General features: G+C 43.3%; 1 protein-coding gene and 3 long non-coding RNA genes across 10 annotated transcripts; 2 read left to right on the top strand and 2 right to left on the bottom strand.

The window, feature by feature from the left end:
- Positions 1-29,340: 29,340 nt before the first annotated feature.
- On the bottom strand, positions 29,341-69,325 carry LOC144369252 (uncharacterized). 6 transcript variants are annotated; one of them, XR_013428716.1, is made up of 12 exons: positions 68,924-69,322; positions 68,140-68,299; positions 48,959-49,171; positions 42,226-42,368; positions 40,843-41,030; positions 39,115-39,317; positions 38,640-38,881; positions 36,886-37,001; positions 36,502-36,729; positions 35,054-35,633; positions 33,011-33,111; positions 29,341-31,734 (listed from the first exon to the last, which is right to left on the bottom strand). It is a non-coding gene; the product is annotated as an uncharacterized LOC144369252 (long non-coding RNA). The 6 variants fall into 6 exon arrangements; XR_013428718.1 differs by having other exon boundaries at positions 29,341-29,727; positions 29,832-31,734; positions 36,502-38,881; positions 68,924-69,325; XR_013428715.1 differs by having other exon boundaries at positions 36,886-38,881; positions 68,924-69,325.
- LOC144369251 (uncharacterized) lies at positions 69,312-89,153 on the top strand. Of its 2 annotated transcripts, none has more exons than XR_013428712.1 (3): positions 69,312-69,446; positions 72,695-72,880; positions 89,013-89,153. It is a non-coding gene; the product is annotated as an uncharacterized LOC144369251 (long non-coding RNA). The 2 variants fall into 2 exon arrangements; XR_013428713.1 differs by having other exon boundaries at positions 72,695-72,830; positions 89,013-89,143.
- Positions 88,320-96,263, bottom strand: LOC144369249 (augurin-like). The gene is made up of 4 exons (XM_078028467.1): positions 95,932-96,263; positions 91,581-91,628; positions 89,059-89,216; positions 88,320-88,688 (listed from the first exon to the last, which is right to left on the bottom strand). Exons 1-4 carry the CDS (start codon positions 96,008-96,010, stop codon positions 88,527-88,529), a joined length of 447 nt encoding a protein of 148 aa, XP_077884593.1. The 5' UTR covers positions 96,011-96,263; the 3' UTR covers positions 88,320-88,526.
- Positions 95,220-105,792, top strand: LOC144369253 (uncharacterized). Its single transcript, XR_013428722.1, has 2 exons — positions 95,220-96,021; positions 104,114-105,792. It is a non-coding gene; the product is annotated as an uncharacterized LOC144369253 (long non-coding RNA).
- The last annotated feature ends 5,112 nt before the right edge of the window (positions 105,793-110,904 follow it).

Raw genomic sequence — 110,904 nt, 5'->3', positions numbered from 1 at the left:
CCTTGCTTTTTCATGCTGCACATGTTACTTCTTGTTCTGTTTGACTGCTGAGTTACTGTTTACTCCTATAAATTTATTTGATGCTTGGGAGGAAAGGTATTAGAAGGGAAGGGAAGAAGTCACTAAAGAGAATGAGAGTAAGCAGGTAGAATTCAAGGAAGGGGGAATAAGAAAATTGAAAAGAAATGAAAAGACAAAAGAAAAAAATAGAAAATAAAGAAGAAAAAAATTTTTAAATAATAATAGTAATAAAAAATGAAAATTAAAATTAAAAAAAATTAAATTAAATTAAATTAAAAAATTTTTTTAAAAATTTAAGAAAAATTTAAAAAAATTAATAAATGCAGTCTTAGAGTTTGATTAACTTCTCTTCCAGTAGGTGGAGCTGTGCCCACTGGGTCAAGCTTCTCCTCTCAATAGGTGGGAACCAATCACTGTGCAGCAGCTCTTCCTCCCAGACTGGGCGGGTCTCCAATCCTGAGTGTCTAGGGCCTTCTCTTGTGTGTAGTCACTTCCCCACTTTTTCTCAAGCCAGGACCCGCTCACAGGTGACGTTCACCACAATACTGGCTACACGCCAGGTCTGCTGCTCCTTGGAGCCCTGTTTTCATGAACGCCTGGGCACACTCTCCCTGTTTGCCATTCCCTCAGACCCTAAGTTTGTGGAGTTTGGGGTGGAGAATCCCCAGCGAATTTGCTTGCCCTCCGGTAGCCACACCCCTGGTAGCTGGTGCAGGAGACCTCAGTTGTCAGCACTGGTGGGAGCAGTAGCCGGGAGTTCCACGCCTCGAGTCTGGCTATTGCGTTCATGGGAGAGTTGGGAGGGGCCCTTAAGGTTTCCCTGCTGCGTGGAGATGGCTAGGGGATTACACACCTGTAGCCACAGGTTTCAATGAAGTTATCTCCTCCACCACGTTCTGGTGAAGTCAGTTCTCTGCCATGGTGGTATTCCATGCAAATGGTGACATTTCGTTCCCTCTGCCTGGTGACCACTGCAACGGGTGGGTCCTGACTGTCTCTCCCAAGCCCCAATTCAATCCTGTGGCCACTGCCTATGAAGGCTCAGTTGGCATTTACCTCTGTAAGTTCATGAGGGCCCACCAGTTGTTTCCGCGGGATCGTTAGTGCTGAGTCACAGCAGTTTGTCTGAGAGAAGCAGGCGAACGGGAGGGAGCTTGAATTCAGCCGATCCGGGCTCGGTGTGTGTTCTGAGAGGCCCAGACTGCTCGCCCCAGTTCCACGTCAGCTCAGCATTGCCTAGTGATCCTGAGCAAACACCATTTAGACAGATTACGACTCCCTATGCCCACACAGCTGAAGAGGTCAGAGACTTGATCTCTCCGCGCCCGCCGCCATGTTGCCGTTTCTTCTCTCCCTAGTTTCTTGTGTAAACCTCACCCCACATTAGGTGGCCAGAAGCGAGAGCTAGGAGAAGCCGTTTCAGAGCTGTGTGAAAGGTAATGAGAGTCTTTTCTCTTTAATTTAAAACTCACTAGCAATTTCTTATGAACCTAACCTTCTTTCATGAAGTTCGCACTGGTCGTGAGGCAGAGACAATGAGACATATAAAGATAAAATCTTGTCTTCACCAGGATGCCCAGAAATTGGTTTTATTTGGCTAATGCAAATATCTTTCAATAGAACTTTTGATTTCTGAATGAACCCATTCAATTTTATAATGTACAGATCATAAGGTTTTCTTTACAGAATATTCTCTTCTTAAAGCCTCACATAGAAAATGTCTCACAGGACATAGGAGGGGAATGACTCAAAGGATGAGAGAATGGCTGGAACCGTTCTCAAATGTGCCCATGTAGCCTAAAGTTTGAAGGCGTCTAATTGTAGTCTAAAAGAATTATGAATCTATTTGATCCATTATTAATAAATATCACCACTTTACCACTTGAACCAAATCACAGAAAATTGGAAACAGATGATCATTTGCTTTGATACCTTTACTTCCATTTCATTACCCAGAGATGATCAACTCTATACTTCAAGTGATGCAGATTTATTATAGAATGCCTAAGATCCTGAGGATTTATTTTGCCTCAGCCCATGGTATTGCTTCAAAATTTTATTATTTTGTAAGTAATAAAATGTAACTTCATGTTGGATGATATATTTAAGCCATGAAAATATCATCCAACATTGTTCTTCCCAAAACATTAGCCCAAATTCTGCGCATGCTCACTTACTGTTTAGGAATTTTACTAATTGTTTGAAGGTTCTAGAGGACCTGTTAGACTCCTAATGGACAAACAATCCAATATACTCCAGAGAACGGATGAGTGCCATAAGAAGAAAATAAGGTCGGCCTACAGCAATGGGCAGCTGCCTGCCCCAGGCTGGGAGGAGCCCTGGCCATGGCACCAGGGCTGCTGGGCAGCAGAGGCCTCCACAGCCCGCAGGGAGCCTGGAGCACAGCTCTGCAGAACCATGCTCAGCCCTGGACAGAGGCACATGAGTTCCCATCACAGGCTCCAGTGTGACAGTCCCAGGTGCATGCCTGTCATGCCAGCCACCAGGGAGGCTGAGGAAGAGGAACCTTCGAGGTCAGCCCTGGCAACTTGACCCCGTGGCAGAGGGGAAGAAGTTTACAGGGGTCTCTGAGGGTGGAGCTCAGGCAGGTCGCTTGCCTCACAGGCTCAGGGCCCTGGGTTCAATCCCCAGAACCACATACACCAAAAAGTGACCTTGGAACATGGTTTAAAACGGTGGGTCAGGTACACAGAAGGAAACGGGAGAGGGTTTTTAAAGGAGGACTTAAACCCCAGAATCCACAGGTGCCACAGGAAAACAAAAGGACACAGAGTCAGTGAGACCTGACACCCCTGGGCGGGTCTCCCTTCTAAACCGCCTCCTGCCCCAGGTCACCTGGGCCCCCTCCCCTCTCCAGGGGCCTGCGGTGAGGCCACCTCTTCTCCTCTGAGGTCCAGGCCACACAGCTGAGGCCACCGCGTCCTGCACAGGACCCTGCAGGTCAAACTCCACCCGCTGTGACCAGCAGCTCCGCCGAGGAGGGCCCTCAGGTGAGAACCGGGACGCGGGGTCCGCGGTGGGCGCTGAGGGGACCGCCCGGCGGCTCCAGGGGACAGGCAGCCGGGACCGAGGCTCCAGGGCGGCGGCAGAGTCCTCCCGGGTCCCCCCTCGTGTGGGCGCCTAGATCGGGGCCGCTCCCGGCAGCGCACCTTCTCCTGTCACGGACCCCAGGAGCGGGACCCTCCATCCGGGACCTCCAGCCCCGCGGGCGCTACTTCCGGGCTCCTCCCCCTCGGAGCTCCCCGCGACAGCGGCTCAAAGTTCCCGCCCTGCACAGGCCCCGCCCCCGTCTCCCTGGCGACGGCCCCGCCCCCGTCTCCCTTCTGTGACCAACTCTGCAGGCTGAGGGCGGGGCCCTAGACGCCCCAACTGCCTGGTGTCAGATAGGCTGCTGACCTAACGTGAGACAGCAACTAACTAGCCTCCTCACCTGTCCCCAACTTCCTAGGGGTGAGGCCTGCGGCTGCCCCTCTAGGCGTGGACCCAGTGTGCATGGCCCTGGATGCTGGGCTTTCCCGTGGGAAATGCTCCTCAGCCAGGGGGATGGGACTGCTGCCCCAAACGACAGAGCCCCTGAAAAGGCGCCTGCCACTCCTCTTGCTTGCAAGGGGACGCTGTGACATAGGCCAGGCAGGGAGAGTGGTGGCCCAGAGAAGGCCCACACAGAGTGCTGGATGGGCATTGCTTGTAAAATGACTGCTGTGGGTCAGGACGCCAAGAACCAATTGCCATCTGCCTTAATGGTCATTAGGAAAATATCGCTCACAACCATTTTTCTACCTCTATTATGTGACTGTATTCCATTCCCCATGAGTAAGGTCACTGGCACGCGTCCTTCTGTCTTGCTTCTGTCTCTTATCCCAGAGGCCCCTGGTACTCTTTGGGCTCCAGGAATGGAAGCTCTCTTACCATAGGGGTTTTTTGTTAATTGATTTTTTAAATTCAGTATATGTGTCAGCAGAATGTATTTGGATTCATTGTACACTACTGCAAGAAAACTTTTCATTTACCTAATTGGACATGATGTAGCATTGCACCCTATGTTACTCATCCATGTACCTGGGGGAATAATGTCCATCTCATTCCACCATCTATCCTGCCCCATACGTCCTCCCCTCTCCTCCCTCCCATTTGGTCAAAATTTCTCCATTTCTCACATTCCCCCCATTTTGGATCAGCATCCAGTTCTTAAGAGAGAACATTCAGCCTCTGGGTTTATGGGATTGGCTTACTTCACTTAGCATGATAGTCTCCAACTCCATCCATTTACCTGCAAATGCCATCATTATATTTTCTTTTAATGCTGAGTATTAGTCCATTGTGTTTATATAGGATAATGTTTTTGTATCCACAGCAGAACATCTAGGTTGCTTCCACAGTTTAGCTATAGTGAATTGAGTTGTATAAACATTGGTGTGGCTGCGTTACTACAGTATGCTGGTATTAAGTCCTTTGGGTATAGACTGAGGAGTCAGGTAGCTGGGCCAAATGGTGGTTCTAATCCAAGTTTTCTAAGGAAAGATAGAGTTTTGAACTGGCTGTTTGTCACCTGGTGGTACTCCATGGGGTCCTCCAAGCCTGGCTTGCATCTGCCTCCCCCCATCCTCTGGGATGACCCAGAGGCTCAGTTGTGTCATCTGCAGTAAAGATAGCTTTCCTATGTCCTGTTCCTCATCAGCTTGCAGTGCTGGGTCTGCCCTCAAGATGGAACTCAGCAGTGGATGCAGAGGCACTGCTCCAATGTCCTGCTACCTCCTGACATGGAAAGAACATCTCAGAGGCTTGTTGTATATCCATCCTCACCCCTGCTTTTCTTTTTAATAAATTTATTTATTTATTTATTTATTTATTTATGTGGTGCTGAGGATTGAACCCAGGGCCTTGCACATGTGAGGTGAGTGCTCTACCTCTGAGCCATAACCCCACCCCCTACCCCTGCTTTTCTGTCTCTCCTTGAAGTCTTAAGTGACCTCATTCCACTCATTCTAACAAGACTTTAGACATTCCCCTTCTCCAAAACAAGAACTTTTCTCCTCTGATGGATACCCCTCATTCAACACCCACATCTGCAAGTTCCTGCAAAGATAAAACAATTAGGTGCTATACTAAAATTCTCAGAACCGATGCTCTAGCATCGAAAATGCTGCAGAGACACTTGGCTTACACCACGACAAGCTCTGCCATTGACTTCAGGTCCTTCCCTGCTAGAAAAGGAGGCCAAGTGCTATCCAGATGCAGCTAATAGAATTTTCTCTGTTCTCTGGCTTTGATTCTTCAGAATTAAACACACACACATTCTCTCTCTCTCTCTCTCTCTCTCTCTCTCTCTCTCTCTCTCTCTCTCTCTCTGAAATACAATTTGGACCATTGCACACATATCAATATGGTAAATACTAATTATTTACAGAAGAAGGTTCTAGACCATGTGTTTGCTTGATGTGATTGTTTTTATTATTTTCTCAAGAGGCTAGGAACAAAGAGCATCCTGTGGCTGTCCTCCTTAAAGTCTTCCATGGCTCTTCCTTTCTGGTAAGTCTCATGGGTTGTACAGCCAGGAAGGGGAATGAATTTGGAGGCCAGAGCTAAGGACAGCCCAGCCTGTGAAATCAGATTTGGTGTTTTCTGGCACAGTTTGGAACACTGACACCTGAGCCCAATGATCTGTCCAGAGAGTCAATTTTTAAAACACTTGTCTTTACACATGAAAGGCACATCTTCATGGAAAGATTAAAGGAAGGAAATGTGACTTATAATTACTGCTAAGCATCTGTTAGCAGTTGTGTTTACTAACATGGCCCATGAAGAAGGCCAAAATTATGTCATGTTTCCAAACCACATGCACACACACACACACACACACACACACACACACACACACCCCACACAAATTCTAACAATTAAAACATCCATGACACCTATCAAATAATTGTGAAAAATGGGTAAAATTATATGTATACAAAGGAATTTCAGAATACGCTGCTGAATTTGTAAAATGAATCAATTTTTTTTCTCTTTAATTTTTATTGTTGGTTGTTCAAAACATTACATAGTTCTTGACATATCATATTTCACACTTTGATTCAAGTGGGTTATGAACTCCCATTTTTACCCCGTATACAGACTGCAGAATCACATGGGTTACACATCCACTGTTTTACAAATTGCTATACTAGTGTCTGTTGTATTCTGCTGCCCTTCCTATCTTCTGCTATCCCCCATCCCCTCCCTTCCCCTCTTCTCTCTCTACCCCATCTACTGTAATTCATTTCTCCCCCTTGTTTTTTTCCCTTTCCCCTCACTTCCTCTTGTATGTAATTTTGTATAACCATGAGGGTCTCCTTCCATTTCCATGCAATTTCCCTTCTCTTTCCTTTTCCCTCCCACCTCTCATCCCTGTTTAATGTTAATCTTCCTCTCATGCTCTTCCTCCCAACTCTGTTCTTAGTTACTCTCAAAGAAAACATTTGGCATTTGTTTTTTAGGGATTGGTTAGCTTCACTTAGCATAATCTGTTCTAATGCCATCCATTTCCCTGCAAATTCTATGATTTTGTCATTTTTTAATGCAGAGTAATACTCCATTGTGTATAAATGCCACATTTTTTTTTATCCATTCGTTTATTGAAGGGCATCTAGGTTGGTTCCACAGTCTTGCTATTGTGAATTGTGCTGCTATGAACATCGATGTAGCAGTGTCCCTGCAGTATGCTCTTTTTAGGTCTTTAGGGAATAGACCGAGAAGGGGAATAGCTGAGTCAAATGGTGGTTCCATTCCCAGCTTTCCAAGATATCTCCATACTGCTTTCCAAATTGGCTGCACCAATTTGCAGTCAGTCCCACCAGCAATGTACAACCCGTCAATGTGATGTCTCTGGGTAAGGTACATCAAATATATGTTTATTCAGTGCAAAGTGCTTGTTTCCTTCAAGAAAATGTTTCATGATACATATAGGCCAGGAGCCAAAACCTGGAGACTTTCTCAGTTGAGAGAAGCTGGGAACTTTGTGTTTCATTGGAGAATTTCTGCCTAAATCTCAAAAGCAGGACCTCAATGACATGAGCAGATAGTGGGTTTATTGGAGAATGTCCCCCATTCCTAAAATGATAGTATGGACCATATCCCGCTAGGCCAAGGGTACTTTTGGCTTCTGCCTTCTATTTGATGATATTTTCCCCTCTCTGCTCCCCCCAGCTCACTCTTGAAAGGCCTTCTGTTCTGCCAGCCATAGTGACATCTGCTGGTGGACATGGGAAGTCACAAATCTGTGGGGACCCTCTCAACCAAACCTTGTTAAAGCTGCCATTTATCACAGGGGCAGGGGTGTGGGCCCTGGAGGGCTGGGCGTGCTGTCATTTCTCCCACACCCTCTCCCAAGAGAGCAACCATGTCTCAAGCAGCCAGTTCCCACCTTCCATTCGCAGAACTGAAAGTCAGGCAGATGCAAACCCCAATGCTAGCGTGGGCCCTGGAGAAGAAGCCACCACTCCAGGTGACAATAGACTTGACTGGATGCTTGGGGACTGAAGCAAGGCAGTTCTCACCCACCTCTGCACCCTCCTCATTTCCAGCAGGCCTCTGCCTGCGGCTAGGAGAGGAGTGGAGCTCTGTCCCCCACCTGGCCCCGCTGTCTCAGCGCTGCTTTAAGGGCAAACTTGCAACTAGGTGAGTCCAAAGAGGATTATTCCAACTCAGAGTTTCTTTTCTTCTGATATAACACAGGAGATGTCTACTTTGCGTTTCTGAGAAGTTCATGGTGTCCTAAGAACTCCATGTCACTTTGGCTACTCAAAGTGGGGTCGCTTGGTCAGCAGCACCAGCATCCCTGCTCAGAGCCTGTGAGAAACACTGCCACTCAGAGGTGGTGGCGTTTTGCACTGACAGAAGACACTTTGAAACAAGCCCCGAGGCCATACCTGAACACACCCAAGTTCATGTGCTTGTACTCCACACTGGGTTCCTCACCTTGGCGCCCTTGGCCCATCAGGCCACATCCTTCTTAGTCTGCAGAGGTCTTCCCCGTGCAGTGTAGACATTCAGCAGCAACCATGGCCTCTACCTGAGTTGTGCACCAGCACCCCTGACTTGTGATAACTCAAAAGGTCTCCAGGCATTGTCAAGTGACCCGAGTGGAGGGGAAAGTCACCTGTGTTGAGACCCATCAGCTTCAGGGTCACCTGGGACCTTGTTACAAACACACATTCTCAGACCCCGCCCCAGACTGGCAAAACCAGGAACTCCAGTGGGGCCCAGGAAACTGGTTAACTCTCTGTGAGACACAGGCACTCTGAGGTGGAAGAGGACTCGGGAAAGGCCCTGCAGTGAATCACTGTTTGGTGACAGACAAGTCACAGGGGCCACAGCATGACCAAGAGGTTGCAGGCTGTGGGGGATAAAGAGCCCAAAGCTGGAGCAACATGGGAGGGTTTGCAGCCACACTTCCCCCTGTGCTATCTCCATGACCTTGGCCAAGTGACCTGATCTGTCAGTGCCTCAGTTGCCACCTATGGACAACAAAAGCACTGTTCCTCCTGCAACTATTGAATGATGAGGAAGTTTTTACGTTAAGGTGCTTAGAAGAGTGCTCCGTACCAAGAGCTTCGGACACGTCACCTACCGGTCTCATCTTCACCATCACTTTCCTGTCTTGACCCGGATTGTTAAGTCCCCTACAAGCCAGCCAGGCAGGTGCTTCATTCTCTGCCACATCCTCGGCCGGGAGCCCTGGCCTGGGCTAGATCAGGCTCTCAATGAACATCGGTGGAGAAAGGCATTGCAGTGTGGGAAGCCGTTCTCGCACGTGATTGGGCAGCTCCCTGACTGGGTGTGAGGCCTTCCAGCTAAACTGTGTCAGAACTAATCCCCACCCTTTCTAGGTGCGAGAGCCCATCCGTGTGGGGGTGTGACTGACCATTGACCCTGAGACCAATCACTGACCCTGACCTTGGAATGCTGACCCCCTCGACCTTCATTGGATGGAATTTTCCCCTGAATTTCTTGTTCCCCAATAAAAGGCCATCCTCTGGCGTGCTCTCTGTCTCTCCTGATAGTCTTGTGTAACCTCACTGCCCACCCGGTGGCTCGAGGCAGGAGCCAGAGGGAGAGCCATCTCAGACCTGTTGAAAGAAAAAGGTAAATTGAGTTTATGTGTGTTTATTTTGATCTCACTAGTTAACTTCTATGCTTAGAACCTCTAGTATGAGGCTAGCGTGCTGGTCGCACAGCTGAATTTGCAGTGCCCCCAAGGACATGAGGACACCAGCAGAAGCCCTCTGTCTCAGGGACTTGAACTTGGCTATGGATCCTGTATGTTCTGCAAAGGGACCCCAGCTTCCTGGATCTGATTCTATTAGAAGGTGGCCTTGCAAATGTAGCAACTGGGCAAAACTGAGCTTTTCCATCCATGTGGATTAGACGGGACCTCAGGTAGATCTACAGGCATGCTGTAACCAACAGTCAATCAACACACGCTTAGAAAATCATGGAAAGACTAATGATGGGGGCGGGGTGCTTCACAGATGCCGGGTGTTTTCTTCCTCTACGTCTAGGATTCTCTCTATCCACCTCCTGAAGTCAGTCATACAACTATCCCCATTTCAGATATGCAAATACTGAGGCCCCAAGAAGTTACAGAACATGCCCAAGGTCATTGTCCAGTAAGCAGTGAAAGTGTTCTTCTCATGCTGGTCTCTGATTCCAAACCCACACCTGCCTTTCTTCCCAGGGCACTTCCTGGTCTGCACACAGGGATTATATGCCTTAAGATTGGGAGGACAATCCTACTTTCAAACCTTCTACCTCACGTTATGCTGAAGACCATCCTTAGCAGCAGAGCACGTGTCTTATTTGGCTTAAAAACTCCATCTCTGGTAGTAATGAGATCTCTCTGCCACAGCCCCGCCACACAGCCATTTGGGCCCACAGGAGTGTGGAGAAAGAGTGACCACAGGAGTGTGGAGAAAGAGGACACAATTCAGGAAAGCGAAATACGAAGAAGCAAGAGCTGAATATAGTAGAACAGACAGGACCAGCAGAGAGAGCCCAGCTGAGAGGCCTAGAGAAGGGCTGGGGCGAGCCAGAGCATTCCACGGGTATTGATGAAGGTCTGCTGTGTGCCTGGCACTATGCTGAGAGGTAGATGCTGCACTGAGCACAGTCTCTGACCTTGCCCTGCTAAAGATCCCAGTCTGGGGATTCAAAGCTGGATGACATTGTCCAGCACTATGCCATTTCTTCACACCCCAGCTGACCTCCAGCCCCCAGCACCATGGCCCATTTGCCTACAGTGAAGGCCAGCAGCAGCTTCCCGCCATGGCTGGCAGGAGTGGGTGGAGAACACCCCAGCTCTCTCACCCTGTAGGAGGGCTTCTACTAGTAGCATGATCTACATGGACCCCCAGTACTCCTTAGCAGGACTGTGCTTAGTCACTCAGTGACAACAACTGGCTGGTACACCCTGTCTTCCAGTTCCTAATCACTTCCTGTTCCCACCTGGAGTTTTCTAGCATCACCTCCCAAGAAAACTACTTGCTAACAAATCTGGATCACAGAGTCTCCACACTTTACCTCAGGGAAGCCAGAGCATGAAAGACGGTTCTAGAAATGTTTGCAGTGATCCCAGTCTATCTGGCCATTTTACCCCTGTTGTTGGTTCTCCTTGGCTGCTCTGACTGCCCTGATAGGTTTAGGAGAAAAGACTAGCTGTATTTTGGCATGTAAAAAGAATTCAGGACAAGTCTCTTTCACACAACTTACCAAGTAGGGGCATATGATGTACCAGAGTTTAGGACTTCAAGGCTGCTGTAAAGTGGTTCTCGGGCTCTTCTGGTCCTCACCCTCACTCAATGTCTTTTTGTTGGTGATGTAGTTCAGCAATGGATTACTGGGCCAGAGACTTGTTCAATATTCCTCAGCAGTAGCAAAACGCTGTTGCCATTATAGGTAGCCAACTCCAGTAGTAGCATGATCTACATGGACCCCCAGCACTTGCCCCCAATCTGCCCCCCCCAGCAACCATGCTGTCTAAAATATACATCATGCTTAATTGTGTGGAAGAATTCTACATCTAGCCAAACCACAAGAGCTTGCAAAATCCAGCCCAATAACTTTTAGAGGATTCTCTCTCCAAAGCAAGCTTGCCAATGCCTGAGTGCCCACACACTCCATTGGCACCAACCTCACCTCCTTTTACAATGCACATCCACCAAGATATCATCGCCTGTGGTGGTTGAGCAGGCCTCTCCAACAAACAAGGTGTTTTCAGATGCACGTGAATGAACTTACCAAAAATACTGGAAGAAAAAAATTCACTCTCTAAGATATGATGACGGAGCTGCTCTGTGATCTAGACCATCCCCCTCTCCTGCATCCTCTCTGTTTTCCTCTGTCTGGCTGGACCTCCACCTCAGCCCAGAAGGATGTGTCCTTTCTAGTCAGAAGCCCTGTCATGGCTTCCATTTCCAGGCCCTGATTCCTGGTTAACGCAGCCAGAGCTCACTTTCAAGGTAGTCTCTTCAGATCCCTTCCCTACCCTAACCACAGTGTGGGCTCTGGCCCCACCCTTACTCTCTACACCACCATTCCACATTATGGTCTTCCTGTCCCTCTCTGTGACCCAGGACTGTCCATGATCGACCCCACCCAACAACAAGCTGTTGAACCACGTGCCACCAGAGGTAGAAATGACCAGAGATGGCTAACTTGAAGATTTCACAGGTAGTACATGAGACAAGGAATATCCTGAACCAGTGAAATGTCATAAGAGGAAGTCAATGAATTCTAACCTCAAGGGCAAATCCTACAGTACACTGGCTCTCAAATTCAGCTACACACTGGAGCCACCTGGGAGCTGTGCATAGTACTGACCGCTGGACCACCCACTGGCCCTGGGCTGATGGAATGGCTCTGGGCTAAGATGGGACACTGGGGTTTGTAAATTACCAGTTGAGTATAATATAAAGCAAACTTTGGAGACATTGCTTTTTCCCCCACATGAAGAACTGTGTGCATACAGATGCAGAAGTACACAAATCTGCAGCATAAGACTCCTTGAGGGCCATAGATTAAAAGCACTGCAGTGACCAGCACCCTGGCTAGGCACACCACCAGCCCCCTGGAAGCCTCCTATTTCCACCTTCCAGGTTTTTGCAGCCCTGCCATCCAAGCATGGAGGAGTCCTCCCTGCTGAGAAATTTCAGTGTGCAGAATGGAGAGCCCTCTCTCCTCGGAGTCCCTGCTTTGACAGCAAGTGCACTGGAGAAGTTGAAATCAAGTGGGAGGCACATGGGCAGGCTTCCTGGATGAGGCCCTATTGAAGGGAGGATGGGATCTGAGGAGTGGACCAGAGAGAGGAAAGATGGGAAAGGGAGGGAAGCTGGTGAGGGCAGGGCGGCAGCATCACTGGAAAAGAGGCCCCAGGAGGAAATGCTACAGACTCTCAGCTGAAGACACCCGTGAGGGCTTGAGGTGTTTTCAAGCACAGCCTTCCTTGCCAATGTGTGAGCTTCGTGTTCAATAGACATTACACACTTTTTTGTTGTTTTTTGTTTTTTTCTGAGAACCAATACTGAGCCGGACGTGGATGATTTAGTAAAATCATGTTTCTATTTCAATTAGGGGAGACAGTAATACACAAATACAGATTTAGAGGGAGATGGGATGGTAAAGGATGACGTCTATGAGTTTAGACATAAGAGAAAAAGCAAATCCAGGAGGATCACCATAAGCACAAGAGCCCGAAACCAGTATGTAGTCAATCTCTCTGTGCTCAGGAGGTTCCTGAACCCCCACCCCACACTGGTACCAAAATAGTACCTGCTCAGCCAGAAAATGTTCTCATTGCATCAGCTTGGAGTCCAGGTAAGACAGGTAAACAAAGGACAGTGACCACACTGTAATACCACCTGGGCTAGGCAGGGCACCCAGGAGTCATTTCCATTCTCCTTGTGAGAAAATCGAAGACCTGATATCCTTTTCCATTCCTTGTATCCAAAAATAAATAAATAAAAACCAACATCTCCACACTTGATTCTCTTGTTTAAAATTCTAGTTCCATATAGGAAAGGTTCCCATGACTGGCACCTTATCAGAATCGCCTGGGAACTTCAAATTTTTCAGGTCTTCTGACCCTTCCCTGGGATCTAATTTAGTAAGTCTGGGGTAGAGTCTGGACTTTTTCATCTTAAAACAATCATCATCTTCATCATCCCCAGGTGATTTCAGTGCTCAGCTTGTGTGGGCACAACTCTTTGAGGAGACGGGCTGAATCCTGCTGATCTGTTTAGGCCTTTACACATCCCACCATCGGAGTGCCAGATCCTAGAAAGCTGAGTCCCCTGAGACTTCAACATAGTGTTCTTGTAAGACACCGGCTTTTAGAAGAAGTTTCCCAAATTGCCAGGGCCTGGGTCTAGCTCAGTGCTGTGCCAGTTCTACATATGCTTGGGCCACATTTCTCCTGTCCTGCCTTGTCCACATCCACCTCAACCATATGTGCTCTTTCTTGTTCCTTAAATATATTTTGCTGGGTTTCTGTTCATGACTAAAAGGCTCAGGGGTCACTCCAGTCGAACTGGGATAATTGGGCTGTGCAAAATAACCACAGGAGACACAAATACCTTTTTCTTTGGGGTTGCTGTGATGGCTCCTCTGACCTTAAGAGGAAGAGAGAGCGAGAGCACGCGCTGACCCCTTTTATTGAGGAGAAGCTATTCAAATGAGGCAAGGGTTCAGGTTTCAGGGGGCTGAGTATGTTCATGATGTCCACTGTCAGCAGGTTGACTGACACCTGGGTAGGCCACACCCAAGGGCACAGCAAGAGAAGGAAACACATACACAAGGCACTTCCATGGAAGATTCTATCCTAAACAGGGCAAGGGGTTATATTAAAAGAAATAGGAGAGCATAGTTCCACCCATGGGGCTGTAGCAAGACACACCCATGCATGAGACACCGACCCTTGAACCCAAGAAGGGTGGGGAAAGCTCTGCCACATTTCTGTGTCTGAGCACCTCAGCACCCAGCCGGGGAATGTGACTCAGTCACATGTGAGATTGGTCTCCCACAATATTTATTTTTCAGAGTCTGCTATATGGTTTTAAACTTGAGATTGCTACTAAAAAAGTGAAGAGCAGTAATTTTCACTAAAATAGAAGGTAACTCAAAAGTAAATTTCATTTTGTGAAAGTCTGTCTAGAAATGCTTGCCACATCCCAACCTCTGAGCCTGAGATCTGTAGTCTGGGTGGAAGAATACAAGTTAGCAAATGTTAGGTGGTGATAGTGGTGGTGGGAACACCCACACTAAATGAAAACTGTCTTAAATTGAAAGGCATCAGGAAGGAAACAATGCTTTCACTGTGTGAATCAGTGTTATTTAATGTCATGTCTACACCACTGCAGAATATCTGGTTACCATTTGGTTACATATTCCTCTGGTGTAGTCAAAATCTCCTGTGTTGGTAACTCCTCAATGCTCTGTATTCGTAGCAATGGGAAAAATACAAATTAATGAAAGAACACTTCAGCAACATGTTGCTAGCCAATTAGTACTGCCTCCCACTACCTACCCAGACACTGAGTACCAGGAGGGAGTGCGGGTGAAATTCTAAGAAGGATGATGGAGAGAATTGGGGAGAAATTCTGCAGCCCAGGTTCCCTCAGCCTGTCTCTCCCTCTGATTCTCCCCAAGATAGGACTCAGCCACCCAATTCCCTCTTTTCTTGGCTTGAGTGTTCTGGATTGTTATAAGAGAAGCTTTTTGGAGAAGAGGGTCCTGCCTTGTATATTCAGCTCTACAGGAGCTTGGGGCAAAGCCTGGTAGACCTATCACACAGTGTGAGCAGCCGACCGACAGGCCTGGGCCTTGGAGGACGACAAGGTCCTGTGAGCGTCCCTGAAGCCTCTACCCTCTTTCTGTTCAGGACTGAAATCCACCAAATCTCCTGAATCTGAAACTAGCTCCTTGTCTGTGAGATTGTGGGATTTTACTCAATAAGCACTGTGCTCTGTAAAAGTGCACTGGGGGGGTGCAATTGGAAAGATATGCTTTTGCTGATGTTGGCAATGATGAAATGGGATTTACTCTGGGAGTGGGTGAGCTTGGTCATGGGCAGAGGCCATTTGGGGCTATTGATTTAACTTGGACAACACTTATAAGGTGGACAAGAACATCAAAATGTTAACAACGATGAGACAGACTTTGTAAACAGCGACAACAAGTGGCTAACAAGTAGATGGGCAAGTCGAGTTCCCTATAGCTCAGAGGAAGTGTTAAGAAAGATATTGGTGGAATAGTCATGCTTGATAATTGCTGATGAGAGGGCAAAGGGGGCAGTTGGGTGGGTTATAGGTGGGGGGCATCCCAGGTTCCACAGTAAACCTGAGTTTGGGTGGGTACATGAGGGAGGAAAAGGGAACAGGTATGGTGAAATTTCATCACAATAGCCACAAAGACAGTGTCACCCCCCTTGAAAACCTAAATTACATTAATATATAAGCATAATTTGGGCTTATTGTTACCAATATTGGGTGTGCCTAATTTTTTAAAGGATTTTTTTGCAGAAATTCTCATATTGCAGTGCACAGTGGAGTCACTTGTGGACTGGGGTCAATCATTCAAAGTGTAGATTCCTAAGCTTTCATCCAGAAATTTCTGATTTAGAAGTTCTAACATATTCGTACTCAATCAGGGGTAATTTTGCTCCCTGGGGACATTGGAAAATCTTATTTATTTATTTATTTATTTGGTGGCAAATGGGGTAAAAGGTTCTGTCCTCTGGTGGATAGTGGCCAGGGAGGTACTGAACATTCTGCCTTGCACAGAACAGTCCCTTTCAAACAAAGAATGATCTGGCTCCAAATGATCATACTGCCACAGTGAGAAACCTTATTCCAGGGTAAGGACCAGGTGTGTGCATCTTCATAAGGACCTGGAGGTGGAGATTTTAATGCAGGAAGCAGAAGCATTTGGACGATGCCTGTCTTTTTAAGACAAGGGCCTCTGCATGAATTCCCTTTGTGTCTACCTCCTGCATGTTAAGAACTCAGCTTTGACTTGCCCAGCCCAGCCCTCCTGCTCCCCACCCTCCTTTCTACAATCCAGGTTCCTCGCCAGTTCCAAAAACACCTCCACCAGCTGCATCCTTCACCTCTGATTTTTTTTCATCTCCCATTAGATTGAGTAGAGTTTCCTAAGGGCAGGGTTTAGGTTCACCCTGCTCACCTTGAGTGGTGCCTGGTCTGCAGGGGAACTTGAAAGTCACACACTGGCTTCAGTCTGGCTCCCCTGGAGTGATGTCTCCAGCATTGACTCTGCAGCCACGTCCCCCTTTGGACCCTATCACAGCGCCCAGTTTTAACATCTTCCCGGGCCTCATGGCTCTGAAACTACGGTACATATGTGTTTGCTTCCTTTTCATCCAGCCCACAAATATTGGTGGGGGCATTCCCTAACAAAACACCTTGGGCTTTGTCATGGTTGGGGAAATAAACTATAGAACAAGAGAGGCCAAAATCGAGACCGGAGGAGGAAGCCCGACCCCACCCCGTGTGCTAGTCTGGAGGAAGCCCATCAACCCTTAAAATCCATCAAAGGGGGTGTGGCTACCAGCACGGTTCTGCAGCTGATCCAGGTGCCCGGTTTCCAACTCCCTCACCCTTAGCTGCGATAACTCAAAATATTTCCCACAAGCTTTTGGGGGTTGTAGCTATCAACACAAAACAACAACTGTACAGGCACATGGTTTCTACCTCAGAGACTAGAGTAGGGAAGATACAGGTGGAAGCTCATGTCCTTTCACACTGGCTATATCCACCACCCTGAATACAGAGGCTCAAGCTAGGAATAGACAACGCCAACTACTGGAAGCAAGGAAAACAGTGTTCTGAGATACTTTTTTTTCTCTTTCTTTCTCTCTTTTCTTCTCTCTCTTCCACAACTTCAACATATGTGAAACCAAGAACTGTGCATGAACAACTGAATTACCAAAGTAATATAATATAGAGGAATTGCATATACCCCACCTCCCCCCCATTTTTTTTCTTTATTTCTATCTTACTTTCCTTTTCCTTCTCTTTTCTTCCTTGTTCTTTTTTCCTTTTTTTTCATTCATATTCTCTCTATCTCACTTTCAATCTCCTAAATTTTGCTATCTATACATAGGGTAACTATCTAAATACAGATAGGAGGTTGAGTCTATACATTCTTCCATAAACTACCAGTCTATTGGTTAGAGTTCTCCAAAGGTGCTAAGTTAGTTTAACCTCATACCCTCACTCCTTTCCCTGTAAGTATAACATCCTTCATCTGAAATTAAGTTTTCTATATGCCACGAGATATGGTATGCCTTTTATGAAACTAATGAATAGATTCTTAAGTAATAATTAAAACCAATATCTATAGACTTAGAATCTAACTATAAATGTATTAATAATGAAAACTTGTGCTTAGATGATGTACTGTTGATATTGGGAATTGTTAACATTGTCTTTCTCCAAAAAAGAGGGATTTGGGAGCTATACAAGAACAATACAAATATATAAGGGGAAAAACATTAACACAACAGTTTCACAAAGCTAGAAAGAATCATGAGCAGTATGAAAAGACAAGGAAAGAAAGGACCACAAACAATACAGGTCAATTCAATATTAGATGAGGTAATATCTGCAGCTGATGGAATGTCAGACAAAGAGTTCAGGATATACATGCTTCAGATGATCTGGAGTCTCAAGGAAGACATTATTCAGCAAATTCAGACAATGAAAGATCACTTTGACAATGAATTACATAAACAAATCCAAGAAGCAAAAGATCAACTCTATAGGGAGATAGAGGATATAAAAAAACAAACAAATCCTGGAAATGCAGGAAACAATAACCAAATTAAAAACTCAAATGAGAGTATTACCAGCAGAGTAGAACACTTAGAAGATAGAACTTCAGACAATGAAGACAAAGTTTTTCAACTTGAAAAGAACATAGACAGCTCAGCGAGAATGTTAAGAAATCATGAGGAGAACATCCAAGAATTATGGGATAACATAAAGAAACCAAACCTAAGAGTTATTGGGATACAAGAGGGTATATATCTCCAAACCAAGGGAATGAGCAATCTATTCAATGAAATAATACTAGAAAACTTCCCAGAATTAAAGAATGAAAAAGAAATCCAAATACTAGAAGCCTATAGGACACCGAATGTACAAAATCATAAGAGATCCACACCAAGACACATAGTAATGGAGATGCCCAACATACAGAATAAGGAGAGAATCTTAAAAGCCATAAGAGAGAGGAAGAAGATTACATTTAGGGGTAAACCAATCAGGATAACTGCTGATCTTTCAACACAGACCCTGAAAGCTAGAAGATCCTGGAACAACATATTTCAAACGCTGAAAGAAAAAGGGTTCCAACCAAGAATCATATATCCAGCGAAACTAGGCTTCAGGATTGAAGATGAAATAAAAATCTTCCACGATAAACAAAAGTTAAAAGAATTTGCAGCTAGAAAACCAGCTTTTCAAAACATCCTTGGCAAAACAATACAGGAAGAGGAAATGAAAAATAACAATGAAAACCAACAGCGAGAGGTAGTACAGTAAAGGAAAAACTAATCGTAGAGGAAAAACAAATCATGTTAAGTAACATACATAATCAAATATGGCTGGAAATACAAACCATATCTCAATAGTAACCCTAAATGTTAATGGCTTAAATGCACCAATCAAAAGACATAGGCTAGTAGAATGGATTTTAAAAAAAGACCCAATAATATGCTGCCTACAGGAGACTCATCTGATAGGAAAAGACATACACAGACTAAAGGTGAAAGGTTGGGAAAAATCATATCATTCATACGGACCCCAGAAGCAAGCAGGGGTGTCCATACTTGTATCAAATAAAATAGACTTCATCCCAAAGTTAATCAAAAGAGATAAACAAGGACACTACATACTGCTCAAGGGAACCATACACCAACAAGACTTGACGATCATTAATATATATGCCCCAAACAATGGTGCAGCTACGTTCACCAAACAAACTCTTCTCAAGTTCAAGAGTCTAATAGACCACAACACAATAATCATGGGAGATTTTAAAACACCTCTCTCACCACTGGACAGATCTTCCAAACAAAAGTTGAATAAAGAAATCATAGAGCTCAATAATACAATTAATAATTTAGACTTAATTGATATATACAGAATATACCACCCAACATCAAGCGGATACACTTTCTTCTCAGCAGCACATGGATCCTTCTGAAAAATAGACCATATATTATGTCACAGGGCAAATCTTGGCAATTACAAAGGAATAGAGATACTATCATGCATTTTATCTGATCATAATGGAATGAAATTGGAAATCAATAATAAAATGAGAAAGAAAAAATCCTACATCACATGGAGATTAAACAATATGCTACTGAATGAACAAAGGGTTACAGAAGACATCAAAGAGGAAATTAAAAAATTCTTAGAGGTAAATGAAAACTCAGACACAACATATCGAAATCTCTGGGACACTATGAAAGCAGTACTAAGAGGAAAATTCATTTCATGGAGTTCATTCCTTAAAAGAAGGAAAAGCCAACAAATAAATGACCTCACACTACACCTCGAAGCCTTAGAAAAAGAAGAACAAATCAGCAGCAAATACAGTAGAAGGCAAGAAATAATTAAAATTAGAGCAGAAATCAATGAATTCGAAACAAAAGAAACAATCCAAAAAATTGACAAAACTAAAAGTTGGTTCTTTGAAAAAATAAATAAGATTGATAGACCACTAGCCACGCTAACAAAGAGAAGAAGAGAGAGAACCCAAATTACTAGCTTATGGGATGAAAAAGGCAACATCACAACAGACAATTCAGAAATACAGAAGATAATTAGAAATCATTTTGAAACCCTATACTCTAATAAAATAGAAGATAGTGAAGGCATCGATAAATTCCTTAAGACATATGAACTACCCAGATTGAGTCAGGATGATATAAACAACCTAAACAGACCAATATCAAGTGAGGAAATAGAAGAAGCCATCAAAAGACTACCAACCAAGAAAAGCCCAGGACCGGATGGGTATACAGCAGAGTTTTATAAGATCTTCAAAGAAGAACTAATACCAATACTCTACAATCTTTTTCAGGAGATAGAAAAAGAGGGAGAACTTCCAAATTCATTCTATGAGGCCAATATCACCCTGATTCCCAAACCAGATAAAGACACCTCAAAGAAAGAAAACTACAGACCAATATCCCTAATGAATTTAGATGCAAAATCCTCAATAAAATTCTGGCAAATCGAATACTAAAACATATCAAAAAGATCGTGCACCATAATCAAGTAGATGCATCCCTAGGATGCAAGGATGGTTCAAAATATGGAAATCAATAAACATTATTCACCACATCAATAAACTTAAAGATAAGAACCATATGATCATCTCGATAGAAACAGAAAAAGCATTCCACAAAGTACAGCATCCATTTATGTTAAAAACACTAGAAAAACTAGGGATAACAGGAACTTACCTCAACATTGTAAAAGCTATCCATGCTAAGCCTCAGGCTAGCATCATTCTAAATGGAGAAAAACTGAAGGCATTCCCTCTAAAATCTGGAACAACACAGGGATGCCCTCTATCACCACTTCTAATCAATATAGTTCTTGAAATACTGGCCAGAGCAATTAGACAGACGGAAGAAATTAAAGGCATTAAGATAGGAAAAGAAGAACTTAAATTATCACTATTTGTGGATGATATGATCCTATACCTAAAAGACACAAAAGGGTCTACAAAGAAACTACTAGAGCTAATAAATGAATTCAGCAAAGTGGCAGGACATAAAATCAACACGCATAAGTCAAAGGCATTCCTGTATATCAGTGACAAATCTTCTGAACTGGAAATGAGAAAAACCACCCTATTCACAATATCTTCAAAAAAAATAAAATACTTGGGAATCAACCTAACAAAAGAGGTGAAAGATTTATACAATGAAAACTACAGAATCCTAAAGAGAGAAATAGAAGAAGATCTTAGAAGATGGAAAAATATACCCTGTTCATGGATAGGCAGAACTAACATCATCAAAATGACGATATTACCAAATGTTCTCTATAGGTTCAATGCAATGCCAATCAAAATCCCAACAGCATTTCTTGTAGAAATAGATAAAGCAATCAAGAAATTCATATGGAAAAATAAAAGACCCAGAATAGCAAAAGCAATTCTAAGCCGGAAGTGTGAATCAGGTGGTATAGCGATACCAGATTTCAAACTGTACTACAGAGCAATAGTAACAAAAACAGCATGGTACTGGTACCAAAACAGGTGGGTGGACCAATGGTACAGAATAGAGGACACAGAAACCAATCCACAAAATTACAACTATCTTATATTTGATAAAGGGGCTAAAAGCATGCAATGGAGGAAGGATAGCATCTTCAACAACTGGTGTTGGGAAAACTGGAAATCCATATGCAACAAAATGAAACTGAATCCCTTTCTCTCACCATGCACAAAAGTTAACTCAAAATGGATCAAGGAGCTTGATATCAAATCAGAGACTCGAGTCTGATAGAAGAAAAAGTTGGCTCTGATCTACATATTGTGGGGTCAGACTCCAAATTCCTTAATAGGACACCTGTAGCACAAGAATTAATAACAAGAATCAACAAATGGGACTTACTCAAACTGAAAAGTTTTTTTTCTCAGCAAGAGAAACAATAAGAGAGGTAAATAGGGAGCCTACATCCTGGGAACAAATCTTTATTCCTCACACTTCAGATAGAGCCCTAATATCCAGAGTATACAAAGAACTCAAAAAATTAGACAATAAGAAAACAAATAACCCAATCAACAAATGGGCCAAGGACCTGAATAGACACTTCTCAGAGGAGGACATACAATCATTCAACAAGTACATGAAAAAATGCTCACCATCGCTAGCAGTCAGAGAAATGCAAATCAAAACCACCCTAAGATACCATCTCACTCCAGTAAGATTGGCAGCCATTATGAAGTCAAACAACAACAAGTGCTGGCGAGGATGTGGGGAAAAGGGTACACTTGTACATTGCTGGTGGGACTGCAAATTGGTGCGGCCAATTTGGAAAGGAGAATGGAGATTCCTGGGAAAGCTGGGAATGGAACCACCATTTGACCCAGCTAATGCCCTTCTCAGACTATGCCCTGAAGACCTTAAAAGAGTGTACTACAGGGATACTGCCACATAGATGTTCATAGCAGCACAATTCACAATAGCTAGACTGTGGAACCAAGTTAGATGCCCTTCAATAGATGAATGGATTAAAAAAATGTGGCATTTATACACAATGGAGTATTACTCAGCACTAAAAAAAACGACAAAATCATGGAATTTGCTAGGAAATGGATGGCATTAGAGCAGATTATGCTAAGTGAAGCTAGCCAATCCCTAAAAAACAAATGCCAAATGTCTTCTTTGATATAAGGAGAGCAACTAAAAACAGAGCAGGGAGGAAGAGCATGAGAAGAACATTAATATTAAACAGGGATGAGAGGTGGGAGGGAAAGGGAAAGAGAAGGGAAATTGCATGGAAATGGAAGGAGACCCTCATTGTTATACAAAATTACATATAAGTGGATGTGAGGGGAAAAGGAAAAAAATCAAGGGAGAGAAATGAATTACAGTAGATGGGGTAGAGAGAGAAGATGGGAGGGGAGGGGAGGGGGAATAGTGGAGGATAGGAAAGATAGCAGAATACAACAGTCACTAGTATGGCATTATGTAAAAACGTGGATGTGTAACCAATGTGATTCTGCAATCTGTATTTGGGGTAAAAATGGGAGTTCATAACCCACTTGAATCAAATGTATGAAATATGATATGTCAAGAACTATGTAATGTTTTGAACAACCAATAAAAAAACAAAAAAATAAAGTGATAAACATATACTCAAAAAAAAGGCCAAAATCTGTCTTCCTCCCAAAAGCTTATATGCTAGAGAGGACCTCAGACAAATAGCCAAAGGGAAAACTGTACATAACATGTGCCAGTCTGATAAGTGGGCAAAAACAGAAAAGGAGAAATGGAGAGAGGAATGTGTGTGAGAGAGAGTGTGTTGGATTGTGTATGTGTGTATGAGAGAGAGAGGAGAGGGAGAGAGAAAAATTACAAGGTTGACCTCTGTGAGACAGTGCCTTGTAAGCAAAGATTTCAGGGAACTAATTCTCTGCTCCCTTCTGTATAATATAAAGTATGGATGGGTCTTTCTCTATGGCTCCTGAGTGTCCACAGTAGGTACATAGTATATGCTCAATAAACACTATTCAAAAGAAGAAATAGACATGATGTGATTTGTCCATCAAGAGGCAGAAGGGAGGTTTTTTGTTGTGTTGTTAATGACCATCCAGCGATGACCAAGATGGTGAGAGGGTCAGTCATTAAACGTAAGGAGGTTGGAAGACTCTTTTAGGGCATCAGGTTAAGGTTTAGAGAATGGAGGTCATCCGTGGATAAAGTCCTCTACTCCACTCCCTGCCCCTACTACTGTCACTGGTCCCAGCTAGTCGGGCCCTCTGGCTTGCTTGCTTTTCCTTCCTTCCTTTCTTCCTTCCTTCCTTCCTTCCTTCCTTCCTTCCTTCCTTCCTTCCTTCCTTCCTTCCTCCCCCCGTCTCTCTCTTTCCTCCCCAGCTTCCAAGCTTAGTCAATAGCCTATTCCCTTTCCATTCCATCACCTGCCCCCACCAGCACCCATCCCCAACCAATCTCCAATCTTCCATTACCCCCCACTTCACTCCCCCTCCCCCTCCCAGCCCATGCCGGTTGAGCAAGCCCTCTCCTTAGCAATGACTGCACTGCTACATCAATGCCTTGGTAGGCCAGGGTCTCCTGCTTCCAGCCCCTCTCCTTAGCAGGACGCTCTCCCTTTAATAGATTCACTCTGCCTGGTGCTCTGCAGCTGGAGAGTAAATTCCTACCTTTCATCAAGTTGCAAGGAAAAGAGGAGGAGGAGGAAGAGGAGGAAGAGGAGGAAGAGGAGGAGGAGGAGGAAGAGGAGGAGGAGGAGGAAGAGGAGGAGGAGGAGGAAGAGGAGGAGGAGGAGGAGGAAGAGGAGGAGGAGGAGGAAGAGGAGGAAGAGGAGGAAAAAGAGGAAGAGGAGGATGAGGAGGAAGAGGAGGAGGAGGAGGAAGAGGAGGAGGAGGAAGAGGAGGAGGAGGAGGAGGAGGAGGAGGGTGTTAATATTCAATTTCTTCAACTGGATTGATGTTTGCTGGCATCAACTCATCCTGTGTTGTGTGTTTGAGAGAGAGTAGGAGTGTGTGTGTTTGTGTGTGTGTGTGTGTGTGTGCATGCACACATATGTGGGAGGTGTGAGAGTGTGTGATAGAGAAAGCAAGAATGCATGTGTCTCTGTGTGCCTGTGTGAATTCCAGATTTTCTGTCTTTCCAAAGCCAGCTCCTGTCTCTCGCATATTACTCACAGACAGTAATCAGACAGCAGCCACAGTCCTGCCCTGAGTGATCTCTCCCCCTGCAGGAGTGTGCCATGGAGATCCAGGAGGAGGAGAAGGAAGGGATACAGGAGGAGGAGGGAAAGAGAAAAAGAAGGAAGAAGAAAAACAAAAAGAAACCTACTTCCATCCCAGGATTGGGGTTTTTCCCTCTTCTTTTTACCTGCAGATGCAGGTGACAGGTGTGCACCCTCACCCCCATCTCTTCCATCTGAACCCAGTCTTGGATGTTTAATAAAAAAATCAAGTATCTCAACACACACACACACACACACACACACACACACGTACACATACACACACAGCAAAAACAAAACAAAATCTGAAAGAAAAGCAGAGAGAGAGAGAGAGAGAGAGAGAGAGAGAGAGAGAGAGAGAGAGAGAGAAATCAAAACAAACAAGGCAAAGCCAACTTCCACTTCAAACCAGATGCACAAACAACCATGTCTGCCACCCAGAGAGGGAGGTCTTTGCCTGTGGTGAAGAATACTGGGGGTATCTTCAGGGGTCAGAGGCCAAGAGATGTCCCAGGAGCTATCAGGAAAGAGGTAGAGGAGACTCAGAGAGGCAAGAGAGACAACTGTCCCCAGCAGCACAACATGAAGCTTAGAGCTGGGGTACCAGTTGTGAGATTGCAGCAAAGTACAGCTATCTGCCAAGGAGGAAACAGCAGGCACCTATCAGGTGGCAGGTAAGAAAGTCAGAACATTCTCTTGAAATGCAGGGACCCACATGCAACAAACAGGTTTACAGATGGCACAGAGGCTTCAAAGTGAAACTGTGTCTGCCAGTTATTACATGTCATTCTGCCACATTCTAGTTCATCCAGGGACAGCCACAAATTGCTAATTGAGAACACACTTTGTCCCTGCAAGTGGAAGCTGCTTGCAGGAACTGCTTCACTTCTGAACTTCTAAGCTCTCCTGAGCAAGCACATTCAGAACCCACTTCTGGCCCAATAGGAAAAGTGTACCTATAAGAGAACCCTTGTAGCTCCAATCACCAACTTTAAAAAGGAAAGCTGCCCTTTGAAGAAAATCCATTTGCAAATGTTTCACTGAAATCAATGGTTCCCACTCATTCAGAAAACTTAACTGGAAACGCAGGAGCCTTCATGCAGGGAACCTGCATTTCCAATGTAACAGAGGCTAAAGAGAAACAGAGAGTGCTGGTTCTGAGAAGCAGTACTGCTTCATGAAGCTTCAACCAGAAACAAAACCCAATGTACTTACAGAGAACAAGACCGTTCCTTCAATTGGAAGCTGCCTGCACAAAATGCTTCCATTCTGCACTTCCAAGCTTTTCTCAGCCAGCACGTTCAGTCAACACTTTACACCCAAAGTGCAAATTGTGCTACCCAGAGAGCCCTTGGACCTAACATCACCAATATTCACATGGAAAGTTGGACGGTTGACAAGATCAGTTGCCCAGTTTCATTGAAATCCTCTTCTCAAATTTTTCTGAAAACTCACTGGAAATGAAGGTGCCCAGGAGAAACAAACTCTGCTTTATACAAGACACAGAAACTTCTAAGCCAGTGACTGCTGGCTCTCAGAAGGGGTTCCAATTCCGATTAGTACAACCAGGCCCAAATCCCAATGTGCTCTCTAGGAACACTTATACATCCTGCAATTGAAGCTGTTTGCACACCCTGTTTCTCTTCTGCACTTCATACTCTTCTCATTGAGCACATTCAGAGAACAGTTCAGGCTCAATATCTGAAGTGTGCTAGCGGGAGAGCCCTTGTACCTCCGAGCACTTGCTCAGAAAGGAAGCGATGGGACTGCTGGGTGGATCAATTCCTTAAAGATTCTTTGGAATCCATTCCTCAAATGGATTCTGAAAACTATCTTGAAATTTGCATGAGCCCGTCTGCAATGACCTGTGCTTTACTGAGTGCGTAGTGAAACTGTGCCATCAGCTCCCACAAGAGGTTCTGCTTCTTGCAAGTTCAACCAGGGAAACCCCCCATGTGTTCACTGAGAACAAAGCTACTTTGATGCTTTTTGCACAAACTTTTTCTGTTTGCCCTCTACAAATGCATCTCAGGATGCACATTCAGAACACATTTCCTGAAAAACATTACAAAGTATCATTGCAAAAGTCCACTCTTGTCTAGCATCACCAACATTGATTAGGAAAGTGGTCTTGCTGAGAAGATGAATTGCACAAAGTATCCTTATATTCCCTTACTCAATCTTTTCTGACAATTCCTTGAAACTGCAGGTGCCTGACAGCAAAAAATTTAACAATGGCACAGTTGTTTCAAATTGAAACAGTGCCCAGAGCTCCCAGAAGCATTTTGATTTAATGCTAGTTCAGCCAGGTACAAAGCTTAATGTGCACACTGAGAAGAAAGTTATTTCCTAATATTAAAACTGCTTGCAAAATTATTCAGTGCTGTACTTCCAAAATATTTTCAGGAATTACATTCAGAGCACAGTTTCAGCCCATATACAAAGGGTGCTAGCAAGAGAGCTCTATACCTAGGGTTTAACAACTTTGAGAAAAAAATGTGAGCCTTCTGGAAAGATCAGTTCCCCAAGGTGGATTGAAATCCATTGCTCAATCTTTTGTCACAAAATTCACTTGAAATGCAAGTGCCTGCCTGCATTGAACTCGCATTGACCAATTGTACCGATGCTTCAAAGGGAAACTGCCACCTCTGAGAAGCAGTTGTTCTTCATGCTACTTTAAGCAGTGACAAACCCCAATGTGCTCACTGAGAACAAGGTAAGTTCCTGAATGTTGAAGCTGCTGAGAGACTACTTTATTATGCACTCCCAAAATATTCTCAGCAAGCTCATTCAGAGCAGAGGTCAGGCCCAAAATACAATGTTGGCTTACAAGAGATTCCTTGCACCTAGGATCACCAATTTTGAGAAGGTAAGATCAATTCAACAAAATTTCTTGGAAACCCATTCATTGGACCTTTCTGAAAACTCACATGAAATGCAGGTTTCTGCATGCAAGGAACTCTAGATGACTGATGGCAAAGACATTTCCAAATGCAAACATGCCTACCAGCTCTGAGAACCAGTTCTCATTTTCACTGCTTCAGCCAGGGAAAAATTCCCATGTGCTCACTGAGAACAAGTTACTTTGTGCTACTTGAAGCTGCTTCCACAAACAGCTTCACTTCTGCACTTCTAAGCTGTTCTCATCAAGCACATTCAGAGCACAGTTCAGGCATGAAACACAAAGTGCGCCAGAAAGAGATCTCTTGAATCTAGCATCACCAACTTGCAGGAAGAAAGAGGACCAGCCGAAAAGATCAATTCTCCAAAGTGTTATTGATATCCATTTGTCAAACTTGCTTACAACATACATTTGAAGTGCAGGTACCCACATGAATTAACTGTTTTTTGTTTGTTTTTGGCACAGATGCTTCAATGTGAAAGCGTGCTTGTCACCTCTAAGAACCGGTTCTGCTTCATTCTAGTTCAACCAGAAAAAAACACCATGTGCTCACTTACAACTAAGTTAGTCCTGCAAGTTGAAACTGCTTTGCAGAAGTGGTTTCAATTCTCCATTACCTAGCTGTTTTCAGTAAGCACATTCCATCCCAATGTGTGCTACCAAAAGAGCCCTTGTACCTTACATCACCAAATATGGGGAGGCAAGGGGAATGCTCAGAAGATCAATTCTCTAAAGTTCCATTGAAATCCATAAGTCATACTTTTTCAGAAAACTCATTGAAATGCTGGCCCCACAGGCAACAAACTGTGGTTTACAGATGGCACAGATGCTTCAATGTGAAACCGTGAATGCCAATCATTACAAGTGTTTCTGACAACTCTAATTCAACCAGGGACAGTCCCAGAGTACTCACTGAGAATACACTTTGTTCTTGCAAGCGGAAGCAGCTTTCACAAACTACTTCAGTTCTGAAATGTCAAACCCTTCTCAGCAAACACATTCAGAGCACAGTTTTGGCCCAACAGAAAAAGTGTCCTAGCAAGAGGGCCCAGCACCTATGATCACCTTCATAAGGTAGCTTCCCAGCTTCTGAGTGGAAGTGTACTTCTCATTGGCCCTTATGCTGTGGTGGAGATTTCTAGGAACTCAGTTTGATGCAGGATTTTTTGCAAGCCCTATGCAGCCCTCACACATGCTCAAACGCTACAGGATCCTGCAGACCAGTCTAGGCAGCAGTTGGCATCCATTCATTTTCTATGGCCTACAGATTCCTAGATGTATAAAATTCATTATCTTTAAATTATATATATATATATGTATATTATATATCATTAAAATCTGAACAATTAAAATTGGAAATATTCCAAAATCAAAACAGTGGAACCCCATTGTGATGCTACAAGTAGAAAATTCCACACCGGACCTCTGGGGATGATGGTTCACAGTCAAAATCAGCTTCACTAAAAATATTGCATGAAATTACCTTCAGATAATGTATAAAGTTGCATGTGAAGCACACAGGCATGTCTCTTTAGACTTAGGTTTCATCTACAAGATACCTTATGAAATTGAAAATACTCCAAAATTGGAGAAATCTGAAAGACTTCTCCAAAGTATTTCACCATAGACCAACTCAGACTCTCCATCCTTCAACGAGTGTGTGTGTGCTCTAGTGTATGTTTGTGTGTCTTTGTTTGTGTTTGTGTCATGATATCTGATATTTCATTGCTCCCATTGGAAAATTAACTCAGATAATACTATCTTAAAAACTCCTAAAAACAAAATTTCTTTGTGATCAAATGAAACATTCCTTCCTTTGGGCTTATATGTTTCTTCTAGGAATCAACTGCTACAATTAAGACACTCAAATCATCAAAGTAGATCAGATAACAAAAAATTTATATTTTAAAAAGTACTTAGTTTAAATAACAAATATATGATATAGTAATGAATATGTTACTAAAGGGAATATATAACAAATATCTAATGCCACACTATAGATTGGCAACTTCAAAATTTTGAAGCAAATATTAATAAATGTAAATGATCATAGGATGCTTCAGCACTGCCCAACCAAACAGCAAAAGAATGTTCTTAGAAGGATCCTATGGAGAGCTTGAGCCTCTTTTGCATCACAAGGGGTAGGTTTGGGCTGGATCCACTCATCCTTCTTCTTTGAGATGGTCCTCTTCCTCAGCACAAAGTCGTATTCAATGTGAGGGTTCATAGCATAAAAAACATTGCAATGGTGAGGAATCTTCAGCTCTGGGAGGAAAGGAGTATATGGGAAGAAGTTGGCATGCAAGAGGTACAACATGGGACACCCCAAAATATAAGAGGCTTGGCCAGAAAAGACCTGAGCCACACACCTGAGAGCTCTCCAATTCAGCACCAATACCAACAAAGACAGCCTCCACAGTCCTCCCTGAGGAAGAACTAGGCAGAGCACTTCCACAGACCTAATGTCTGTTCCTTCCAAAGGCTTTGGATTCCAGAACATCCCAGGTCCTCTTGCATCTTCCAAAGCACACCACTAGGGTTTGCATCTGAAATCTCCCACAAAAGGCTCCTGTGCCGAAGATTCAGATCCCACATGAGCCATCTTCATAGGAGGGTTTGGAGGGAAGCATTGGATGGTGAGTGCTCTGGTGTCAACATGAAATTCTCATTCAAGATGAATACACTACTGGGGGGTGGGAGGGACTGGAAGAAAGGTTGGGTATGGTTGGAGGAAGACCTGAAGAGAATTGCATCCTTGGCAACGGTACCTTGTTCCTGTAGGCTCCACTGAATCCTCATTCTCCAAGTAGAGGTCCTCCTTCTCCTCTCCATCTTTCTCTCTCTCCCTCTCTCCCAGCCCCATTCTCTCTCTCCCAGTCTATGCCTGTTTGGCAAGAGCTGAGGAGCTCTCCACTGCCACACACTAGAGCTTTATGGACAGCCTCAGTGCACAACCAAAGAGAAAGCTATGAAACCCGGAGAAAAGGCCTAGGATTCCTCCTCTGAGTTATTTTCCTCAAGTATGGCCACAGTGAGGACAGGCTGACCAGCACGGATATCACATTAGAGCCATGCTTCTGCATTGGTGGAGCCCACCTCCATGTGGACCAGCCTCGGAGAATGGAGGCCACATTCCAAATGCTGCCCTCCTGAGAACAATGATTCCAAAGACCAGCAAAGGGAATACTTCCCTCCAACATGGTGTATGGTCCAGTGGTGCCATGACCCCGAGTGGGGGAATACAACAGCCCACTTCTCCTTCCTCTGAACACGTGTTTCCTGTCGCCCTCCTCTAACCTAGAGCCTGTTCTCCATCCCTTCTGGGTTGGATGTGAAGATCTCTGCTATGAATTTCTTAGGCTACTAAGGCCCCAGACAGACTTCCTCTTCCATAGACTCTACTAACCTAACAGAAGGTTAAGATAGGAGACAAGTGATCCTAGAACTCATAGGGATGGTGGTCTTCAGCGTACATAGGCTGGGATCATGGCTGCTGAGGTGTTTGGCTCATAAAAAACAACCAACCAACCAACGAAAAAGCGCTGGCATTATTATCAGATGAACTTTGTGGCTACGTGCTCAGGAAGCCCTCATCTGACTTTAGTTAGGGATCATAACCTGGCTATTGTGATCACTCCTTGGCTAGTGGACTCAGGTACAGAAGACTATGGAATTTATGCAAAGACAGATGATTCAGGCTGTCTCCCAGGCTGTGTTTTCTTCCCAATTTCATCCTGGTACTGCTTGCTAGAATCCTGGCCATGCTCTGCCCAGGCAGTGGTTTTCTGGTCACACACAAGGCTTTCAATATTGCTGCTTCAATCCACAAAATGCCAGTTCCATCTTTAGCCCATGCATTCCATGTTCCTCTAAACCACTCCTATCCAAGAGCCATGGGGCCGTACTTCCTCTGGAAGGAGGCTTTCCTCCTTGCCACTCCTGATGCCAGCATTGGATGCCTGTTCATGACCAGGAGAGGGCACCAGGTGGGGAGCCACATAAGAGTCACACCTAGAGACTTTACACCAGCTTTAATTCAGTATTCTTTTTGCACGGGAGCCCACACATACTTTTGAGTGTACAAGGGTCAGAGACTACTCTTTGGTGCTATGAGTTGACCTGAGTCCACATCCTGACCATCTGACTGTCCCACATACTCTGACGGTGAGAGATGATTTGGCCCAGCTCATAGTCCTCCGGTTTCTCCTGAGTAAGCAAGTGTAGCTCGAGGGCCCTGCGGATGACGACAGGAGCCCAATCGTGGCAGGTCACCTGGAGCAGCATGGGAGACAGGCCTTCAGGAAATGGGCCTTGAAGTGACTACTCAAGGACAGTGGGCAGGGGCATTCTGGAGGCACCTCCACTCTAAATACAAGGGCAACATCCATGACCCTACTACCTGAGGCTGACCTCCTGCTCATCGCGTGGGCTCTTCCCATAGGCTACTAGCCCAAACCTTGTACATAGGACTTCCTGGACCTGCCATTGCTCTTTGTGGAGCTGCACTCCTCTCGAGGTGAAAGGACCCCACAACCTGTATACAGATGCAATCTCATCCCACAAGATGGGAGGAATGAGACAGTGGCCTCCAAGATCCCAGGTCTGCCTGAGGATATAGGCGGCATTTGGGGTGACCCAGGCACAAAACCTAGAGGCTTTGGTCTGGATTCCAGGGCCCAAAACAGACCCAGGAACATGACCACACACAGGAGTGATGAAAGATAGCCACGAGAGCTCCTGGCCTCCAGAGGCTCAGTGCTGGCTGGGGTGTAGGAGAGCACCTCATCTGGCAAGGGTGGTCATTGGAAAGGACTCCTGTCCTGCAGGTTACCTAGACATTTCATGTGTTTACTCCACATCCTTATCGATTCTGCAGAGAGATCCTCTCAGCTCCTTGTTGAAAAAACATGCAGAACCTCACACTGCTGTCCTCCTCCATGGACGCCAGCATCCCATACAGGGGAATCTGCCACCTAGGTCCTGTCCTGTTCTCATCTGTCACCCATACCTGCCTCTGCCCTTCTGGACTGCATGCTACCACCTGACACACAGACTCCCTCAGTCATGGTGGTGGACAAGCTGCTGCTCTCCCTCATCTCAGCTCCAGCCCTTCACACTGACCTCTGCCTCCTTTATTCCTATCTATCCTTCCTGACCAACCAGAAGGTCCAATTCAAGAGGGCATGAGTAGTCCATGGTATTGGATTAGTATTTGTTTCCTGCCCAGGTGTAAGCACCAGGGGACACCCCTGCTCCCAGGCTTACCAGGACACTCTTGGCCATCTTTGGACTTTGTGTTTCTAAGTGGACACAAATTAAGCAGGTGTCTCCCACCTCCTTGTGGGAAAGCGGCCTGGAGCACTTGCAGGTTGATTCTGAGAACTGTGGGGGATGGAACATCAGCAAATCCAGAAACAGAAAGCCACCCCAGCCTGTCAGTTGGCTCTATGGGCTTCTAGCACATATGTCCAGGTGCTCAGGCTTCTCATTTCCCCAGGTGGGAGTGGAATGGCAGCACAAGTACAGCTTGAATAAGGTAGGTGTTTACCTCCTTTCCCTTGACCTCGCGGCATTTCCTCACGATGAAATAATATTTTATTTGTGGATTCATGGACAGATACATCAGTGAGTGGTCAGGGACCTTGATTTCTGCAGAGCAAAGTGGAGAGAATTGTTAGGTGGCACTCAAGGATTAGACCACAAAACACCCACAACCCCTGAGAGTCTCCGCCAGGGCGAGCCTGCACCAGAATTGAGAGCCCTCCTATCCAGCTACAGTGCCACCAAAGACTCCCTCAGTGATTCTTCCCTGGAGAAGATGATGTACAGGATTCTAAACCAAAAGAGCACCTGGCAATGGAAACAGCACCTTGGGCCCAGAACTTCTCAGTGCAGGTTGGATCTGCCAAAGGGACACTGCTAGGCTCTGCATCAGGATTGGCAAAGGCTCCTGTGCTTAGGCCTTTCTCCCCAGGGCAGCCATGCTCACACATGGGCATTCAGGGAAGCGTTGGATGGTGGGCGAATTCATCCCCTTGCCCTGGATGAATCCACTCATGGATGACTACGCCGAGGGGAGGTGGTATCCATCAGAGGTGTGTTGGGCATGGACATGGGAGGACTTGAGCAGGGTGGTGCCCTGGAGAACTCTATTGTTTTCTAGGTTCGCTCTCCTTCCCCTTGTTTCTCATCATGAGCTGTCTGCTTGGTACTTTTATTCTGGTTCTTATTCTACTTCTGGCTCTTCTTTCTGTCCTGCATCTTCTTGTAGTTCTTTCTGGGTCTTTTTCTTGTTCTTACATCATTCCTTCTTGTTCTTCTTCTTGTGTATCTCCCTCCACCCTTCCTTCTGTTCACCTCCTTCTTTTTCTTCTTCTGCCTCCTGCTCTTCATCGTGTGATCCTCTCCCCACTCAGGAGTGTCTCTTTCTCCTCCTCCTCCTTCTCCTTCTTTCTCTGGCAATGGTGGGGCGTCCTGAGGAGTTCAAATCTATCACACTCTTCTGCCCAGATGCAGCCTCTGTTCAGTAGTTCAAGATGAAATCAGTTCTCAATCAATGGCCAGGAGTGAAACCAAGACCAAAGACAAGTGACTTCCTTTCTTTGTCATTGTCACAGTCAGGAAAGACTGAATAACAGACACCGCATTCTGGATAGGCTTCTACCTGTGGTAGTCAGCACCTCATCTGGACCAGGATTGCTAAAATAGCTTCCACCTCCATAAAGCTTCCCCAATGAAAACAAGGTTTCCAAAATCTAGGAGAGGGCCAGCATCACTGCCACCCTCCTGCCATAAGGCATAGATGCCATCACACCTAGTGTGTTCCAGGCCCCCGCTAGGCCTCCCTTTTGATGTCTGTTACACACAAATCTCCCCTGGTCTGGAGCCTGCTCTCAACTGATGCTTGGGTTGAAAGTCTGTTTCTGAAATCATCTTCGTAGACTCTCAGTTTTGTAATTCCTTATTGACTGGCTTAATATTATTATTATTATTATTTTACCAGAGATTGAACCCAGAGTCACTTAAGCACTGAGACACATTTCTAGGCCTTTTTACTTTGATTCAGGCTCCCCTGAACCAGGCTCTTGCCTCTGGAATCTCAGTGCGGGCCTGGTTGTAATGAGGTATTTGACTCAGCACTGGCAGTCACTAAAGTTTCTGAGGCTCTTTTGAACTTCTGATCCTCCTGCACAGCCTCCCAAGCACTGAGATTCCTAGCCACTGTTACCTTGCCCAGCTCCTTGGACTATTTTGACCTCAGTCTTCTTCATGTGTAAGACAGAGCTAAGCGAACTGACTTGGTGTGTGAAAATGGGAAAACTGACCATAATGCCCGACAGATGGTGGGTTCTATTGTGGACAGGCTGGGATGGTGGAGGCTAGGAGTGTCTAGCTCACAAGAAAGGAAAGAGCACTGGCATTGTGGACAGATCAGCATTGTGGCCTATGATCTTCGGATGCCCTTCTTTGATGCTGGAAGGAATAATAACCTGGCCATTCTGATATCTTCAGGAGATGGGCACCCAGGCACAGAGGACTTGGAATTGTTCCAAAAACAACCCAAACGTGCTGTCCCCTGGCCCTTACTTACTCTTCACTGAGTCCTGTTCCCAGTTGCTGCAATCCTGACATTCCTGCGACTAGGCAGGACTTCTCATGTCCTGGCCATGGATTGGGACCTGTGCTGCGTCAGTCCACATCAGTGCTGATTCCATTTGTGGCCCGTTTTTTCTTTATCCTCATTTGAAGGCATCCTTATCAGTGAGCTATAAACCAGCTGCTGATTGATTGAGCCCTTCTTCTTTGCCCCTCATGGATATTAGCTTTGCAATGCCTGCCCAGGCTCAGGGCAGGACACATTTAGGGAGGTCTAGCAGCCCCCTGGGGCCTCTTTGAGAACCTGCAGATTTGACTCGAGCATCACTGCAGTTGGTCTCCTGCACCAGGCCCACCACACTCTGGCTGTGCTGGGGGCCAAGGCCCACTTTCTCTTGTCTGTGAGTTATCCTGAGCCCACTGTGGATCATGTCTCCCAATTATCTGATTGTCACACTTATTCTCATGCTGAGAGACCATTTTGAGCAGCTCAAAGTCTTCTGGATTCGTGTTCTTGAGAAAATAGTGGTCAAGGCCCTGTGGATGATGCCTGTAATCTTCTCCTGGCAGGTCACCTGGATCAGGATGAGAGAAATTTCATAAGAGAACTGATTCTGGAGGAGCTACACAAAGGACAGTGGTCAAGGACATTCAGGAGATACCTCAGCTACATATACAAGGGCACAATCTTGTTATCCTGCTACCTGAGTGTGGCCTCCATATAACCCCTGGCTTCTTTCAACGTGCTACTAGAACAATCCTGGTACAAATATCTGCCTGTACCTGCCATCTCCCCTCCCCCTGGGGAGCCACATTCCACTCAGGTCAAAGGACCAAACTGCCTATGCACAGACACACTCTCATCTCACTGAGACGAGAGCAATGGGCCAGGGATCTGTGCACCAAGTGTGCTCTGGGGTGCAGGCTGCCTTTGTGGGTGGAAGAGGCAGATGCACTGAAAATTTTGGTCCTGGCTGCCACTACACAAAACAGACTCAGCTACAAGGGTGTGCACTTGAGTGCTTCATGATAGCCTGGAGAGGCCCTGGGCTCTGGAAGCTCGGTGCGGGTCTGGTTGTAATGATGTACTTGACTCAGCACTGGCAGTCACTAAACATGTCTCCTCTGCAGCTGGACACCTGCAGCATTAGCGTGTCTACTGCACATCCATAGAAATTCTGCCAAGAACCCCTTTAGCTCCCTATTCATATACATTCCGAAGCTTCCACAGCACTTCTGTCTGCACTTCTGGCCTGCAAAACCCACAATACACAGGCCCACTCACTGCTGCAGCTGGGCATGCTGAGGCTCTCCCCCCTCAGATCAAGCCCTTAAGACGGACCTCTCTCTCTTCTTTATTTCCCACCACAGCCCCGGGGTTGGCTGTCTCTCCTGCCTTCCACTGTGTGGACACCCAGGAGGCAGCTTTGCTGTCGGGCTTACCAGGATGCGCTTTGTCTCCCTCAGGCTCTGTCCCTCTAGGAGGACGTGAACAAAGTGGCTGTCTTCCACCTGCTCGCTGGAGTGAAGCAGTGAGGAGCTGCTACTGGTGACTTTTCTCTTAGAGTACTCATTTTTTGGGGTGGCCTGGGGCAATGGTCTGGCTGCTGCAGAAGGGGTGCTGCTGGAGACTGGTGGGATCCTGGATGTATTCTTAGGAGACTCCAAGAACTGCAGGGTATGACAACATCAGCAAAGCCCAGCAACTGAACCCCACCCCAGCCTGTCAGTTGGCTCTGTGGGTGTTCTACAATACCCATCCAGAAGCTGAGGTGCTTGTCACCTTGGAGGATGTGGAGTGGCACTAGGAAGAAGGTGGGTGTTTACCTCCTTTTACTTAACCTTGAACCACTTGCTGGCGGGTCTTTCCCTCAGGATAAAATGGTAGTTCACCCTGCCATTCATAGCATAATACACATTTCCATCAACAGGGATCCTCAGCTCTGGAGAGGGAGGGGCACAGGTGTGGTAAATGATACTCAAAGAGTACTCAACAGAAAATCCCCCCATAACTGAGAGTTTCTGCCAGGTCAGACCTGAGAAACAGAACTGAGAGCCCTCTAACCTAGCTACTGTTCCACCCAAGACTACCTCAGTGATTCCTCCCTGAGGACCCACTATGCACAGGATCTAAACTAAAGGAACACCTTTCAAGGAAAAAGCCCTTTGCACCTCAGAACCTCTCACTCCAGGTTGAAACTTCCAAAGAGACAGTGCTAGAGTTTGCATCTAGATTCAAAGACTTATGTGGTAAAGATTTTCTCCCTGGTGCAGCAATGATCACATGTGAGTTTTGGGGGAAGACTTGATGGCGGGTGCTTTGAACTTGCCAGTGGATTAATCCATTCATAGATGAATACGCTAATGGGAGGTGATATAAATTGGAGGTCTGTTGGAATGGAGGATGTCCACAGGAGGGCTGTCCCTCAAAAATAATATGTTTTTTGAGTTCCTCACTTCTCCATTTCTTTACATCATTATAATTCTGATCACATTTTAAATCTATTTATCATTATACTTCTTGTTCTTCTTATGTTTCTCCTTGTTCTTTTTCTTCTTCTTCATCTTCTCTGAATATTCTTTTTCTAGTATTCTTCATGTTCTTATTCATTGTCTCCTCCTTCTACTCATTTTCCTCTTCTTCTCCTCCTTCTTCTTATTTCTCTCTTCAACTCCAGTTTACAAGCTGTGAAGAGTTCTATTCTACCACACACTTCTGCCTAGATATGGCCTCTGGTCCTAAATGGAGTCAGTTTGCAATGAACGGAAAGATTGGAAACCAGGTGTCTAAAAGACATGATTCTTCATTGAACTGCTCTTAACGTGCACTTATCACAGTCATGAAAGGCTGACTAAATAGATGCCCTGTGGTTGCCTATCCTTTGATAGAAGACACAGATTCCTATCTTCTTTTCCCCTCATAGATATTCACTCTGCAATGCATGATCAGGTCGATGGGAGGACACATGTTAGAGAGGTCCAGCAGCCATGGGGGCAAAGTTAAGTACCTGTAGATTTATGCCCCCATCATTGCAGTTTGTTTTGTGCACAACTCCCACCACACTCTGCCTGTTTTTCAGGCTAACGCACACTGTGTTTGGGCTGCAAGTTATTCTGAGCCCACTGTGACTCATTGCTCCACACCATCTGATTGTTCCACTTTTACTCTAATAGTTTGAGACAATTTGCAGAAGCTTAAAGTTTTCTGGATCCTCCTGCTGGAGCAAGTGTTCATCTAAGGCCCTGCACACTCGTCAACAATACCAAGGTCCATAGAGCGCAGCCTGCAGCCTACATATTTCTCTGAGTCTTCTCAACCCAGCACTTCCTTCTGCACTCTGGCCTGCACACCCCAAAACACATAGGCCCACTCACTCATGGAACTGGGTATCCTGGTTCTCTCCCACCCCTGAAGTCAAGCTCTTAGCACTGGCCTCTCTCTCTCTTCTTTATTCCCTGCTCTCCTTCCTGACCTTCCAGAAGCTCTAATTCAAAAAGACAGGCCTAGTCCAAGGTGTTTGCAGTGGACTCGGTCTTCCCCAATGTGGGCTCCCAGGAGACTCCCCTGCTCAAAGACTCACCAGGATGCTCTTATACTTTGTTGTCCTTTGGTTTTCCAGGAAGACGTGAATGTGGCAGCTGCTTCCCACCCACTTGTTGTACAGGGTCCGTGAGGAGTACCTAGTGGAGACACCTGATCTCCTGGACTCCAGCTCTGGATGACATGCTGTTGCTGCTCCTTCCCAGGGCACCGGAGCCATTCCTGGAGAAGGCTCTAGCTCTGGGGTTGGCTTAGGAGCCTTCATTAAAACTGAGCTTGTAGCTAGAGGAGAAAAGATGCCAACATGACTGCCTTGCCCTGAGCTTCATACAAACAGACAATACCCCTGTCTGCCAGGTAGAACTCAGCCCCTGAGCCCACAGGGGCCTCTTTGCAGACAGGGGCCATTGCCTGAGTGGATAAAGGCTTATCCTTTTTCCCAGCCCAACACAAGCCATACACACCCCACCCAGTGGGGAAGAAACCTGGACCTTTCTTCATCTACCCTTATGTACCTCTCCCAACCCCTCCCAGGCCTCCTGGCTCTCAGGCTCTGCCTCAGTTGACTTCCCATCTTCAATCTGGGCCAGCAGGTGGTGTGCTGGGTGCTCCAGGTTCAAGCCACCCAGGAAGAGCCACATGTATGGCAGCAGCAGCTGGAGAATCAGAGATCCTGGAGGCTGATGGGAAGCCTCGGTGTACAAGTCCATCCAGGTACCTGGGAAGGAAGGTATGGCACTGTGGGAAGGCAGGTGTGCAGAAGCCTGTTCTCTCCTTTCCTACAGCCTCCAGTAACAAAACTGTAGACCTGGACTTCTGAACCTTCCCTGTCTCTGCACAGACCAGTCCACCCCAGATAAGACATAGTGGCTGTACAGGCAGCGACAGGACAGGTCTCTAGGCAAAGAAACTACATTGAAAGGAACATTAGATCCATGGTATGACCAGCTCTGCCCTCCTCTGGACATATGTCTGACACTTTTCTCTTTGCTACATGCTCTCCAACCTGGAATTCAACCTCCAGAAGTTATCTGTCCCCATGCCCACTATTATCAGGGATGCAGGGATGCCTCCTCTCCTGGCTTGGGCTGCCATATTACTTTATTCTCTTGAGCTCTCACCAAGTTCCTTGGAGAAGCAACTGATCTCTCTTTTTCAATAAGTGAAGCCAACATCTCTGTGACCCTGGAGGAGGACAGAGGAGTGTAGTCTGACTGGGATTGGCTATGGTGGGATCAATTGTCACAGGAGCTTCCTCTGAGGCCAACATCTCTCAGTTTCCCAGAGGAACATGACTCTACCTACAGTTCTTTGCCTTATTCCTCCTACTGTTGAAGCCCCACACCTTACACCGCAGGCAGGAAACAGAATTGGGGAGAGCAGTCTTTCCTCAGCCTTCCCAAGTCAAATCACCTTGCAGGTCCCTACTCTGGAAACAGGAGCCCACCCTCTTGACCCCAAGCCCATTCCATGTTGAAGTTGGTCCAAGGGTCCACCATAGTCACTGAAGGGGACAACGTGCAGTATGCCTCATGGAGTCAGGGATGCAGTCACATGTAGGATATGTACTCATGGCACCTGCAGCTTCAGGCTGACCCCCATGAAAAGAAACACAATGGCAGAAATTTTGACCCCATTTTTCACTGAATTATGCAACATGCCTGGAAACATATCTTCACGTAGTGAGTGTTTTCTCCATGCTCAGTGGTGAATGAGCCCAACCTGCTGCTTCCCATGTATCTCTCTGGGCCTGGGAGCTGCCATCTCCAAAGGCCCTGTCCAGCTATATCTCAGATAGGAAGTTCTGACCCACTATGGAACCTGGCACATCCTTTATTAACACTAAATGCTTTGCTCAACGCCCAAGTTATGAGATGCCCCTGGCACTGAGCTTTTTCATTCAAAAAGAAAATATTATAACAGACAAACCCCCAGGCCTCTCTGAGTCCACCTGGGAATGAGCTCAGCACACACCTTTGAGCTGTGGTGCCCAGGGTTTGGGGACTGCTCCACACACTTTGGTGACCAGCTGGCGTTAGGATGGTTTCTCTGCCTGAGAGGGGAGTTCACTCCCCTTGCAAGGCTGTGGCAGGCACCTCCAGGACTCGTCCCATTTGGGGCTGACATTCCACTATGAGTGTGGTCCTCTATCTCATTAGGTATCACAAACCCTTGGTACATGGCAGCCCCAAGACCCAGGCATGAGGGGGCTACACACTTGGGCTTGGTGGTCTGGTGCTTACCTTGGGAACAAGAGATCCAGCACCTGCTGGGTGGGGATGGAATCCCAGGAGATTAACCCCATGTTGCTGCTGAAATGTAGGTTCCTCCCACAAATGACAGGCAGGAGCTCATTCCTAAGCTGGTCCTGCCTGTAAGGTTCAAGGCTCTGTACCCTGAAGGGCTCCTCCGTGTTCTCATCATTTTCACCCTGGGTTGGGACCAAGAATGGTGGGTTCAAAATGGAAATGGTGACAAACAGATAAATGACTTGTGCCAATACACTTAGAGTCAAAGCACAATGGGACAGTTCCCATCAGTACAAACACACACACACACACACACACACACACACACACACACACACACAGTCAGAATAGGAGTCCTGGGCCATTCATCAGGGATCAGACTAGAGGGCCTGCTGGGCTCACCTGCCCTGTGCTACTCACTGTTACTCTTGAGCTCCTCTGCGACAATCGCCAGAGGCTCTGGCGTCTAAGATGAAGCCTCACCCAGTGTTCCCCCAATAGGGCAAGGTGGCCCCCCTGAGATTCCTGGGGGGGCTGAGGCTCGGCATGGTTTGAAACCACAGGAGAACATCCTTCTCACTCCAGTGTCTCCAATCAAGTGAGCTCGGATGGCTTGGTCAGTGAAGCGGGTGCCTGGTTACCAGGGTTCCATGCTCTGTTTCATCCATTATCAAGGCAATAATATCACTTCTTGTGGTGCCCATACCTGAGCCTCCTTTTCTCTTAAGACCACTTTCAAAAGCCCTATGGGCTACTGATTTCTCCCCTGTACCCACCCATATCAAGTTTAGCAAAAACTTCCCAATTACCCGCACCAGCCCCTACCCAACTTGGCTGCCACTAGAGTTCGTGCTTTGAGGATTAACAACTGGATTCACCAGTTCATCCTTCTCACCAGCTGTGTGATCATGGTTCCATCATTGTGTCACTCATGGGCTCCCCAGTGTCCCTAGCTCTTTCTAGAAATCAGTGTAGCATCTAATTTCTACATTTATTGGGCACATTTGCCCATAAGAGCCTGCATTATCTCTGAAACCAGAGATGGGACTCACAGGTGGCTAAAGCTCAAAACTTAGAGATGGGAGAATCAGGAAAAGGGGGAGAGACAAAGAATGCACCTCAACTCAATCAGGCCTGTGTTTCACACAGGGACTTGGCAATGTCAGTTCCCTTTTGGTTGTAATTCCCACTCTGAACCATAGCAAGGTTGAGGTGACTGAGATTCAGAGGCTGTCCCTTTCTGGCATAGAGCTTCCCAAGGCTTCTCCTAAGATTTCAAATTGCCCAAGTGCTTCTACTCAGTCTAGCGGTTAGGGGCATCCAAAAGATTCCATGGTACCACAGTATCCTGCTGCCCAAAGCCAGTACACTCCTCACCTCAAGATGGCTCAGACTCTGTCTCTGAAATCATGGGAATAGAAGTGGGTACAGGTGATGGGATATCATCTCCAAGATTGAGTTGTGCAAAGTTATGACTTCTCTCTGGATCCCTGTCTCCAGCACCACGCTCTTTATTTCATCTTAAATCCAAGCAAACAAATTGATTTAGCATGAGATGTCTATGGACACACCCCTGTGATAAAGACAAGACATAGTCCCATCCTCCCATTAGAAAAGCACTGAGGCTCAGCCAACATGGATCCCACCAGGAACACAGGCATGAACTCAGACTCTGATCCTCCCAGCTGAGCCTCAATGGAACTTGGAGTCCCAGCCTCCTGAGACAAGGAAACAGAGGTGCCTAGCCAAGCCACCTTGAATGCAGCCGCACACAAACTGAACTTATCAATGCCCCTTGCTCTCAGTTGTGAGTAAGAGGGGAGGTGGTGTTTCACAGGACATCAAGTGCAGTCTCCAGGCTTTGGGGTGTGCCCTGGCCTCTCTCTATCTGCCCAGGCCCTCCAACTCACACTGGCCTTTTACCCAACCTCCTCCTAGGGCCAAACTCAATCCTGCCTCTCAATTTCTGCTGCCTTCCCCAACACACTGCTCCCCAAATTGAGCAGGGCTGGCTCTCTGTTATCATGCTGGTGCCAGCAGCAATGCCACCCCACTGACATAATTCTGAGTCCCAACCTAGGCACTCCAGCTGTCCTTGCCACACCTGGCCTGTTTGGGCTCTGGCTCTTGCTCTTTTCTTTCATGTGCATGTGTTTTGAGGTTTTGAGTTTCTCCCACTGCAGAACTGCAGTTGTGGCAGGGTAGAGCTCATGAGGGTGACATTCTGAGCCACATCCAATCCCATCAGCACTGTTAACTGGGGTGACTGCTGGAACACAGTGCTGAGTGAACACATGGGAGGTGGTTGGACCCACCTTGCCTCTGAGTGGTTTCCTTTCAGGACAGGAATGTAGGGATGGGAGCCCCTGGCGTGGGATGCTTTGCACAAGGCGTGACCATGGGCTCTTTCCTGGCAAAAATGGCTCCACTCAGCATGGAGAGCACTGTCATTCCTGGTGGCTAACAACAGCCCTGGACCCCAGAAAGGAATCCACACTCAAGATTAATGTCTGAGTGTGTGTGTCCTCAAGGAAATGAGGTCTCCTGATCCCAGGTGCAAAGGGGTAAGTCCTCTAACTCCAGGGGCCATGAAGGGACATCTGAGTTTCCCTTGTCCTTCTTTCCCTCTCTGAACCCATGGTGTCCTCACACCAACCACAGTTAGGACCCTGGCCTCATTCCCCAGTTGGGATCATTAGGCTCCATAAAGGACAGTCTCTAAGATGCTCAGTGGACCAACACCCTCTGCACAACCCATAACCCTATTCACCCAAGAGGCAAGAGGATTTCTATTCAGGAAAACCAGGAAAGGGAGAGCCTTTCTCAAGGACACAAGGACATTAGTGAGTGAGGGAGTGATTAATGGATGGAGAACTATTTCCACCACCAACATCCAGGAGCATATATGGCCCTTTGGGCACAGGTACGGACCCTTTTTTTCCAATCAACTTTTTCAGAGAAGTGAGGCTGCCTTCTAGATGGCACCTCCACACTAAGGGGGTCTCCTACTTCTTCCACAGGTACATAGTGGGCAATGGGCCTCCTACTATGTGAATCTGAGAACATTCTGTGGGCATCTGTAGCCTTTCAAGACCCTGGAAACCATGCGGGCACCCCAGCACCAGCAGAGCATTTCTGCACATCAAAACAATCACCCCGAGTGAGAACTCTCCATTCCACTCTGTACTATGCCCTGCCATCTGTACTGATCAGTCCAACCCCTCTCCTTCCTGTTTCTTGATTGTACTACCATGGTTCCCACATATGGAGGCCAGGGTGCTTGTGGCCCACCCCAACCATTTGTGTGCCAGGAATAAATGACAATCAGGAATGTGGCTGGGAAATCTGGATGATTGAAAGTCCCACTCTCCAAGTTTTTATCTTCAGCATAATGAGTTAGAAGGGGACAGGAGGTCTCTGCCAGGTAGAGATGAGTGGAAAATGACTGAGCCTCAAATAAGTGCCTGGGATTCTGGGTTCAGAGCTGGCTTTAGGTGGAATTGCTAAGGGACCAATGTACTCTATGCAAAGGGACAGTGGATGCCCTCAGTGTGGACAGGCAGCTGTGCTGTTTAGAGCCCTGGGATATCCCAGGTGTGTGGAGGTGGGTAATCCACGTGCCATCCCAGGCTGCTCCTGAGCACCTCTACCTGGATTCGAAGCTTGTGACTTTGCATCAGAGTCATCACATCAATGTTTCCGGGCCTCCCACCCCAAAAGTGCTCTTAAAGACACTGAGGTTCTGTTGGCTCTGGACTTACCCTTTCCTCCGGGATCCTGTTTATTAGGAGGTCACACCAATTCTCAATACATAGGCTTGGCCCACTCAGATCCCAGGAGAATCAGGCATTGCTTCTACTTGTAGTCCATCATGACCCACGACACAATGCCTGGCCACACAAATCCAGAGTCCTTTATGCCACAGATGGCCCTACTCCTGGCTCAGAACACATCCTCCAGTCAACAACAGAAACCACCAGGCACAGGGCCTTGGTGCATACTGGCCTGCAAAGACCTGGGGGTCAAAGACCTGGGAGAGGAGGGAACCTCCAGGTTGGGTGGGACCCAAGACCCTAGATCCTGGGATACAGCTGCCCACTGACATGGACAGACAGCTTATGTGCACACAGTCAGTACTGCTGTCACTGAGAGGCCAAATGAGATGCCAGCAGACCTGGCAGTGGACCTGGTATACTCAGGAGTTGGGGTAAACTGCATCCATTGAAAATGTTGGTGTTCAGAGAAAGACAAATTTTCTAGAATTTCACTTGTCTCATATTCCTGATAATCAGGTTTATAAAAACATAAAGTACAATGTTCTTTTTCTGGGCCTGGGGAGGGGAGTAGGATTCAGTATTAATGGCAAGAGTATGTCAATGTGAGTTCTAGAGATGGATTGTGGTGATGGCTATCAACAATATGAACATGCTTAATGCTACTAAACTGTGTACTTCAAAAATGGTTCAATTACAAAATGGATGTTGGTGTAGATTATCACAATGTAAGCATTAGAGAGATTGCTGATTTACTTGTCTTCAGATTGTTTGTGTTGTGATAGCAGAATACAAGAGCACAGATTTTATTTCTCAAATTCTGGAGGCTGGATGTCTAAGATCAGGGGCCAACTTCTGAGGACGTTCTTGTTGTGTCCTCCTGGGGCAGAAGGTAAAACAGGGACAAGGGCTGCTTTGAAAAGCCCCTTCCCAGGGAAGGAGACTCCATGGCCTAAGCACAACTTCAAGTCCCCAACTGCTAGCACATCATATCAAAGAGACCAAATAGAATGACAGCCCGTGCTCCCCAGAACATCCCAACTTCTTGGGATGATTCAATTTCTTCAAGTTTACAAGTCATGATTTTGGATAAGAAAAGAGTTAAGCTTAACACATGGGGAGAGGGCTCCCTTCTCTGCTGCTGCTTGCAGTGTTGCACGTGGCCTTACAAGTCATTACTGAGGTTCTGCACAACAGCTCCGACTGCCCTCCTACCACATCCCCATGGGGCTGACTTACACTCAAGTCCAGAAATCAGAAATGTCACAGGAAATCCATGGGAGATTTGTTCAAAGACCACTGAAAACACCACAGTTCACACATGCTCAAGTCTCTTACAAAAATGGCAGAACAATGCATATCTTCTTCCTGTAGTGTCATCTCTACATGACTTCTGACACCTAATACAATGAAAGGGCACTGTAGTTGTCTGTCTTACTACATAATCTAGGAAACAATGACGGGAGAAGTATCTGTCCATAGAGACACAATTGATTCCCTGATATTTTTGATTTGCAGCGAGTGGGGACTTTGGATGGAGAAGGATGGTACAGGGCCAACTGTTCTTTCTTGCTTTGCATTGAGGGGAAAAAACAATGAAGCCAAGACAAGGGCTTAAAGGAGCTGATGTCCTTCAAGTCACCATCTGGACACATCTGACCTTAAGGCTGGAAGACTTTCTGGGAGAGGATCCAAGGACTTGCCTACTGTGGAAGGAATCCAAAAGAATAACTTACTGCAAAGGGAGTCAATCCAATTGACTAGACCGTGTTTACAGGTCAGAGGGTGGGTTTCAATCAAAACACTGCAGAGTCCCATGGAGAACTCTGGAGAATGTTGGTGATTCAGAAAATGTGTGAATTCAGGGTCACAAGGTCCTCTCAGACATAAGGAAGGAACCTGCCATGACAGGAATTAGGACAACAAATACCAGGAAGCCTCACTGGGGAGAGATATGAAGAAAGGCAAGTGGACTGGATAGAATAGTTTCCCCTGAATTCTTGTCCACCCAAAAGTGGGTGTGACCTTGTGTGGAAACAGTCTTTGCACAGTGCTCAAGGTAATAAGAGCTCACACGATGAAACACAGCATCAACCGCCCTAAATCCAATATGTGGTGTTCTTGAAAGAAGAGGGGTGTTCGGACCCCAAGACTAGGGAGACCTGGGGAAACAGACTGTGTAAGGTTTGAGGCAGAGACTAGATTCCCCTATGGGAACCACAGATTGTGGGCAGCAGAAGAGAGTGGACAAAGGCTGGCAGAGTTGGGGGTCACTCCCCTAGACCCTGTGACGAGTGTGGCACTGAAACAGCCCACACCGGCCTTGTGTTCAGCCTCTGGATCTCAAGGGAAGGCTTTCTTCTGTTGTAGGCCACCCAGATGGCTCAGTTTGGTTGCAGCAGCCCAGGACCTGCCTGAAGGTCTGAGCATGTTGGCCAGGCAGGTTGGATCTGGGCCACAGATACACTCTGATGACTGCACGGTCTCAGCCCTGAGGCAAGACAAGCACCAAGTAAGAAGATGGGGAAAGGGCTAGGCACACATTGTGGCAGACGGTACCTGTGTTACTGGGAGCACTTATGACTCCAGTTCCCTGATCTGCTGCCAACACAGCCTACATAGGAGTGTAGAGGGACACAGAGCACGGATCTGTCCCACTCGGTGTGCTCAGGCATGCACCATGGCCAGCAGCCTCAGGCCATGCCTAGTGAGTCCCTAAGTGGCCCCTTCTTCCCATCCTGAGAGCTCCTCCCCTCCTCATGTCCTACTACCTCCCCACTGCCTCTGGACTGCTGTCTGTTGAACAGAAGGGGAGCCCAGGACAGTGTGCTTCCACACACCCTAATGGAACTGGCCACCTGGAGGCTGGAACTAAAGATTATTAAGGCTGAATTACAGGTGTGCACGTCTGGCACTTTATTTTTTAAATAAAACATATTTGATTTGCAAATTCTCACCCCCTCCTGATATTTTAATTATTTCCTCAACATATGAAATTTGACCAGTGTAAAGTTAATTTTGTATTATAGAAAGTTGATTGAAATAATATTTATATAAATAATCAATCACCAAACCTTGAATTTTTCTTCTCCTTTTTTGTCAGGAACTGCTTGGATACAAGAGAACACAGTACAGACTCATGGAAATGCTTGAAATGAACCACTGAAGCTTAGCATTCAGTGCTGGACAGGGTATGACAAGGTCACTTGATATCTGCTCCAAAGAGTCTACCAGACAGAATCCTCTGACTGATCCCTGACTGAGCCATAGGAACTGGCTAGAAAAGCCTTCACATCCTCAATACATTCTTCACTTCAGAATACTGGACAAGCATTGATATCCATCTCTTGTTACCTTGCTCCCCAGCCAACCATTCTTCAACAAATTCAAAGGAGCAACGCATGCAAGCACACAGAAAGGGATGTTCACTACACACATCCATGTGCGAAAAAGACAACTGGTATTTCTTGTTTGGGCTATTTCAAATGAAATCCCTTCTGCATGACCTCCACAAACCAAAAAAAAAAAAAAAAGTGAAATTCCCATGTAGAAGACAAGATACACTTGCCAAGGAGGCAGTGCTAAGAATTTAGACACTCCAAATGTAGAGTGTGTGTTTACGCAGTCCCAGTTTCCATGAGAAAGTCCCATGAAATCAATTAGGAAGATCCATGCTCTAGCCCTACCATGCAAGTGATGTGACTTGAAAGAGTCACTTAGTCTCAATAACCATCATCACTAACCACTAAGTCAATGAATAAAGGTCCTCAGGTGTCAAGCTACAAAATGTGGGATGAGCATGGATGAGGATGGGCGGGAGAATCCTCCCCCTCTAACAAAATTAGGGAAGAATATGCTGCCCTCGAGTGGCTGGGGGGCCTGGGATCCTGCCACAGAGGGGGATTCCAAACCTCACATCCCCTGACCCAGGCCAGAAGACCAGGTAGAGTTCAAGGATCCGGGGGCAGCCCAATGGCAATAAAGGTCAAAAGGAACTAGGGATCTGCCTGGACCCTCAATCCCCTACTCTGAGCAGGGCTGCATGACGAGGCCAGAGGCCATCCACAGCAATCTGCCTTTACAGGAAAACAGGGACTGCAGGCTGCCTCTGGCTCACTGAATCAGGGTGGTGTTTTCATAAAGCAAGACCACTTCCTCACATTTGACCAGCAGCTCATGCGCTGACAGCACAATGGCTGGCTTGACTCAGGCCCTGAGAAATGAAATAGAAAATTCATAGCAAACATATCTTTAGCTCTTCCACATCATCAGGGGGTGTGATTCATTTCCATCAACAAAGATGTCTGAAATGATGTCTAAACATGCTGGGGACTCACCTCCGTGTGGAACTTTTCAGGAAAAAGGGGATCAAATCTCTTGAAGCAACTCTTCTCTCCTCTAGCCCATGGGCAATGCAAGGAACCTGCATGATACCAGAGGCTCACTCTCTCTTCTCATGTCTTCTGGAAAGGATTCATTAATGCTTCCTTCAAGGTGAAGTAGAGGTCTGTATTCCCAGCTTCACAGAAGTGTTTGAAGGCACTGTCTCCCTTAAAACGAAAGAAGAAAAAACAGGTCATTAAACAGGCACATGGATTACAGTACATGATCCCTCCTCCCTGGAGCCTTCCACATGACCGTCTTCCACATTCATGGAGCAATGCTTGGCCACTTTCAAAGAGCAGGAGACCATGATTCTGAGAACAAGGAAGTCAATAAGGAACTTGAAGAGAGCGCTATGTATTGCAGAAAGTGGCACACCAAGGATCTTCAGCACGGCTGCTAGAAACAAGAGGTTAACTTCAGTATTGACTTCCTATCATTTACTAAGTACAATATAAGTGCCAAGCACAATATGCAGCATCATCCCAACAGGAGAGTATACCTAGTATGCAGGAAAACACCTGCACCAGAACAAGTAAGTATTTTATCTTTATTTGTAAAAATAAGCAGTAAAACAATATAACTGACAAAAAATTTCTCATTTCCCTATTACATATCTGGTATAATTCCCTATAAGTAATACCCCCCCCAAAAAAATCAAAAGTGTATTTGAAAAGTGTAAACTTGTCATTGGATTAGATGTATTAATAATGAATTTCTAATATTTATGTATGCTGTGTTCCTGCCTAATGCTGTTTTGGAAAAGAGCATATAGAATTGAACTTTTCACAGTATTTGCTTGAAAATACTGCTGGCTGGGCTGGGGATGTGGCTCAAGCGGTAACGCGCTCGCCTGGCGTGCGTGCGGCCCGGGTTCGATCCTCAGCACCACATACCAACAAAGATGTTGTGTCCGCCAAGAACTAAACAATAAATGTTAAAAATTCTCTCTCTCTCTCTCTCCCTCTCTCTCTCTCTCCCCCCCCCTCACTCTCTCTTTAAAAAAAAAAAAGAAAGAAAATACTGCTGGCTATGTCAGGCATGGCTAAGTGAATAGTGGGACTTGTAATAGTCAGAGAGTGCAATGTTGTATACTGGGGTCCCCAATTCCAATATTGTATGCGATACTTACGAAAGCCAGGGAGGCAGCAGGAGTATGGAAGCTGATTGAATAGATGACCTCAGGGCATGCCAAGGGCTATGCCAAATGAAAACATGTTCTAGCTCACCACTGCCTTGAGGCTCATGGGCCTAGATCTTGTGTTTTTTAAAGGTGCAAAAATCCAGTATTAGTGTAAAAATATCTAAAAGTTAAAGGTAGGTAATTTTAAATAGTGTCCAATTCTATATCTAATAAAGTGGGCTGCCAATTTGTGAATTTAGCTCAAGTAAAAAAATAAATAAATGAAACAGATAGATGATAATGATGATAACAGAGATAAAATTTTTGTCTTCTCCAGGATGCCTATAAATATCTTTCATTTAACTTAGATGCAAGTAACTTAAAATAGAATTTCTGAGTGAATATATTATATCTTATATTACACAAATCACAAGGTTTTGTTATGGAATATTTGGTTATTCTTAAGGCCTCACCTATAAACTGTCTCATAGGTATGAGGGGAATGACCCAAAGGATAAGAAAATGGCTGGAACCATTCTCAAATGTACACATGTAGCCTGAAGGTTAGGAAGAGAGACCAGACACATTGTCTCTTCAAGACTGTACTCAGATTGCAGGTATACCAGGATGGTTGTCTCCAGAGTGATGGCTTCATGTCACTAAACATTCCTAGCTCTCCTCAGAAACCTGACACACAGCCAACAACCTCAGTTTGATGGCACCTAAATTATACCTAAACAATTATCAACCAATTTGATCCATTAATTAATATATATCACAACTTTATCACTTAAACTAAACCACAGAAAATTGTTAACAAATGGTCATTTGCTTTGATACCTTTACTTCCATTTCATTACCCAGAGATGATCAATGCTGTACTTCAAGGAATACAGATTTATTACAGAATATTTAAGATCCTAAGGATATATTTTAGCTCAGCCCATGTTTTACTTTATTATAAATATGACTTCATGTTTTGAATATATCATCTAACATTTTTCCTCCCCAAATGGTAGGCCAATCTGTGCTCACTGATTGTTTAAGAATTTTACTAATTGTTTAAAAGTTCCAGAGGACCTGTTAGTCCTCATAATGGACAAACAATCCAATATTGTCTTCCTTGTAATGGACAAAGAATCCAACAAGTCCAGAGAACGTACATGTACAATAAGAAAAGGATAATGTCAAGTAAAGGAATGAGCAGAAAGATTCAGAGGAAGCTCATTTTCACAAGACACTCTCCTCCAAAGTGAAAAGCATTTGAAGAGATGCTAAGAAAAATACCAGCAAAAACAGTGTACTATCAGTTTGTATGTACTCAACATACAAAAGGGGGAAACCTAGATAATAAAATGCTGGCAAAGTATAGCCATGTTGAGCTATTCAGAAGAGCTACCTGGCAGAGTTTAGTCAAAGAAGTAAACATACATCCTTTGACACAGAAATTCCACCTGTTGGTACATCACTGACATATCGTGTTTAAGCATTTTTACAAGGAACATCCTCACGTTCCTTGAGCCTGGTCTGTGCTGACCAGGAGTTGAGGGTTACCTGGATGCCCACTGCTGAGACTGTCAAAAGCTAAAAATGTAGTGGACGCAAATCTTCATAAGTTAAAAGCAATCCATTAAAAACAATAGATTGAAACATGATAGGAAAATCCCTGAATTCAAGTTCTTGCTATCCTACCTACCAACAATAATGCTCGATCAAGATACTGGGATACTCAAAGGCAAAAAAAAAAAAAAGGAGAAAATATTATGTCATTATTAGTTTTCTTAAATGCAAAAATGGAAATGGCAATATTTACCCATCCAAGATCTGTTATGCATACTAAATGAGATTTTTGTGGACATGTTTATAAATGATTATCATCTCAGATACTTTCTGTGACTCACCAAATGCAAAGATCTATAAAGAATTACAGTCTCCATACATGAATTCATCATCAAAAGCCTTGAGTCAACAGGTGCTTCACAAAATAGCTGCTTGGGTGGTTAGCACCCATCCAGCCCTGGTAAGTCACAATCTGTAGTTTTATAATTCCCAGGGGATCTGAATGAGCATCACAGTTCAGATTCCAGATCAAGGAATACTTTGATGGTGACTTGCAGCTTACTAACAGTTTCTTCTTCTAGGACTAGATGTGACAGACCAAGGATGTCAGCAACAAAAGTCTGCTTATTAAAATTAGAATAAGGATACTATTTTCTTTTTTTTAACCTTTATTTTATTTATTTATTTTTATGTGGTGCTGAGGATCGAACCCAGGGCCTCACACGTGCTAGGCGAGTGCTCTACCATTGAGCCACAACGCCAGCCCAGGAAACTATTTTCAACTATCCTACTATTAAAGCAGTGTCAGAAAGGATATGTATATAGGAATGTATACAACTCTTTATGAGTGCCAAGAAGAAACAGCATTACAACAGGTAACCTAAACTCTGACTCCCTAAAGCCTTTCAAAATATTTATATGATCACACTCTAGAATGTCGCTTGACCACAGTTCACACATGGCTTACAGTTCTCAGTATTCATTGTGTCTTATTCTGTGAGCCCAATGAAATTCAGCCCATTTGATATTCATGGTTTAGAGCAGAAGCCCACCACAGACACAGTGGTCAGGCTAGACCCTTCTACTTTCCCTTTCCTCAGGGGATTCCCCCAACCACAGTAATGTCACAGGGTTGTATGTCCCTCTGATGATCAATTAATTAGTGGCTATGCTGGAACTGATCTTATCACACCTCAACACCAGATCAAGCTGGGCTCCAGAGTCACTGTGCCTCCTGAGACACATGAAAATCTCTCCTGGCCTCCTGCCACCAGGTGACAGAATTACTGCCATGGACTGGGGACACGTCTCTCAAAGTCAGAAACACATCCTTTGGGTCAGCACTATGGGATCTCCCCTTAGCTGTCTAGCTGACCTAGATGCCCTGGGCAGAGAAGGACTTCTGGACAGAGCATGAGACACAATTCCATAGTGAAACCTTGACCAGGCACTGTACGTCATTGTCTGGTGAACATTTCAATGACCCTACCTGGTCGATGCTTTCACACTAAGAATAAAAAATGCTTCATATTTCCCAATTAATAAAAACAATATGGTATTCACTGCCATGTTCAAAATGAGTCACAAGTTCAAGGCCAACCTCAACAACTTATCGAGTCCCTAAGCAACTTAGTGAGTCCCTAAGCAACGTAATGTGACCCTGTCTCAAAATAAAATATAAAAAGGGCTGAAGATGAGCTCAGTGGTAAAGCTCCCCTGGGGTTATTTCTCAGTACCAAAAGAAAAATGAATCATTTCTGGAAAGTTAATAATTTGTGAGATAAGTTTTCTTTTTTCTTAACTCATCATATATTACTGGTTATTGTCATTAGTCCCTTTCAATATTCTTTCCATGCTGATTATTTTATATCAAATCCTTACTTTTCTCTTAATTCTGATCATAGAATGCAGAGCATGAAGTTCAGAATTGGGCAGAAATCTGGCAGAACTTATTGGAAAGAAATTAGAAAACAAATTTCTAGATAAAGGTATTTTAGGAGGCAGAATCCATGGCAAACTATTCTTCATGCCCTACTGAAATCATGATCCACCTTATTCCTCTATCATGGGGAAATGTTTTCATATTTCTTTTGGTGAAAATTATTTTTTAAAAAACTTTACATTTACTTCAGAGGACTTGGGGAGTTTCCTGTAGGTCAGAAAAATAATATGTTTGATGAACTATTCAGTGAAAAGAAGTATTTAAGAAATAACTAGTGAATCAAAAACAGTGTTTCATTAGTCACTACTTAAAAGTGAAGTTTGGGGTCTGAAACTAACCTTTTTATTAATATTAATTAATATTAATTTATTATTAATAGCCAATCCCCCCAAAAATGCCGAATGTCTTCTCTGATATAAGGGAGGGGGTGACTCAAAATGGGTTAGGGAGGGAGAGCATGGGAGGAAGATTACCTCTAGATAGAAAATAGGGGTGGGAGGGAAAGGGAGGGAGAAGCATGGATGGTGGAAGGAGACACTCATCATTATACAAAATACATGTATGAAGATGTGAATTTGGTGTCAACATACCTTATATACAAACAGAGATATGATAAATTGTGGTATAAAGGTGTATTAAGAATTGTAATGCAAAAAATAACAATAATAAGAGAGCTCATGTATAATGGTATAATTTAGTATGAACATACTTTATATACAGAGTTACAAAAAATTGTGCTGTGAATGGATAATTATGATTGTAAAGCATTCCACTATTTTCATGTACGTAAGAAATTTAAAAGAGAAAAATCAAAATTAGATATGCTAATCAAAATAGATACAATTAATGTTAATATAAGTAAACATAAATTAGAGTCATACATTAGTTTTTTATTTATATAAAATTTATATAAATGTAATTATGATGTACATATTCTTGTGTCTGTCTTCTGCTCATGGAGTTGGAAATAGCCATACATGACATATTTTCATTGTTTTATAGTTTTGCATTGTATGAATATCCAAAACTTATTTACCCACTCTAGTGATGAACACGTGAGTTGCTTCCACTTTGAAGTCACATGAACAGCAAAGCTCTGAACATTTTTGTACGTATCTTTTTCTGACTATAGGTATAACATTCTGGTCCATAAACAGTTGGCAGTGGAACTTCTGGGTCATACAGCATGCAAGCATTCAGCTTTAGGGGATACTGTAAAACAGAATTTCAAGGGACTGTACCAATTTATACCCCTACTAGAATTATATGAGAATATTAGTGTTAAAAAGTTACTATTGTTTTGCTTTTAACTTTGGTCATTCTCATGAGTAGCTATCAGCATCAGATCATAGCTCTGGGATAACTAATGCTATAAAGTACATTTTCTCATTAACTAGCAATTTAAATAGACTTTTTGAAATGTGCCATTTAAATTCTTCCCCCAATTTTCTCTTTTTCTGCTATTGTTTTAAAAATTAATCAACTGCTTAACATGAAAGATAATTCTGTATAGTGTCCAGTAATATTTTGTAGTTCTCGGTGATAATGCCTAACAAATCTTTTCTAGATTTATCTTTTGTGTTTGTAAAGAGTGTCTCTTCTTGAAATTTTATCTTCTGTAATTTTATGGTAATATACATATAAAAATTATTTCCTCTAAAAACAAAACAAAACAGTGTTTCATTAGCCACTACTTAAAAGTGAAGTTTGGGATCTGAAACCAAACTTTTTATTAATATTAATTAATATTAATTTATTATTATTAATATTAATTCAAATATTACCATATTAATTCAAATATTACCATTTCCATTTTGCATGTAAGAAAATTAATAATGACATAATATTTTCTCCTTTTTTTTGCCTTTGAGCAAATTCTCCCAATTTGCCTCCAGAATTCTGGTTGATAAAGTAAAAAATTCACAGAATTTATTCAGATGGGGTAAAGAAGCCACTTTACACAAGGCTCCATATATCAAAGACATTCAGTCATTCAAAAATACTTATTGAGGGCCCATTGTGTTCTTGGCAGTGTTCTAAGTACAGTTCAAAGCAAGCGAACCAAATGAAATTCTGTCCTTGTGAAAATTACTCTCTAGTGCTGAGCAAAATGAACAGGAAAAATATATAGTATGGGGCTGGGGATGTGGCTCAAGCAGTAGACATTTGTCTGGCATGTGCAGGTTCGATCCTTAGTACTGCATAAAAACAAAATAAAGATGTTGTGTCCACTGAAAACTGAAAAATATTAAAAATTTCTCTCTCTCTCTCTCTCTCTCTCTCTCTCTCTCTCTCTCTCTCTTCTTTGTTAAAAAAATATATATATATATAGTATGTTAGCTGGAGGTTTTAAAAATACAACTGGCAAAGTTAATGAGGATGAAATAGAAGAATTGAAAGGATCTCATTTTTTGACTTTCTCAAAATTATACCCTGGGACTTCCCAGTAATTGTCCTTTTTGGTCAGCTGATAGCACCAACCTGTTTGATATGCAATAGGGAACCAGAAAAAGACAAGGAAGGCCTCTGGCCAGCTACTCAACCCAGTCACCCCAAGGCCCCATTCTCTTGGCTAGCTAGGCAGCAGACTCCCTGACACACAAATCAGTGTCCCATCAATTTAACTTGAATGAATGGAATCACTAGGCCACCCGCTCTAGACTGCTGAATGACTAGTGGGAGCATCATTTTACAAATAAAAACACATCAGATTAATTCAAACTTAAATGCAGTGAAAGAGAAATAAAATCATCCTCAGGGCCCAACGGACCTGGAGAAGAGGAAGACTGCAACTTCAGCCTCCTCGATCCTGGCGTGTAGGAGAAGGGAGATCATGAACTCTAGCTCCTCCAACCTTCCCTGAGGAGGAAAGGATTTTCACAACTCCTGTCCTCTCTAATTACAGTGCACCACCTAAGGGGACAGGGCATTGGAGGAAGTAAATTGCACTGAGGATGATCACAGTCCAGAAGCACATGCTCACCAAAACACAAAGGAACAATCCTAGGACAACAGCACGTTCCCTTCCCTCATCTCACCTACATATTACTCAAGGCCTATGTACCTGAATTCTTTTAATGGACACATCATGTCCAGATTTCAAGAAAAAATTATAAGGCAAAAATCACAGCTTGTGGAGACAGAGCATTATCAGAAGCCAGACTCAGATGGCAGGGAATGGTCAGACCAGGAATTTCAAACAACTGTGACTCAAGCCTGATGACCTGCTTATTTCTGCCTATCTTAACCCAGATCTGCAGGAAAAGGATGAGGGAACTGAGAGCAGGGCAGGCACAGGGAAGAGAAGAGGCCTCATTCGCATGAGAAGAAAATACACGTGGCAGGTGAGGGAGAGAAAATGTTTATTGAAGGGACATGAGCAACTAAATATAAATGAAACCTGGGAAGGTCAGGAGACCTACAAATCTCAGGGTATAACCCATTCTTAATTTGTGTATATAGTTCACTAGAGGAGAACCAGTGGGGGAAAAAATGACTGAAGGCTAGTCTGGTGTCTGTGTGTTCATCACATAGTCTAAGACTTTAAGTTGTACAGGAGAGTGAGTGGAATGATTGAGTTTTTTCCCATTTAGATGTCAACATGACTTGGACAGCTTTAGTGAAATACCAAACAAACGCTGTTTAGTATTGCTTCAGTGCAGATGTCTTCGGACCTCTGCTACACGTCCATGAATCTTTTGTTCACTAGATAATCATGGTAGTATACCAATTAGGTTAATATGTTCACTCTCTGGCTTATAGAATATTCTATGTCTACACAAGGAAGAAAATATCCTTTGCAATTACACCCCAGTGACAGGAAAGACATGCAGTCTTTGGAATGGGGTTCTTTAGATATCCTATGCAATTGTACCTGCTTTTAAAGAACTTTCATAGATGTGTCAAGGGCTTGGCAGGGCCTGGTGATTCAGCATGATCTGCTAGCAATGCCAGTCCATTGTTGCCAGCACAGGGACCCATGGTCTTCCTAGCTATGTCCGTGAGATCTTGTTTCTATAGAATAGAGATCAGAAAAGTATTTGTCTGTTGAGCCTCACTCTCCCATACAACACAACACCTTTTAGAATAGTTGTAGCTCACAGTTTGCACAAACTTCAAATTTTATCCCCAATCCAATCACACCTTATTAGTTTCTCTAAAGTCACCCCCACCCACAGAACTGTCATCGCTGATCACTACCACACTTACTAACGAGTGTCTGCTTCCACACCCCCATACCTGATCCCAAGATCTTTTTTATTCCACAAAAAAGCCAGATTATCTTCTTAAAACATGTGTAATATCATGTTTCTCCTGTTTAAAGCAACACAATGTCTTCTGATTTCAAAGGGAATCCAAACTCCTTAGCTCAACATTCAATGCCTGAGCGGCCTGGCCCACTCTCTCCAACTGCACCTCCTAGCACTGCTCCACTTGTCACTGTTCTCTATTCATCTTGGACTTCTTTCTCTTCCTCAAGCCAAGTTCTCTGTCACCCATATCAGTCAGGATCCCAAAGAAGAATTCAAAAATGGATACTCACATAAAGATATAACCCGCAAAACCAATATAGATATTAGTCTCCCAGGGTTAGCAACATCTGAAAGCCATTCTCATTCTTAGGCCTAAAAACAGTATTTTGTGTTTATTTACATATACCCTGTCTTGACTGCTAGTTCAATAAGTGAGAATTGTTGTCTCAATTACAATCGAATGGCCCTCCCTCCATGGAGCCTAGCACCATGCTTAGTGCAAAAACCATGCTTAGTACAGAGTAGACACTCTGTAATGCAGTCTACTTGGACTGAAATTTAACACACAATAGCTTCTCCTCACTTTTCCTATTCTATCTCAGGGCCACATCTACTAGGAATCAGTTGTGGGATTATCTACTCAATCCCCAATCACTGGAAGATGTGAGTCTGACTGGTGTCAGCAGCTCATTATCACTCCTACAAGTGGAGGTTAAAGATTACCTCATCTACACCTGCTCTGTATTTATATCTCAACCCCGAAGAGGCACCCTGCCTGATGATCACTGTGTCTGAAATCTTCCCGAGTGCTACAATACCCAAGTTCTGTTTCTTTGTCAATCCTTTAGGGAATATGCAGAGCAGGACCAAATTTTATCTTACAGCACCTGATCTAGACCATGTGGCTTCTCTGACTCCTTTCTCATCTTTAGTTGATTATTAAACAAATAAACAAACAAAAAAAATACCTCACAAAAATGGCATGACAGCTTCTTTTTTCTTCAGGCATATTAAAAGCTAAATCAATTTAAACACAAAGTCATCTAAGTTTGAACTTGGTCCTATAACTATGGACAATCCCACATGATTAAACCAAAAAGTCAACCTAGAATTGTTAAAGAAATTAAATTATAGCTATGATTTCACATAAGATCCTTTAGTTTGATAAAGATCTCTGTGTGGCTGTACTTCATGTGAACATAAACAAGTACTCCTTGAATGCTTTGAACAAAATCTCTAAGTTTATGAATTCATATGTCAATTATCTTCAAGATAGAATTATACCTCTCCTGGAGTTATCATTCTGTAACTTAATATTTTCATCTTCATAGAAGGGTACATGGCCGACTGAGTAAAATCTGAATACCAACAAAAGGTTGTTTATTGGAAAAATTAACTGTATCTTAAAAGCAAGCACACAGTGGCCAAGTCTTGTAGCATCGGAGATCATCATTGTTGAAATTACTAAGAAATGTGCCCAATTATATCAATAGATAGTGGCTCATCCACAATGAAATGTTGGTTTAGTATGAATGACTGGAAGTCCTGCCTTTCTAACAACCCTGTCATGATCATGTGCTACTCTGATCAGCAAGCTGTGACCCACCTCACCACCTCTTTTCATGTCCACACACTTGCTCCTTCCCCTTCCCAAAACTAATGCCCAATTCCCACTTCAATTTGTCTCAAACACATTTTGTGATTTGCACTTCATCTGAATAAACAAATGTTTTTCTTCTCCACCATCAAATCGTAATGACTACAAAGAGGAACTGGTAAAGTTGATTACACAGTGGATTGGTTGGCTTCAGTTGGAGAAAAAAGAATCATCTATAGTGAACTTGAATAAATAGAATTTTACTCTCATACTGACAAGTACACATTTTCTACTCCAAATAATACTTGAGTCATAACTTCAAAGTCCTAATAGGAAGTCTGTGCTTTGAACTGCAAACACAACAAAAACCACTTGGGGGAGACATTGTGTGTGGAATCCACTTTAGATTTTTTTTTTTTTTTAAAGCCATCTCTCAACAAGTATATAAAATTCTTAAATTAAAATGTGAGCTTAACTGATGCTATCTCAGAAATTTCTAATGCCCTCTGCTGGTTATTTTTGGAGTCCTTTAAAGGTCTAGGAAAAAATTCAGACTATATAAAAATTTGGACTAAATAAATGAAATGGTTATAATTAGCAGGTTCCCAGGTATCCTTGAAGTCTCTTCCACCATATGTTAGGTCATTCAAAGGAATTTATACGGTGGCTGGGACCCAAAGCAATCCACATTTCATGCCAATTACAAGTGTCAGCCACAAACACAAGGTGTGATTTGATCAGTGATACACCAGGTCTCTGGCCAAATATCTACACATCTCTTCCTCCCTAGCTACTTCCTTTATGGAAGGTTTGAAAAGCCAGGTGGGTGGTTCTTGCCAACTTCTGTCACTGATAGGATCAGCTTATCTATCTCATTGCTGAGGTTTTCTTTAATCATAGGAGATACATGGTATGCTTTCGCATGGGGCTTATAAATTAATGTGCTAATTCTTTCAACAAATATGCATTGACACCCCCATTCATAATGTAATGTAGCAAACACTTCCCCAGACACAGAATGAATTCTAAACAAGACCAAACCTTTGCCCTCAGGAATCCTTCCTTCTAGGGAAGGCTGAAGAGAGATGTTATATAAATAAACCAAACAAAGAAATGTTTTAAGAAGGGTTATCTTGGAGAAAATAAAGCAGTGTTCAGTCTACAGAATCATAGGGATGAGGTCCATCAGAGAATGCATCTCCAAGGAGGTGAACTTGAGAAACTTAAGTGAATAACAGTAGAAAAGCTAACGAATGAGGCTGAAGAAGTGGGCAGGAACACGAGGAACTTTTACATGTTTTGAGAAACATTCATAGGTTTGGGACAGGAGAATGGCATCATGTGACTTGAGTTGTAAACATATCACATTGATGGCAGCATGGAAGACAAAGTGAGCAGGTGGTGTGAAAACAGATCCGTTCAGGGGGCTTTCCTAACTGTGGCTGGACTGCAGTAGTGTGCAGGGAAAGACTTAGCAGTTGGTTTCAGCAGCTATTTTAGGATTAGTCCTATATATTGTAGAGCAAGGAAAAAGACAGGAATCAAGAAGGACTCCAAGGCTTCTGGTCTGAGTGCAGTGGTTGAAGTGGCCACATTTCTGCCACTTGCCCCAGAAGACTTTGTCCCATATCTATTCCTCCTGAACCATGTACTGGCTCAGTGCAGAACACTCAGGGACAACAAGCACATTGGGTATGAAGTATGAATAAGTGTGGGTGGTGGCTGTAATTTCTGAGCTTTGGTCTAAAATTGTTTTTTCTTCATTCAGAGAAACTTTTTTCCTTGTGCAATCTGCTTGCTCTTCTCTCTTTACTCAGCTCCTCTTCACCTTTCAAGGCCTGATTCAATTTTCACTTCATGCCTTCTTTATTTGCACTCCCTCAAACACAGAATAGACCCTGCACACGCGCGCGGGCGCACACACACACACACACACACACACACACACACTGCTCTAACCATTTGAGGGGTAGCCAGGAGCTCCACTTAAGTGCACAGGTTGGCAAGGATTTTATATAAATATTTTAATGTCTGTTGGCCTCATTCAACCCCTATCATATATCATTTGTTTTTTTTACAGTCCTTTATGAATCAGAAAAACATTCTTGATTCATTAGTCATAAAAAAAACAGGCCTGGGTTGACAACCCCTGGTGAAGAGTATGGTCTATGTAGACTGCTTTGGATCTTGGCTCTGGTACTTCTTCACTTGGGGCCTAAGACCATCATTCAGTCTCTCTGTGCTTCCCGTTTTCTGTTGGGAGATAATTCCGTAAGGGTCACTCTCATTTCTGTACATCTTTGCTCCATGTTATGTTTTTAAGAATATTTGTATAGAACACTTTCTTTATTTTGCTTCTAGCATAAGGAGTGGCTTTGTTTATCATCCATATGATAATGATGGTATCTCCCCTCAGGAAGACAGAAGGTGTGCTGGAGCCAATATAGAAGATTTGGTTTCCTGAGCTCAGTGTTCCTTAGCTATGGCACAAGACCATGGCATGTGTATTTGTGAATCTGAAATCTATGACACATGCTGTGCCTTGAGTAATAAAGTCCTTTGTCTCTGACGCAGAAATCTCACATCTTTTGCCAGGTTTCCTACAACTTGGTAGCTTTTAAGTAAAGCAAAATCCAGACCCTTCACAGTTCTTGACATCCTCATGAAGAGAATCTACCTCATAGGATCATGCTACAGATTAAATAAGCTAATATATTGAAGCTTTCACTGAGAATAGTTGTAGGCACAGTTTAAAATCATGTACATTGCAATTATTATTAACATTATAACTCTTTGTACTTGTACCTTATAGAAAATTATCATAATTCCATTGATATACTCATTTTGTAATGTTTTATTTCTTACTCTTTACTAAATTATACTTTTTGAGGGCAGGAGCCACTAATAAGCATTCAAAATATTTACTGAAAGAAAAAACAAATGTCTCCTAACTTCTGCTCCATAATTTTCAACAATTTGTCTTTCTGAACTAAGTGCTGGGACTTTAATTTGTAGCATATTTTGAATTTGGCCACATCTAGACTATTTATAACTCATTTAAGGTTTTTTTTCTATTCTGTTTTAATTTTGAAGAATCATTTCTTATTATTTTAGTACTTCTTTTTCAGAGTAGCCCACAATATTTGAGGGTATTATATAGCCTCAATCATTTCTGGGAATACTAAAGAGAATTTAAGATATATGGTTTCCTATATTAGCTGTTTCCTTGGTAGTTATTTAGTGTTGTTGTTCTTAGTTCTTCCCTTACTACTAACAATGTACGATGATTTTGCATTACCTACTCAATTTTACAAATAAGAATTATTTCTAGACAGTATACTGAAGCCTCTGTGTCATCCACATTGGAAAACTGGATAAATGCAGAGCCACAGCCCTGGTAAGAGAACAGCAGAATGTAGCTAGGAACTTGCTTTCAGAATGTGAGACTCTGTGCCTGTTTTGGTAGCGAGAACTGAACTGTCTCTGGCCCCAGTATTCATACTGACGTCCCAACCTCAAAGGAGGGCCTATACCCACAATTAGTTAAAGGCACTGTGATCTCTAACTGCAGCCTGGAGGAGCGCTTATTGAGCCTGATGCAGCTTCAGAAATTTTGGAATTAACCACTCCACCAATTGCCCGACAGACGACACTTACCCACTGCCTTCTCCTCCCAATTCTCCTAAAAACTCTGATTTTGAAAGGTTTTTAAGAGGTCTTTTTCAAAAGTGCCTTCCTCTATTCTATTGTTTTTGAGGGTCTTATGAGTCCGCATCTGAATATCAGAGAGAACATTCTGTCTTTGGTTTTGGGGATTGGCTTATTTCACTTAGTATGTTAGTCTCCAGTTCCATTCATTTACCATTCGTTTACTGTCTTGCACTTATTTCTAAATAATATGGAAACTTAGAGGAGTAGCAAATATAAATAGAAGTAAAAAAATTTGCTGACATATTGTCAATCGTTGAAACAGATGATGGATATACATGGATGTGGAGACGTCTGGGATAGAGAAGAGAGATGGTTGGATGTAACGATAGATACATGGATACAGAGATAGGTTAATGGAAGGTATGCCATGTCCTTGGACATGTTACCACAGTGGAACAAGGGCCTAAACAAACAAGAACATAACTTTTGGAGCCACACTTATATAAGACATAAGTGAAATGAAAATATCACCTAAGAGTACCTAAAGCAGGAGTGGGTCACTTAGTGAGCCAAAGGGGATATGATAAAATGAGAAGCACTTGCTGAAGTGCAATGAACTGAGGAAAGTCTTCTCTTTACTTCCTTAGACTTGCATTTAATGTTCACACTATGGACATAATGATGATTAAGTGCAGATTCAGAGGTTTTATAAAGAGCAGCCACAACAAACCTACAACTAACATCCCACTCAATGGTGAAAGACTGCTTCTCTCCACAGATCAGCTCAACACGAGAATATGCACTCACACTCCCATTCAGCTCAATATCAGAAGTCTAAATCTGGGATAAAAAAGAGAAAAGAAGTAAAGCATCCCCATTGGAAAGAAAAAGTACAACTGTCCCTCTTCACAGAGGACACGATTAACTATATCACTATCAGACACAGGAAAATCAATAAGGCAAAGGACACTGAGTCAACTGAAAGGATGCTCCCACAAGGTCATGGTAGACCCTTCCTGATCTGTCAGTTGGATTCGGCTTTTCCATCCCCATAAGAAACCAGGTAGAATGGAAAAACAAAACCAACAAAAAACTACCCTAAGGAAGAACCTCCGAAATAAATCCTCTTACACCTGACAAGTAAGTTTAAAATTTACTAAGGTCACAGGATACAAGTGGTTAAAAGCAATTTTTCATGGAATTCTCACCTTTCTGATCATCTTTCAAGCAGAGGAACTCTCAGGTTTTCATGTGGACAACCTTTTCAAGATGTTATACAACTGAAACACACGGTGCTAGCCATGAGCATAGTAGGGCTTTTCATAGGTCAGGAACTCAAGAAGTTCTTTTGATTCTGCCTCAAGCAGTCACCACTCAGCTCTAAACGAAATGTAACATCATGCCTTGTGACCAGCATGGAGCCATTCTCTCCCTCTGCACCATGAATCCATCTTTCCTCCTCCATGTGCTCTGTTCCTCTGCTTTAAAAAGAAGATTGAGGTTTGGGGCAGAGGTTTGACTTTCTGAAGGAAGACTAGAATTCCATATGCTCCCATCTGGATATGGAAGAAAACTTGAAGAATCAAGGATTCAAATTTTTAGGACTGTTGGAAAGACATCTAAACAGCATACCTGATTTCTTGTGGGAATGGAAAACCCAAATTCTACAGTGTCAGCATGGGTTTGCAGTGGAGGAGGGAAGCTGAAGTGACCTTGTGAGAGGGCCCTAGGTTGACTTCATGTTGCTATGTTGTTTTCCTGTATCTGCATGTTATAGAGGAACCTCTAGATTATGCACTTGTACTTTTTTGTCCTATCAGTGCCAATGGGTGAGTCAGGATTCAGTGCAAATGCCTGTTTCCTCAAAAGTCCAAAACATTTGGGCTGGGGATGTGGCTCAAGCGGTAGTGCGCTCTCCTGGCATGCGTGCGGCCCGGGTTCGATCCTCAGCACCACATACAAACAAAGCTGTTGTGTGCGCTGAAAACTAAAAATAAATAAATAAATAAATATTAAAACTCTCTCTCTCTCTCTCTCTTAAAAAAAAAAAAAGTCCAAAACATTCACCATGGAGATGGTGTGCTGTACATTGGCAAGTCAGAAGCCCTGAATGCCACTGAGGCTGGCTGGTAAACTGCAGCAGAATCTCTAGGCGGATACCAAGCAAAGTTTCTTGATGCTATGTTGACTAACACACTGTTTAATCACTCTAGCAGTCAAGGAAAGACTGGGGTCTATTTGCCCCTTACTACCACCAAAAGGGATCTCAAAGATGTTGTTAAGCTCTTGGGGTGCTGAAGACAATATCGATCCATCTGAGATCCCAGGTGGTCCTTTATTACTGGCCGCCCCTTAAAGTAGTATCTTTGGAGTGAGGTACATCCAACAGGCTTCACCGCAAGTGGCATAGCTCTGGCCACTCAGTACTTTGGGCTCTCCACACCCCTCACAAACACTTTGAGACATATATTTCCGTAACTGAGGATTTTGTTGATGAGAAACTCTGGTGAAGGGAGGGAGTTTCTGCCTGGTATTCCCTGGTATGGATACTAGGTCCATCACTTTAGAAAAGCAACTTCCAGTTTTCCATCGGGCTTTTATCCAAATTGAATACCTGACTTATAAAGGCCTTGTGAATCTCCACAGGGTGATTCCCATTTTGGATGGCTCCACTCAGACTCTGAGTGACAATATGTGAAACGAAATGGAATATTCAAGAACACAGCTGCCTGGCCCCACAAGCACTGTACTTAATACTAAAATGAGGCATCTCTCTGCTGAAAACCAGACATCCCAGGCAGCTAAGTGAGTCATTTCACTAACTCGAGGAGGTTCTCAAATCACACTGGACTACAGTAACTTTTCCACCTCAGTGCCAGTTCTGCCAAACCAAAACCATATGTGATACGTCTACTCAGCAGAGAGAATCCAAAGCCCTTCACAGAGCTATGGCCAGTATTCTCTGATGAACTTCCTTACCTGTTTTCTAAATATTGAACTGTTGCCAATGGTCTAGACATTTGGTCTACAACTATGAAAACTAAAGTCTGTCAGATTAAAGACATCCCTTCATTCATACCTGTGACTACAGAAAGAAATCACAGTAATTAAACTGTCCAAGACCATCAGGTAGGAACCCATAGGAAGGGCCCACTCTCTGATGAGACTAGCCAGAATCAAGGTGCCCACTGAGTCTACACTGCCTGGCTGCTACTCTCTTGCTGCCTGGATCTATCATCAAACCCAGATATGACAAGAAGTCTCCCAGAACAAATGGAAGGACTCCACATTTCTGCAGAGGCTGCCAATGAAGGCCAGACTATGGTGCCTGCTCAAAGTTGCTATAATTTTCTTCTGGCCGACTGTTGACTTCAGACTTTGGGCACCTTCCAGACAACTGGTGGTGTTTAATCATCACCATTACTTTTGGTGATGACCAGTACTTTTTTATATATATACTTTTTCAGGTTATGGTACAATCATTTAAGTTTAATCTGTCAACTGAAGTCTATGACCTCTAAAACTATATGTGGCATATATTTGGTATTGCAATCTGATCATGTTACACTTTTTTTTCCCCAAATCTACTCCACATGGGCTGATAATCAAGACTTTCATGGACCTTCAATGTTCCCTGACATCTGTCAGCATCTAGTGTTATGGACCATTGATGTAACTTCCATCAAAATCAACATAAATAGGTTATTAATTGCCTCCTTCATCTCATGGTCTGTGCACCTTGCTCAAGCATTGGTAAATAAATGTAGCTGTCCCCAGAAAGAGATAATTTCCTTCTAGTAGCCTTTTGGGTAGGGATCAGGATGAACAGTTTGGCAGTTTTTCAAAAGACAAACATATACCCACCATAGAATCCAGCAAATCTCACTCTTATCTATTTATCCTAGAATTAAGAACTTATGTTCACACAAAAATCTGTACATGAATATTTAGATGCCTCTCTTCATAATCACCCCAAACTAGAAACAACCCCAAATGTATTACAAGTGTTGAATGAACAAATTGTGATACATCCATACAACAAATACTCAGCAATAAGAAGGAACAAATTATTGATGAAGGAAACAGTTTAGATGAATCTCAAAGGCATTATGCTGAGAAAAAGAAGCCAGTCTCAAAAGTTTATATACTGTTTCAATTTATAGGATGTTCCTAAAAGTTCCAAGCTATAGTGATGAAGAAGAGATCTTGTACACCAGAATGAGGTATGAGACAGGAGTGTGGCTATAGCAGAGTAATGTGGAGGAATTTTGAGGATGAACAAAACTTTTTCTATAATCTGATTGTGCTGCTAGTTGCATGAGTCTCAATGTATATGGAAACTCAAAGAACTGCAAGCCAAAAGAAAAGTTCATTTTACTGTAAGTCAACTGAAAAAACATGAGGGCTGCACTCTTCAAATATTCATTACATAAAAGACCAAGAAAGGCTGAAGCAATGTTCCAATACGGAAACCTGAAGAGACATGTCAAAAACAATACCCAGATCCCACACTAGAAGGGAAAAATGATAAAATGTCCTTTTTATTAATAGAAAAAAATATCCTTGATGTTTTAGTTCTAATGTTTCTCAAAACCTGGAAAACATTGATTAGTGATCTTGAGTTATGGTCTCTTGATCTTTTTCTACATCAGTAGAACAAAGGGCAATTTACTTGTGAGAAGAGACAGGAGGAATTTCTCTTTCCATCTCAGGCTTTGAATACTGTCTGGAAAACCATTCATCCACTTTTATTTAATAGTATTTTCTATTATAAAAATGTTAAAAATTTTGGTGGCTCTTAGGACTTAATTTTTTTAAATAACTAAGATTATTTTTTCTAGTCCCATAGAGAAGTTGCTCATTGTACACACTGTAAAATGTACAGTTTAATAGGATTTTCTCAAGGTGTCTCACTATGGAGAGATCTTTTTTTTTTAAGTTGGAAAACCCTTCTTTCCCAATTATTCTGTACACTGTTAAACAGAAAATCCCAATTCTGACTCACTTACCAAAATGAATTTGACTCACTGCTCATAGATGGACCTGGACTCCATCTTCACTCCTCTGTGGTGTCTCTGTCCTGCCTTTTTCCTCTTAGCAATTTTGTCTTCAGGCTGCCTCCTACTGTAGTGGCAAATTCTGCCAGCAGCAATCAGAGCTACTGTGTTTCTTCAACCATATTAAAGGAAAATAAACATTATCATTATACCAAAATATTAAACAGAAGTACCCAACCTCACTGACTGTACATCCTACTACATCTGTTATCCATGAACCAACCACAAACACTAGGATGCTACATTACTGTAGAAGAGCAAGACTAGATGATAGACATCTCCAGTAGTCTTTCTCTTTAAACTGACACTTTCTTTTACTGATATAATTAGCTACCATCTATTTGATCCACATCGTGTGCTGCCTCTTCGCTGAGTTATCTTTCCAGGTGACCTTAGTTATGGGATTGTATGGGGAACACTAATGGAAGGTCTGGGGTGGCAGCAAACTCTTTGGGACTTCAGCTGGAAGGCTGCTTGGGGAACTGGAGGGCCCATCAGGGCACAGCGGCAGCTCCAGGGGCTCCAAGGGCAACCTCATGGGGAGCCTGGGAAGCGAGGGTCCTGGGCTTTCTTTTGGTGTGGTTTCTCTTAGGTGCTTAGTCCCAACACCCCGGGAGAGACTGTTTTCTACCACATCGCTGACTGCACAGGGCCACCACAGGGCAGGGCTACCCTGAGTGTCATGCCTGCTTGAAGGAAGGTCCCACTTCCAGACCTGAGGCTGGGGCAGACTCACAACATATGCCCAGGAAAGCCCTCGCCAGCAGCTAGCCGTCCAGGAGGCCCTTGGAGGCGGTCACTCAAAGCAAGGAGAGTGGCAGGCTCCTTCCCAGGGCCCCTGTCCTCCTGGGCAGCAGTCCCGTCCCCCTGGCTGAGGAGCCATTTCCCACGGGAAACCCCAGCATCCAGGGCCCCGTCCACACGGTCCCTGGGCCACGAGGGGCAGCCGCAGGCCTCACTCCTAGGAAGTTGGGGACAGGTGAGGAGGCTAGTTAGTTGCTGTCCCGCCCTAGGTCAGCAGCTGAGCTGACAGCCCGGCAGGCGGGGCGCCTAGGGTCAGGCCCTCCGCCTGCAGAGGTGGACCCGGAAGCGCAGCGGAGCCGTCGCCAGGGAGACGGGGGCGGGGCCTGTGCAGGGCGGGAACTTTGAGCCGCTGTCGCGGGGAGCTCCGAGGGGGAGGAGCCCGGAAGTAGCGCCCAGAGGCGGGGCTGTGGTTTCCGGATGGAGGGTCCAGCTCCCGGGGTCCGTGACAGGAGAAGGTGAGCTGCCGGGAGCCGCCCCGGTCTAGGCGCCCACACGAGGGTGGGACCCGGGAGGACTCTGCCGCCGCCCTGGAGCCCCGGTCCCGGCTGCCTGTCCCCTGGAGCCGCCAGGGCGGTCCCCACAGCGCCCACCGCGGACCCCGCGTCCCGGTTCTCACCTGAGGGCCCTCCTCGGCGGAGCTGCTGGTCACAGCGGGTGGAGTGTGACCTGCAGGGTCCTGTGCAGGACGCGGTGGCCTCAGCCGTGTGGCCTGGACCTCAGAGGAGAAGAGGTGGCCTGACCCGCAGGCCCCTGGAGAGGGGAGGGCGGCCCAGGTGACCTGGGGGCAGGAGGCGGTTTAGAAGACGGAATTAGAGTAGATGGGGTAGAGAGAGAAGAGGGGAGGGGAGGGGGATAGTGGAGGATAGGAAAGGCAGCAGAATACAACAGTCACTAATAGGGCATTATGTAAAAACGTGGATGTGTAACCGACGTGATTCTGCAATCTGCATTTGGGTAAAAATGGGAGTTCATAACCCACTTGAATCTAATGTATGAAATATGATATGTCAAGAGCTTTGTAATGTTGTGAACAACCAATAAAAAAAAAAAACCAAACCCACCCCCCCAAAAAAATAGCAAAAGAAAAAAAATAAAACACAGACCCCTCAAGGTATTTCAGGTTTCATTGACACACTCACACATCTGTATCCTGTTTTTTTTCTTTCTCTTTCTTCCTTAACTTCCTGATTTATAAACCCCTTCTTGTTTTCTTCCTGGTCCTGGCTAACACTGTCAAGAAATCCTACAATTTTTCAAGCATTAACTGAAGCAGTCTAATTTATGAAGGTTTATGTGTCGGTGCAGTGGAAAGAGCAGTGACTTAAGGTAGGGATCAAGAAACCATCCTGCGGGCTCTGGTTACTATATTAAATTAGAAACAAGAGAAGGGAATCAGATCATTGTTATGGCCCCATGCAATCAAAATGTAGCATTCAGTGAATCCAAATGGTAGTGGTTTATTACTCAAATGTAATGATTGCATGCTAAGTTTATGGCACTTGCCTAAGCATTTCATTTAGTCTTCATGGTAACCATGAGATAGTACTGTTGTTTGTCTCATTTGACAAAGGAGAAAGTAGTCCACAGGAGCTAAGTAATTTTCAAATGTGGTGAAGCTGGTTTTTTGTTTTTTGTTTTTTTTTTTAGTTAAAGCTGAAATGTTTCCTCTTGATGCATCTTCTTGTTGTAATTGTGCTTGAATTTTCACGTGGCCAGAGACTTTTGTTCACCTTGGAATGGAATGAATTTTACAGCTCTAAGGAATTTTAAGTAGCATTAGTTTTAACCCCTAATTGTACAGTTAAATCAAAACCTAGAAAATGTCAGTTTGTAACAACAGTATGTGTAAGAGGTGGGGACAGCTTTTTGCTTAATAAATAACTGAGAGTGAGTTGAAGTTGCATTTTCTGATTTTAAAATATGGAAAAAAGTATGTTGTTTGGTCAACTTCAAGATTTATTCAAGAATTTTTAAATTTTTATTAGACGTTATGCTTCTTTTTGTGGCACACTGGAAACATGAATGAGAACAGGTTGGTGACCCCTCCACCTTTTTTTTTTTTTTTTGGTAATTGGGATTGAATCCAGGGGCACTTAACCACCACATCCCCAGTCCTTTTTTATGTTTTGTTTAGGGACAGGTTCTTCCTAAGATGCTTACGGCCTCCCTAAGTTGCTGAGACTAGTTTTGAACTCATGATCCTCCTGCCTGGTCTTCCTGAGCAGCTGGGATTACAGGCATGTGCCTCCACACCAGACAAGTCGGTGACATCTTTCAGCCAGGAACATTGCCCAAGAAAGAGATCATCAAGTTTGCCAAGAAGCAAATGATTCTGTTACAAAAAGGGTGTTATCAGGGTGACCGGGCACAGCTTTGCATTCCTGGAGTCCTAGTCACTCTGGAGACTGACAAGGAAGGATCACTTGAGTCTAGGAATTTGAGAACAGCCTGGGCAACTTAGTGACACCCTGTGTCAAATTTGAAATAATAATTATAATGAGGATAAGTGAGAAAAGAGAGGAAGGAGGAAGTAACTACTATTTGGGCTGAAACAGTTGGACATGTGATGATAATTGCTAAAGTAAAATGATGGGTACATAGAGATTAATCATACCATTTTCTTCTACTATTTTATTTCTTCTACTATTTTATTTATTCCATAAATAAAAAAGGAAAAGAGAAGGTAATATCATTGTATAGGTCAAGTTAATATTTCTCTAAGTGTCTCCTTCTTAAATATGTTCTAGCTTATTGGTTTTGGAGGGTCTTTTTAGAATGTGTTTATCCATTTAGTATTTTTCATTTCTGGACTGAAATCTTTTAAAATTATTTACAATTGGAAAAAGAAATTTAAAAACTTAAAAAACTGTTGCTGGAGGAAGTGATGATATTATTATGGTTGTGAATATTGCTTTAATTTTTCTTTGCTTAGGGGAAGTATCATATGATAAATAGAATTTCCCTGAGGGCTGTCAGTTAACTAGAGACTACCTGGCTTCTATTCTGTTCTTCTGCTTCTTCTCTGCCCTTGATTAAGTTTTTACCACTCTAGGTAACTGGAAAAAAAATTAAAATGGGGTTAATGACCTCTAAAAGCCTTTCTATGTGAAATGAACATTCTTTCCCCTCTTCCTCTCACAATCTCCCTTATTATAGAGGAGTCAAGGTGAGATGTTAAAGACACAAAGTTGCACACCCAAACATATAGTAAGAGTCCTTAAGTAAAGTTATAAAAGATGGCCATTCCAGGAAATCTGGAAATCTTAGTCTTTTTCCCATTCTTCCCTGTCCCTCTCAGAGAAGTTGAGCATGCTCAGAACTTTAGTGACCTGTAGATAATATAATCTGCACCTACATTTCCATCCCTAGATGTGACTACTAAGATCTGACCATTCTGTCTCCTGCCTGGGGAAAAAATCCTTACACATTTCACTTGTCATCTTGTCAAACTGAACATGACCAAACCCCCTCCTCTGAGTGAGTCCACAACACCACTGGGTCTTGTGCCTTTTGGCTTCAGAGCTGCTTGAACTTTCCTTTTGCCTTTATCTTCCACCTGTATCCGTTGTAAGACCCGTGGTTGCATCACTGTATCCCTCAGTGCGTCCTCTCTCTCTCTCTCTCTCTCCATTTCTCTGTCTCCTGCCTCATGAAGCCTCGGTCACCTGTATTCATCCACTTGTTTGGTCCGCTTGTTTCCTAGGTCTGCCGCACCATTTCCTGTGAACTGGCCTTTGGTGATGTTCTTCTAAACTTCTCCACTGCTTTCCTGCATCACCCCTGCCTCCTCCCATTTGATATAGTGTCTCATCATTCGCTTTCTGGTTTGTCTGTCTCATGTGAGTAAAGCACATCCTTCAGTGGCTTCCTAGCAGTCAGTACGTAGGAGGTAAATTATTACATTGTTTACTATTTATAATGCCTTTATTCTATTGTTTGAGTATGGCTCTAGGTTGATATAGAAGTCTGAAGTTTTCTACATGTGTTTTGATTTTGTTTTGTCAAGCAGTATAGTTTCTATTGTTGGAATACTTTCACATAAATGTCCAGAGGAGGGCAGTCCTAGAGCTGGTTTGGTCTCCCTGTGGTGTCCTGAGGACACAGACTTCCCTCCTTTTCTTGTTTCTGCATCTTCATCCTGTCAATCTGGGAGACCAGGGATCTTAAGTTTTAGTTTTATAGTGTCTATTCAGAAGGCGGGCAAAGAAGAAACAGTTGACCCTAGAGATTGAAGGAAACAGGCTACAGAATATGCCACAAGACTTTTGGAAATGCTGTATAGAATTTCATTTTCATTTTCTCTAAGAAATATCATTGGGCTTCTGATTTTTCTACCACTGTACTGAAATTTCTATTTAGTGATTTAAATGTTTGATTTTAAAGAGCTCATTATTGTTTTTAAATTAATAAATTCTAATTAGGTGTATATGACAGCAAAATGCATTTTGATTCATTTACACAATTGCAGCACACCTTTTCATTTCTCTGGTAGAACATGATATAGCGTCACACCTTTTGTGTGGTCATATATATACCTAGGGTAATGATGTCCATCTCATTCCACCATCTTTCCTGTGTTCATACCCCCTCCTCCTGCCTCTTGTCCCCCTTTGCCCAATCACAGTTCCTCCTTCTTTACCATGCTCCCCACCCCCCCACCCCATTGTGGATCAGCATCCACTTATCAGAGAGAACATTTGGCCTTTGGTTTTTTGGGATTGGCCTACTTTGCTTAGCATGATATTCATGCTAACTTCATCCGTTTACCTGCAAATGTCATAATTTTATTCTCTTTTAATGTTGAGTAATATTCCATTGTGTGTGTGTGTGTGTGTGTGTATATATATATATATACACACTCACACTCATATATACATACACACACACACACACACATATATATATATATATATATATATATATCACAGTTTCTTTATCCATTCATTTATTGAAGGGCATCTAGATTGCTTCCACGGTTTAGCTATTGTGGATTGAGCTGCTATGAACATTGATATTCCTATGTTACTATAGTATGCTGATTTTAAGTCCTTTGGGTTTAGACCCTGGAGTGGGATAGCTGGTCAAATGGTGGTTCCATTCCAAGTTTTCTAAGGAATCTACATACTGTTTTCCATATTGGTTGCACCAATTTGCAGATCCACCAGCAATTTATGAGTGTGCCTTTTCTCCCACATCCTCACCAATACTTACTGTTGTTTGTATTCTTAGTAACTGCCTTTCTGACAGGAATGAGATGAAATCTTAGAGTAGTTTTGATTTGCATTTCTCTAATTACTAGAGATGTTGAACACTTTTTCATATATTTGTTGATTGTGTATCTTCTGTGTAGTGTCTGTTCAGCTCCTTAGCCCTTATATTGATTGGGTTGTTTATTTTTTGGGTGTTAAGTTTTTTGAGTTCTTTATATATCCTAGAGATATGTGCTCTATCTGATATGCGTGTGGCAAAAATTTGCTCCCAAAATGTAGGCTCTCTGTTCACTTCAATGACTGTTTCTTTTGCTGAGAAGAAGCTTTTTAGTTTGAATCCATCCCATTTCTTGATTTCTTGATTTTATTTCTTGCACTTTAGGAATCTTGTTAAGGAAATCGAGGCCTAGTCTGATGTGATGAAGATTTGAGCCTAGTTCTTCCTCTATTAGGCGAAGGGTCTCTGGGCTAATTCCTAGGTCCTTGATCCACTTTGAGTTGAGTTTTGTGCATGGTGGGGGGGGTTTAGTTTCATTTTGCTGCATATGGATTTTTAGTTCTCCCAGCACCATTTGTTGTTTTTGGTGCCTTTGTCTAGTTTGAGATGACTATATTTATGTGGGTTTGCCTCTGTGTCCTCTATTCTGTACCCTCTGTCTACATGTCTATTTTGATGCCAATGCTGATTTTGTTACTATAGCTCTGTAGTATAGTTTAAGGTCTGATATTGTGATGCTTCCTGCTTCAGTTGTCTTACTAAGGATTGCTTTGGTTATTCTGGGTCTCTTATTTTTCCAAATAAATTTCTTGATTGCTTTTTCTATTTCTATAAGGAATGACGTTGGGATTTTAATTGGAATCGCAATGACTGTATAGTGCTTTGGGTAGTATGGCCATTTTGACAATGTTAATTCTGCCTACTCAGGAGCATGGGAGATCTTTTCATCTTTCAAGGCTTCTTTTATTTATTTCTTTAATGTTCTGTAGTTTTTATTGTAGAGGTCTTTAACCTCTTTTGTTTATATTTTATTTTTTGTGAAGCTATTGTGAATGGGGTAGTCTTCCTAATTTCTCTTTCAGAGGATTCATCACTGATGTATAAAAATATTTTGATTTATGGGTTTTGATTTTATATCCTGCTACTTTGCTAAATTCATTTATTAATTCTAGAAGTTTAGTGGGTGGAGTTTTTTGGATTCTCTAAGTATAGAATCATGTTGTCTACAAATAATGATAGTTTGAGTTCTTTTCCTATTCATATCCCTTTAATTTTTTTTGTCTAATTGGTCTTGCTAGAGTTTCAAGGACTATGTTGAGTAGAAGTGGTAAAAGAGGGCATCCCTGTCTTGTTCCAGTTTTTAAAGGGAATGCTTCCAATTTTGCTCCATTTAGAATAAAGCTGGCCTTGGGTTTAGCTGCTTGTTAAATTTGGTTTCCTCATGTTGTCCCTGAGTTATTTTATATTCTTTTATTTCCAATATTTTGATTTGGTTCTTTTAAAATATTTCTAATTCCTTATTGAATTTCTTATTCATAGCTTTTATGATGTTGAGTATGTTCCTAGTATCCCTAGATTTTCTAGTGTTTTGAAAGTGAAACGGTGCTGTATTTTGTCAGATGCTTTCTCTGAATCAATTGATGTAATCAAATGATCCTGTAAGTTTATTGATGCGATGAATTATGTTTATTGATTTCCGTATGTTGAATCCTTGCATTCCTGTTATAAACCCAACTTGATCATGGCGCACTATTTTTTTAATATGTTTTTGTATGCGATTTGCCAGAATTTGTTGAAAATTTTTGTATCTATGTTCATCAGGGATATTGGTCTGAAATTTTCTTTCCTTGATGTGTCTGTGCCTAGTATCATCTATCAGGATGATACTAGCCTCATAGAATTAGTTTAGAAGAGTTCTCTCCTTTTCTATTTCATGGAATAATTTGAGGAGTATTGGTATTCATTCTTTTTTGTAGGTCTTGTACACTCAGCTGTGAATCTATCTGATCCCAGGCTTTTCTTGGTTGGTAGGCTTTTGATGGTGTCTTCTATTTCCTTGCTTGACATTGATCTGTTTAAATTGTGTATGTCTTCCTGACTCAATTTGGGTTGATCATGTGCCTATAGAAATTCTTGTAAGATTGTTCCCTTACTGGTATGAAGTGACATTCTTTGTCTCTTCTGATTTTTTTGTTTGAAGTCTCCTTTGTCACATATCAGAGTAGCAACTCCTGTTTGTTTTGGGGTTCCATTTGCATGGTATTTCAGTTTATACGTTTTCACTTTCAACCTGTGGTTGTCTTTGTCTGTAAGGTGCTTCTCTTGTAAACATCATATAGTTGAGTCTTGTTTTATAATCCATTTCTGCCATCCTATGTCTTAATTGGAGAGTTGAGACAATTACAGGGAGATATTTATTAATTCCTACCGTGTTGATTTGTTTATCATATTTAATTTGATCATGTTTCTCATTTATTAGCTACTTTTCAAATTAGCTTTGTTCATTTTTGAACCCCAGGGTTTGTTTTTCATTTCTCCTGTGTGGAGTATTTTATTAGGTTCTGTGGTGCTGGTTTAGTTGTCATGAATTCTTTTGGTTTCTGCTTATCTTGGAAGGCTATTATTTTGCCTTCGATTTTGAAGAATAACTTTGCTAGATATAGCAGTCTTGGTTGACAATTCTTTTCTTTCACGACTTGGAACACATCATTCTAAGTCCTTTGGCTTTTGGAGTTTGTGCTGAGAAGCTGGAAGTGATTCTGATAGACTTGCCTCTATATATGACCTGTTGTTTTTCTCTTGAGGCTTTTAAAATTCTGTCCTTGTTCTGTGCGCTAGGTATTTTCATTGTAATGTTTCATGGAGGGGTTCCTTTTAGATCTTGTCTATTTGGTGTTCTGAATGCCTCTTGTATCTTGAGGTCCATCTTATTCTCAAGATTTGGAAATTTTTCTATTGTTATTTCCCTGAATAGGAAATAACAATATTTATTTATTCTGCATCTTACAACCCTTCTCCATGCCAGTGATTTTTAAATTTGGTTTCCTCATGTTGTCCCTGAGTTATTTTATATTCTGATTGTGCTTACTTATTTTTTTTCTTTAATGCTGTCTGAATGTTCAAGACTGGCCACTTTGTCTTCTAACTCTGAGAATCTGTCTTTAGCATGGTCTACTCTATTAGACTTTCAACTGAACATTTTTTTTGATTTATAGTGACTTTTATTTCCAATATTTCTATTTGGTTCTTTTAAAATATTTCTAACTCCTTATTGAATTTCTTATTCATACCCCATACTCACTTTTTCAATGCATTCAGTTATTTTTCTGCGTTCTCTTGGAATTCATTCATCATTTTCATAATGATTATTTTAAATACCTTATCTGATATTTCATCACCTTCAATATCTTCATGGTCAGTGCTGGTGAATTATGAACTTTAGGATGTGTCATGTTACCTTGGTTTTTCATATTTCTTGTATTCCTGTGTTGAGTTTTATTCTTCTCTTGGATGGTATTTCTCTCCCACCCTTATGTGTGGGCCATTTTAGGGTACATTCTTTAGTTGCCAAAGTATCCTAGAGTGATCTAGATTGAGACCTCTTAGTAGGTGTGGTATCCATAGCCTTTGCATTATTTCTGTATTTTTGCTGTAGCAATGGATGTCCATAGGTGGGACCTGGGGGCTCAGCCATAGTTGTTTCTGCTTGGGGCCTGGTTGTTAGTTTTGGTCTCTGTCTCTTCTATTCTTTGTATTAAAGGATGCTGAAGATTGTCATTAATTTGGTGTAGGGAGCAAGGTGCACTGTCTTTTGATTCAATTGAATTCAGTATCAGAATTTCTACTCTGTGAACTTGTACTGCCCTGTGAGGTTCCCAGCACCCCTCAGAATAGAGCAAAAGTAACAATAGCCACAACCAATGTGAATGATATATAGCATTAAAATAAATAGCCAGTCCCTACTATGACAGCTACAACACTAATTACCACACACACATACACACACACACACACACACACACACACACACACACACACCAAGGATGGCAGAGTCAGCAACTGTCAACAGTAAAGACAACAACCATGAACTAGACCTGACTTTAAAGCAAACATCAGGTGTCAATTATGTAATCCACAGCAGTAATAATTGTATTGGCACTAATGATTGGGGAAGGAGTTATATAAATCAGTTCTAAAAGATGGTTAAAATATAGTTAACTAAGAGAAAAGACAATGTTAGGAAGGTAGAAAATAATTTGCAGTTTCACAAAATGAACAGAAACAAGGCAGAAGAGGTGATGGTTGCAAGGAAGAAGAAGACAAATAGAAACAAAATGAAGGGGGAGAGTGAGTGAGTGAGTGAGTGAGACAGAGAGAGTGAGTGAGAGAGAGAGAGAGAACAAGAACAATAGAATTAGGCTGTTAGCAGGGGAAGAAAAGAGACAATGAGCCATAAAACAAACAAATGAAATCAAAACAAGACAAAACCCCAAAGCATACAAACCAACCCACCCCCCTTATCCTCAAAGGACAAGGCAAGAAATAATAGGTACATTTAAAAATGGTAAAAATGAAAAAAGAAACAAGTATATATGTCCCTAACCCAGTCAGCACAGCAAGAACACACACAGACATTAAGCAAGAAAGGAATGAAGGTAAAGGAAATTATTCTTTTATTTATGTATTTATTTTAGTTATAGTTAAACACAATACCTTTATTTTATTTATTTATATGTGGTGCTGAGGACCGATCCCAGGGCTCGCACGTGCTAGGCAAGTGTTCTACCACTGAGCCACAACCCCAGCCTGAAAGGAAATTATTCTTAATGAAAAATGAGAGAATCATCTCCACTGATGTGATCAGAATAGTCAATGAGAATGGATGGTCACTGCCTATGTCCAACTCTTTTTCTTTCTGTTTCTTTTTGAGCTATTTACTGAGAACCAAAGTAAGGTCTGGGGGTTGTTAACCTCGTTCTCTTTTGATGTTGCTCTCTGATCTGTCAGTTGGAGTAGCCTCAGACTGAATCTGGTTGAAATAAGTCTCACTTCCCTTCTTATCAGCATGAAGTAGGATGGGATGGGAATCACTATCAGTTGGAGTTTTGTCCTCACAGACCAGATCAGTGCATTCCCAGGTGGGCCTACTGCAGAGGTCTGTGAGTGAGGTGGGGTTTAGTTCTAATCAGGCCTCAGGAGCGTGGTTGGGGGGTGTCTCCTCTGGAGAGATTAAACAACACACCCCTAGGGCCTGGCACTTACAGATCTCTACTGGGGGTCGAGATCTCAGAAACCTCCCAGGAGTTCATTGAGGACAAGAGAGCCAATCCTCCACACATTCTGCTGCTGGGGACCAGCCATCACAGGCTAGTCCCTGGTTATATTCACACCCACCTGTTCAGATTCCAGACTCACTTGAGCTTGTTATATGAGCTGACAGACTCACAGAAAAGGTGAGTAGGGCTCCCTTTCACTTTTCCAACTCAAATCCCCCAGGGTACAATCTTCTCTGTGCCTGTTTCACTCACCTTCTGCTATGTACTTCCTAGGCCACCTGATAGGTAGGCACTGTAAGGTCAGGCAGTGGTGACCAAAAAAAGGCTGCTGATTTGGTGCCAGTACCATGCTGTTTTTGTTACTATTGCTCTGTAGTATAGTTTAAGGTCTGGTATAGCAATACCACCTGTTTCACTCTTCCTGCTTAGAATTGCTTTAGCTATTCTGGGTCTCTTCAAATTAGTGCAGCCAATTTGGAAAGCAGAATGGAGATTCCTTGGAAAGCTGGAAATGGAACCACCATTTGACCCGGCTATTCCTCTTCTCAGACTATACCCAAAGGACCTAAAAACAGCTTACTACAGGGACACAGCCACATCAATGTTAATAGCAATACAATTCACAATAGCTAAACTGTGGAGCCAACCTAGATGTCCTTCAGTAGATGAATGGATAAAAAAATGTGGCATTTATACACAATGGAATATTACTCAGCACTAAAAAAGAATAAGATCATGGCATTTGCAGGGAAATGGATGGCATTAGAGAAGATTATGCTAGGTGAAATTAGCCAATCCCAAAAAAAACAAATGCTGAATGTTTTCTCTGATATAAGCGGGGTGACTCAAAGTGGGGTAGGGAGGGAGAGCATGGGTGGAAAATTACCTCTAGATAGGGAATACGGGTGGGAAGGAAGGGGAGGGAAAAGGGGAATAGCAAGGATAGTGGAAGGAGACGGTCATCATTATACAAAATACATGTATGAAGATGTGAATTTGGTGTCAACATACCTTATATACAAACAGAGATATGATAAGTTGTAGTACAAAGATATATTAAGAATTGTGATGCAAAAAAAATAAGAGAGCTCATATATAATGGCAAAAAATAAAAAAAGGCTGCTGAACAAGGCTTTATTGAGATTTTGCTCCCAGGTAAGACCCTCCAGACCAACAGGGCGGGTCTGGGGAGAAGAGTGTGTGGCTCAACTGGACTGGAATTTTTATTGGGCTTAGAGCAGGAAGGGGGGGCTTGGACAGGAAAAGAGTGTTTTTAGAGTCCCTTGTCCTGCTAGGGTTGGTCGGAGGAGCTTGCTATGATCCAGGATTGGTCTGCAGACCCTGCTGATTGACAGGCGGTTCTGTCAGTGCCTGATTGGTGGTTCTTTCTGCGAGGGTTGCTTGGTGTTTTGTTCCTCTACCACCTCAAACCAACCTAACAGGCACCTGCCAGGACAGTGTGGCAGTGTTTGCTGTGATCTCCCAGCTCCTCAGCAGCAGCTGTAGTGGGGTTGCTTCAAGATGACTCCCATCTCAGCTCTCCCAGGCCTGTTGGGAAACAGAGCATCTTTCAAGCACCAGTGCACAGTGCAGCCTCTGGATCAGCTAAGATTGAAACTGGTCTTAAAAATCAGGATGGGGTCCTTGTTCCGGTTCTCAATGAAGATTAAACACCTGAGAAATGCCAGGGCAAAGACAATGACAATCAATAAAAAATGAACAATCAAGAACAAAGAAAAAAAATTTTTTTAAAAAGGTTTACTTAAAGGATAGAATAGAGAGAGAGAAAAGAGAGAGACTCCTCCGGAAATAAGGAGATCCAGAGCTGGTACCCAAGAGAATGATTTTAGGTTTCTTTTCTTCTCCTGTCCCCTCTTCCCATCCTGCCAAAAGGTGACTGAACATTGGGAAAGGAGCCATCCAGCGGGTACCTCTCCCCATATGCCCAGAAAGGCAGAAAAGAAGATGCCCATGGGGTACTCATTAACATCTCCTTGCTGGGAAGAACAGTTGCCTGGAGGCTGGTAACCTTGGCAACAGGTTTTGAGGAGGAGGAAGTGTTCTGGAAGTATTAGCATTTTGTTTCTTCTTAAATTAGCCCCCTTCTTCCCCAACCCAATCATTTATTATCTATGCTATCTGCCCTTTGCCCCAGTGAAGCAAAGACAGTTTGTGGGGGAAATAAAACAGACTAGATATAAAATGCCAACCTACCATAGCATAAAATTTGGAGAGGGAATTCAAGGCACATGTATACTTCCTGAAGAAAACTAAGACTGGCTATTGGTTACCTGCAACTGTTGTGGAGTATAGTATTAAATACTAATCTAGACCTTGAAAAGAAGTAGAGGGGAAAGAATCATTGAGCACTGAAAATCAAAAGGGTCCAAATGAAGGAAGAGGGTGAGAAAGAAATAAGTGAAATAGGGCAAGTCAAAAGTCCCAAATGTCATGTTAGAAATAGGGGCTGTGACTGTAGCATAGCTCAGTTGTTGAGCATGTCCATAGCTTGTTTGGGGTCCTGAGTTCAATATACAGTAAAATAAATAAGTACTCATCACAATAAATACGTGGGTTAAATTCTACAGTTAAGGCCTTAATTGTTCTTTTAGAAACAAAACAAAATTCAGCTAATACTCATTATAACAGACATATCTAAAGCACTCAGAAAGATTAAAAGCCAAATAAAGAATAGATAGACCAGTAAAGTATTAACAAAACAGAGAGGAAAATTCAGGCCAAAAACCAAACAAACAAACCATTACTCAAAATAAAGAAATTTGCTACATAATAATTCCATTCACCAGGAAAATCTATCAGTTTCAAATTTGTATACACTACACTATTATGTATCATCCCATAATATACAAAGCCAAATCAGCAGAATTAAAACAAAACATGATCAAAATCATCACCAGAGCAAGAGTTCTTAGTAAATGCTAGAATGACAGACAGAACACACACACACACACACACACACACACACACACACACACACACACAAAAGAAAAAAATACCGCAGTAAGGAAAAAGAAATGTGAATGGTAAAACAATGCAGTTTGAATTGAGGGACATGACTGCATTGCATATCTGGGAAAGATTTTTTTTTTTAAAGCACACATGGAACAGTGCTGGCCATAATACACTTCGAAGGGTCCGCATCTGACAGACCACGTTGCTTACCATAACGCAATTAAGTTAGTAAACAAAGAAAGATGATTAGAAAATTCACTCACTTGGAAATTTAATAATACAATCAACTCATAGGTCAAAATATAAATTATGATTGAAATTGGGAGATTTCACCATCTAATTTTTCACATCAAACTCCTGTGGCACAATACTTGAAGTATTAAGTGCTTGTGTTGGAGGGTGGGAAGGCTCAAAATGGAATGTAAAAATAATTAAAATCAAAGACCTACAAAAATGGAAGAAAAAGAAATAAAAACAGAAATTTGTGAAATAGAGAACATAGACAAGGTGTCAGCAAAGCAAAAGCTTCATTGGGATGTGAATCATCTTTTAAGGGGGCAGAAATAAAACTAAATGGAAAAAAAGAACACAATCACACATACGAAGAAATACAGACAAGACAGAAGAGCAACACTTCACACACTTCAGAACTTTGGTATCGTGGATAACATCCTGGAAAAATAGAAGTAAATAAAACAGACTAAAAAACACAGATCAGAATAATTCTTTAAATGTAAAAGAAATGTAATCAATAGTCAAAATTTTTCCCAAAAAGAAAATACTGCATCCAAATTTCTGTATCTGAATTCAGGAAACAGATAATTTCATTCTTACCACTGTAACAAAAATATTAGCGAAAACACTCTGAAATCATTTTATAAGGCCAGCATATCCTTCACACTCAAATAGAGCAGAAAAGAATGAGAAGGAAAGCTATGGGCCAATCTTATTCATAAGTGGTGGATGCGAAAATTCTAAATCAGTGTTTCCAAACCAGATCCAGCAATGAACGGTAGCACATACCTGTAATCCCAGTGACTCGGAGGCTGAGGCAGGAGGATGGCAAGTTAAAGGCCAACCTCAGCAACTTAAAGTCTTAAAATAAAGAAAGAACTGGGGGGTATAGCTCGGTGATAGAACACCCCTGGGTCAAACCCATAGTACCCCTCATACACACACAATATGGTTAAATTACAAAAATTCAATTACTTAATTGATTAATATTAGATTTTTTATTAATGAAATTCACCATATTAACAGATTTCAAAGGAAAAGTGACATTTTCTCAATCAACAAAGAAAACCCTTCCATAACCATATAGAACATAAATATTTTTTTCTTAGCACATTTTTAGAAGTAAATTTTCTTACCTTGGAAAGGGGAATGGCACTGGGTAGTTTTAGTGGTCGACTTGAGCAAACTGCTAGTCACCTGGGACATGGTAGAGCATGCTTGTGGGGTATATTTTTGAAAGTGTTTCCCAAGATAGGCATGTGGATCTGTGAAGTGAGTGGGGAAAACCTTTCTGAATATGGGAGGCCAGGGCCTGGATAGAACAAGAAGGCAGGAGAAAGAGGGAACACAACAACAGAAGAAAGAGAGAACTCCCTCCAACCTCTAGGCTTTTCCTTCTAGAGGGGGCTAGTTTCAGTTGCTATTGCCCTTGGACACCAGATACCGGGTTCTTTGGCTTTGAACTCTGGCACTTGTACCAGTGGCCCTCCATAGGCTCTTGGGGCTGCTGACTTATGATAGAGGCTACATTATTAGCCTTCCTGATCCTGAGTTCTGGATTCTTGGACTGAGCCATGTAAGCAGCCTCCCTGGCTCTCCAGGTTGCAGGTAGCTGTTGTGGAATGTTTCATCCTCTCTGGTCATAAGAGCCAATCTAGTGTGTGTGTGTGTGTGTGTGTGTCCACTCACGTGTACATACAAATGTTAATTGCCTATTGGTCTGTTCTCTGGAGAATACTGAACAATACAAACATCTACAAAAAGCAACCTGCTGACCTAGCTAAAGGAGAAGCATGGGAAGAACTTCCTTAAGATTAGAAGTAAAAGATGTCTTCCATCACCCTCCCATTCTTCTCTTGAGCATTGCTCTGTGCTTTGGGCCAGCCCTCTCAAGAAACAAAACAAAAGCTGTAAGGATGAGAATATAAAGTGGTGGAGCTGCTGTGGAAGACCATATGGCTATTCTTACAGAAAAATTAAAATAAATTATCATAGGATTCTGCAATTCCAAAGAGAATTGAAGCAAGTTGTTTTGGTCAGCTTTTTTCCCCCTGCTGCGACTAAAAGGATCCAACCAGAACCATTGTAGGGAGGAAAAGTTCATCAGAGGGCTCACAGTTTCAGAGGTCTCCAGTCCATAGAAGTCCAGCACCATTCCTTTGGGCTCCAGGTGAGGCTGAACACCATGGTGGAAGAGTGGGGCATAGGGAAGCAGCTCACAGGATAATCAGGAAGTAGGGAGAGAGACTCCACTTGCCAGATACAAATATATACCCCAAAGCCTCGTCCCCAGTTCCCACCTCCCCCCGCCACACCAAACCACTTCAGTTGTCACTCAGTAATTCCTATCAGGGGTTTAATTTATTGATTGGGTTAAGACTTTCACAACCCAGTCATTTCTCCTCTGAACTTCTTGCACTGTTTCACACTTGAGCTTTTTGGGGACACCTCACATTTAAACTATAACATTCTGCCCCTGGCCCTCACAACCATCTCACAGCAAAATATATTTTGTCTATTTCCAAGAGTCTCTGAGGCTCAATGCAATCTCTCATTGTGAGCTCCTGTAAAATTAAAAGCAATTTACAAGTATCCAGTGTATAAAGATACAGAGTAAACATTTCCATTCACAAAAATTGGGTCATAGAAAAAAGGGATAGTACCAAAGCAAGACTGAAATCCAGGTAGGCAAAAAAAAATCCTGTAGTTCTGTGTCTGGCCTCTGGAGCACACGGCATCGTGATGTTCTCTCCAAAGGGCTGTGTGGCTCTACCCCTGTGGCTTTTTTGGTTGCAACCCAAGTGGCCTTTCTGTTGACTTGTCTCTGCTTAATTCCTGCAGCTTTCCTAGGACAGTGCCCCACATTATTGGCATTTCTTAATTTCAGGGGTCTCCACTGCAGCTTTGGCTTCCTCCTCAAAACTCTATATCTTGTCTTCTCAGGGAGTGCCTGCAGGGACTCCGACCCTACTGCACTCTGCGTTGCTTCAAAGCCTTCCTTTGAAATCTTGGTAGAAGCCTCCATGACCCCCTAACTCCAGCATCCTGCATTCCTGCAGAACCAGTACCACCACATGGTTGATGCCAAGGTCTGCCGCCATCTTGAGCAGTAGCCAAGCCTCCAGAGACCTTAGCTGCAGCAGACTCTGGGTGGCTGAGCACATTGAAAAAACTTTCTAGGCACCTTTGTGCAAGAAGGATTTCTGACTGGTCTCTTCTCAAGAGAATTTTCACTTTTACTCCCTTGAGCCTGAGATAGAAGTGGTCTTGCTCCTTCTGAGATGCCCTTAAGCCATTTTTCTAATTGTCTCTGGGCAAAATCTTTAGCATTTCTGTAGTGGCAGTAATGTCTTTAACAACTGCAACTTCCTTAGCCCCAGTTTTACTCCTGCCTTTCAAGTTCAGGTTTCTCGAATCTTTCTGCTCTGCTTTCTGCTCCTGAATATCATAGTAACTTGGCTAAAAGCTGCCAGTAGTACCCATAGCACTTGCTGAATGCTATACTGTCCAGAAATTTCTTCTGCCAAATAAGAAGTTCATCACTTTTAAAATCAGCCTCACAGAAAGTCTCAGGACATGGACAAAATGCAGAAACAAAACAGCCAGAACAAAACAGGAATGGCCTCTAGTCCAAATTCCAATAGAGTCATTCTCTGAAGCCTCTTGGGCCCTGTCTTCACTGTGCATGATCCTATTGGCATTCTGTTCTTCTGAGCTCCCAGTAGAATCAGCCATTAAGCTCCACTTACAACAGTTTGAAGCATTTCCAGCTGGCACTGGTAAGCATCTCAAAATTCCTCCCACCAAATGCAAAATATACAAAAAGCTTCTGAGCCATATGGTCAGGTTAGTCACAGCAAGGACCCCACTACATGGTACCAATTTCTGTTTTAGTCCGCTGTTTCACTGCTGTGACTAAAACATCTGACCAGAACAATTTTAAGAGAGGAAAAGTTTATTAGAGGCCTCACAGTTTTAGAGGTCTCAGTCCATGGACAGCTGGCTCTATTCCTTGGGGCTCAACATGAGGCAGAACTTCTTTGTGGAGAGTGTGGCAGAGGGAAGCAGCTCTTATGGTGATCAGGAAGCAGAGAAAGACTGCAGTTACCAGATTCAAATATATACCCCAAAGCCATGTCCCCAAGTCCCACCTCCTTCAGCCACACCCTACCACTTTAGTTACCTCTCAGTTAATCCCTATCAGGGGGTTAAGATTGGGTTAAGACTCTCACAGCCTAATCATTTCTCCTCTGAACTTTCTTGCATTGTCTCACATGTGAGCTTTGGGGGACACCTCACATCCAAACTATAACACAAGGGCACAAAGACATACTAGTGTACCCATTCTCGTTGCAGCATGATTCATTATAGCCAAAAGCTGGAGGTGACCCAAGTGTGCATTGACATAAGTGGATAAACAAAATATGGCATAGATGATGGAATGTTATTACACCTTCAAAAGGAAAGAAATTCTGACACACTACAGCATGATGAACCTCAAAGGCATGCCACATGAAATAAGCCAGACACAAAAAGACAAATATTGTACATTTCTGCTTGTGCCAGGAACCTAGATTAGTTACTTTCGTAGAGAGAGTAACCAGGTGGTGGTCACTAGGAACCAGGGAAAGGGCCATTTGGGGAATTACTGCTTAATGAGTTTCAGTTTGGGAAGGTGGAAAAGTCCTGAAGATGGATGGTGATGATATGAATGTACACCTAAAAATGGTTAAAATGGTAAATTTGGGGTCATCATATATTATCACAATTTTTTTATAAAAGTCATATGAGTCTTCCCAAGAAAGAAACAGATGGACTTTAATATGTAATTGCCCATAACCACTTGTGCTGAATCCAGTGTTTCCTGATAAATCCAGGGTTATTATTTTTAACCTAAGGTTTATGAAGGAGAGTGTGTTTCAGAGGCAATAAACAAATTTGGCCTATAGAGTCTTTTAGTGGAAAAGGAGGAAAAGGCTTTCATTAGATTGTCACATTCCCCTGGAAGTGTGAGAGTGCTTCAGAGTTGGCCCTGCCAAGCTCCCATCTCCTCCCTGCAGGCCCTCTGCAGCTCTGCCTCCTGTGATGAGCAAGGGCTCAGGTCCCTCACTGTCCTCCCCCGCTCCTTCCCACCTCCTTCCTCCTTCCCTTCCCCAGCCCCATATTTTTTTAATATAATATAAATTATATTCTTTAATCTTCTTAAATTCTTTGAAAAAGTTTGATTTTTTTTAATTTTTAGATGAGTATGGCACTTAAATCAACTTAACTTCAGATAATTTTCTATTGCTCTTCATTTCCTGAATGATCTAGCTTTGTTTCCTGGGTTGTCCAGCTGTGGCTCAGGGGCTGGAATCCAAAAAGCCTTCAATGCCTGTGGAATAATTAGAATTCTACAAATCAAGTCTTGTAACTGGAAATCATTTTCAACTAGATTTTCTCCTGGTTTTATATTTTGTACTTAGTATAGACTGCATTTTAATCAATTGAAGAACTCTTTGTTCATTACAGTGTCTGCCTGGGATGTGGTAAAAATTGCTATGATCATAATGGCTCTCAAAGGATGCTTCAACTTTAAAACATCAGAGGAACAAGAATCGGCACCCGCTTAATTTTCATCCAAATAAATTCTGAGACTTCTATTTTTGACAAAATGCTTTTATTTCCAGTTTTAAATGATATATTGTTAGAAGCTTGCATGAAATATCAAAAGGCGCTAAGTCACAAAAACTGTCTTAAAAAGATCCACTGAAATAAAGCACAACAGAAACCGCATAGAGTAAGGGACTGTGAGATTCCTAAGGGAAGCACCTTGGGTTTCGTGTACATGTGTGGCAGTGGTGGTCAGTAGTCATCATAGTTGACACTGGCTCCATGCCTAAAGCTATGGGGGCTCCGGGGTCCAATGGCAGAGTCTTCATCATAGTGACGTTGGTAGTAATCACCATAGTAGTCATGTCCATTTCGGTCTCTATTTAGCCAATAGGTGATGTCATCTTCAAATTTCTGGAGGAAAAGAGAAAGAATGATGGAGAATGGATTTAAAGACACATAGTCCCCTAAAAATCACCACTTACCAATGGCTTTTCTCTATGGTGGATTTTCTTCAATGATTAACAATGCTTACTATGAATAACTATCTCCTTCTAATGTTCTTATACACAGATATCAACATGACCAGATACCAAAAAGGGGTATTTTTCCTTAAAAGATTTTATGTCTCCACCTTAAAACTTTTGTTGTACTAGTTGTAAATATACCCAGACCCAGCACCAGAAAATAGACTAAACCAAATTGCCATGTCTCATTTCTTATGTCCTATTTCCCCAGCCGGCCTCTCTCCCCACCAGCCCACCCTGCAGGAAAGTGCACCCACCGCTTCGTCAAAGCCCATGTAGAGGAACTGCTGGTACCACTGCTGCACCTCTGGCCGAGTCCGGTCCCACAGCTGCCGCTTCTGGCGCTTCATGCTGCTCAGGAACTCTTTGGCTCTATTCTCATCCATGGCCACTTTTGTCTCAGTCAGAGCAGGTGCTGAAATGAGCAATTTCCACCCCGAAATTGCAAAGAATAATTTTTTTAAAAAACAGCAGTTTTTTTTTTGTTGTTGTTGTTACTAGAATCGTACTGTGGGTTGAACTACTTTTTAAAATTTATCCATAGTAATTGTACATATTTATGAGGTACAGTGTGATAACTCAGTACACATGCAATGTATAATGATTCAGTTGATAATTAGCATTACTATTTCCTTAACCATTTATTATTTCTTCATGTTGGGAAGGTTTGAACTCCTCTCTTGGAGTTCTTTATAAAATATGTAACAAATTGATATGAACTATATCACTAGAACATTAGAGCTATGCTGTTGAACATTGGAACTTACTCCTCCTACGTACTTGTCATCCAATCTCCAAGTTTCCCCTTTCCCTGAAGAATGTGTAATAAGAATTGTAATGCAAAAAAAGAGAGTACATGTATAATGGCATAATTTTGGTGTGAACATACTTTACATACAGAGTTACAAAAAATTGTGCTGTAAATGGGTAATAATGAGTATAAGGCATTCCACTATTGTCGTGTATGTAAAATACAAGTAAGTAAATAAATAAATAAAAAGTAAATAATTTAAACTAAAAAAAAATGAATAACTTTTGTTATTGGAGTGTAGCCACTCTTATACACCGCATCGTGTACAGGATGGCTTTGCCTCTTGATTATTCTTTCATGCATCTGAGAAAATACAGCTTCATGTCATCAGCTCCATGCTCTTTGCTCACAGCATTTTCTATATGTGTATAGCCACTTAAAAGAACTGGGACTCACTTTCAACATGTAGCTTTTCAGGGTAGCAATGAAATTCAGCTCATCCCCTGAAGATCCCCTGAAGCCCAGGCCTCAGCAGGGGCTGGTGGCTTAACCCCTGGCCTCTTCATTCAGGAAACAGAAATGGATATTTAGTGCCACACATGCTTAAAGTGTACGTTCATTTCATATATAAGCAGGGAATGTAGTGCTTGTTTAGGGGATGAAGTAAGAAACCCACCTAGCAGTGCAACAGGTGTTCGTCTCAGGCTGCTGGAGGACACAATGTCCTATGGAGGCGTCTCTAGGCCTCATTGTCTGATCACTACCCATTCTGTTGCATCTCAAAAGGTTCTAACTTTTGCTTGAACTGCTTCCTTTAATGTCTTCCCATCATAGTCTGAATGTCTTAAATGGTACCACTTCAGTAGGATGTGCCTAGGAGACTCGGTGTTGTTAGGAAGAACTTATGGGATAATGAAACTAATATCATGGATAAACATCAGGGCTTGTTGCATGGTCTGTACACAATAGGTGCTTAATATGTGTTTCTTGGCTTCATGTGAATAAGATTCAAAGATACACACCCAGGAGTCACGATTATCTCAGCAGTTTGCTCACGTCTGATAGGCTGGCGCTGTGAGAGCTGCTCACCCCCAGGCATCTGTGAGGTGATTCTGTTATGACCAACCAGCCTAGGGAGGAGACATTTCTTTCCAAATCAGAGATAATCCAGGGCCCTGCGAGTGGCCAGAACGAAGCTGACAGCCCCCTCCCAGGACCTACTTTCTCTGGGAGGGGTCACCTGAACTCCAGGCACCTGTAGGGGATCCCTGAGAGACAACTGAGAACTATGGGAACAAGTGATTAAGGGCCTCACCTTGGAAGCAGACTTTAGCCTATGAGAATCTTCTGTAAACCAGAAGGGGGAGAAAGAATAAGTGATCAAACTTCGTATCAGAAATGTGGTTGCACTTTTTAATTTCTAGGATAATTTTATAGAATATACTGGCTGGGAGAGGAAAAATGACATTCATGAGACCACACAATGGATCCAATTGACCTGGCGGCAATAGGCCCAGAACCCGTATTTTGTGACTATTTTAACAACATCTTGCTGCTGTCTACAATATTCATCTTAGGAGCACTTCTTCCAGCAGAAATTGGCAATTAAAAGGTATCCCTATGGAAATGCCCTTCCACAATTTCTAATTACAGAGAATGCCACAACTCTGCAGTTCTAAGCCCACTCCTGCAATGACTTCACATGCTCTGAAGGATATGCCCAAGTTTAGATACAAGCTCTAAAGTTCTTCATGGATCTAAAATAAATAGCATTCAGTTGACACTGTTGCACTGTTTTGTCTATACTGACAGCTTTCCAAAAAAGAACCTACACACATTTACCAGCAATAATATTTATCTAATCAAATACCACACCACATACCCACAGAATAAACCCTTCATATCTTCAAATCTTTTAAGAAGTAAGTACTCTTGATTTTCCAAATACAAGACTGGACACATTCAATATTATCATTTCATTTCCATCCAGTTAAGAATGCATCCCTTATCCATTTGGGGCATATTTACCTTCTTGTTTCTGAAGCATCTGCTTGAGTTTATTTGCACTTATGCCGCCTAAAGGAATAAAAACAGAAATCAATTTCAGAGTTGCACTGAATCCTTGAATTTTCAACTGTAAAAATAAGTTGGTAAAAAATAATCTCAGACCCCTGTCTTGATTGCTAGCTTGGTAGTGTTGCATATTTAACACTTTTTGCACTCTGATTATTCAGGAAAACAATCTGGGGTTCCTGAAGCTAATGTCAGTGATGACTATGGCTGACCAAGGACATTACAACTGGAGCTACTTCCTGGGATAAGTGACGTAATTCTTGGAGGCCTGGTGTCTAATCATGAAGGACAGCCATCTATCATGTGTATCTTCCTGAAATCATTTACTTCATGGTGTAACTCCTCCATCCAATGGAGTCCCTCAAGTTCCTATTCATCCCAATCTTCAGAATATGAGATTATGTGGAAGTATGGTTTTGCAGAGGAACTATGTTAAGGATCTCAGAATGATTATTATTCTGGATTCAGGGTGGGCTCTAAGTCCAGTGACTGGTGTTGCAAAGAGAAAAGGAAAAGAAAAAAAAAAAAAACAGGCAAGGCAGAAATTAGGACTTGGGCTGCCACAAGCCAAGGAATATTCTTTAGCTCTCTTAAAAATCAGCCCAGTTTTGTACTTTGCTCTGATCATCCTATAATCAAGCTTTTTGTGGGGGGGTGTCTTTTTCATTTTTTTTTCTTTTTTTAAATTTTTTTAGTTGCTCAAAACATTACAATGATCTTGATATATCATATATTTGATTCAAATGGGGTACGTAATCTTAATCTTATTTTTCCACGTGTACAGATTGCAGGACCACATTGGTTATACAGCCATATTTATACATAGGGCCATACTAGTGTCTATTTTATTGTGCTGCCCTTCCTATCCCCCCTCCCCTCCCCTCTTATAATCAAGCTTTATTAAAATCATTTGCTATTTTATTTATTCTGTTTTTGAAAGAGTTTCTAATAAGACCAGTTATTTTAATAGAAAAATAACATGTCTGTCCTAAAAGAAAACCCACCTCATTGACCGTACAGAAGAATTTGATCCTTAACTGCACTTGTCTCATGAAAGGTGGACCCAAAGCCTCCAGAGAAAACACTTGAAGCATCCTGAGTAGTGAGTAGAGCATCTTTAGGTGCAGAATGGGGAAATGCCTTCTTGACAGGGTTCTTAACCTCAGTCCATGGACAGATTCTAAATTGTCCAGAGAAAGAAAATTGTGCCTCCGTCTGCAAAGGTACAATTTTGGTGGACTAGAAGCCAAATGCTCAAAAGTATCTGGGGTCAAAAAAAATTAAGAATCTCTGCTTTGAGCTGGGGGTGTAGCTCAGTGATAGAGCATTTGCCTGTCTGGCACAAAGCTCTGGGTTTGATCCCTAGTCCTGGTGAAAAAAAAATTAAATTCCTGTTTTATTTGTCAATAATACTTTAATAAAACCAGGGGAAAAATTTTTTAATAAGAATCCCTGCTTATATAATTGACAATGTAGCAGAGGAAATACGTCACAAGAGTCACCAGCTGGCTGCTTGCTGCTCTAAGCTGAACTGTATTATTAGTGTGCCTGTGCTTACAAAATTTGAATGTAAACCTCTCTGGACCACATTGCTCACACAGCCCATGGTTTCTAAGCAGCCTCCTCACCTATTAACCCCTGTAGGCTTTGGGATCTGGGGGTTACCCCCTTCCTTTCCAATAGTTTCACCATCCAAGGAACCTACTGGCCTGGCCTCTGGGATGGGATAACAAGCTTCTAGAACTTACTAAACTATTTTCTCCCAAGCATTTCTGTCATAACTCATGGGTACAGTGGCCACACTTTCTAGCTCTCCAAGGGCAGCCTTAATTTACACCAATTGTCCTGATCAATTCATGACAGTGCCTCCTTTTGCTCTCCAGAACATTCCATTATGGATGATGCTTATATAACCATCCTCTATTTGTAGAGGTTGACTGACATGGAAATGGCTTGGGAAGCATCTCTAGGAGACCGCACTAAAGGGAGGGGGATAGAAGTGTTTCTTGTCCTCTTGTCTTGCGTAGGAGGGCTGGGTGTCTGCAGCAACCTCAGGGACTGCTCTGATATTTGATTCCGTCCACAACCTCTCATTTGAAGAGGTCATGAAAAACATGGAGTGGTGGTCAAAGGAGAGTGTCCAGGGCAGACTAGGGCCCGAGGATGTGTAATAGGAGAAAAAATTGAAGGCATTTTGGTATACACCTATAAACTTCTGGAAGGAGGACTAAGATTTGACCACTGGATCCTAGATTAGGGCATGAAGTAACGTTTTCAATGCCTGGGCAGCCACCAAAAGATGACACAAGTGGCCCGAGAAGTTTCTGTTGGGAGATACTGAGAGCAACTGAGCATAAATCAACAGAGTTGAGTGCTTGACCAGGCTACCATAGAGAGAATTATTTGATTAGATGGGGTGGGGCTACTCTTAAAGGCTGAATTTCCCTTCTAACCTTAAGAAGCAATGAAGAAATCTATGAAAATATTTGCCAAGCAGATTGATACATTTCTTGGCGCTAAAATTAGCATTCATAGATGGCATAAGACTTGTCAATCTCTGAATACTCTCAGGTAGTGCATACAGAATTATCACTCCTCCATCTGTTTGCTTTCTGTGAAAGTGCTTAACAATTAATGAGTGAAATGTGGTCTTACATTGAAATAGATATGGGACTTAGGTATTTATCATAAGGCTGCAATTTCTTGCAGCAAATGTCTGTTACTACTGTTCCAGAAATGAGAGTCCCTCCAAATCTCAGCTATGCCACTGAACGGAATAAAAAACAAATAATGGATGTGATGTATTTTCTGTAGACATTTTTTTTATCCCAACATCATCAGTTATTATTTCTAGGCTGTGTTAATAAGCACTTTAGTATTTATCAAATCTAGTTACCTGAATCAGATTGCCTAGCAGATTCAGAATTACAAGATGCCCCTTTGAAGGTGCTACTATTAATAAATCTATCAAGAAGGGATCATTTTCTGCATTAAATTTTTTTGGATCTCATAAGGAGTCACCTTTGGGATTCCTTAGAGATTTTCATTTTCCGTCAAAAGACCTTCCACATGTGTTCAACTTAATGAGGATAATATTTTAAATGACTTCTACAGCAAAGTTCTTGGCATGGACTAAAGGAAATATGAGCCCTGGAAATGAATGGCTTATAGCCAGCATTCACATGACTTATTCAGATGTGCTTCTTTAAATGTGAGAAAGAGGAGGGGGTACATGCATCATGTGATGGGAGATTACTGATTAGTTTCACCTGTGGTTGTAGTTTAGAATAGCAACCTCCCCAGCCTGAACACTGCCCACCCCCCATTCTAAAGATTCTAGGACCCCCACCCCTTGCCTGTGTCCCCTCAGCCTGGAGTTTGTTTTGAATAAGCAAAATACAACAAGAGAGCAATCGAGTGGGCCTTCTATTTCCATTAGATAGGGCCCAGCTCCTTTGTGACAGAACAGGCACCAGTCTCAGGTGCTTGGGCAAGTCAGTCACTTTGTGCTTTCTGGCCCCAGGTCCCTTAGCAGTAAATCTGAGGTTCCAATACCTGAGTTGTAGCCTCAAAGATGCTACAGGAGGTCAGCTGTGACCCATAAAGGATCCAACCAGGGGAGGGTGGTATCTCAGGACAAAACATATACTTTGGGATTGAGGCTCTTAAGGCAGAATCTGTGGATCAGGAAAGCTGTGCCTGCCCACTTCCTTCACTCTGAGTGTGCCTGTGAAGGCACTTTAAATGGAAAATGGCCAGGGAATCATCCACACTTTCAGCCTGTTCTCTGAGAGATCCAAGAGATGGAGAAGGTAAAGCATTACTGCTTGGAGAGCAGCTCCCTCTCTGGGGTGAGGCCTGCCCTCAGCCTTGCAGACTGGAACCATCATAGTAACTGTCTCCCAGCGCCTGCCTGGAAGGGCATCCTCCTCAGGATGCCATCAGCTTCCCCCTCGGTTCCCTCCAAGGACAGACACCACCCCCGTTAAAACCCCCGGCGTCCCTTGCATTACTCCCCGAAACTCTTCCTGGCTACCTTTCAGACCTCTTTTCACAGGGGTGCCTCTCGGATCCGAGACCCTCCGCCCTGGATCCTGCCTCTCTTTCTCGGCCTGCTGGAGCGCACCACTTCTCACCACTTTGGCAGAAATTTAGAACTTGTTCTGCTCCAACCTCTTGGTCCTGTTCAGGCTGAGGCTGGGCCCCAAGGCCGCATCCATCTCTGCCGGTACCCAGGCAGCGCCTCCCTGTGTCCACCCCACCCTGGGACGAGGCTCTGTTCTCCGCCTCTCATGGCCCCACGCACCTGGACCAAGGCACAGCAGCAGGAGCAGCGCCAGCCCGGTCAGGGCCAGGACAGCGGGCCGCGTGGAGGACGCGACCATGGCCGCGGAGGGTAGGCAGGAGGGCGGGGGCTGCACGCGGAGCTGCTGCACGGGGAGCCTGGGCTGGCGGAGAGAGAGGAGCAGGCTGCCGGCGCCGCGGCGGGAGCTCCGGGTGTCCTTGCCGGGGGCGGGACCCGCCTGGTGGGCGAGAAGCCAAGCGGGCTCCAGGCCCAGCGCCACCGAGGCCAGTTCTCCCTTCCCGCTGGTGAGACCCGCTGGAACGGAGAGCCCAGTGGCGTGCACAGCCCGCTGCAAAACTGTGAAGACCAGTTAGGTTCCCCCCAGCCAGGGAGGGGCAGAAGGCATCCACGGGATGCCCACCCTGCCAGCCAGGCTCCAGGGGCTGTGGACACCGCCTCGCTCGCCCACTCTCCCCGCCCTCGCAGCAGCTCAGACTGCTCTGTGGTTCCCGCTGGGCACAAATCTTTTTCTATAAGCTTCCCCATCTCGGTTCTGTCTGGGCTCCAGACCCTGCTCCTTCCTGCCTTGGCTTAGAAGGTCACCTCTGGAATTTCCTTCATTCCTGAGCTGCATTTAAAGATGGCTTTGGCGGTGCTGTGTCTTGTGATATATGAAAGACTCCTCAGTCTGGGTCCAGAGCTGCAGCTCAGGAAAACGTCTAGCCACTCCTCTGAGAAACCAGAGCCTCTGAGGCAGCAGCCCTTAGCAGAGCTGGGGCTCCCCTTTGGGCCCTGTTTTCCAGGCCCCCTGAGCCGGCTGTGTGAAAGGGGAGTGATGAGAATGCCAACTGCCAACCCAGTTCCAGACCTGTTCACTGTGGAGGACACCGAGAAGCCAAGTAGGACTGGGCTGGAGCGTGGCGCAAAGGTAGAGCTTTGGATTAGTCTGTCGAGGCCCTGGGTTCCACCTACCCCACAGCAACAAACAAAAGCAAACCTAAATTCCTTACTGGCCTCTACTAGGTCACCTCAGCTCTCTCTAGACTTCTTCTCCCAAATGATGGTGATGGGAAATTAGTCTTTCCCATTTGAGATCTGCCTGAGAGGCAGCTGATGACCTGTGATCTTCATTGACTTTCTTGTTTTTTAAACCTCCCAGTGGCTAAGTGCTTGGCACCTCTCCCTGTAATGAGCTCTCCACATTATGCAGTTGCCTTTCTCTAGCAGGCAGGAGGGGAAAAAAAGTCTGTTAACGTGAGTTCACAAAGACAGATGGGGGCAACTAAAGAAGAAAAGTGCTTAGTGAGCCTCAGAGTGACAGGACAATGACTCCAGAGGTACAGGCAGCCTTCGGTACCAGAGAGAAGCAGAAAGAAAACATGACACATCAAGAATCTTAGAGAATGCTGGTAATCCCTTCAGGAGACCAAATTTATAAAAAGCAACTGGGTATAGATTTAATTTCTCCTGAGGACAAGAAATTTATCCACTAGGAAGAAAATCAAAATGAGGTTAGGAGCCACCTTCCTGGAAGATTTTTCTTTCTCCATCTTTTAGCATCACACTTAACATTTCTTATCCTCTCAACCCCTCCCTTCCCACTGACAATTAAAAGTGCAGACTGGTGGTTTTGTTGGGATTTTGTTTTTGTTTTGTTAATTCAAAGATTCTAAGGGGCAAAAAGTCAGCATTAATTAACTCACATAGGTGTAAGACTTAAGATAAAATAAACATTAAATCTCAGTTTCAATGGTCTATATTTTTTTTTAAAAAAACCTTGATTATTATTTTGAGTCATATATTGAATTGATGAGACCATCAAGGCTCCCACAGAAAAGAGTTTTAAATAGCTACAAATATGGTGATAAGACTATTTCTTGAGAATTAGACCTTGTCTGCTTTCCCCAGGGAAGGAATTCACCTGCCAGGTACAACCTGCTTAAGCTGACATTGGTGGGTGTGGGGACCAACAGAGCAGCCATATTCTCCATGGAACAGCAGTGATGAGAAGATTGTACTTCAAGTAAATCTTGTCAAAGCTAAGTTCATACTTTCTAAAAAAAGTGAAAATGATTGCCATTTGATATAAAGGATCTACTAGGTATCCCCTGGGGCTCCAATGTTCAGTAGCAAAACAAGAATGGTTTGTGGGAGACTTTATAGACCCCAGTTAAGTGGGACATGACACATCCAAAATAATTCCTGAACTCTCCAACGCTACCAAGGGTATGATTGCCCTCTATAGTAATGCTTTTGTTGGAATAGATCATCATACGGAAAAGCACAGCAGTCAAATGCACCATGATGACTGAGAAACAACCTGATCAGCCACTGTTTCCATGTGCAACACAACAGTGCAGTTTGGAACAACCCTCTTCCAAAACATTTCATCAGTGTTATAAAAAGAAAAAAAATACTCTTAAAGAATCATAGTTACCAACTGGAAAACATTCATTCATGAGAAGGCATGTTAAAGGGTAGGAATTATGCCTGTATCAGTTTAACCCAATTCAATTTAATTCCATGTCAATATCTGCTTCTCAAAATGCTCAGTGAACACCTTTGCCTGGATAGCATTTCAGAGAAAAATGCCTTGGGCCCCACGCTTCTTGTCATATACATCATGAGCCCCATTTTACCACCACCAAGAAAATTGGGCACAGGGCTCTCTCGTTGCCTATATCATTCTCATTTTTCATGCCTTCTCATTTAAGCTGGTCTGGGGTTATTCTGGTCCCATTCTTGGAAGATTTCTTTTATGTCTCACAATTTTAGAGGAGAGTTTAGGTCCTAACCCTTATGGGTACTTCTTTAATTAAGAGGTTCTGAGTTCGATAGTGTCCCCCAAGTTCCACATGAGGAAACAGCTCTGCTGATAAACCACAAGTGTCCTGTAGCAGGGGGCAATTCACTCTACCTTAGAGGTTCTCCGGTGTTCTGCTGAGAGACCCTAGGAACTGCTAAATGAATTGTCTTTCATTTACGTATTTGCTCAACAGTTTTTGCTCAGCGTCTTAATCTGTTCAGGCTGCTCTAACAAAATATCACAGACTGGTGGCTTATAAATAACAGAAATTAATTTCCCACAGTTTTGGAGACAGGAAGACCTAGATCAAGATGCTGGCAGATTCAGCCCAGTGTCAATGTAGCTCAGTGGTAGAGCACTTTCCAAACGTGTGAGGCCGTGAAAAAAAAAAGTTTTGTCATCCTCCCACATACAAGGCCCTCTCTGTAAATCTGGTCTGATTCTGTACTCCATTGTTTTTAAAATTTGGCCTGAAAATGCCAAGGAGTTTATTTGCATGGTTTCTTGGGTTATACTGCTGGAAATCTGATCTGCTAGGTCTTGAGTAGAGCCCACGAGTCTGTAATTCAATAAGAAAAGACAAAGAAGAGGAGAAGGAAGAGGAGGAGAGAAGAAAGCGTATCTGATGTGAGTGGTGCTCAGTGGTTATGTGAGAAGCTCAGCTCATTTTCTCCCACCAAAACTTACCTCTTCCCCTCAGTCTTTACCTGCCTTTAATGAGACACATATTTTCTCCCCTCATAAGCCACACCAAATGCAGGGACCTCATTTCTGTGATTTAGCAGGGACAAAGTCCTTTAATTCCTGTTCTTTCTGCATCACCTACTGCCTGTGATCATAAATCACCTCTTCTCTCTAGGCCTGGGTCTGTAAAATGGGGGAAGTATCGTCTAGCATATAGAGAAAAGGCCACGTGGATAGAACCTCGTATACATTTAGCATTCAGTAAATGTTAAGAATTGTGATCATGACCCACCTCCCCTCCTGCCTCTGTGTCATGACCCTAGTACCCCTCTACTGTGGGCGGTCTTCCTTTCCCCAGCCTCACAGTCCAGGCCCAGTGCTCACTCATTCTGGGCAGATCCCAGTCCACCCCACAGCCATGTCACACACTGTCAAGCTTCTGAGACACCATCTGGGCAGAGGAGCATGTGACATGCCATCATCCCATAGGGGTGCCATCAGCTGAGCACACCTGGGAATTTCTGCAGGAAACACAGCACAGGACAGAGGACAGCGTCTGGTGTGGAATCGCCACCAGTCACAAGAGGCCCCAGAGACCATAGACCTACGCGGTGCCACATCCAAGTTGACAAAGCCAACAGTGATCTTCGTTTTAGATCATGAATTTTTTTGTAGGTGTGAAAATGGTATTGTGGTTACTTTTTAAACCACTTATCTGTTAGGACTACATTCTGGAGTAAAATGATACAATGTATGGGACTTGCCTTAAAATATTTCAGGAAATGAGTGACATTAATAAACCTTTTTTTTTCCAGGAAACCATTTATGCAGTGCTGGACCCCAGTTGTGAAGCGTACACTTACTATGGTCTGAATGCTTGTGCCCTCCCTCCCAAATCCACATGTTGAAATCCTAATGCCCCAGGAGGTGGGGGTCTTGTGAGATGATGAGGTCATGGTGGTAAAGTCCTCATAAATGGAATTAGCGCTTTTATAAAGGAGATTCCAGGGAATTCCCACAGCATTTCCACCATGGGAGGACACAGTGAGAAGGTGGTATCTGGGAACTAAGAATGGAGCCCTCATCAGACACTGAATCTGCTGGTGCCTTGATCTTGGACTTCCTAGAGCTGTGGGAAATTAGTATCTGTTGTTTATAAGGAACACAGTTTATGGTGTTTTATTATAGTATCTCAGACAAAGCAAGATAATCAGGGATCGTTATTCTATTTTCTGCTTCTATGTGTTTATAAATTTCTATAATAAAGTTAAAATATAGGGTCTTAGTGGCACCCCATAACCTATAAAGTAACCTACACGTGAGTTTCAGCCTCTCTCTTTAGCCTTTATACATGTGCAACACTATTATTTTCCCTTATACTTACTGTAGTTTCCCCAAAACTTGTTTCTTGATTCATAGCTTCTTGGCTTCACTTACCCAATTCCCACCCTCGAGTTGGTACCTCATGTCTACTAGTTACTTTTTCAGTTATGCGGTCACTGTTTCAAAACAATTATTTCATTATAGTCTGCAGTTTTGTAGTTCACAAATTTGAGCAGGGCTCAGCTGGGTGGTTCTTCTGCTTCATGTGGTGCTGAGGGAGCTCTCCTGCAGCACTCAGCTGGCAGACGGACCAGCCTGAAGAATCACACACAGTTCTGTCTGGTGCCATGGCAGGGATGGCTGGATGGCTGGACTCAACTGAAGTACCTGCATGTGGCCTCTCCTATGTGGCATTTTGGGAAAGAAATTCCAAGAACAGGTGTTCCAGAAGACAAATTCCAAGATGAGGTGTTCCAAAAGACAAAGAGTGAGCTGCCAGAATCTTAAGGTCTTGGACAGGGAAACTCTCACAAGTGGATGCCATTGCATTCTATTGGTCAAAGCAGCCATAAAACATAACAGCATTCAATGGATGGGCAGAGACCCCATTTCTCAATGGCAGGGCATCAGAGAATTTATGGCATTCTTTAATCCACCACACCCATCTGTCTTTGGCCACGCTCAGATGCTGCTTCCCTCTGCAGGCCTGAAGCACCCAGCCTTTCTTTTGAGTTCCTATGATCTCTCTTTTCCCTTAATCATTTCATAATTCTTAGATTTATTTGTGTCCCCCAAACCTATTTTTTCCCTTAGATTTTAGGATTTTTAGCTCCTTCATTTTTTTTGTTCCCTTTTTAAAATTTTAAAATTGATCAGTGAATACATGTTACCACCTAGAAGTGAATTAATCTGAGATTATGCAAATTTGGTATAAATGAAATAATTTCATATGACCCCCTTTTTGTTTTTCGAAGTTTGATATTAGAAGAGGATATGGCATGTAGGATGGCAGCTCGTTACAGTAGTGAGGACCAGTAACGAGCAAAGACCATGGTGTGGAGAAAACCCTGTCAAAGGCCAGCATTGGGTTCAGATTAGCCAAGAGGACCAGCCACCATGGGGTTAATTTCATGCTCAGTGGTGGGTCCTGGAAACTCATTTCCTGTTTATTGAACAAGTTTCCATGTTGGAATTTTAATAACTTTTGCCATTTGAAATTAACTAACTGTAGCCAAAGGTGGGAAAGAGGGAAAGTTTGCTTTCAGCCTAAAAAAATATTGAGAAGCACAAAGTCCTTATTGTGCAAGTCTCTAGTTCACAGAAGGGCTCTGTAGAACAGGACTTATGAGAGGTGCCTGGGACTCCAGGGTAGATGTGGCCCCTTAGTGTCTATGCCCAAGACCCCGGGGCAGATATGGCCCCTTAGAATGAGTGTTAACTCCCAGTGGGATCTGAATGTAGCCAAAGGAGCTCTGGGAGAAATAGCCTTCTTAACTTCAAGGCATTTGGTTCGATGAGATATTATTAAAACAGATTAACACATCTAATGAGGTCAGTTTCCAATCTCTTCCAAACGTTAACTTTTAGAATTTTAACCAAAAAATACTGAAACCTGCCTAGACTATGAAGACACAATCTAGACTACCATGACTGAAGAGTAGCACGGTGCCCCACAGGAGGAAACCCTGAATTTCCTGAATGCCTTGCACCCCGTGAGGTGGAGGACCACAGTGGTCCACAGCTCCACCAGCTGGACACAGGTGATGGTTCATGGCAGGAGCTTCTAGCTCCGTGGGTGGGAGATCCAGCCTGAGGGTGCTGGCTGCATCCTGCCCGAGATGGTCCTTCCATATTCTAGGCTTCTCAGGAATTGGGAAAGACAGGAACTGGGAGAAGACAGCCTTCAACTGGCCAGAGATGAGGCAGGCAGGGGCCACAGGATCTGACAGGCTCCATAGAACCTAAGTGATTTCTTGCCTTGTGAGTGACCCAACAGGCCTTCAACTTTTGACGGTTTGTTGAATCCTAAAGAGGTGGGAAAGGCTTTTGGTAATAACTGTGGTCCTGGGCCTCCTGGGGCCTCCTTGGTAGGTGTGTCTCAGCTCTTTGAAGGGCCAAAAATTAGAACTGGTTCTTCAACTAAGTGCAGACAACACCCTCAACCATCTACAAAGCTCCCCACCCCGATTTCTGTTTGATATATTTTTATTCTTCAAAAATGTTTCTTTTTTCCTTCCCTTCCTTTCTTTTTCTTTTCAGTTCTGTTTGTTTTGAACTTGAGTTCCTATGACCCTTTATCATTTCATAATTCTTAGATTTATTTATTATAAATAAATAACAAATAAATCTAAGAATCATGAAATAAATAAACATAAATAATTCTTAGATTTATTTATTTATTTTGCACAAGATTTTACAGGTGTCATGTAAATGTATTATCCCATAGTTAGTGTCAGAGATCTGTCCTCCTAAGAAGGCATTGTATCACCAAGGCACTTTGTTTAAATAAATGTACCATAGAGGATACATACTAAGACACCCTGGATGCCTGAAACCACAGATAGCACCAAACTCTACAATTACCGAATTTCTTAAGCACACTACCGTAAATTGTCAGCTTTTCACTTAAAGGGTGCACATTATGGCTTCTCTTTGGCTTTGCTGATTGTAAGAATCACTGCTCTTGCAGGGTACAGTGGTGCATGCCTGTAATCCCAGCAGTTAAGGCAGGTTCAAAGCCAGCCTCAGCAACTTAGCAGGGCCATAAAGCAACTTAGTGAGAGCCTGTCTTTAAATAAAATATAAAAAAGGGCCAGGGATGTGGCTCAGTAGTTGAGTGTCCCTGAGTCCATTCCTCAGTACCCTCCCCCTCCAAAAAAGAAAGAAAGAAAGAAAGAAAGCAAGAAAGAAAGAAAGAAAGAAAGAAAGAAAGAAAGAAAGAAAGAAAGAAAGAATCACTGCTCTTATGCTTTGAGATTAATCATAAAATAAATAAAATAATGAATGGTTTCTTGAACACAAGCACTGAGATGCCATGATAGTCAATCATGCAAAGGACTACTAAGTGACTAACAAGTGGGTACACATAAAGCATGACCCACTGGACAAAGGAATGATTCATGTCCTAAGAAGTGTAGAGCAGGAAGGCCTGAGATTTCATCATGCTACTCAGAATAGAGCACAATTTAAAATAGGAATTGCTTATTTCTGAAATTTTCCATTTACTGTTTTCAAACCTTGGTTGGTTGTAATCGAAACCAATGACAGTGAAAGTCCAGATAAGTGGATCCTACTGTATGCTTGGTAAAGTGGAAATACAATAGCCACCATTCATGGAAGGGGGGAAGACGTAGAAAAGGCAACATCCCTAACAAGTGTTGTGTTCTCTAGGACCTCCCCAGGGAAGTGGCTGCCCCTGGTCATCCAAAGCCTGTGGTTACAAGGTGCTTCATGATTTCCAACGTGATCCCCTCGGTCCTGCAGAGTAGAAGGAATGGAGCTTTCATTCCATAGATGAGGAGCCTGAGGATTCGATGGGTTGATGGTCAGTCGTCAGTGTTCTCCAGCATCCATGATGTTTGAACGTGCGTGGTTTTGAACCATCAGCCCTGCGTTCTTACCCTCTACTCCAGGGATCCAGTCCCCATCTTGGGGCTGTGCAGAGGAGCAGAGTCTGAGAGGCCCTCAGCAGGTTGCCAGTCTCCCTGGGAATCAGCACACATACAGTCAAGTTCAGACTGGATTTACATTGGGAAGCTGCTTGAACACTGTCTCAGAACAGGCATTTTAAGGACAGAAACACTCAAGATTAGTTATTGTTTTCTAAATAGTATTGGCAAAAAAATGTGTATAACTGATACATAATTTCTAATGTGTCTTATATAAAGATCATCATCTCAAACTCATGGTTCCAGGGTGAGGAAAAAACATGCTTCTCCATCTTAAGATTCTGCTCAAGCATCTTGTCTCCTCTGGGATGTTTACACAGGACACTTCTTTCCCTGTTGGTAGTTATAATGCCATTCACATCACACCCAAATATTAGTTACGAACAGTTAAGGAATGTCCCATGTGAGAATTAATCGTTGCTCTATTTCTTTCCCACCCTCCTGTGTGTGTAGAGCAGAGGTAGTTGTTTTTCATGTTGCATGTTTTGGAAGCTGCAGGCTGAGGACATGTCCCCCTGAGTCACTGTTTACAGCCTCGTCTCCGCCTTGCACTCTTGCCTGTTGGTGCAGAAAGGGGTGAGGTAGCTGTGGTTGCTGGAGAGACTCCAAGTGCAAAGATTGTGCCACAGAGGTGGCTCCCTGAGATCCCTTCCATTAGTCTTGTCTCTACTTTGAGGGTCTTAGGAGTGGGGGAGCTTATGCCCCATTGCATGAATGACAGGTATCACAGGGCACCGCTGCACCGGGGCCCCCTGCAGCCGTGGTGGGTGAGCACTGTGACCTTCCTTCCCTCCATTAGAATCAACCCTGCACGTGGGTCAGTCCAAACACAGTCTGGGAAACCAGACCACGAAGAGAAAGTTACATAAATGCAATTATTCCTGTTTTTCTCAACTCTGCCATTACTTCAAAATAACTCTGAACACATCTACAGCTTCCAATGACTTTATTGGGGTGTAATTGAAATACAACCAACTGAACAGAAATCTGCCATTTAACAGGTTGGAACAAATGACTGCAGTTGTATGTGAAACTCACAGCCAGGATATAGAACATTTCCATCACCCCCAAAAGGCCCCTCATTTCCCTCTGAAGTCCTTCCCCTCTTTCTACCCTCTGCCTGCAGCAACCACTGGCCTGCTTGCAACCACTCTGGCTTTGCCTTTTCCAAAATCTCTTCAGGATGGCCTGTTTTGTGTCTGGCTTCTTTATAACCTAATGGTTTCAAATTCACCCTGTTTTTGTATGTATCATTCATGTCTTCCTTTTCTTGGTGACTTTTAGTGGTGATTCTATTGCATGGATGCAGTGACATTTATTCAGTTATTCATAGATGAGTTGATGTACATGTGGACTGCCTCAACTCTTTGGTTTTCACAAATAAAACTTCTGGGAACGTTTGGATCTGTGTGTCTTTGCCTGAACACCTTTTCATGATTACTCAGTAAATCCTTAGGTGGGTGATGATGGCTATGTCCCTGAGGAGAGTCTCTGTTTATCAGATTTCTCACCTCCATAGTACAGAGGAGTGATTCGTGAGACCATCTCTCCCTTCACAGATGTGCATTGAATCAATACCCTGTGCCAAGCATCAGGGGAGGCACCAGGAACACAAGGGTCAACAGGTCTCTCTGCCTCCCGGGGGCTGACAGTTTTGCAAGGCAGCCATATCACAGTCAAAAGCACCACCACCTGGAAGAGGCTGAGCTCAATGGGCTCTTCCCAACCACGTCTTTCAACCTCCCCAGGGCAGGAGCCGCTGCAATCCTCTACATGCATGGTCCTGACATGGGAGTGAAGGCCCTTTTCAAAAGTCTCTCTGGGTGTAATAAGCTGTGGAAGGCTGCAGAATCTACCTTTGTGGCAGGGGATGCTTCTGCAGAGGTGACCATGTGTCATCGAGTCCTCTCCTTTGCACTAAACAGAGCCAAGCTACAGAGAATGCCCCGAAGCCTGCTGGACCGAGACTGTGACCTGCTCCAACCTCCACAGCCACAACAAGTTTAGAAGACACTACCAGCCTCCCTCAGCATGTTGGGTTCCTTTACCAAATAGCCCAAGAGACCTGGTGCTAGCCCTGAGCTGTCTGGTCTTCCTCAATGTCAGAATTGGGTCCTCTCCTTCCTGTTTGACATCCCACCTCTTATCTCTGGTCTGCCCCTGGGACTGCTTTGCCCAATCGCAGGATCTGCAAACCCTGTTCCACAGGTGAAATCTGGCTGCCGCCTGATTCTGTAAATCAAGTTTCATTGGAACACAACCAGGTTCCTGCATTGAAGTATTCTCATCTCTGGCTTGTTCAGGGCTGTCACGGCTGATTTGAGTTCCTGTGACGGACCGTGTGAAGCTGCAATATTCACTAGCTGTGTCCATCACAGGAACAGGTTGCCATCCTTGCCAAGAGAACACAGAGAAGTGATGTTCTGGGACCTCCCAGCTTTAATAGAACCAGCAGCTCTCTTCCCCCCATTCTACCCCCCACCCCCCATTTGGGAAGTCCAACCACCCTTCCAGAGAGCCAGCCACATGAAAGGAGGCCTCTGGTGTTCTGTCCAAGCCAAACTACCAGCTGAATGCAGCTGCTGCTTGAATCCGGAAGAGTCCTGAGGCGGAATCATCCAGCTAAGCTTACAAAACACGGAGACTGTGACCATAGCCTCAACTGTCCCCTTTTCAGATCTGAGTGCCATCCCCAGAATTAGACAGCACCACAGTCTCAGGGAACATCCATGAGGCACATCTGTGAGGCCCAGGCCTGGGAGGAAGACATACAAAGATGAACGGGGAACAGAGTCAGAAGAAAGGCTAAGAAGATCCATGGAGGGAAAAGAGAATACCGAGCACTAGAGGAAAGAAAAGCAACAGAGGTATATTAGTCTGATTTTCATGACTATAATGAAACATCAGAGGTAAGTTAACATCCTAAGGAAAAGAGGTTTATTCGCTCGCAATTGTAGAGGCTGAAATCCCAAAGTTAGCTTGGCACTGGCTCTGGGGAGAGCCACCTTGGATGTGTCACCTTGTGACAGATGGCAATGATGAGAGCATGTTTGGGAGAGATCCATCACCTTGCCAAACAGGAACTCTGAGAGGCTATGGTACGACAATCCCTTCTGAGGGCATGCCCCCACCTGAACTAAGGACCTCCCACTAAGCACCACCTCTTAGTGGTTCCACACCATTTCCCAACACTCCCCGCCCTGGCGACCAAGCCTCCAGCACATGAACCCCTGGGGATCAAGTATTATCCAACCACAGCAGGAGGGGCAGTGTTAGCAGAATGAGTGAAGGATATGGCCCTGTGTGCAGGACACAGAAGGGCATAGACCAAGAGTAGGGGTGCACACACTGGGAGAAGCCTCCATTGAGACTTGCAGAGAAGAACAGAATCCATGTGTCCATGCTTAATGATGGTATTTTTACATGTGAGAAATCTTGAAAAACATGGTAACAGTGACTTTTTTATTTTTTAATTTTTTTTTTTTTTTTGTTCTGTGGATTGAATCCAGGGGCCCTCAACCACTGAGCCACATACGCAGCCCTTTTTGTATTTTATCTAGAGACAGGGTCTCCCGGAGTTTCTCGATAAGTCGCTGAGGCTAGCTTGGAACTCGCAATCTGCCGGCCTCAGCCTCCTAGCCACCGGGATTACAGGCATGCGCCATCATGCCCAGCTAACAGTAACTTTTTCCTTCTGGATATAGTACTTTTTTTGTTTTGTTTTTTCATTTGCTGTTATTATTATCATTATCATCATTTTGCAATGTAGAGATCAATCTCAGGGCCTTGTGGGTGTCAGGCAAAAACTCTACCACTGAACTACATCTCCAGCCGTGGATGTGGTAAATTTTGATGTACAGGTATCTTCTTACCTTGGTAGCAAGCTTGGTATATTTTTAAATTATTTTTTGTGATAATTGGTAATTTAGTGTCGGGTTATAAAAACTTGGAAAAAAAAATAACTCAACTCGATAAAATCCTAAATATCTCACAGAAAGTCAGACCACAAACACATTCCAGTCTCCTCTAGATGTGCAGTCTGTGCTCACAGCGCAGACTCCCTTGGAAACTCTGATGTAACTGGTTAGCATCCTAAATACATCCCCTCAAGCCCTGGTCTGTCTGAAGCACCCCAGTCCTTCAGCATAGTGAATCCCACACCAGTTTAAAAAATAAGACATTGTTAAGTCCATTTTATATCAGGGTTTAACCATTTGCTCCTGTATCTTCCAGGGACAGTGGGTCCCTAGCAGTTTCCTTGGATTTCTTGATCTTGATATTGGTAGAGCACTTTGTTCTAAGCATTTAATGCAGTGAGCATTGATAGAGTGTCTATGTGTGCAGGGCACTGTTAGGTGATCCTTCCCAACTCTGAAGGACCCTGATTTCATTTTGCATTTTACTACATCTCTGATCTAGGCGGTGGTGGGAGATTACATAACGGAAACCACAGTATTCTCTTTCTCTTTCCATGGTGGGGGAAATTTTGGATGGTAAGAACACTGCTCTGTTTGGGTTTCCAACCATTGCTATGGTTTGATTTATTGTGAGCCATGAAGCCCATATGTAAATGGATTGGTTCCCAGCCTGTGGTGTTATTGGGAAGTGGTGGAGTCTTTAAGAGTTGGGGCCCAGGAGAAAGAAGTTAGGTCACTGGAGGCATGCCCTTGAAGAGGATAATGGGACCCCAGCACCTGCTCTCTTTCTCTAGTTTCCCAGGCATCACAAAGTGAGCAGTTTCCTCTTTGCACATATCCACCATGATGTGCTTTACCACAAAACAAAAAGCCCATGGACAAAGTCACCATGGGCTGAATCCTCTGAAAACATCAGCTGAAATAATAAACCTTTCCTCCTTATAAGTTGTTTTGTCTCAGGTATTTTGTCACAGTGATGGTATTTTGACACAGTCAAAATTGACTAACACAGCCATTCATTGATGACCATATGAGAATGATATTGGATCAAAGAGCACAGAGAACTGTGACCAACCAGACTTGGACTAATGGTGGAGAGGGAAATAAACACTCAGGTTCCAAGTGTAGTGAAGAGTTGTTCTGTCTGACCTGCACGTGCTCACTGGTATTCCCTTTTCTCATCTACCAAGAATACTCTCCTGTTCCATAAAAATGTTTCCCTCTCTTTGGTGACCTGCTCCCTAGACCTCAGTTAGTTGATCCAGGAGGGGACAACTGATCAAGTCCCTTCTCTGGGTCAGCTGGGCCTGTGTCAGCCACAGTGTTACTCACTGTGGCTGAAGGTGAGTGAGGGGAAGTACAGGAACCATTAGTTGTAACAAAGTCATAGAGGAGAAGCAGGCACGTTACAGACCTGGGTGGGCCCCGAGACTCTGTGGTATCCATGCCTTTCCTGATCCCTCATAAGCTGTCCACCATCTTTCCAACTGTTTCATGCCCTTGCTTAAATCATTTAAATAGTCCCTGGTCACTGAAGACCCCAAATCGTATACAAATCACTGATAAACCAACATTTTCATAGAGATGGACTATTTATGAGTCAATACCTACCCCAAAACACTATTCAAAAAGTGAAGGTCATCCCAAAGAGCATTCCGGTTATAGTTCACCTGTTTGTTCTGGGGCCAGAACCACTTTGCATTTCCTGACTTCCGCCCACAGAGTCTGGCATCTGGGAGGTTCAGATACTTTGAACAGCATATGGACAGCAATGCTGGAATCTGACCAGAAGAAATGAGAATCCATTTCCATTAATAAGAGACAATAAGGCTTCCCATTGAATGGCTGGGGTCTTCATGTAATTTTAACACCGATTGTTTGTGCACAAGCCAGGTAGTCTATTCTACCAATTGTCCTCCCACCCTTCACACACCCAGACTTCCACTTTCAAGGTCATGCCATGCAGGACCTGGATATATTTAACAGTTCTGTCTCCTTTAAGATTCCTCATCTTTGAAGTTCATGTTGAATATAAGTAGCATTTTGGTTTCTTACATTAGTTGCTTTTTATGTGGAGCAAATCATACTTTGTACAGCATCGAAGAGCCGTAAGCACGCAGATGCTCTGTGAGAATAAAACGTTAGTGCTTCTTTATGGCCTGCTTCTTGGTATTGCACGAGTCTTCAAATAAATATCCTTTGAAGGAATTTCAGGGAAAAACATATTGGCTAAAATTTGCATGTCAGATAATTGGCTTCAGTTCCAGAAAGTCTAAAATCTAAACCAGCCGAGTGTTTAGTTGTCTCAAGATGAATTGCCAAACATAGGATGAAAAAGCCTCTGGTTCAATCCCACTGACTGGGCATTTGAGGGAAAGTCAGCATTCCTTCAAAGCTTTGATGCAAATATCTCCTTTTCTGGGTCAGCTTTTTTTTCATGAAAATTCCTGGTGATGGGAAAAATGCAAAGAGCCCACAATGGAAGACTTCAGTCGCGCATACGCCGCTACTGCAGATCCCATTCATACTGCCCCCAAGAAAAGGCCTTTCTATTCCCCACAGAGACATGAGCCATTCAGGTGTGTGTGGGGGGGGT

The sequence above is a fragment of the Ictidomys tridecemlineatus genome, chromosome 12 (assembly GCF_052094955.1).
Source record: "Ictidomys tridecemlineatus isolate mIctTri1 chromosome 12, mIctTri1.hap1, whole genome shotgun sequence".
NCBI lineage: Eukaryota > Metazoa > Chordata > Mammalia > Rodentia > Sciuridae > Ictidomys > Ictidomys tridecemlineatus.
This window is presented reverse-complemented; position numbering and strand designations above follow the sequence as displayed.

What these genes read in the sequence shown, in the direction of transcription:
- LOC144369249 (XM_078028467.1), bottom strand. Translation starts at nt 96,010, where the DNA reads ATGGTCGCGTCCTCCACGCGGCCCGCTGTCCTGGCCCTGACCGGGCTG. An exon ending in GATGCTTCAGAAACAAGAAG is followed by an intron (nt 89,217 to 91,580) that starts GTAAATATGCCC and finishes TGCTCATTTCAG; the next exon opens with CACCTGCTCTGACTGAGACA. An exon ending in ACATGGGCTTTGACGAAGCG is followed by an intron (nt 88,689 to 89,058) that starts GTGGGTGCACTT and finishes CTTTTCCTCCAG; the next exon opens with AAATTTGAAGATGACATCAC.